At 41.5% G+C, this 142,523-nt stretch overlaps 9 protein-coding genes and 1 long non-coding RNA gene across 16 annotated transcripts; 4 read left to right on the top strand and 6 right to left on the bottom strand.

Annotated features, from left to right (window-relative positions):
• Positions 1-13,675: 13,675 nt before the first annotated feature.
• Positions 13,676-23,181, bottom strand: hbp1 (HMG-box transcription factor 1). Of its 3 annotated transcripts, none has more exons than XM_042110281.1 (11): positions 23,102-23,181; positions 21,606-21,786; positions 21,028-21,247; positions 20,616-20,736; positions 20,402-20,513; positions 19,157-19,272; positions 18,725-18,881; positions 18,296-18,440; positions 17,587-17,880; positions 14,955-15,096; positions 13,676-14,660 (listed from the first exon to the last, which is right to left on the bottom strand). In XM_042110281.1, exons 1-11 carry the CDS (start codon positions 23,114-23,116, stop codon positions 14,643-14,645), a joined length of 1,521 nt encoding a protein of 506 aa, XP_041966215.1. In that variant the 5' UTR covers positions 23,117-23,181; the 3' UTR covers positions 13,676-14,642. The 3 variants fall into 3 exon arrangements, with proteins under 3 accessions (XP_041966215.1, XP_041966216.1, XP_041966214.1); XM_042110282.1 differs by lacking the exon at positions 23,102-23,181 and adding an exon at positions 21,910-22,857; XM_042110280.1 differs by lacking the exon at positions 23,102-23,181 and adding an exon at positions 22,536-22,857.
• A 752-nt stretch (positions 23,182-23,933) lies between these two features.
• LOC121724006 (cAMP-dependent protein kinase type II-beta regulatory subunit) lies at positions 23,934-38,218 on the bottom strand. Its single transcript, XM_042110305.1, has 11 exons — positions 37,708-38,218; positions 35,696-35,731; positions 30,390-30,442; positions 30,150-30,233; positions 29,624-29,730; positions 29,293-29,446; positions 27,126-27,227; positions 26,934-27,008; positions 26,626-26,694; positions 26,192-26,327; positions 23,934-25,860 (listed from the first exon to the last, which is right to left on the bottom strand). The coding sequence occupies exons 1-11, from the start codon at positions 37,970-37,972 to the stop codon at positions 25,727-25,729; spliced, it is 1,215 nt and encodes a 404-aa protein (XP_041966239.1). The 5' UTR covers positions 37,973-38,218; the 3' UTR covers positions 23,934-25,726.
• Positions 38,219-43,121: 4,903 nt separating this feature from the next.
• On the top strand, positions 43,122-46,433 carry LOC121724019 (synaptophysin-like protein 1). The gene is made up of 6 exons (XM_042110324.1): positions 43,122-43,391; positions 43,583-43,654; positions 43,969-44,087; positions 44,328-44,538; positions 45,171-45,362; positions 45,483-46,433. The coding sequence occupies exons 1-6, from the start codon at positions 43,389-43,391 to the stop codon at positions 45,612-45,614; spliced, it is 729 nt and encodes a 242-aa protein (XP_041966258.1). The 5' UTR covers positions 43,122-43,388; the 3' UTR covers positions 45,615-46,433.
• A 94-nt stretch (positions 46,434-46,527) lies between these two features.
• On the bottom strand, positions 46,528-52,281 carry LOC121723969 (cadherin-related family member 3-like). 2 transcript variants are annotated; one of them, XM_042110224.1, is made up of 19 exons: positions 51,936-52,281; positions 51,543-51,745; positions 51,177-51,333; positions 50,995-51,080; positions 50,763-50,860; positions 50,447-50,548; positions 50,202-50,347; positions 49,920-50,112; positions 49,567-49,726; positions 49,303-49,405; positions 49,118-49,216; positions 48,791-49,029; positions 48,524-48,692; positions 48,156-48,397; positions 47,625-47,830; positions 47,471-47,484; positions 47,329-47,354; positions 47,199-47,247; positions 46,528-47,108 (listed from the first exon to the last, which is right to left on the bottom strand). In XM_042110224.1, the coding sequence occupies exons 1-19, from the start codon at positions 51,988-51,990 to the stop codon at positions 46,783-46,785; spliced, it is 2,673 nt and encodes an 890-aa protein (XP_041966158.1). In that variant the 5' UTR covers positions 51,991-52,281; the 3' UTR covers positions 46,528-46,782. The 2 variants fall into 2 exon arrangements, with proteins under 2 accessions (XP_041966158.1, XP_041966160.1); XM_042110226.1 differs by lacking the exon at positions 49,118-49,216.
• Positions 52,282-53,889: 1,608 nt separating this feature from the next.
• ccdc34 (coiled-coil domain containing 34) lies at positions 53,890-57,366 on the top strand. The gene is made up of 7 exons (XM_042110315.1): positions 53,890-54,028; positions 54,698-54,955; positions 55,038-55,185; positions 55,355-55,462; positions 55,984-56,142; positions 56,336-56,459; positions 56,656-57,366. The coding sequence occupies exons 2-7, from the start codon at positions 54,705-54,707 to the stop codon at positions 56,856-56,858; spliced, it is 993 nt and encodes a 330-aa protein (XP_041966249.1). The 5' UTR covers positions 53,890-54,028; positions 54,698-54,704; the 3' UTR covers positions 56,859-57,366.
• Positions 57,367-57,779: 413 nt separating this feature from the next.
• On the top strand, positions 57,780-61,162 carry LOC121724020 (ras-related protein Rab-19). Of its 3 annotated transcripts, none has more exons than XM_042110327.1 (5): positions 57,780-57,882; positions 58,332-58,392; positions 58,910-59,101; positions 59,384-59,567; positions 60,510-61,162. In XM_042110327.1, exons 2-5 carry the CDS (start codon positions 58,342-58,344, stop codon positions 60,785-60,787), a joined length of 705 nt encoding a protein of 234 aa, XP_041966261.1. In that variant the 5' UTR covers positions 57,780-57,882; positions 58,332-58,341; the 3' UTR covers positions 60,788-61,162. The 3 variants fall into 3 exon arrangements, with proteins under 3 accessions (XP_041966261.1, XP_041966260.1, XP_041966259.1); XM_042110326.1 differs by lacking the exon at positions 57,780-57,882 and adding an exon at positions 57,913-58,034; XM_042110325.1 differs by lacking the exon at positions 57,780-57,882 and adding an exon at positions 58,041-58,237.
• Positions 61,163-61,215: 53 nt separating this feature from the next.
• Positions 61,216-64,960, bottom strand: hdhd5 (haloacid dehalogenase like hydrolase domain containing 5). Its single transcript, XM_042110298.1, has 8 exons — positions 64,719-64,960; positions 63,933-64,136; positions 63,671-63,783; positions 63,409-63,502; positions 63,269-63,302; positions 62,960-63,134; positions 62,653-62,841; positions 61,216-62,550 (listed from the first exon to the last, which is right to left on the bottom strand). The coding sequence occupies exons 1-8, from the start codon at positions 64,842-64,844 to the stop codon at positions 62,157-62,159; spliced, it is 1,329 nt and encodes a 442-aa protein (XP_041966232.1). The 5' UTR covers positions 64,845-64,960; the 3' UTR covers positions 61,216-62,156.
• ccdc77 (coiled-coil domain containing 77) lies at positions 64,091-69,547 on the top strand. 2 transcript variants are annotated; one of them, XM_042110287.1, is made up of 12 exons: positions 64,091-64,447; positions 66,016-66,093; positions 66,231-66,414; positions 66,507-66,649; positions 66,812-66,908; positions 67,039-67,114; positions 67,382-67,470; positions 67,599-67,747; positions 67,954-68,200; positions 68,437-68,562; positions 68,770-68,922; positions 69,064-69,547. In XM_042110287.1, the coding sequence occupies exons 2-12, from the start codon at positions 66,056-66,058 to the stop codon at positions 69,208-69,210; spliced, it is 1,449 nt and encodes a 482-aa protein (XP_041966221.1). In that variant the 5' UTR covers positions 64,091-64,447; positions 66,016-66,055; the 3' UTR covers positions 69,211-69,547. The 2 variants fall into 2 exon arrangements, with proteins under 2 accessions (XP_041966221.1, XP_041966220.1); XM_042110286.1 differs by lacking the exon at positions 64,091-64,447 and adding an exon at positions 65,239-65,341.
• Positions 67,777-68,485, bottom strand: LOC121724037. The gene is made up of 2 exons (XR_006035111.1): positions 68,372-68,485; positions 67,777-68,216 (listed from the first exon to the last, which is right to left on the bottom strand). It is a non-coding gene; the product is annotated as an uncharacterized LOC121724037 (long non-coding RNA).
• Positions 69,548-71,951: 2,404 nt separating the features above from the next.
• si:ch211-272n13.3 (ankyrin repeat domain-containing protein 26) lies at positions 71,952-112,437 on the bottom strand. The gene is made up of 43 exons (XM_042110209.1): positions 112,129-112,437; positions 109,553-109,855; positions 107,121-107,235; positions 106,722-106,895; positions 106,105-106,211; positions 105,509-105,646; positions 102,903-103,060; positions 102,685-102,720; positions 99,242-99,278; positions 99,071-99,143; positions 98,931-98,991; positions 98,605-98,792; positions 94,683-94,866; positions 94,357-94,421; positions 94,177-94,273; positions 93,805-93,900; positions 93,022-93,183; positions 92,882-92,926; positions 92,229-92,531; positions 91,905-92,003; positions 91,313-91,380; positions 88,870-90,135; positions 87,625-87,866; positions 86,778-86,984; positions 86,437-86,464; positions 86,197-86,338; positions 85,349-85,562; positions 85,011-85,194; positions 84,584-84,730; positions 83,345-84,313; positions 83,048-83,200; positions 82,674-82,849; positions 82,173-82,266; positions 81,812-81,838; positions 81,246-81,323; positions 80,890-81,024; positions 80,003-80,115; positions 77,987-78,131; positions 77,318-77,608; positions 75,812-76,047; positions 75,224-75,470; positions 73,016-73,061; positions 71,952-72,850 (listed from the first exon to the last, which is right to left on the bottom strand). Exons 2-43 carry the CDS (start codon positions 109,753-109,755, stop codon positions 72,702-72,704), a joined length of 7,698 nt encoding a protein of 2,565 aa, XP_041966143.1. The 5' UTR covers positions 109,756-109,855; positions 112,129-112,437; the 3' UTR covers positions 71,952-72,701.
• Between the last annotated feature and the right edge of the window lie 30,086 nt (positions 112,438-142,523).

Below are 142,523 nucleotides of genomic sequence, written 5' to 3'. Positions count from 1 at the left end.
TGTTCGATATCAGCTATAGCCTGTTAAAGTCTTATGTTATTTGTCTCCTCATTTCCTCTAGAAGACTCTTCCCTCGATCCTGAGTGGCCATTGAGTTTCTGCTGATAAAGTCTCTATGACAAAAATGATAGATGGAGCATTTGTTGTATTTCCTGATGCACACCATAAAAAAAACAATCAAAAATAATGGCATGGGGAGGCTAAAAACTGGGTTTGAGTGAGTCATGACAAACTAGCCAGTGGGACATTAACATTGTTTTTCAATACGTTTGGTGAAGATGTTGGAACTTATCCTTATATGGGTAACAATCTTCTTAAACTGGTACAACAATAAACCACAATTAAACAATCTGACTGTGCCCAATTTCCATTCAAATCTAACAAATGCAGAGGGAAACATAATTTTATAGAGAGGGAAACGGACAAATTAAGACTTCATAAATGAAAATCTTGAAAATGGAAGGAGGCAGAGCTCTCTGGCCTGAACAGCTTCAGCCACGGCGCAGGAAGGCGAGGAGTCTCCAGAAGGCAGTTACAATTTGCTGAATTAAAAATACATGAATCTTCAACTGTGCTGCTGGTGTTGGCGTTTATTGATGAATAGCATAATAAAATGAAATTACTACCTTTTTAAAATATTTAAGCAGTGAGGTTATCAAAGTTTTAATGTTTTGTAAGTGGAACTGCGATATCATCAAGAAGCGGGAAGTTATTTAAAGGAACAGGCCGTCGGTGAAAAATGGCATTTGGGGCTGGAGAAAAAAGCTCCAGTCTTGTAATTACAGTGGAGTGGGGGGCTAGTGTATTGAACACAGAACCAATGTACTGAACTGATATATGTGATGTTACACAAGACAATAAGATACATTAAGCCTATATAAAATAATATGTTTAGGTTGAGATTGGAACATATACTAAAACCAAATTGCCTTGTGGAGGTATTGTACTGTGACACCTGAGGCCATCTTCCCTTCCTCAAGTAAACACATGACTGAATGTCCAGATTCAGAGGTACAGTAGGCTACTGTACTGATTTATACGATACAATATACATAAATATTTAGAGTTGTGAAGATGACTGATGCCTGTGAAGTATGTATACTTTCGTGTTTTTCAGAATTCCTGTACTGCTTCACATATTTGCATGCATCCAGTTTAAGTTTTTGGTTTGGTTTAGCATAATGTTTAGGAGAAGTATGAGGTATCAGCCAATGCTTCTATCATGTAAACCGTGCAGATACCAAAGTTAGCTGAATCACTTCATGCCATGGTATCATGCTAGCTGGCTAGCTACTACTGTTAGCCAGTAGATTCATTACTTGTGCAAAAATGTTGTTCTTGTCTTAGTCAGTTCAAGGAGTCTGGGTTTTGGGAACTTTCAGTAATAGCTTACAGTGCTTGAGCATTTTGTGTCTACTTGCCCAGTTTTTTTGAGGTTATGTTTCAACTTTGAATAGCCAGACACAGAGCTGTGCTTCCTTCTTGGAACATAGCGGAATGTTATCTCTTAAATACACAAGATCAGGCTGAACTGAGTATACACTTTGAGGTGAAATAGAGCCCATCTGAACATGCATGCATGGTGTTGATTTGTCGTCACTGTGTAGATTAGAATTAATTGAATCAGAGGAGCATATTTGTGGCCAATTTCTCAAAAAAGGAAATGTTTCTTTCAGCCTAATTGTTTTGATTAAGTGTCTATATTTAAATGTAAGCTCTCCATGTAATTGTCTTCAATGCATTTTTTAAGTGCTAGTTGTGATGTATGGTAATTGTGTGTAATACTTCTTGTGGATGGTGTCCTTCTTGGTGCGGGTCCAGGAATGTTACCTGTATAACAATAGAGATGTGGGCAGCCGTGGCCCACTGGTTAGCACTCTGGACTTGTAACCAGAGGGTTGCCGGTTCCAGTGGGCCGCGGCTGAAGTGCCCTTGAGAAAGGCACCTAACCCCTCACTGCTCCCCGAGCACCGCCGTTGAAGCAGGCAGCTCACTGCGCCGGGGTTAGTGTGTGCTTCACCTCACTGTGTGTTCACTGTGTGCTGTTTGTGTTTCACTAATTCACCGATTGGGTTAAATGCAGAGACCAAATTTCCCTCACGGGATCAAAAAAGTATTTATACTATACTTTTCAGTCATCACTCATCAGATAGTCCAGTATACAATATAACACTGAACATATATAACTATCTTTTTATTTCTGTGGTTCACTGTCTCCCTGAAAAATGTCATAATTGTTTCCTGCAGGTAATCCAAGGACAGAGTGGCACTGAATAGCCTGTCAACATGTACTGTATTTCAGTAGGAATGGCCCTCCTTGATCAGCTTTTTGCCAGTAAGTATTCTTAGCTTTTTTTATCCCAGTGACAAAAAGATCTAAATTCTCTCAACTGGCTTTTGTCTTCCATTGTCACAATCAGGAGCTCTGTGAGCCAGCCAGAAAACAGGATATAACAGCAAAGCATCCAATTAGAAAAGGGAGGAAGGAGTGGTAGACTGAGAGAGGGAATAAGGACAGTCAGTGTATAAGTGAGACATGGGGCTGCCGAGAAGGAGATCACTGTTGAACCATGTCATATTAATGAAAAACAAATTCAGACTGAAAGAAAGAATAAGGACTATCGCAAAAAAGGACAGTATTGTACAAGGAAAGAGGTGAAACATGATAGAGTGGGGACACCAAGACCCCCACCCCGATCCCTGGAGTCCTCCATATTCCTAGTTGCCAACTTCCCGACTGTCCTCTTCTGCGACCTTCCCATGCTTATTTTCTTAAGATGAGTTGCCCACTGGTGTCTCGGTCCCCTCGGTGTTCCCTTCAGTGCCTTCACTGGCTGCCTCCTCTTTGTACCTGTCAGTGGCAGTGACCTCTGAACTCAAGGCAATTTGCAGCACAGCTTAAATGTCAGCTGGCTACTTCCAGCCTGTTGATTATGGAGGAAGTAGACAAGGAGACAGGGAGAGAGAGAGAGAGAGAGAGAGAGAGAGAGAGAAAGAGAAATGAAGGGAGAGAGTTTATGTGTGTGAAGGGGGTAGTTGCACTTAAGAATTCCATCAGCCATTCATTCCAAGGCTTCTTATTATCATTCCATATTATTCCTCTTCTAACCGAATTTGTGCATCTAATTCAGCTTGAACCATTTAATGTACAAACCTCATTCAACCACCATTGTGTAGGTCTTGAAAAGGACAATTGAGCAATTTTAATTTTCTATACTTTTTGAGATATTAACAGAAAACAAGCTGATTTTTTCTCCCATAGACTTTGCATTAGCATTATAACATTGTAAAGGGTCAAACTAATTTGCACCTGAATCAACTGTCAGCTGCTCAACTAGGCCAACTCTCTCTCTCTCTCTCCATTCTACAAGGATATAAGGCACCTTCCATCCAACTTTCTTTTTTTATACTATACTTTTTTTTATAGTATATATAGTATATATTCTCTCCATCCATCTTCCTCAAACTATTCACCCATCCACCCATTAAACTATCAACATCCATTAAAAAATCTGCCTCAACATCCATTAAACTTTCAACATCCATTAAATGATCTACATTCAACTTTTAAACTATCTAATTTGAAACTACCAATATTCCAACAACAAATATAGCTGCAAGCAGCAATGTGGGGGCCAAGCAGTGCGCTATAGCAGGAATAGAGTTGCCATGGCATGAGCAAGCACTCACAGCAAGTTTGATTGCAATTGGATAAAGAATGGCTGAGAAATAAGCTCATTTACTTTGTTATAGTGCCCCTGGAGGCGCAAATTACACCAATGTCCTTCTCAGAATCAGCTACCATGTCCCTGGACTTCATACACCAAAGAGTTGCTGAGATGTGAGCTCAATTTGTCTATTACAGCACCCCTAGAGGCCAAATGAGACCACTTTCCTTGGATGTCCTCACAATCAGCTACTTTGTCTCTGTATTAAGTTTGGACTTCATACATCAAAGCATTGCTGAGATACAAGCTCACTTCCCGTATTGCAGCGCCCCCTATAGAGGCCAAATGATGCCAATTTCCTAGGGCGTCCTCACAATCAGATACCAAGTCCCTGTACCAAGTTTGGACTTCATACATTAAAGCGTAGCCGAGATGTTAGCCCACTTTCTGTTAGGCGGCATCGTCGCCATGTGTGATTGGCTGTCACGGGCAAATAAACTTGAAATTCAAAAATCTGACAAGTATCGTTTGTGCGGCTCGGTCTGAAGATCATCTCTGCCAAGTTCTGTGAAAATCAGATGAAATTTGTAACTGCTGAAACTTTTCGTAGAGTTTGGACTAAATCCAATATGGCGGAGGTCCAATATGGCGGAAAGTGACGGGATAGGGGTCGATGAACTCGGGATGGTCCAAGGATTCAGACGCTACCTCAATTGTGAAAATCAGACAAAAGAGTCAAGAATGACGCACCTGAACACATGTCCAGCGTTGAACTCGTGGTGGCGCTAGAGTGTTCGATGTATATGCATAAAAATTGCTGTGAGTGACTGGGACAGTGTCCTGACTAATGGTATCAAGTTTTGTTATGTTAACTCAAAGCGTCACCTAGATGTTTGTCCACTTCCTGTTTGGCAGCTTCATCGCCATATTTGATTGGCTGTCATGGGCAAACAAAAATGAAATTGAAAAATCTAACAAGTATCTTTTGTGCGGCTCGGGCAGAAGATCATCTTCGCCAAGTTCCGTGAAAATCGGATGAAATTTGTTAACGCTGAAACTTTTCGTAGAATTTGGACTAAATCCAATATGGCGGAGGTCCAATATGGCGAAAAGTGACGTAATAGGGGTCATTGAACTTAGGTCCGTCCAGGGATCCCAACGGTGCCTGATATGTGAAAATCGGACGCACCGTTCAATGGTCACATGCGTGAATGCAATCCAGGTTCGACCCATTGCTGGCGCTAGAGTGTTGGGCATAGAGTTCTGTAAATTGGTGAAAGTGATCATGGGACAGTGCTGAATCAGTGTGCCAAATTTCATAACTTTAGACCCAGCGGTTCAATTTTCGGCCAGATTTTGACCTGTTGGTGGCGCTAGGCGGCTGGGTTTAGAGGTCCGTAAATGAGTGTGAGTGGTCAGTGGAGTGTCCCGAAACTTTCTGCCAAAAATCTGCACTTTTTAGCCAGGCGTTCTATGGGCTGCCATAGACTCCAATGGCGGAAGTGTAATAATAGGAAAAGCTAGTAACTCAATAGGTGCCATCGCAGCTTCGCTGCTTGGCCCCCAACTATGTGTATCATTAAACTATATCAACATTAAATTATCTGCCTATCAACATGCATTAAACTATCTGTCCATCAACATCCATTAAACTATCTGCCTATCAACCTCCATTAAAATATCTACCTTTCAACATCCATTAAACATTCTGTCCATCTGTAGCGAAGGTAGAGAGCAGTGGCCCCACCCGCTCTTGAACCTGGGCCTGTTCAAACATGCCATTCCTGAAGAAAACCCGTAGCTCAATTACATGCCTACAGGTATGCCTGCTTTAAAAATAGGATGATCGGGAAACATCATTCCAGCTAAGCATTCAATAATGAATACGGAATATTATAATATAGCCTATAATTAATGTGGCCTCTATTACATGTGTAATAAATTTAGGTCTTGGCTGCATGTGACATTTCTACAGATCAGAATGACATAAGCCTAACAACTGTTTTGAGTTAAGTGTGTATAGCTTACTGAATAACTTCCTAATGCTATTCGAAGTGTCAGTTTATTGCACATACTTTTATTTTGAGTGGTCACTACATACCCGTGTTTGATGGCGTGATAAGTGACGTCGCTCAGTCTGCAACTTGTTGTCTAACGTTAGCTATGTGGCATTAGCCTATCGCTCGTTTCAATTTGGGACCTTGCAGTCGGAATTGTTGTTTGTTTAGTCAAAGTATCAAGTCCAAAGTAGCCTGGGCTATTCGAAGCGTCAGTTTATTGCACATACTTTTATTTTGAGTGGTCACTACATACCCCATGTTTGTTGGCGTGCAAAATCCGCATAATCATTTCATGCAAGCAAACTGCATACAGGGAGTCTTTATTGTTGAGGTCAGACACGATAATCATCTTGCATGTTAACCCACAAGCGGTTCCCGAGTAATCCGTTTTTTAAATTGCGACTGACTATCATCAAAGTGAGACTTGTCAGTACACGATCCATGGGGTGGAGCTCCCCTGAAACTGGTCCCGTTGGAAACAGTGCAGTGCAGCGATAAACGTCCTACGTAAATAAGCAGATTTTGAATTATGCATTCAAAAATCTTCAAAATCGAGAGTGCACACCTTTGTGCCACGCGCGAGCCACATACGAAATCTTAGGTCAGTCTGACCAACGGCCAGCGAGATATGCGTGCCACAGACACAGATGCTTCTTGCTTTATAGATAGATAAGCTTTCTTATAGCTGTGTCTTTGAGTATATGTCTTTACATGTCCATTTCCGATAAGAGATGGAATCTTCGCTGGCAAATGAGTGGAGCAGATGTATAATGTATACATCATTGTATAATGTCATTTCATCAATTCTGTGTAAGTGTAAATAAAGTCATATAAGCTTTTATCAGTTACAGAGAGCTTTCAAAGGTAGCACACATCGATAAGCAGGAAAGGAAATAATAGCAGTGGTTTTCCCATGAGGAATAACATCTTAATTAGATACAATCTAGCAGTTTTAGGCTCAACATAGGATGCCTCCAACAGCTCAACTGATACTGATAAAAGTTTACTAGTGAATGTTGGTGATATAGTTGCTGATGTTGTCAAGTAAATGCTTTTCAACAGGTGTATCTGTTCTTGCTGTAACCATATATCATCATTAAACACTAAAACTAGATGAACATAAAGCCATACGTGCAAAGGTGGCATGTAGAATAAGAATACACAAATCATATAGAGTTAAATAGCTGCTCCCCTGCACATTATTTCCATATTTTCATCAGTGTATCACACTATTATCCACCATCTAATTGCCCTTGTGTGCATGCATGTGTCTCATTCATCAACAGATGTCAGTCATGTGTATGCAGATACTTTATTAAAATACTTATGCATGAATTCTACATACATTTGATTGTCAAGTGCAACTCACACACACACAAACACACACACTGCTCTGCCTGAACTGATTATCAGGGAACAAAGACTGCACCTAATGTCTTTCCCCCTAATTATTACAGCTAATTGCTTCAAATGAAGAAGCTTCTGTGAAGATGCAAGTTCTGATTAGTGACAAGCCACTCTACCATTTTCTCTACCTCAGTACTCTCCTGCTTTAATTGTTTCTTTTTCATTATTCCTCTATTTTTAATTGGCATCTTTCCAGAGACCGTACACATGAGTAAAAACTTAATCTGTCTGTGATTCTCTTGCTGCTGTGTGATTAAAGTCAGATACATTTGGACTGTTTTTACTGTCATTAACATGACATCGTTCAACGTGGATCCCCTCCTGATGAATCAGGAGCCCAATGTCTCACTTGTACACTGACCACTCCTACAATGCTGAAATAACAGAACATTACATCAACCACCCACACACTGGACACTGGACTATTAGATGCATGACTTAATGCACCTGGCAGAAGCACAGCACTAGCCTGCTTTCTGTCCATCTGGCACCTGCACCAGCCAAGTGGCACCAGAGCAAGGGTGTCCCTGTATCTTCAAGCAGCTTTTCAGATAACCTCTCCTGACACTTGTAACAACCTAACACACACACAATTCATTTCCCTCTCTCGCTTCCTCTACCTCCTCTTCCTTCCTCTCCTGACACTTATAACAACCTAACATGCACACACAATTCATTTCCCTCTCTCTCTTCCTCTAACTCAGTGGTCCCCAAACTACGGCCCGCGGCCAGATACGGCCCGCCACTTCATTTTGGGTGGCCCTCCAAAACATATCCGTGGTATATAGCATCTGGCCCGCATGGGAGTACGACATCGTCAAACTATAACCTCCGTAATTTCCCCCTTCATTCTCTACGACGAGTCTTAACAGTACCAATGTAATACTCTTTTTGTCCACTGGTGGTTGTTTTGGCGCTGTTTCGCGTTTGCCATCGAAAACGGAATGAAATGTAGGCCTACCTGCAAACAATGTAAGAGGCCTATGCTGACTGCATCAGTGCTCAAAGTATTCTAAAAGTTTATCAATTAATTGTTAATAACTAACTAACTTTTATTCAAGTCATATTTCTGGGACTTTCTGGGATAATTAATTATTTCTATTTTTATTCACTTGTTCAAATGTACAAATTCATAAAGTTCTCATCAGGTGAGTGAAAGTGGTAATTTCAGATGTTTTTGCCAGCACTTCATAAAACTCATAGTTTGAGAACTTCAAATTATTTGTAGGATATTGCTTGTTCACAAGTTGAGCTGTGTATGCAAAGACACAGAGTTCAGAGTTTTGAATTAAACATTTTGAATAAAATACACTTTTGGGACTACCTGCTAATATTATTTCTCTGCTATTAGTATTATTTCATTTGAGCTACATTTTACACTGATATTGTATGATGGCAATATAAACACAGCTAACAATGGTAAATTGCAGTAGCCTATGATTAAATGTCATGGAATATTCAACTAAGGTAGACTGCTGTTGTTCACAGCACTAAGCTATTTATGGTTACTAATATACTCCGAGTCTCTGGCCCTCTCTTAGAGCCGGGCATAGTGAGCTGGCCCTCGGAAGAAAAAGTTTGGGGACCACTGCTCTAACTCCTCTTCCTTCCTCTCCTGACACTTGTAACAACCTAACACACACACAATTCATTTCCCTCTCTCTCTTCCTCTAACTCCTCTTCCTTCCTCTCCTGACACTTATAACAACCTAACACACACACAATTCATTTCCCTCTCTCTCTTCCTCTACCTCCTTCTACCACTCTCTCCTTTCACTACACTTTGACTATAACTTCTAACTCCTGCACTCCCATCCTTTAGTAATAGTAGATTGATGCAGTATGAATTCCTACCTAAGGTCTCCTCTGCACTCTCCCATTGGTTGGTGTAGAGAGGCCTGTTCCCATTGGCAGTATGGTGTGGCTATCCTGTTCCCATTGGCGGTACGGTGTGGAGAGGCCTGTTCATCAGTGGCACCCGGTGCACATGGTCTTCCCGACGACAAATTAACAGCAGAGAACCACTGACCGGTAGGCTGCCGATATGTGTGCACGGCAGATAACTATATTAGAGGTGTGTGCGTATTTATGTCAATATTCCTCAACATGAATAAAGTGAAGCAATGTTGAATTGATGAAATGCTGGATTGACTTTTCAATATTTTCTTTGACAGTGCAAACTGTCTGGCCAGATGAGAGGAAACGCACTGAACAAATACACCTAACAGAATGAGGCACACAATCGCATAACCAGCTAGAGCCCACACATATGGCATTATTTGTGCCAGACAAGGACATTTGTGTAAGTTGAAGAATACTGTCACGGCCCACAGACTCAGGACAGGGAGGTAGAGTTCAAACAAGATAGTTTCATTTTAAAGGAAAATCAGGAAATGGGTTGTCAAACCCAGGCCAGTATCAAACAGAAGTTCCACTGGAAACAGTAGGCCAAGGAGGGTCCAAAACACAGAGGATCAGCAAACTTAACGGAAGAAGTCCCAAAACACAGAAGATCGACTTAACTAGATCCAAATCCGGAGGCGACTCGAGGGGTCAGACCAGGAGGACGCTGAAACAGGCGAGGGAAATCCAGGAGGAGTATTCCTTGTGAGTCAGGCGGGTGGATAGCACCTTGCGGTCATCTCTGACGAGGCCAGACAAAGACTGAGGGGAGACTGGGGTTTAAAGGAACACGCCACCCAATGTCAGTAGTAATATATGTTCTTACCTTAACTTTCACAAGTTGAGTCATACCTCTCCCGTGTCGGTGCGTGCACTCAAACGCTCTGGTGCGCGGCGCGAATGTGTTAGCATGTTGCTATGCTAGCGTGTGTGTGTGTGCCCGAGAGAGAGGCACACACACACTAGAGATGCGCTGATGGGCTATTATTTCAACCATAACTGCATAACAAAACTTATCATCCATCCGCCATCCATCAGCACCAAAGTTTTTTGACCAATTTTCAAAACCGCACCCGCCCACCATCCGTTGGTTGTTTTAATGTATATGGGATGCAGCGCTGCTGACGTGAGGCTAGAAAGCTCTTGCCTGTTCTAGAAAGACTGATCCAATGCAGCAAATATATTAAAAGGCTAATGTCCTACATTGGCTATGTTGTAGCCTATCCCCAGAATATCAGCAGCAAACTCAGTCTGTCTCGCAAAACAGTCTCCAAATAAAACGCACATCGGCATGTTGCCTATTCTGCCAGCTTGTGCAAATATATCGTCCAAAATGCTTGATTGCATTGCATTCTCCACATTTTTAGCTAAATTTTCATGTACCACATCAGCATTGGGTGATTGGGTGGGTTTTTTTGCTTATCTTTACAAGGAACATCATAGATTCAAAACAAAATAGTCACACACAAATATAGGAGTCATAAACAGACCGACATATGAATTAGAATAAAATCCGATCCAGCGGGAAATGTAACGTGGAACCAAAATGCGAAAGAAATATTATAACATTAGCGTTTTGCGGGGTTGATGGGGTCAGAACTCCAAAGTGGGGAATGACAGAAAAAGTTTGAGAGCCACTGCTGTAGTGCTAAAGGCGCAGTTTGTAGTAATTATTGTGACCACAGCATCCTTTGGAGGATGTCTGTTTGCCTGTTGTGTTTTTATACCTATCAGAGCAGTGCCGCCGCTACCATCATGGGCATCACACACTGTGCGTAGGACACCAAGGGACAGAGGGGGCACCACAATTTAGCCAATAAATAGCTTTACTGCAAACTGATTTTTAATCTTCTTAGAGAATGTTTACAATGTCAATATGCACCAACAGCATGTAGCATAAGAGCTAAGCATGCCTATGGCGTGTGTTCATCTATGAAAGCCAGTGCTTGTGTAATGGGGTAATGAATTGTTCCTTGTGTTTGATGCTAAATCCTGCATAAATGGTTCAGGTCATTGATGGCATTGTTGGTGGCCTGCAGCAGGAAGAGCAATGGCTGCTGTAGGTGGATTGGGCAAGGGGAGGCTCCGTCGTAAAGGTCATTAAAGGTCATGCTGTATTGCATATTGCATATTGCATCCCTCCTTGTGTATGGTCTTCCCTACGGGCCATGTGCGTTTGGCACTGTCTTGTAACATTTGGCACTGACATGTGAACATGTGAAACATGTATTTTTGTTTGTTCTTGAAGCATGTTTATATTGTGTTCATGCAATATATCTATTTTGGTGGATCAGGTTTTCATGTCCTCCCGTGGGCGTATTTGTATTTGCTGACCCATGCAGGTAACCAGTGATGGTTGTTGTTTGGGTTCTATGTCTCGTGCATGCTTGAAGTTTCCACTCTGTTACATTCTAGAATCCAGATGCTGTGCCTTTTATTGCCACGGGAGTGTAATGTTTGCTTTTTTGTGAGCGTTGTTTAGCGTTATTGTCACTGTACACAGTGATTTGTATCTGTGTATCTGATTTACTTTGTACTTGAGTGTTTTACTGTCCGGTTGTTTGTATGTGTTGAATTCACATTGTATGATCACCATATAACAATATATGTATTTAGATACAGATTAGAAATAAATAAATATTTTAAATATTTTACGTATACACCTACATACACTTGCACATTCATATTCATGTTTTTATGCCACATTATACATTTTGGAGTTTCTTGTGATTATTTTATGGACACCTCTTCATACTTTTATATTAGTGATTCTAATTGTATTGACTTTAGGAAGTTTATTAATTTATTCATTTAGTAAAGCATAGTAGTAATTTAACCCCATGCAAGAAAAATGATAACTGCTATAGATGGACCAGATTTTCATGCCCCATGTTTGAATTTGCTAACCCATGCAAATATGACAAATAAACCATCTCATCCACCATTCCTATAAATCAGTGCAGTCATACACAACGCAGGTTGCACTTGCATAGAACTTCAGTGTTTCCTGAGTGCTCTGTCTGGTATTAGAGAAAGCCTTTGTGGATGGACACTTTTAGATAACACTGAGGGAAGACTGATTCTTGTGTCCATTTATATTTGATTAGGCTTTTACTCCTAAAAAAGCCCTCTTGGCCAACACTGAGTAGAGAGGTCGACACTCTGCCCTTTCCAAGCGCTAAAAGCACATGGTGCCCTTCTGTGACGATGAGAGGTGTATTCTGATGGACCCTGGGAAATTCCTGCACATCCTTATTTGGTCTCTCTCTGTGTGTGTGTGTGTGTCAGCGTGTGTGGGACCATACATGACAATGTATTTATGAGAGTGCAAAGCCCCAGCATCTGACTTGTTGTCTTTGGATGTTGGGTGGAAGTGATGAAGTCAAAACCCATATCCAACGATACAGAGACAGCAATGAGACGAGAGATCATATTGATGCTTGTTAAGGTTAAAAATGCCCTGGAAATGGTATGTTCTGTGGGTATGTGTGTGTGTGTGTGTGAGAGAGAGAGGGAGGGAGGGAGGGAGAGAGAGAGAGAGAGAAAGAGAGAGAATATGAGTAATAGTGTTGAGGACTACTGAACTATTTAAACTGTTGAAGTGTTACATAGCAACCCCTGGAAACAGTCTCTTGCTTTTTAAAAAAAAAATCCTTTTGCTAGCAGGAATATTTTATGCATGACATCAAATTACTATTTAGTTTTGCGCTGAGGCATGGGAAATCACAGCCACATTTCTGTTCCTACAACAGAAGTCTGATCCCCTTTCATACAAGGATCTACAAAACAAGCGTATTCATTTACTGGGATTATACAGTGATAAAAAACAGGCAGGGTGTTTTGCTTATTGGTAATTGGGAGGAATCCATGTCAGTGTTAGAACATTTTTCATCCTAAAAAGCACAATAGGAAATAGGAGATATAATACATGTTATACTAGTGTCCCCTACTGGTGACATTCAGAACTGTACATTAAATAAACATGTATTTGGTGATTTTATAACAGTATAAATGATAGGAAAATGCAGACCCATACAGCATTTTCCATGAATGGAATATGGGTAATTTAGCTACATTGTTGCACTAACTGTACATCCTATACTCAACTCGATTAATAGTTCCCCTTTTTTTTTCTCTTCTCAGAAACTGTACCTCGCAAAAGTGATTATCAATTTCGAATTTGTGTTCTTTCATCTCCAAGGTAGGTCTTGAGTGTTGCAAAGATTCAATTAAACCTTCAGAGAGATCACAGATTTACTGATGTGGAGCACAGTACAATAAGGACGTCGTTTGAGTTCTTTGTTTGCATGTTTTTGATGTGGCAAATTGGAGAAAAAACATAGATTTCTTCTGCCCGTCTCTAAAGTGAGATTGAGCAAACAACTGAATGAGTTAGTGAGTTTTTTTTCTTCAGCCTCTTAAGAGGATCATAAGAAGACATGCAGATCAGTTGTGCACAGGCTTCATCTGCTAGGTTTTTTTTTTCTTTTTCTGAACGCAGACAAATTTAGGAAAAAAGGAAAGTCCCTCCAACCTGACCAACAGCACCCAAAGTAAAAGCAAAAACACAAAATTCAGATGAGCTCACAAGTGATCTCTTCCACCTTCTGAAAAATACTGAGAACAGTACACGTGAGATGATAGCAAGTTCAAATGTTTATTTATAATACAAGAATAGTTTGTGCAAGAGTTTTAACATGGAACGTGGACCTGTACAATATCAACAACGTTTTTATAAATGCAATGCAATGGCAAACCTGCAGAGCACAACATTGAGCTATACAGTTTGGCCATGATTGTGTCAAAAAAGGATATATTTCAGCTAGATATATAAAGTTTGTATTTTTTTTTTTAAGCACAAAAGTTCAGGCTGTATACATTTATTGGTTTTATGTAAGGTTATATGTATATAAAGTGCAAAAAAACAAAAACACTTACAGTGATGGCATGACCCTGAAGTGCTGTGTGGGAGTGTGTGCATCCACCCCATGTATATAATAATACATCGTCTTATGGCAGAGCGGTTAGTTACACACACGTATATGGCCTATGCTGAGCAGGTATCTCTTACTAATACAAGAACCTGTCAGCCTGTCAGAGAATACAAAGTTTAACGGGTTACCAAGTCAATGTGCAAGATATTGAGTTATACCAATATAATTAATATGAACAGCTGCAACAAAAGCTATCTAAAATTTCCCCTTTTTACATTTAAAAATAGACATTTGTCTGACTTCTGTCCTTCAGCATCTATAGTAGCACCACAGGATTTCAGGTTTCAAGCCTAGAAATATGAATTTACCTGAAAAAAAGTACTGAGCGATTTCTTACTTTGGAAGTATAAGGCATTTATGTCACTGAAAACATAAGAAAATATATAAGCACTGTTAGTTACTAGATTACATGTTTTCTTAATATGGTTTGCATTTGATTTTCTCTTTATATAACATTTTATCGGCATAATGTCTGGATTAAGTTGTTTTGTTTAAAACAAAGCAGGTGTATTCAGCATCACAGTTAAGTCTCGTCGATCGTACAGGAGAGAGGGGATCGGTTTATTGTTGTCCAGTTCACGTTTCCATGATGATCTCCTGCATATGGGCATCTAGTTCTGCTGGGAGCCCTGTAAAAGGGAAGTATGAAAGGAGCCATTAGAGGCATTGCACACAAAAGTGTACAAACAGATCCTGTGCATTCCTCCAGTAGACTACAGCATGCAAAACTAACCAATTACAAAACTGATATGGAACAAGATTGCTGAGAGCGACAGGCTGACATCTGGGGGTTCCAGAAAGTATTTCTGTGCCAGTTCACTTTAGTCCTTACACACAATAGTAGTCACCTGGATATAACAGCTTGATTAAAAAAGCTGCTAGATACTGCATGTGTTCACACACATAAGTAGCAGGGCTCTTACCGAGTTCGTTCTCTTGCGTTTCCAGCAGTCGGGATTGAGGCGTTTCTGCTCCTCCGCTAGAGCCTTGGCCTCCATGGTGTACATCCTCCTCTCCTCGTTCTTCATCTTCTTCCACTTGTCCCCAAGGATCACGCTGATGGCTCTGTGGGCCAAAGGGCAAAGGGCAGCAGTCAGAGGTGTGCATGAAAAATGTCTCTCCTCTGCAGTGCACTCAATCAATCTGTCCCTAAAGGTCTATGTGGAAACAGTATGATGCCTAGGCCTAATAGGCGAAACAGTCAAAAACCACATCAAGATAAAAATCTTCACATTAATAAAGATCACTTCTAATGATGTCTTTTAAGTTTAATAAACATGCTGCCTTAGAATAGCACCACTATATTAACATCCAGTAAATATTTTTGTCAAACGCCAATGGCTACATTATAAATCCTTAGTTTCAGCATGCAATATACTTCATAGTGTATTGCCAATGTACTGAACACATAAACAATAAATGTTAATATAAGAATTAAATAATGGCTGCACAGATCAGTGGTCTCTCTCTTCAGAGTCTGTGTGTCTCCATTACAAAGCCCAGCTACTTAGGCTCCAAGTTTCTGTTTACTGTGCAGTCTCAGAGGTCTTTGACCAAGCCTGCTGTCTTGGCTGTGTGAGCTAATGGTTCTGCAGCAATCCACACATACAGCCCATGAGTCTTCAGAGCCTTCATAATCAACATGTCACTCTAGCTTTCACTGTGCCGACAAGCAGAGTAGATATGCACACACACACACATACACATACACGCACGCACGCACACGCACGCACACACACATAGACACACACACACACACACACACATCACTGGAGTCTGGTCTATTGTATATGTAAGGGATTGTGGGACAAAAATATGTGTTGCTTGTTTGCTATGAGATATCTGAGCTGCCTTTCTAAATATCCACACGATGGTTCTTGGAAAACGCCCGCTCCTCATATCCTTGTGCTGTCAATCACCAGCTGGCTGAGAGCTACTCCCCCTCAGGGGTGGTATGAACTCTCGAAGAGCAATGAATGAGGGAACCCCTCCCACACACACACACACACACCTACCTGTTGACAGAACATGAATGGCCCCCAACCATACCTTCTAAATAGCTGTGGAGCTAGTCTCTGCTACGCCACTGACATGTAATGCCTTTTGTTTGTTTCCATTTATATGCAGCAGCTACTGCCTGCTAGCAGGTGCAAAATCAATAACAGGAACCATGGGCAATCACTGTTTTCATTTTAGCCAAACAGCAACAAGAGTACTGATTATGAAGTGGGCTGTTTAGGCCTAATATTCCATTCTACCAGGCTTTGGAGAGAATAGTGCTAGCCACAGTTTTCAGCATAACACTTCATCCCCTGCTGCCCTTAGGTCACTGACACCTATCCATCAATTTGACATCTTTGAGGTTCAGTATCCAAACAGCCTCTCTTAGCTTCTCACTGGTTAAAGGTCATGGCTCACTCTAAAACTTCAGGAGGGTGTATGGTTTTCTGACTACAACTCTGTGTCAGCTTGGTTTAGAGAAGATAAAAATGCCACAACATTTTGCATTAGTTTTTGTCTTTTATAACAATACAACAATCTGCTTACCTATGAACTTAGCATAAGAATAAGATACATTAAGAAGAAATACCATGCCCTTCCCGTGTACAGTAGGTGAACTATGACTACACAGAACAGACTCTAAAACCAAGCTGAGCATTTTTCAGTGACTACCAGAATATCACCAGAATATCCAACTCAGTGGCCTGAGGTGACCCTCACTGACACTGACACATAATTTTCTAAAATAAATGATCTGAGTGAATTTGGTCAATGATAAGTAACACTTTATTAATACTAATATTACAGTGGAAAACGCTAGTCATCTTCTTTATGACAAGGTCTTATTTTTTTTGTACCCTGGTATGAGAGGCCTCTCTCCATTGAGGGCTGTTTTCAGCCATTGTATCCTAATGGGTGTAGGGTTCATTTTGAAGCCACTGGACACTGACCAGTATGGGATTTCTATGCTTCCTACTTCGCCACTATCATTGGAAGCTGATATATTTGGCTTATACCAAACCCTGTTGGTAGTAAAGCAATAATGTATTTTTCCCTTGACGAATCATTTTACACTTTCTTCTTGCTCCTGCTTCAACTCTTCTAGGTGTGCTAGCATTGCTTTACAGTTAGTATTGCTTTGTCTAGCCTTAGCACTATCTGCATAGTTGTAACTACATAGCAAACAGTAAACTCATAATTTCAACGCTATTGCGTTTAGCCACTCCTGCTGCTCACTGATGGATGGGCTGCTCAGAATGGCTAATTCTGCAAACATCTGTTCCAAACTGTAATCCCAGTGAGCTGGAAGAAGGAAGCGGATAGAGACAGTTGTTTTATATAAGAGAAAAAAAACTTCTGCTGGGTTGGGCGAAACACTGAAAAATATGAAAAGTGGCATGACTGTTAACAAGCCTTGTCAAAACCCTTCTAAATGAACTTATAATTATGACAACTGGGAATAGTGTTTCTTCTCAAGCTGGCATCCTCTCCTTTGTTAGCTGTATCTTAGAGAGAGACGCAAATGAGCTCCCCGTGGGAGTTTGAGTTACTTGCCTGTTGTCCTTGCCAGGATACATCTGGGTGTACTCCACACGATACTTCTTGGCGAAGAGCATGAAGGCGTTCATTGGCCGCTTGCATTTGGTGGGCGTGGTGTTGCTGCTGCTTGTTCCTGAGTTGTGGCCGCGATTGGATTTGCTGTGGGAAGCACTGGAGGGCTCCTGGTCACGGCCCAGCTTGTCACAGTCTGGGCTGACAGCGCCCCCACTTGACTGGGAGGCCCGGCGCTGGCGAGCCATGCTACTCAGGACGTACACAGCCGAAGAGTCCAGAGGGGTGAAATCATAACTGTATCCACACACACACACACACACACACACACACACACACACACACACACACACACACACACACACACACACACACACACACACACACACACGTACTATTATGAACTGTTACTCAAGTTCAGGAGTTAATTGTCACTCACATGCCTATTACTGAATGGCAGTGCATGGCTCGTTACTGTAATTAAATGGCCAGAACGAAATGTAAGTCTTGCACCAATATACCCTCTACTCTATTCATAACATGCACAAACAAAACAGGTTATAATCTCATCTAAAAGGATAACTGTACCACCCTGTTAAAATGCTGATAGCTGTAACTGTAAGTCAAACATTAAAATCTCAATCTCCCTCTCTCTTACAGACACACACACACACATATACACACACCCCTCATTTCCCAACCCACTCTGTACCTTCTGAATGTGTCAAACACAACAGAGTCATCACAGTTGATGGCATCTTTGTGCCCTGGAGGTAGACACAGGTCTCCCACCTGCACGTCATAGCAGGGGATTCCATACTGCACCACAGTAAGGCTCGGGTAGAAGGAGGACCACCCTGTACAAACAGCAAACACACATACACACACACACACACACACACAGGTGAGACTCGCATGAGAGTCACAGACAGCAAGCACTCTATATTAGTTATCACCTACTTACACTACTTACTGCATTCAGTCAGAGATAGCAAGCACTCTCTATTAGTTATCACCTACTTACACTACTTACATACTGCATTCTGCACACTCGCAGAGAGTCAGATACTAAACCAAATCATCCATTCACACTGCACCAAACTCCTTCAGTTTTGCCTCTTCAGAGACATGACTCCCATACCTTTGTTTTTCACATAGAAGGGGTGGTCTAATCTGCACTCAGTGGTTAAAAGGCCATCTTCTGGTGAGCCAGGGTCAAAGGTCAATTTGAGTGCAGATTGGCCGAAGGACACAATCTCCTCAAATGCCACCAACTTCAGACCTTCTGAACCATAGCCCTGCAAAAACAGGAAATATACCAAATGTATTGAGGGGGGACGTTTTGCTCTCAAGCAGTAGATGTGAATGCAATTGGTTTGGTTCTTTCTCTTCTCTCTGGGTTTTGACTTTTCAATAGACTGCTCTCTTAATGGCTTGTCATGAACAGTAATGCATCAATGAATCATGCCTGAAGCTAATTTTAGCCAACAGCACTTCCCCACAAGCCTCTAGAGACATGCACTCTCAAATAATGGCCATTTATTGCAAGTACTCTTCAGCTGCTGTTCTTTACCTTTGGAGAGATGGATGACATTCCTCCTTCATCATCTGACTCGTCGTCTGAGTTGCTTAAGTCTTCAACATCCTGCCACTCTACATTGGAGCCCTTATGGAAGCGCAAACGAGTTCCTGACAAAGGTTAAGTTCACATGTGTTATTATCATTATATACTGTAATTGTATACAATGTCTCAACTGACAGCAGTCCTTGTTTGGTGGAGATTTTCATAGCAGAGGACAGTTGTCTACGCTAAGCTACATATCAAATGAACACATTTTCTGCCTATTTCAAAATAAAATCTATGATTCCATACATCGTTGTCTCTGTACTTGTACTCTGCACAATGACAATAAAATCGAATCTAATCTAATCTCAAAATAAAGAAAAACATACATAAAACACATCAATTTTTTACTTTTGATTCAAAACTATTTTCTTAAACATTTCTTCAATATCTATATTTCCTAAGCATTCCTGGTTGTTAAAAGAATTAAAGACTTGCAGAAATGCATGACTTTTAGAAGTATTTACATGTATATGTCAGCCCTCTCCAGGCAATTGCGCAATTCATGTTTTGAGTTGCACTATGAGTTGCAGTACCACAGTTAGAACAATAGGGGGGGCTGTTTCTATTAATATGATATCAGTTCATAAAATGGCTGATGTTCATTCAATCACTCCCACTGTACTGACTAGGAGACGCTAGAACAGATCAGCACATTTTCTATGTTCTGTGGTCCAATATGACATGCCTCTGATTGCTCACACATTTTTTTATCAGTGTGGTTTTTGAAAACAGGTTTAACCTTTAAACCTTTACGTCCTATTACAAGCCAGGGGGAGATCGACGCTGAGGATTAAATGGCACTAGTAACAGAGTAGTACAGAGGCACTATAGTTTGCCTGGATATTGCGTGTTTTTTTCCACATTTGTGAAAACATTTGTATAATTAGGGTGAATTATAAAGGATATGTCAAATCTAGGCTTATATGGTTTTCACTAGAAATACCCAATTCACACTATAAAGTCAATTACATTTTCGTCAATGCATTATTTCAAAGGCAATGTTCCTTGTGAATATTAGGATGATTTCAAGGGTCTGGAAGGTCTCAATATATAGGTAATAAAAGTATTATAAACATAAATGTAGGTTAAAAAGTCAAACTTTCAATTTGTTACTACAAAACTCCTTTGCCAATTTAGTGTGCCCATGTAAGTATATGTTTAAGAGGGCCCCATTGTTGTGCCATTCAATACCTTTTAGGAAGCAATGCCAGACTGTGGAGGGCCAAGAGTGAGACCATCCCATGTCATCATCGTCTGATAACGAGGACATGCAGAAGCTACCAGACTCTGACTCGCTGCTGGCCTAAGGGGTGGCATTCAAAGGGACACAAATATCACATTTACAGCACAAATAGTGTGAGAAGGGTGGATGTGGGGGTGTTTGTGAGGGGATGAAGGCTTGTACCCTGACACGCCTGCGCTCCCTCATATGGGTCCGGGCCGGACTCGGGGCACTGGAAGCCTGGGGGGGCCGGGCGTAGGAATGTAAACTGTTACTCGTGGCAAAGATGTGCACAGGGGAGGATCTGAGGGTAACAACAAACAAACAAACAAACGGAAATGAGACCAAAGGTATGATAAACATTCCATATGCTTACCGCCATACCAGCCAAAGACTGTCCATGTGTATAGAAAATGCCATGATGCATTTAATGTCTATGCACTTGAAATAACAATTGTTATGTAATCGGTTTCAGTACCATGCCTATGTGACATATGTATCCTCAAGTGTGCTGTGCATGGGTGTGGGCATGACACCTTACTTTATTAAATGACGTAATTAGCCATTATAACTCATTTGTAACTGTATGTATGACCTGTTGTGGGGGGCGTTCTGTAGCAGGGGACTCTGTGGGCTCGTGGCGATGTTGGCCAGCTCTGCCAGCCAGTTGGTGTTGGTGTGAGGGGAGGAGGCTCCATCCACCCCTTTGCCCCAGGCCTCCCCAGGGCCTTCCTGGTGTGACACGCCTGCCTCGACCTGGAACACGCTCGGAGAGGCCTGGTCCTCCTGCACCTCCTGCAGCTCCGGAAGGTCATCTGTACAGTTAACACAGGAACAGCTCTTCAGAAGTTCATATCCACAACATTTTGTTATCTTAAAGAAACACACCAACTTCTTGGGTTAACCTAACTTACATGTAGCATAATTCATTTGAAGACCTGTAGCTAAAAGGGAGTTATAGGCTAACTAGTCTAATCCACTTCCAGTGAATTATGCTAGGCTAACGGCGTCAGACTGGGTTATTGCACATACAGAGAGAATGTATCAAATATTCAAATATTGTTTTCTCTGATAAGAACTGTATGCTGAGCCATATTTATTAGGTCAGGACATGCAATAATGTGCAACATTCATCTGATTGATTGATATCAAGAATATTATGCAATAGCTTACCATATTCCATGTGACTCTCAGTGGAAGGGCATCCTGGAGAGGAAGGCAGATCTTCGTTGCACTTTAGCATGTCGAAGGCCTCATCCATACCTACAGTCTCCACCTGCGATTCCAAAACTCTCTCTGGCACCGAATGAGTTTTCATTTCCCACACCATATTACGCCATGTCAGTTTGCCTGACTGACGAAAAAAAGACGTGTGAAACATAAGTATAATAAACGTTAATGTATTAATTTACTTATTTATTGTATTATTATGTCATTAACGACTGAAGACCACGAAAAAAATTGCAATTGCACGAACCATATCGAAATATCAGTGTTGTTCGTGATAAGTATCATTGCTTTGACAAATATGCGAAATGACTTCAATTAAACGAATGAAAAGGGCCTCAACGACAATTTGTTTGGGTAAGAAAGAGCAAAACTCTGTGAATTAAGTTCTTTGTTTGCGTACGTTCTGTCTTCGTTTCGAAAAAGAGCTGTCATGTGACCTCTTGCATGCAAGGCTTGTTTATAAACTTTAAGAACTTCGCGCATGCGCTTCCCTACTCATTCATTCATAACTGCGTAACAAGACGAGATCAATAACAGTCGGATTAAACTGAACATTCCAGTGAAATGAATTAGCCTGACATATTTTCGAATATATCTTTGCTTAACAATATTTTTCCACAGTCACATTTTACACGTCGGTTCAATTTCTAACAACAACAAAAACTGAATTGATTCTGGGCAGGTCGAATCCTGTCGAATGAAAACATTCACATCTGTCAATCGAGATACAATGGAAAAATAGACAATACCGACGACAACAGTTAATATTCTCGTGAGATGACTGGGTCGATAGTAACATTCATTCATACATTGCTAGTTTTCACTGAGCAAAGGGCGATTAAATAAATATATAACGTAGCCTAATATACTAACATAGAAGCAGTCCAATCGTAAATTCAACGACGGTGTCATGTCTTTTGTTCGCAAAATACATGACCGCTTGTAATCAATCCAAACCGTATGTTAGATTCAAACAAGTAAAAAAAACAATTGTTGCTCCTTGAACAGGCTATTGACAAAAAGGAACGCCAAAATGTAGGGGCGAGCTTCTAACTTGTAAACAAAAGAATGTCAACAAGTTGAGACATGAGCACTCTTCTATAGCCCCTTCGTTCTAAGCCCTGAAATGAATGAAACAAAATGTCGAAAGACATTTTAAAGGACAACAAAGCGTATCAACGTATTTTCGAGATTGCAGGTCGATTAACTACCTGTCCAACGAACTCGCTAGCAACTAACTAGCTACAACCAAAACAACAAACGTCACAATGAAAAAAATCGATCTTAATCAACTTGTCATTTGCCATCGACCAAAAACATAGCAGTAATTTCAAGCAACACATTTGTCATAACCTATAACTTAAATTCTGATTTCTCATTTCGGTTAGGATTGTCATTCTTTTGTTTAAAAGAGATCTATTGCTAACTTTCTTACTTACCAAACCTGTCGCCATTACCGAGTATCTCTGGCATCCGCTGAAGGGGTGGGACCGATTACTTTTAGAAACACTACACCATTGGATGACGTTAGCGTCAATAAAAAAGCTACGGATGGCCATTGGTCTGTCCGTGATACATAACATAAGACATGCTGAGGTTTGTTATTGAAACAGTCATTGGTTGACTGTATACGCCCGTTAGATTCATTGAGACCTTTATTGGATGATGCTTCTGCAAGCTTTTTCTTTGTTAGATCAACCGACTATAACATCCTCATATTAAATGCTTGTGGACAGTTGACTGTTCTGAATTCTAAATTTGATAGTTGTAATTGCTTGCTGCATGTTGTGAGACAAAGGGGCAATGTAGTAACAGCAGGATGCATAAATATATTTATATGTCCACCAGCTCCACAGATACCGTGATAGTCTAGGAATCGTCCCTGTAAGCCCGATGGTCAGTGTACCACTGGTTTCTGTCTTTATAATCTTATGGCCATAATACATGGGTTAAATACAGTATGACGTCAAGAAAGGGTTTGTATAAGAGTGGGATCACAGTAGGTTAACAAGATCTTTTCCCTCTTGCCTTAACTAAATGTGTATCCCATCAGGCAATTGCAGGAGAGTGAGAAAAGAAAGGGGATTTTTTCAATAGAAAACAAGTTTATTTTCATGGAAAGTTAAATGTAACTGACAACATATTACACTCTGGCATTATTAAGAGACCTCTGTAGACCTTTGAGCTTCATTACATTAAATTAAACAGCACTGCCAACACAAACCTACAGTAGTTCCATTGTAATAACAATATTTCTGACAGAAAATGGTGGTTCAAAACAAGTAAATAATTTCAAAAGTCAGTTAAATTTTAGGTTTCAATTCAGTGGCAGATTAACAAGCCAAGTTCTAAGGTGACATGACAACTGCACATAAAAAATAAAGAAACAGTTTATCAGTGGGAGTTGCTCTTCGATGAGACGACATGCCCTGAAAAGCAACACGTGAAGGTGTTGTGTTATTTATATAGAGGTAGACGATAATAAATAACCTTAGCAATGTCCTCGAATGGAATGGCTACAACTACAACCGCGTTTTTAAGACTGGCCACAGAAATGTCATAATTTAATACACTGAAGACAATGGGGAGCAGTACTGGTTGAAAGCACAGTAGAAATGAAAACTAACAACTCTAAAGTATTGCAAGTAAGAAGCAAGGTAATAATACCTCAAAGGCAAAAGGGACATACTTAATGTTTATGGACAGATATGTTCATTATTACATGAGACAGAGACAAGCTATATTAGCTTGTCATATCCATCTCATGCTTGTCTGCAGAAAAGCACTGACACACACTGAGAGCTGTGTTTAACATATCAAATGTTCCAAGTCCTGTGGTAATGTATGTGTGGTAATAAAGAGGTGTGTAAAACATTAAAAAAAAGTCTAACAAGGTCAGGTGATGACAACACTATGCTATGCCCTTATATTTAAAATGTAATATGAAATATTTTCACATTTTTAAATAAACAAACTATCAACAATAACAACTCTATACTGGTGATATATGCTAAACTGGCAATGATGAGTCAAACATGACATTTTAAACATAAAAACTGACTAAAGATAATGAGCAATCACAACAAGTACCTGTCTATGAGGCTAGCATCAAAGTGCAATATAAACATGTTCACTTATATCTCCCAACACAGTCTTTTACCCTTTTTGTTAACTTGTTGAGCATTGTTACTACCAAATCTCTTCCATGTCACATAATGTGAAACTATTTTGCAGTATTCTTGTTCAGATATGTTGGAATTCATAAGTGACAATTCAAAGTAAAATTAGCTCAAAAGCCGAAAACAAAATATTTACTTAACTGCATTTGAGGTGCTTGAGATTCAAAAACCACAAAGCACAGTGTAAATGCACTGCAGGTAATGCAATTTGTCTCCAAATTAAAATCTCGCCCATAAACAGGGAAAGCACATTTTTCATACATGGATGTTATATTAAAATGTAAGCCATAGGGCCCTTGTAGATTTATATCTTTGTAAAGACAAACTGTTGCAATGAAGATTCATCCCCAATGCAAAAAGCTTGGCAGGCAAACTTTGAAGCATGAAGATCACATAAAACAACAAGCGTTTCACAGAGTTCACAACCTTTGGCACATGAGTTTGGAACAGAAGGAAAAAATGATATAGATCATGAGAATGAGTAACACCAACGGTCCTGAAATACAGAACTGCCCTTATATTAACAAGTGTCATCAGTTAACAGTAACATAGTCGTGTCTATGTGATGTTTCATGAAAATAACATAGTGTGAACTGTGAACAAGAGGTGAAAACATGAGCATTACATTGTCATACAAGCATGATGGTTATGCTCAAAATGTCAGAATGAACACTGCCTTGTGAGAAAATTCCTCTGTTTTCTGGAAGTACACATACATTTTGAGCTTATCACTTTTAAATCGCTATCTTTGATGTACACTGTTTCACATTGTGTGAATGTAAAACAATATTTGCAAGAGTAAGAGGAATTACAAGACATCTGGCACCCGCACTGTGGCCAAAATCTTCATCGTCAGCTTCTTTGTCCTGGTTCATCTCTTTAAACTCATGCATCTTGTTCCTCAATATCTGTGTTACTTCCAAACAGGGTTACCAGTTGCTCCTCGTAGTTTGCGATATTTCTTTTCATGATATCCATACAGGGGCCGAGCAATCTCTCAAATGCCTTGACATCCAACACTACAAAAGACAACAAAAAACGTGAGACTAAACATTTAGGACATTAATTCCTTGAACCCTTGAATTTGTATTTAGAGCTTCCTTGCTTTAGGAATTGCGTGAAAATACGCCAGATTTTTAAGCAAGCAACTGTATCTTTGACTATCTATAATAGTCAGTATAGAGATCTATAATAGTCAGTATAGAGATCTATAATTCTCTGACATCACTTATAAAAGAGGGTAAAAGCAGAAGAAAGTAACATGCGCAGAAGAAAGTAACATGCATGCACTATACCTAAGCATTTAACATTCTCCATGGCGTATGCATAAGAAAGTAACATGCACTATACCTAAGCATTTAACATTCTCCATGGCGTATGCAGAAGCTGCTCGTGGCTTGTTTGTGACTAGAGCTAATTCTCCAAAGTACTGTCCCCTCGAGCAGGTGGCGATATCCACTTCTTCCTCTTCTGTGTCCTTTTTTGTCTGGTGGGAGAAAAAGTAACCACAGAGCTATAAAAACAAGCTTAAAATCTGCAAAGATTCAAATATTGTGCAGACTCTCCCTCTGATGCACAATTTCAGATTTCTTCAAAAGTATTTGATAGAAATTCTTATCAGGAGTTGTGTGGCCACCATTAGATTAACAGTTTGATAGATACTCGCTCATAGTGAATAGATGGAATGATTACACACTGGTTCTATTTTACTTCTCGACATATTCTTTTTTTTTAAGATTTAATGGTCATTCTGTCAATATACAGTCAGAGACTTTCAGACTTACCCTACTGTGCTTCATTGTGATTCTCACACGGCCAGATTCCACAATGTAGAAACTGTCAGCCATATCACCCTACAAAATAATGTATCAGTTATAAGCCATAAGGTCTCAAATATTTACAGTCCATCCATACGTCTGTATACACATTACTCATCAGAACACGGACACAAGCAAGCACCTACGCATGAAAAAATCTAGGAACAAAACATTGATGATGTTCATAATGTTCATCAAGTGAAATTCAATTGATGGAGCTTGTAAAAGTTCCTGGGATGTCGCTCAATAGTTAAATCAACTCCACTTCATCATACCTGAGCAATGATCCGCTCTCCACTGCTGTAGACTTTAGTGGACAGAACGTCCACCACTTTCATCCTCTCTGATACCTGCCACAGACACCAGTATCATTCATGACATTCATGGCAGGCAAAAACATAAAAAATAAAATAAAAAAACATGTAAACAAAACAAACAAGAGTCAAGGAAGAGACCAGCAGCCATACCTCCAGAGACGTGAGCAAAGGAAGAGTCTCAATGAAAGCTTCATACAGTCTCCTCTTCTTGGCATTGTTCTTCACAATGATCCTTCTGAATGTTAACCGGTCCTGTAAAAATGATTAATCAATCATAGAATCAGCATGGCAGTGATCAGATCCAGCAGAGGGAGCTATATTATAAAAGAAGTGATTGAAAGATTACACCACACTGACTATCAAAGAGGCTATTCAGGAAGCAAAGATTGTAGTCAGAATTATATTACTTTCATAAACGCCTGGAACTACAGTACATTGATTTGTTCTCCAAATTATATGAAATGACCAATGATTGCATGACACCACATAAACATGCTTTTCAAAAAAAAAAAAAAATCAAAATCGCTGACATGTCAAAATGCAAGTATCTACATTTAACATTATCTACATCAGCATTTCCCTAATTTTTCCTCTTGCGACACACTGTTTGCTATGAAAAAATCTCACAGCACACCACCATGATAAACATACAAAAACCACAACATAACAAGTTTGTTGCTGTTTATCGCCCCTGCTGCCAAAAAACTAATGATGCATAATGTGATGAAGCTCTGCGTGAACCCACAGCTCAAGTACTATTGTTGCCTAGCGTCTGTCTGTAGCCTAGCGTCTGTCTGTAGCCATCTGTCTGTTGCTGTCTGTCTTTTTGTAGCCTACCGTCTGTCTGTTGCCGTCTGTCTGTTTGTAGCCTAGCGTCTGTCTGTTGCCCTGTTTTATTTGTTATTTTGGGTGGGTCAGGCTCATGCTCAGGCAGATTGCCTTTCAGCTATTTAGCATGAGACTAATATAGCATGACATAACGGGCAACTTCAGCTACAAAGCATGACATAACGGGCAACTTTTTGCTACTTCTGAATGCATGCAGCTATGTTGTTCTGTGTTTGAGGTGTTGAGGTGTTTGATTGGCAGCTAGTTGCACGTGAGTGTAACATTCCCTGACCAATATGAATCGTATCAACAAAAGATGGATGAAACGGCAAAACGGCAGTTTGAATACAGTCAGGATTAAAACCAATTTCGTGAAATATGATTTCAATAGCTTACAGTTTCAGGTAAATTGTCAATGATCGTTAAGGGCAATGGAAAAAAAACCTTATGGCCAGGGTAGGAATTTCACGGCGGCCACGACGGCCATGGCCGTCGTTGCCCCCTGCGTTGGCCGTGATGCCCCTTTGAAAATCAGAGGTTTACAGGCCACGGTGGCCTTGGTGCCCCCTTCTTTCAATATTCTGCTTTGCGTCCAACTAATAGCGACAAATAGCGTTACAAATAGCGACAAATTAGCGTTACAAATATCGCCTACATATCGGTAAATCAGAGGACAGCTGACTAAGATTTTGTGAAAGTAGCCTTAATGATCACAAAATGCTAAGCATGCATCTAAGCTATTTGAGTTTCTTAAAGCTGAGCTGTGCTTAAATCGTTCAATACATGATTTTATATGTTAAATATAGCCTAGATATTTGTAAATATTAGATGATCAGATGATTTACAGTTTTATGTAATATGTCATGTTTCATGTTTTTGTAATGTTTCATACAGTGATGCAGGTATACTGCAGTGAATAGGCTAAATACAACTTTGATCATTTTTATAGCCTACTAGCCTACTGTATAGTTAACTTTGGCCCTGGTGCCCTGACATGTGGCCTTTGTGCCCCCCACCAAATATGCCCAACTGAAGGCCAAGTGGCCTTGCCCCCAGAATGGTGAAATTCCAAGCCTGCTCATGGCACACAATTTGGAAAATTGATCTACATATTGCAATTACATTAGCTACTGCATATCAGGGGTAAAAAAATACACTTTACTAGAAGGTATCTACATAAGAGTGACATGATACCGTCATGAACACATGACTGTTATCACATGAACCATAACCCTATAACTTGTCATGACAGAATGACACTTAATGACAGAAGTGTTATGTCATAAACGTTTATGACTTGTTTATGTTTATGACACGTTCATGACATGTCATGTCACTCTTATGTAGAAACCTTCAAGTAAAGTGTAACCAAAAAATGAATTGCATTCATTTTAAGAGAAGAGGAACCTCATTGCTGTGACATGATGCATGCTAACTAAATTGTGTGGACAACTAAGGACAACGCAGCCAGCAGGGCAGACGACCTCACCATGCACCAGAGTGCTCCAGGCGAGGTGGCGATGATGGTGGCTGCCCTTGGGGTGTTGTACATCAGAGCCAGCTCCCCAAAACTTCCACGGTTGTCATAGGAGCCCACTGTCCGCTCAGCGCTGTCTGCTCTCACTACGATGTCAAACGTCCCTCTGAGACAAGACAAAAGACAACAAGGAAACATATGAGTTAAGTAACAGTCCTGTCGCCTCCTTAGGGTTGAGTTTGCTTTGCATAAAGGACTGCCCATGTATCACCATGACAACTGCATACTGCCTTACATCAGTCTTGTTTTGGTGTTACACAAAGTACACAACAAAGGCACCTACCTTTCGATGACGTAAAAGTTATCCCCATCGTCATCTTGATCGATGATGTGTTCTCCAACTTCCACTCTTTTCTCAAACATGGCGTCCAGGACTTGGGACATCTGCTCCTGTAAGCGTGAGACAAAACCCAGGCATCAGCACCGAGACAACTGTTTATTTTCTCTTCCTACAGGGAAACCATACAAGTCAAGCTCTGGCGCAGCAGCACTGCCATCAAACAAACAATGCACTCGGGAGCACACAGACGGCTTCACGGACGAACCCAAAATATGCAAACCCATGGTTAATTAAGCACGATGTCTAGCGTGAAAGCAACATATTCCAAAGGTTGCACAGGTCACTGAGCCCTGGTCATTAGCCGGCCCCCCCCCCCCCCCCCCCCGCCATTGTTCTCTACCTTTAATGCTCTTTCATCATGTCTGAGTGTGTAAATAAATATGTGTCGGGGGCCGAGAGAGTCCTCTGGCCTCTGGCTGTGTTTGGGAGAACACTGGGTCACACACCACACATACGGACGAGCTCTCACCGGGTCGAGGTTTTTGAACAGCAGGATGTCTTTGCATGCCTCCTGCAGCCTGTGCCTCTGTTCGTCTGTTTTGGGGTGCGTGGTCTGGGACAGCACAAAGCATTTGGTAAAATATAATGAAAATTCAAGAGGGAATTCTCTTGTTAACATATCGTACAGTATATAAGGATTTTAATTGTTTTAGCATGTTTTCTGATATTCATTTGCATACAATACTCGCTACCAAAAGAGGGAGCTCACCCTTGGTTCCTTGTCATCATCCTCCTCATCCGGGTTGAAGGCCTCTGCACACACTGAAGGATAGAAAATACAGGCTGTAGACTGGAGTGCAATGACAGGGAAATGAAAGCCTCTTTATACAAACTAACACTGTTTATCAGGTATAATTACATGGTGCAGTAACACTGCATTGCTACAATGATCCACATCACACCAAACTAAAATTGGGCCGAATTCAGAAACACCCTTGCTGGGTTTAATACTGTATGTCCATTCAAAACAAAGTTCCCTCTGCCACAGACCACCCATTGGTGAACTGCACTGCGTACAGTGGCCCCATGCTGCAGTCCCTGCTTAACATGCTGGCCTCATCTGCCCCCTCACTGTCACCCGGGCCGGAGCGGAGAGACAGGAGCATGTCGCATCATCATCCGCTAGTGCACAGGCTATGCAACACAGCAACACTAGGGATCACCAGGCCCACAAACAGATGGAAAACGACCTACTTGTCCTGTCCACAGTTGTGTGGTTCTGCCATTTTGCTGACTGGTTAACCCTTGCAAGTGGAACCATATCTGAACATTATGATTCATCAATATTTCTAAGACACAAGACACCCTTATAATTCTGTTAGAAAAACAAGAGATATTACAGCATATATTTACACAGTGGGATAGTTTCTGTTGTGCATGCTTGCCACAATACATGTCTTTGCCTGTACTAAACATTGAGCAGATTTCTAGCTACTGTTGACCTGCTATTGTTTTTATTTGAGACCGACACTGAGATGTTGCACACTTAGTCTAAAATAACAACAATCTCTCAGTAGTCATAGAGGGTCACTGTCCACCCACACAAGGGCTGTCATCTGGAGGCTAGGAGGATGAGTGACAGAGTGACAGAGAACACCAGTGGGGACATTTAAACATGTCCTCTAAACCTGTCCTTACCGGACATTATGGCTTTCCCTGATATCAATTTCTCCAAAAATCTGAAAAATGTCTGTTAAGTTACTGTTAAACTTGATCCAACTTTTAGCGGTTTCCTTTAAAATGATTTTTTGGTGGCTGTTGATGTTAATAAAATAATATATTTAACATTAATGATAATAACAGTACTGGTATATCTTTTTTTTAACAAACCTATTATTACCAATATAACAATACAAATTGAAAAACTACAAAATTAAAACAAATACAAAACGTCTACAATACAAACACATTAACATTAAATAATATAGAAATACTAATTCATTTTAACATCATCTAAACAGGCTTAAGAAGTCCAGAGGGACTTCCTGCACATTTTTTCATAACAAACGGATACAAATGTGGCATCATTTCTACTTTCACAATGAATGAGAGTGCCCAGACAAACATCTGTAAGCTTACTGAGGAAAAACCTTTTTACAAATAAGGGACCATACTCACACCATGAGAAGAAAGGGTGCAGCATTCAGTAAAATGGCTCAATTCTATAATTAGGTTATGTTGATATGACTATGTATACAATGACTGATCAAAGGTAGTAAAATGTTTTCATTTTAATTTTTTTCCTGAAACAGACAACATATTATCTTACACATTTATGAAAGCACAGATCTAAGTGTTTTTTTGGGAGCCCTCCAGCAGTCTGCATATTGATGGCGTCGAAATCAGTTAGTGCTACGTTGAAATACCCTGGAGTTCTCACGGATGGCTCCTGTTCTTCCACTATCACTACCACTGTTTAGGTTGGCAGCAGCAGTAGCCGCACTGTCTCAGGCAACAACTCCCTTTCTGTATAAAGATTAGGGGGCCCAGCCCAACAAGCACTTTGTTTGATGTCATCCCACAGCAGCCAGTATGAATGTCCCAGGCTTTGCAAAGGTAAGCGGTTTTGCTGAATATTCAGTAATGGGTCAGGATTATGGTGATTCATTTTTTTTATGAGCGAACGGAAGTGTAATCAAAGGAGAGGATGAGAGTGAAGACAGTCTGTGGCTAATCTGATTTACAGTTCAAATGAACAGAGCTTCCTCTGTCCTTCTGTGAAGGGAGAAAATAAGACTTTTATGTGATGTATTGATGATTTCAAGTCTCGTTCACACACACTTAAGTCCAACTGAACAGACTTATAACTTTGTTATGTCAAAAAAAAAATTGCAGGATGACTCAAATCGAATGAGTATGTCAACCAAGTATTTGGCTCAGAGGGTTGGAACCCTGTTAACCCTGTCTCCCATTTAACTTATTAACTGTGCAAATCCTGCACATTTCATCATCACACACTTCTCACTATATCCTCTGCTTTGTCAGTACAACTGGGAACAAATGTTTGTTTACTGAATAGAAAAGTAGCAGGTCATATCACAACAACAAAGAGCAAATTATATAAAATAGAAATTGAAAAACAACAGAAATAGAATTGCCAAAAAATCATAGCAGTCTTCAGCAGTTTATTTACTTGGTGTAACTCTTGGGTACGCTGTTGAGAAACAATGACTACCCCAACAGACAATATCCTGAAAGACTGCAATAGTCATAGAGTGTATAAATCTATGGTAGTCCTCCAGCAAATTATGTTAAGCTGAGTATTATGGGAATGGGTGTGGCAGGACATTCCTAAGGCTGGTAAGATCATCATGGAGGAAAACTAAAATTGCATATGCATCATAACTTGTGCTTTGTTAAATCTATGGTGCATTACCATCACTTGAATAAATAAAGCATAGCTGGTGTTGTCTCTTCCATTATTTAAATATGTCAACTTTTAACTGCCAACTCGGTCTCATAAGACTTCAAGCCTCAGTGTTTAGCCTACATCAAATCACATGACTAGTTACAACTAAATGCAGCCACTCAAGAGCAAACATGTCCTCAGACCCATTACATGGTCATCCAACCTTTCCCCGAAGCAGTTCCTTCAGTTCCTAGGATGCCTCCATGTCTAATTCTGTTCCCGCTGCATCTGCATCGCATTATGCACAACATGCATTCTTCTTCACTCACGTCTTAGTAATCCATCCCCAAGTTGGCAAAATAAATGAGGCTCCATAAGATTATTGTAATTTATTTGTGCTTTTGTGGTGATAGAGTTTTGTCACTTTTTCACACACACACAAGATTCATATCCTGGAGCACTGCATACCCTAGGCAGCAAGACATGACAGGTGTGTCCTCACAATATGACCATATACCATGATACATCATTTTCTGGAACATACCAAAGCTTCACAGCTATAAAACAAAGCCTACCTCAGGAAGTATAAAATGTTGTGTAATGCTGCTTCAAACTCTTTCCCCATGAGATAACCACAACTCTTTCAAGCCTGGCTCAGGCTCATCAACCACCAACTAAATCGCCAGTTAACAACACAGTAACAGGGTGGTAACTGGGCATTATGGCTGGCATAACTTGTGAACACAGCTAAGCCTACGACTGATTAACGTTTGCTGATATAAATGTCTTAATTTAGTTTGTCCAGTAAATTCTATTATTGTTATTATAAAAGAATAAAAAATATATATTTCTATATCTTTTTTGTGGATTCACATTTTATAGTTGGCTTTTTCCATACTTAATGTAGGATTTCCATGACAACTAACCATCCTCTTTCCAAACCTGGCACTTTCAACTTTCACATAGGCTCCTGCTTTACACCCTGCTTTGTATCTGACCTCACAGGTCTGTTAATGGGCGTGCACATATGCACACATGGAACATACAAAAGCAGAACAAATCAACACACAGGCACACACACATTCTTCCTGGCGTGCACCTGACAAAATATGCACATTTGCACGCACAAACATATGGTGTGTTCTACTTTTGATAATTTTGTAAATAAATGCATTTGATTACGTGTGTTGTTGTTTCTATATAATGTATAGCACACAAGTTAATGCTGCCAAAGACCTTTAGCCTTTTCCTGGGCAATTTTGGTTAAAGTTATTATAGTTCAGTATATTTTATGAGATTGATTTCAGACTGATATCTTATTTTGTCCTATATGGTATACTTCCATCTGTTCAACTCAACTGATTTGCTGTTGTGTTGAATAGTTGATGCCCACTTATATATATGACCATGTACTCCGCAAACAATTATTTACCTTAGCAGAATATGGTTATGGTTCTAAGCAGATGCTTTTTTCCAAAGCACATACAATACTAAGAATAAACATGATCATTAGCAGTTTAAAGTAGTCATATAGCCCAAACACAAATATTGCACATTTTCTGCAGTCAATGTGCACAGTAAGCAACGACCAAGCTGCTGCTGATATTGACATCAGGCAAATTAAAATTTCCATCGTGACTACCACACTTTTAACTTAAGACAATTGAAAACATCACACCAATTCTTCGTCCCTGCATGTTTCCGATCAAAATAAGCATCGCTCTTATCCCATTAACCTGGTTGACCACGGACATCCTCAGTAACTGCTGTTATCTAGTATCACTGTTACTTCACAGTGTGACTACCTATAGTTTTGTATGCATGTGGTTTGACACACATTAATCAAATCAAACTTCTAACAGCTGAAATGTTTCATGCTGACGATTCTCCTGCAATATTAAATGTAACGATCATGCCTGTTTCTGACATAGCCTGGTTAAGGCCATAACATACTGTATTCCCATAGCCTGGTTAAGGCCATAACATAACATACTGTATTCCCAGGTCAGTGTCCACTGGGACTGGAAAACAAGAAACAAAAAACTAAGACTTGAGTCTTCTTGTTGTTGTTGTTGTTGCTGCTGCTGCTATACCAATCAGAAAGCAGTCAGGAGTGGTTGAGGACATGATAAAGAGGTACTGCTTTCATTGGTAAACCAGAATCAGCTGTCAAAGAAGGTAAAAACTATTCACATACCGTATTTATATTTGCTTTATCCAACACTATATGGTATTTTAAGTTTACATAATCACAATACTCAATCTAGTAATGAAAAGTCATTCACAATCCACCTTGCCCAATTTTAATCCAATTAGACCGCATAAAATGCAATCAATGTGTCCTGACTTAACCAGACTTCTACAGATGCTTACCTTATCAAACTCAAGCATTGTTTCACTTACCTAATACCTACTAATGTAAAAATATATGTGAAATATACTGTCAAAAAGACAAACAATACTTTACAGAGATATATTCAAAAATTGCACCAACTGATAACAATGATCTTCTTGTGTTCCTTTTCAGATGAGACCACCTCATAAATGTAACAATTTAGATAGTACTAAAGTGAAAGAACACTTTACACAGGCAACAAGATGAGGAAGAATGCTGATTAAAAAAAGACCAGAGGAAAACAAATAGGCCTAAAGGCTTAAAGTCTCACCTGAAGCTCTTCTTGTAAACCTGTTGATCACTGGTGCTGCAAATACAGAGAGTGAGAAAAATGAGCAATGTACAAGAACTCAAAGAACCTAGAATGTGTGTTCTAGAATGTGTGTTCTTTGTAGCAATTTGTGTAAACACCTACCAATAACAGTTTTGTTGATCACCCTATGGATAAAGGCTGAATTTCAATGTTCAACTTCTAGCGCATTTGGGTGATTGGGGATAGCAATCCACAATTCTCAGGTATAGGGGGAGAGAAAAAGACCTGTGAACTTGTATGCCAACTGCTAACCAGAGCTAACAGTGGTTTGACAGTTCTACAGTACTAAAAGCTTGGTTGATTGGTCAGCCAGCCAAACCATCACTTGTAAAAAAGATTGTTCACAAAAGCACCAAATGGTCACTACAAGGCAGGCTTCCCTCAGCAAGCGGACATTCCCTACTGTCCTTGCAGAAAACAGTTGGCTGACGCCACTATGCCAGGTAGTTTCCTTTGGGTACAAGCCTGACACAGAAACGGAAATTAAATGATTCACACTCCCTGTTGAACAGTGCAGTAATGCTATTTTTATATCAAGCAGAGATCCTAACATACTTTTCCACAAATACAGTACATGATTTGATCCAGTGCAGAAATGATTGTGAATGCACTGACTGTGTAAATACAGAATATACATAACCTGCTGGTCAGAATGCTGCTGCTGGCCATATCAGTTATTAGGCTCTGAAGCATACTGGACACATTCATGTTTGGCTGTTTTTTTTTTTTATTATTATTATTATTATTCAATTCCTAAATATTGTCTTTCATGATTCACTGTAGGCTAATACAAATTGTAATTGCCATGATGAAACACTCCACTGCCCTTTTAAGTTGATATGTTTTTTTCCTGAATTACAATGTGAATAATTCGAAGGACAAACACACATCTGATGTAATGCACTCAGCACTGAGACAATGCCCCTCTGCATGAAACATACATGATCCTGGTGGCTAGTCATGAATATTGTGCTAGCCAGATACGGTAGCTCCACATAAAGGTTCAAATGCAAACGCTATCTTAGAATTTGTCAGGCCTATATAAATTACACTGCTAAACCCCAGTGTGGTGCAATATAGATCTCCTGTCATTCAATTTAAAACATCTAATTGTCAAGGAGGCATAGCCTAAGTCAGGCCTGCTGTCCAAGGCTGAATGGCAGCATCAAAATCATTTGCAGATATTCGTCGGAGCAGCAGCCAGAGCCTAATGTCATATGACAGTCCAGTCTGGTAGTGTAAATGTAAGGTTAACATCGCAGCCATATTAGTCCTGCTGTTCCCAGTCTTGTTATTTGCATTGTAGACTACCTATTTTTCTACTGTGAAATGAAGAAGTAGATGAAAGGATGCGGATGACGGTCGAAGGAGGAAATAACATGCTCTACAGATGTAACGTTAGCCGTGGAGGTTTTGCCACTGCCACTGTCACCTTGTTCATAATGAGCCAGATGGAATTCAAATGCTTTACGGTCACATATGATGCAAATCAGAGAAAGCAGAATTAGCCTGTGGAATCCAACCATTTCTTCTGGCATGGTATTACATTTACCGATGAATCCACTTAGAGAATAAAATTCAGTTAGGTCAAAAAGAGGGCCTACTAAGCCTGTAGCTTATGCATGGTGCATACTGAAGAAGGCTATGATACATCGGGCTGCGGTGACCATCGATGATTAATGCTCTTGCTCACGAAGACATGCCAAGACCCAAGACTAGACCAAACAATCTTCTTTTAGAACAACAATTGCTGGCTTCATGCCCACCTTGTATTATTGGCATAAATAATTGTATTTCATGGCACGCGCACATGCAAGGGTTAGATAGGCGAAGCACAATATTGAGGAATCAGTCGGCTGCAATGATCTTGAATGGAGCTGGCAAATATCAATTTTGAGGACCCATCTTCAGAGGTATATACTTATGATAGCCGACGATAATCATAGTATGAATCGTGGGATATTTGTTACCTACGAATTCCTCGTCGTCATCCTCCTCTTCCTCTCCATTTTCCGAATCGATTTGCATGGCTTCTTCGATAAAGTTGACTGCTTTCCCAGATCTTGAGGCCGAATTTTGGTCATTGTCAAACGCGGCCCCCTTGGTTTCACTCTCCTTCAATTGCGTGAAATACTGCAAGGCAAACTCTAGTAAGTCCCTTGGCTGATTCCTTAACACTTCCACGGTAAAGCTCTGCAACAGCTCCGTCAGTCCTTCTGGGATTTCTATACTCATTCCTGATGTGAGTCCAGAGAAATCCGAGTGAAATACAGTGTCGGTGTCAAATGCAATATTGTCTCGATTATCCTCACGTCAAGAGTACAGAACGTAATTTACGACGAAATGGAATCAGAACACAAAAATATATGAATTTTCATCATTGCCATGGAGCTAGTCCCATTTGCTCAGCGATATCCCGCAATTTACTAAAATGAAAATGGCAGTGAATTCAGTAGCTAGCATCTTTTGCTGCTGGCTACAGGAAACCCACGCATGTGACCTGCGAAACCATGGCAACCACCCATCCAAGGATTGCGTATGCGATCCGCAGCAATGGCAGAAACCGCTGCTGCAGAATATATGCTGCGAGTCGATGTAACGAGTTTAAATGCATAGGTCCTAGGCTGATTCTACATGGGAACGTAATGTGCTGCCAGACATCATAGCATCATGTTGTGAGTGCATTGGCTACTAAACAGCTATTCTTTGAGTGGATAGCAAAGATGGAAAAAAAGAGCATGCATTTTAGGCTACACCTCCCAGGGACGTGCTGAGGGGCTGTTGCTCTCATCTGCTCAATTTCAGATGTCATCTATTACATTTTGCCCGATTTTATTAAATATTGCTTTGAAATAATAATAAAAATATATGGAATTTATTTAACCAACAATATTATTAAGTAGTAGCTAGGCCTAGGATATTGTCTCTTCTGACTGGTCCTTCATTAGGCCTAATTAGGCTACTTGTTAGACAACATAATAGGCTATGTTGGCCTATAAGTAAACTTCAAACAAAAACTCTTTGAACCCAGATGAGTTTATATGTAGGCCTATATAGGCTACATGAATTTCAGTCGAATTTAGCCCCGCCCACAACATTACAACGTCAGGCTACATTTCAATATCACCCAACACCAAGTGGCCTGTTTGATTGTATCATACAGTATCTCATTTCCATGATTGAACAGCACAGAATAATAAGAATAATAATGCATGCTTTATTACATTAGCCTAATAATGCTTTAATGCGTTATGCATGGACACTTTCAGTCATACAGTTTGACAAAAGGAGGCAGCTTAGGCAACTGTTGAACGTTTGGGATATAAACACATTGGACCCAATTATAGAAGAGCTGTTAACAGCACAGCATGAGTGTGTTTTTTTTATGGCCTGGGCACCCCATCCTTGCGTCCCACGGTATGCCCACAGAGTAATACAAGTTTGGATGATACAAAGTCATTAGATCTAATTTTAACAATTGTGGGCAATTTGTATTAACACAACAGAAAAAGAAAAGAATCCCCCCTCCAAAGGTGCTGCTCCGCTCAGCCCAAATGGGCTGTTGCTCGGGCAACATCAGCCCAGCCTTGTGTACATCCTTGCAGGCTAATATTTCCATCTGAGGGAGTATGCATTGCTCATATAGTCTAACGCAGGCCTGCACAGTAAAACTGCAATAGCTATTCTCCAAGAGGAGATACTCCCTCTGACTGCCATATGACAGTTTACATTGCAGTCATACCGTTTATTAGATACCTGAACTGGGTTACAATTTCTTCTTGCCAACCACTTCCTGCTCTTGACCTCACAGCTAGTTTTCACATATTCTGTCCGGCATCTTTTGTCCTGTGTTTGTTATTTTTTAAATGTATTTGTCATCTTGGTGTCACTGGTACGCTGGCGACTACGCCGCTCTGTCCGGCATCTTTATTTTTTAAGCGACCTTGGGTGTCTTGAAAGGCGCTTTATAAATCAAATGTATTATTATTTATTATTATATTAAGTAATACTTGTCTTAATGTCAATCTTACAATTTCCCCATGGAGAACATAGGAGCGAGAATGTGTGTGTGTGTGTGTGTGGGGATTGGATACAGCTGCCAAGAGAGTGAAAGAGTAAAGCTTGTTGGATGGCATGCTGTAAAGTCCCAGTAAATTCTGCGTACACTTATCCACTGTGCTGGCTTTCTCCTGTCCTTTGATACCACATCTCTTTCTCACTCTCTCACTCCCACATCTCTTTCTCTCGCTCTTCTTACTCCCTCCCTCTGCGGCTGTGTCCCATCCCTTTCAGTGTCCCATATCTGTCATCATTCATCTCGTGGAGACGTGTTCCCACTCAGGCATAGTGCAGAGAGGGACGTCTCATGGACCAACCTCTAATACTTTGCTCACGGTCCATGCCAAAGGGGAAAAGACAGAGGGAGAGAAGAGGTGTTGAAGAGCGTGTGAACATCCTCCTGGCGATGAGATACTGCTCTAACTGGAGCACACTTCCTGGGGATTCACTGGCCATGTGCATTCAATCATTTAAGTAAGATATTTGCTTGGTGACACTTTATTTATTTATTTTTTCGACAGGCAACACACATGCATCCTTGTTTTGACTCAAAATGAAGATGAATAGTTTAAAAGATTTTCTTTACATTTTCTTTATGCAGTTTTTCATATAATTGGGGTCAACATAAATAAAACTTAAATCTTCATGAAGAAATAATGGGTTTTATATTTCAGTCATATTGTATCTATCAAACGTTATATACTTCTAATTTTGGAACAGTACATGTGGTGTCCTTACAGGCTTAATTTGAATGAATAGAAACTATATTTGTACATCTTTTCATTTCCAATGCTCCATGGCACATTATCAGAGGTCACTAAACTCAAAATCTACGTGGAATAATGTGATCAGTCCACATGAGTTCACAATGAGTGTGCATAATTTATCTCCATCTGCTGGCGAAGAATATGAATGCAAAAAGACGATGGAAACAAACAACGAAACTGCCTCTAATTATTTAAGCCTTCTTGACCACAGCAACTACCACTGTACCACTGTTTCTACAACTTCTGCTACCTCACACAACCCAACAACAAGAAAAATCAAAGTAATGATTACATCTGTACAAGAACAGATAAATGAGCCATGCACTGCCAACCACCATAACCACACACGTCATCTGCAAACAAGTGTATGGGGCAAGATCAAGAGACTTGCGTCATTATCTTGTGGCTGTATAGTTGGTGTCAAGGACAACAAGGTTTATGAACATCAACAATTGTGATGAAGGACACTCAATTTCTGATTCCACCAGATGGCACCGTACATTGCAGACGGGTGTTTAAATAATTAAATTAGGCTTTTTAAAGTTCACCTGCATTGATGTGCATTTGTTGCCGTATGACATGGATATACTCATGTAATATGTGTTATGTCTTGGGTGACTTCAGAAAAGAAAACAAATCTTTCAAATGCCAAATGGCATGGGATTTTACTGGGATGTAGGGGGAGAGAGGGTGTTATGCAAAATCAAGTTCAGCAGATTTTATATTTTCTCTGTGGCTGACACTGCATAAAACTGGCAAACGAGTGATAATGGGAATAAGCTTCATTTTGAAGTGCTTGAACAGCTATAGACAGTAGCCTAACGTTTGGCTGCAAGGTGACACGACCTGTAGCTAAACAACTAATATTCTTTATCAGCAATGTGGGGCTATAGGGACAGGACATTTCATGTGTACTGTTGTCTCAGGTTAACCAAAAGTTTTACCAGGGGGCAGTGTTGTCTTCCCTACATATTTTTGCAATATTATGCATTTTGTTGCAAACAATTATTTCTTTCACAGATATTCTGGAGGAATTTCTTTGAGAATATTTTCATCCATGAGAAATGTTGGAGAATATGCATGCATATGAACTCCACTTTACATGATCACTGTGCATTTTTCACAATACGTTGAATATCAATTTTTCCTATTCCAACATTATGTAAGCCCAACTCTAATGATTCAATTTTGTATGCATTAAATTGAGCGATCTGTCTCACATTCTTACTCCGAAAATGCCCACCCGTTCATTTAAAATAGCTGACGACATGTCGTGTGAATGTCCATGAGTCAGGTTACCTTGTCTTTTCAGCGTTACAAAATCATGTGATGAAAGCTAAACCTAAAAAGTAGGGAGGCAGGGCCCTTGAGTCCACTGTAATCACATCAAATCACATGGCTTGAGCTAAGGCACTAAGCATGTGACTCTGTTTTAGGCCTTTCTAAACCAATAACTAACAAGGATTATAGCATGGCCAATTAGATGAAATCCTTTGAACCAATAGCTGTAGTGGAGTATCAGCCCCTTTAGGGTTAGTTGTTTCATAAATAGACAAAACAATAAAAGGCCCCAGAGGTGACATCTTTAGAGCTGCATCTTTTGATCCTTTTGATCATTTTAGACTATCCATGTGAAGGTTAGTATCCCATAGCGTCATCACAAAATTCTTGAAAGTTGAAGAAGACCGGCGAAGTATCTAATAGAAAGGACAGCAGGGTCTTGAACATAAGCTGCACGACATTGACTTGTGAAGCCAGTGCCTATCACCACTCATTGTGGTCTAGAACATTCCACTGGATTCCACCAGGGCAAAGGGCCCATTGAAATTATATTTAAAGTCACTGATTAGTTCAGCTACCACCAGTCTCTGTAGCATAAAGCTAAATAGAGACAGCCCCAGTCCCGTCTGATTATAATACAAAAATACCCTTGACCTGAGAGCCCCATGTGTCTCCCAGATTAGCTGAGAAGTACAGTCATGTAAAAGTTCTATTTAGCTTTGTTCTGCTTAACCTATTTATCACAATATAGCTACAAGAAATGGTATTGCATGGGATTAAATGTGTTATCTATTTTTTTTCTTTACCTTACCATATTTGTGGTAGGCTACAATTATGCCTCAAAAACATATTTCTTAACAGACCTTTTTATTGTAGGCTATCTATGTTCTGTGAGTGAGCAACAATATTGATCTGATATCCCATGCAATTCATCTGACTACAGGAGATAGTTAAAGTTTGGTGCAGGTGTAATTATGGTCTCTGCCTGATCTTTATAATTATGCAAATATTTTTGGACAATGAGGAAAAGCCAATATAACGTGTAAAGCTTTGCACTGGTCATTTCTGTTATTTCTACGAGAAATGATGTACAATATTTAACAAAACACATTTGCTGTAATAAAGATGGTTTTCTTAGAGACATGCTTATCACCTACATGGCTAACATGATTCCGTGTCTGTATATTTGTTAAAAGGGGTGGATTAAAGGTAGGCTAATAAACTCGAATCTAGGCAGGCTACCTCAACATGCTTTCGGTCCTTCGCCTTGTGATGTGTTCCGAGTCAGGCTGAGCTGTTGAGAGAGCGAGCAACAGTCATGTGCTTGTCAGGACTAGTCTTTTTTTTTTTTTAGCAGAGCTACACATTTCCACGGATGAAAGCTGCCCTGTAGTCTGTGTATTTGTAAGATTTTGTAACGCTGTCAATTGATTTTGAGTAAGGTTAGGCCTACTGTTCTAAAAACAATCCAGCAGCGTAAGGCAAACCCTGCTTGTCGTCGCGGTACAGAAGTTTTGACGGAAGAATTTGGACGCCGTAAAGTCATGGTTAGTAGCGTATACATTTACGTTTCTTCTCGTCTATTTTAGTTATTTTAATTGTAGATTGCATGTATATTTAACATGCCATACTCTAAGGCAAACAACACATAGGCCTATCGTAAATGGCACACAGCAGCAGACACAACAATTGAATTCAGGGGTTATATGCTTTCACACTTCATTTCAAAACTTTCTAGATGATGACAGGATTTCGACTAAACCTGACTCCGCTGAAAGAACCACTGGGATTTATCAAAATTTTGGAATGGGTAAGCTTACCATCCTTTCTGAAGCACTGTAAACATTCAATTTAATTGGGCCTTATCTGATTCAATGAAGTAACCAGATTAGTCTTGTAGGTCGCGTGTTGTGTTAAACTTCCTTCTAAGATTTGTATTAACTGAGGTAGTCTAGTTTTAAAATCTTTGTTCTCTTTTTTGTTTTGTACTTACATATTTAATCACATATAGGCTATAGTCCAACAGGCCTACAATATGGACGGAAGTATGGAATGTAGTTTGAAAGTTTAATGTAGTTTGAAAGTTCTGTTTTCTATTTTGACAAGTGTGGTCATGTTTTACAGTTAACTGCCATTTTTGCCTTTGGAAGCTGTGGAAGCTATAGTGGCCGGAATGTCATTTCAGTTTTCTGTGGAGGTAGTAGAAATGAAACATTGAATGTCACACTTCACTATCCTTTCAGGTAGGTTTGTGTACTCACCAATAAATCAGATTGGGAACTCATTTCTTTGCATTACTTGTTTTGTTCAGACCTAAATTATGGGCTATGTTATCACATCACATCACTTTCTGTAACTGATACTGCAAGAAATTGACATGACATGCTCAAATATAGGCGTTTACTGGTTTACCTGTGTGTGTGTGTGTGTGTGTGCGCGCACGCGTGTGTGTGTGTGTGCGTGCGTGTTACCCTTTTCTCCAGGCTGAATGAAGTGATGCTGGTGGGCTCCAATTCCACGCTCTGTGGTCGCACTGTTCAGGAGACTCATCTTGTTGGTGACTCGGCCTTCTCCGCTGAAGCCTTTGTGGCCGTGGCCATCGTAGCTTTCTGCTACTGCATGGCAGCACTGCTGATCTACTTGGGATATATGGACAGCTACAGGGATCCTCAAGGATCATCATGGCCACAAACTGTAAGACGTTACCTAGACATTTATATTGTGGATTCAGGGGTATTATTGATACAAGTTAACAAATAAACACAATAACTAAGTGTCTAATAAATGGACGATGAGTTGCTGTTAGACCACATCCTTGCAAAACAACAAAATGTATATAAGTATAAGTACTGTATATATACTCTTTTGATCCCGTGAGGGAAATTTGGTCTCTGCATTTATCTGTGAATTAGTGAAACACACACAGCACACAGTGAGGTGAAGCACACGCAAACCCAGAGCAGTGAGCTGCCTGCTACAGCGGCGCTCGGGGAGCAGTGAGGGGTTAGGTGCCTTGCTCAAGGGCACTTCTGCCGTGGATGTGGGCATAGGAGAGCAGTGCTCAACCACTTTTCTCGCCCACATTTTTCCCACTGGTCGGGGATCGAACCGGCAACCCTTCGGTTACAAGCCCAAAGCCCTAACCTAACCTCTGGTAGCACCACCGTTTTCTTGTGTGAACAGTCAACCTGTGATTTTGAGTTCTTGACCTTTAACCTTCTGCTCTTCCTTGTGAACTGTATTCATTAGCATTATCACATGATCTCACATCACACATAAGCACAAGTGGTTATATGGACCTTTCTATCTCATCCTTTCCCTGGCAGGACTTCATTCTGACGGCCGTCTTCGCTGTCCTGTGGCTCGTCTTCTCGTCCGCCTGGGCCAAAGGCCTCCAGAACGTGAGGGATTCCACCAGCACCGCCGGCATTCGGTCCACCCTCTCAGTGTGCCAAGCGCAGGGTGTGTCCTGTGAGGTCACCGAGAGAGCCAGCACGCGCACCCTCAGCGTCTCTGTGGTGAGCCTTTCAAATGGATAGCACTGAACTCAATGAGCATTTTACCATCAATAATTGAACCACTCCTAAGAGTCATTCACAACTCAGGAAGTATTTAAGGCAAATGTGTATCCTTTACAGGTATTTGGCTTCTTGAACCTGGTCCTATGGCTGGGTAATGTGTGGTTTACCTATAAAGAGACTCCCTGGCACTCTCAGACTCCTGCGGCAGAAACAATACCGGTCCGTAGGCAGGTACCTGTACCCATCTGAAGGGGCTGCTCTGAGATGCTACAATAACTCCAATGACTGTTAGGGGAATATGTCCTCGTATTCCCTCAGAACTGAAACTGTATTCATATGTCCCTCTTTCCTAGTGTATGTGTATATATGGCTGTGTGTGAGGGATATATTGTAGATGTAAATAACAGAAAGATCTAATATTACCTCACATCTAACTCATGTTGTATAAGAATGTTATTTCTCCCTTACTCACTTTTAGTTAGCTTACTGATGACTGCCGGGCATTTTTGTCCATAAAGCTGCAATGAGAAACTGTTTGTCACTTTTCTAATGTCACTGGTGTTTTTTTAGAACTGTACGTGTGTCTGCATGGGGAGCTTGTGTGGTATCAATGATACCCTGAATTTAGTTTTCTTGTGAAGTTAAGCACAAATGGTTGATGAGTTGGTTTCAGGTTACAAAACAGAATTTGATGCTTCACAAGAAAGCTTTTCATTGGTTAAAAAAAACCAACTGACATAAAATTGTTGCCACACAAAATTGGTGACACACGTGCTTTTCCAAATAAATTCTATAAAGAAAAAGAAAGATTACATTATTTTCTTTGAAAGTCAAATAAAGTAGACCAGAGCTTTCCTCTGAAAATGCCTGCTTTCCCTCTATGTCTGTTTCTGTCTCTAACTGCACAATCTGTAGTAAGCCTATGGACTGAATTGCAAGCCGTTGCACTGTTGTTGTGTTAAGTGTTCTTCATGTTTGTCTTGTGACTGTTGATCTTCAATTTCCCTGGAGGTATAAAGAGAACAAATAGCATACTATCTGAAGTTATGACTGCAAATAACCCTGTATGGTTTCACTAGTGTCTGCTGCTTCAGGGAGCACAAAACACACATAAAGAAGGTATACTCAGACTCCTAAACATGAAATTCTGTTTATTTGTGTCAAACACACACACACACACACAACATAGTGAAAGCGAATGAAAGGTACTGTTTTGTTGTGACATTTCATAATATGCCATAATATGAGGAATCAATCTTAGTGCAAAAGAAACGTGCTATGGTACCTCAACAAACTGTATTCATTTAACCTGATTATACTCTCATTTGTAGTTATAGGCAAAACTGAATTAACCTTTGCCAGGATACTTGAATACCAATCATTGAAATGCGGAGTGACTTCTGTCAATGCCACTTGACTACACCTCTGACATACCCTCAGCTGTCAGTGGGACCGTGCCTGGCTTGACTTTTGGTCTAGACCTCATAGGTAGTAGCACAGCCTGGTGCTGACCAGAGGTCAGTGACGTCTGCATCGAATCCACCGACTGGGCAGAGCCTAGCCTGGTAGCGTTTGAGGATTCGGACTGGGCACTGCCTGGTGGTTGCGGTGGAGTGCCCGCCCTCTGGGAGATGACCAAAGTGCTGCTCTCTGGCTGAGTCTCTGGCGGGCTGGACACAACAGTAGCGTCCTTCCAGCGACGGGCACCAGATTTGCTGTTGTATTCATACACCCTCTTCGTGACTAAAATCAAAGAACACCAGAGAGTGTCATTAACACTCAATGCCATTTTGAAACATGTTTAAGTTGGTTCAATGATGAATGAACCATCACCTGGATCGACTTCCTCTCCATCAAATACGGTGTTGATCTTGGTCACCTCCTAACAAAGACAGGAGAATGTTAGAGGGATCTTTAGATATGACTGATTCTGAACCACAACTGACCACAAATATCCACCTACCGTCAATACTTCACGTTTTGGAGGATCTGTGGACAAATAACATAAAGAGCAATGTGTCATGAACATGTTAAGTTATGCTCAACAGTATTCAGTTCTTCATTTAAATCTTTCATAAGTCACTATCAACATAATGAAAACATACCTTTATATTCAATGCTGTGTATAAAAAAAGTCAAAGAATCAATTCATATTTTGTTATTTAGATAAATAATACTACAAAATTATAATGAAGAATAACTTTATTCTGAATAACTTCAGATGCAGGCTACTCAAAACAGTTTGATGAGAGAACTCACAGGGTGTCTTCATCCTCCATGTACTTGGACTCACAGCAGTCACAGGTGCAGTTGCACTCTTTAGTTGAGAGATATCTGAAGCATCTATACAGCAGATATGCCAAGATGCCCACGAGCAGAAGTGCCCCCAGGACAGTGACGAACCACACATACCAATCATCCGCATCAAATGTGTTCCGCGTCACATCGATGTATGTGATACGCCGCTGTAAAGCAGATCCAAAAGCACGTGTCTGTTATTACCATCACCCCTATGGACCCTTTCAACAAGGTAAACACAAACAATGCTTGAACATTCTATTTGGGCCCCAATCTACTTCCTCTGCATTAAGATAACATATGGAATGTTAAAACGGAAGTCTTGTGGGGCCAACTATGATGCTGATAATGGAACTCTCTTGAAAGGGTCTATACATCAGTCAAATTCATCAGTCAAATGTTACGTGACAGTACTGCACTGCACATAAAACCCTCCATCATGTGCAGTGAAAGGCAAATACAGAGACACAAAGCGATGAAGTAAAAACTCACTGTTGTTGTTGTTATGGTGGTGGTGAGGTCAGGGTCCACCACCCGGACGTTGATGATGATGGTGCCGGTCCGGGGGGCACGGCTAGCTCGTAGGTTGCCGTCGGAGATCAGCACGGTCAGACTGTAGCACCACAACTTATCTAGGCCACTGCTGAAGTCAAAAGGCTCCCTAAAAATCAGCCGTGTGATGTTTGTCCCCGCGCTAGGAGAAAAGCCAAAGTGGTTGTTTACATTGGTGGCCCCTGCAAGATATGGAGGAGAAGCTGATTATTGACATGAAGATGCTTTTTAGAATAAACCAAACTGCCACTGAGACATTACAAACTCCCATATACTCTCTCTGAGAGAAATGGATTGCAAGGTCTAACCTGAGATTGTGTAGATGAAGGAAGACGGAGGGGAGTCTCTGTCTGTGCATGACAGCATGAAGCCTTGGACACTGGATCCTGGACGCATGTCAACGGGGACCACCAGGCTGGTTTTGTTGGGACCACACAATGGTGGCTCATCATTTGCTTCTGTGATATTGATTGTGACCTACAGTACATGGATATTACCGGTAACAAACAGGAAAATGTTTTTTTGTTTTCTTCACAAACTCTTGTCACTATCTAATGTCCCATCTTGTGGCTTACCACAGCTGTGGCTGAGAGAGGCCTGAATGGGTCCCCGTCCACCACGCGGATGACCAATGTGTGTGACGGAGTGACCTCATAGTCAGGGTTGGTAAGCAGGCTGATCCTGCCAAGTTTGGGGTCTACATGAAAGATGTTTGTCAGACCTCCACTGCCCCCGCCTGACACAAGTGAGAACTGGATATCTGTTGGGGGAAGGTCCTTATCCGTGGCAACAACAGAGCCAATTACAGCGCCCCCTGGAGAAGGATGTGAGTTACTGTAGGAGTGACGCCACACTGTAAAATTCAGCAGCTTACAGCATGTAAGGAGTAATATATGCCTTACGTCCAAGTAGCTCAGAAACACTGAAGAAGTATGTTGTGGAATTGAATATTGGGGGGAATTCGTTGACTGGTGTCACACTCACAAACACATAAGCATCACCTATATAAAATGCATAACTTGACGTCAAGAAAAGGAGTTATATTATCACACACACTGTGTAACCGTAAATAATGTGACAGACTCACCCTTTAATGAGGTATCATTCTTATCTGTTGCCACAACTAAAAGGTTGTATTCACTGGCAATGTTTACGTTGCTAGGATCCTCAAAGTTGAGACTTGAATTTAGCTGCAAGAACAAGAATGCAACAGACTGCAGATTTACATAATGATTCAAATGCAACATAAAATACTGTATATGCCTACTGATGCAATTTAAATAATAACAATAATGCTCTAATTCCCAACATAGTACTCGATTCCAAATATGTTAAAATGGGCCTGTCTTACCACAATGGCGCCATGTGAGGTGAGGGCAAAACGTTGGGTGCACCCTGTGCAGGAGAAGCTGGTGAAGCTGTATTCCCTAAACTCAGGTTCCACGTCATTATCAGTGCATGTGACTGTGGCAATTAGAGCCCCTTTAGCCTCTGTCTCAGGTACTTCTCTCCTAATCAATCACAGCACAAAACACAGATAACTAATGGAAGAATAAAGTTATACTCTACAAAATGTGTAAGTAATGATTCACTCTCACATCTTCATTTGAGACAAACAAATAGCATAATACAAAGTCTTTGCTGGGAAATATATCATATGATGTAATATAAATATAACATCCAGCAAACCATGGTCAGTCTCACCGTGGTTTGTCAGATGTGCAGATAGGTGGGTTGTCATTGATGTCCAACACGGTGACAGTCAGGATGATGGAGCTGAAGAGAGGAGGGCCAGGGGACTGGTATGTTGCTGTGATAGTCACAGCTACTGTAGGGGTATTTCTGAGTGTGTCACTGTCACGATCCATTCGGTTTGCTATGGTGACTAACCCTGTGTCTGCAAACATAGAGAAAGAGAGGTGATAATGAATGTATTCTTACCATTTGTTTTTTTTTATTCATACCCACATGTTTAAAATGCCCTACATCCATTTATCTCAAGATAGTCATTCGGACTGATGGTGTAGAATATAAGTCCAACATAAAGAGAGACGTCTGGCACAACTGCAGTGATGTTGGCCACAATATGTCCTGGGCTAAGCTCTTCTGGGAGAGTGAAAGATGTGATGGTGCTAGAAGACAAAACAAAAAGAGTCTAATTTCAAATGGCATGAAAAACTATTTGAAACTGTCTTGTTACAGTCATTATCACTTAATAACAAACTACTTACTTTAAAAAAATGGGTTTGTCATCATTGATTTTCACTATATTGATGATTAGTGGTCGCAGTGCTGTATTGTTCCCATCACTTACTGAAATGTTGAGTGAGTAACTGAAGAGAAATGGAGATATAGACAACGCACATGACACACTTCGGAACAGTCTGATAGTACACCACTGCACTCATGTGAATGAGATCAGTCTGATAGTACACCACTGCACTCATGTGAAAGAGATCTGTCTGATAGTACACCACTGCACTCATGTGAATGAGATCAGTCTGATAGTACACCACTGCACTCATGTGAATGAGATCACATAGTTACCTTCTTGGGTCTGTTAGATAATTGAACTCCTTTGTTGTAAAAACTGTGCCTTTACTTCCATCAACACTGAATGCAGGGTTCACAGGAATGAGACTAAACTGATTGAAACAAGTAAACAACACAATGAACCGATATGATCAAGCACATTATGAACTTACATAACAGAGTATAGTGTAATGGACATAGTAGACTGACTCTGTTACATTACAAGGCTAAGTTATTTGACACCAACCATAAGAGTTTTGTCCTCTGGATCAGAAACACTTGGTTCATAAATCTGCCCTGGAGGTGTCTTTTCCAGGATATACAGGACTGATGCTGAAATATAGAGACAAACCAAAGCTGTCAGCTGTCAGGCTTAACAGAACCTTTTCTCATGATTTATATTGAAAGCCTGTCCAAAGTCTGCTGTACCTTCATCCAGGAAAACTGGAGGCTCATCAACATCTGTGAGAAGCACAGTCAGTGTTTTACGGTCACCATTCCCAAAGGAGCCAACTGCAAGGATTTCGAAAATGAAGCGATTGGGAACAGTCTCAAAATCCAAGTCAGGGGAGCCAGTGACAAAGACCTGAAATGAACAAATTACCATATCTCTAAGCATCTAACAGGCATGTTTTGAATGTTAAAAAATATCTCATAAATTCATTACTTTCTTACAGAAAAGTGTACATTTAGGCAATAGCAAATGTATGCCTCACTATACATGAAGTATGACAAATGGACCAGGCCAAATTAACAAAAACAAATTGCAGCACAGTAAAACTGAATATATCCGACCTTAGCATGAGTGGTATTCTCCATAGACACAGCAAAAGCATTGGTGAGAGGATTAAAGTTCAGTAGTCTGGGGAATCCTGCTGCCATGCTCTCTCCAGCAGAGAAGGACATCTGGAAGCTGAAGACATCTGTGCCTGCAGGACTGTTCTCTGGCAACATTGTAGTCGCTGGCAGTCCAATGATTGAGACTTCTGAGAAGGCACCTGTGTGGTATGGGATGAATCAAACATGTTGAGTTTAGATGAGCTTGAGATTAGATAAATTATAATGTGTAACCAAAGATCCATCTTTAAATTATAGGTCTGCATAACACAAGGAAATCCTGGAAAGCCCATTAAACCATGATCACATCCACAGGTATTTTACATTACTGTCTGCCAAACTTTTACTCACCTGATATTATCCACATCCCCAGAATCACCACTAAAGCATGGATATTTTCTGACATGTTTTCTCACAGGTGAAATTCACCTAACATCCTGTCTGAGGGCTTATCTGTCTGTGCTGGTGTCAGACCACCTACCCAGGCCATCTCTAATCAATCAGCCACATGTGGACTTAGTCCCCTGTGTGTTGTCAATCTGTAGTTGTTAGATACAGGCTTTTATGGCCATCACTCAAGCGTGTCAGGACCATAGACAGTAAAAGATAGGACAAGCTGTGCTTTATCATTATGGATAGCCTAGCCTACTGCTAATGAATTTAGTTTGCAAAGAGCGTTTTGTGAGTTAAATATTGTGATATGGTGTAAGCCTGGTTTTACTAAATTGTGTGCTTATTTTACTAAATTAAAACAAAAGCACAATTTAGTCAAATGATTTAGTAAAACAAGTAAAACAATTTGTGTGTCGCTTTGGACAAAGGCGTCTGCCAAATTCATAACCATTCCATAACCAAATGAGCACACAATTTTGTAACAACAAAATCTCATGCCTGCATTGGTATGGAAATTTGAAGAATTTGAAAAGGTCAATCTGACACGAAAAGGGCAAAACGTTTATAATAAACTACTAACCTACATAATGTAATGGCCTGAAAATTCCAACAAAAATTATTTATTAGCCTACTATTTATATATATATTATAGAACTGAGAGACTCAGGAGAAGTTTTTATCCCCAGGCCATCCGAACTCTGAACTCACACTATACTGACTTTGCACTCATTCACTCCTCAGCACTCATGACCCCCCCCCCACACACACACACACCCACACACACCTACAAGACTTTTAGCACTTTTACATCCCTCTCCCTATGCTACAGACTTTTTATTTATTTTCTTATTTCATCACACGTCAAAACACACACACACACACACACACACACACACACACATATCTGACTTTCTCCAACTTTTGCACATTTTTTATTTATTATTTTTGATTTCTCCTCCATCTACCCATGTCCTTGATTGCCTAGCCTTTCTGCCCCCCCCCACCCCCATCCCCAACACACACACTTACATCATCACTGTCATCACTTCACATACATACAGCACACTGCTTGCTACAGTAAGCCTCCTCTACATACTTGCTGCACACTGCCCCCCCCCCACACACACACATACACAGCACATTGTCTTCAGGATCTTCTCCAACACACATCCTCTACATACTTACAGCACACTGCCCCCACCTACCCACACACACACTACACACACAGTCACTGCTCCACTCCCCTCCCGCCCACACACACATCTTCACTGTCATCACTCACATACATTACATACAGTACTCTGCTTGCAATAGTAAGTCCCTGCCCCCCCCCTACATACACAGCACATTATTTCATCAGGAAGCTTCTCCAACACACATACCCAACATACTTACAGCACACTGCCCCCCCCCCAATACACAGCACATTGTCTCATGAGGAAGCTTCTCCAACACACATATTGCACACTGCCCTCTCCCCACATACACAGCACACTATTCCATCTCCCCTGTCATCCCCTCAACACACACACCAAGACCCCTGGCAGTTGGGTTAGCCCCTTGAGCCGTGGATCTGCCCAAGGTTTCTTCCTTGGTAAGGGAGTTTTTCCTTGCCCCTGTTGCTCTTGGGTGCTCCTTGTTGGTGCCCCCCACCCAATCCCAATCCTCCCCCACCTTTTTTATGCAGCCCTTGCCACTTAATCTACTAAACCCCTCTTCTACTGCACTGCACCCCCCCATTAATGCACAAATAGGCTGACACCAGACATAATTTCACTGCATTTCTTACTTCCAGTAACTATATGCATGTGACAATAAACTTCCTTGTATCCTTGTATCTTTGTATTTTTTGTGTCCCCATCCAATTATCTCTATGGTTACAGTAGCGTCAAAGGCGCGGTCAAATGCTAGACGATCGCGGATTTCATTGGCTGAGAGAGCCTTGGGTGCGCGTGGGGTATTGTGGGTGTTGTTAAGAAGGTAGGCAAGAGGCAATCCAATACAACAACATTACTGGGCTGTTGTACTAAAGTACAGAGTGTTTTGGTCTGGTAAGTGAATTAATATGACACTAGCCCTTGTTTGAACTGTTGTCATGTTGTGGAAATGACAATTATAGCCACTTTTTTAAACATTTCTGCAACACATCCTCCTACAGCTAACTTATGATAGATAACTTAGCGGCTCTGCACTGCAGGCACGGTAACGTTTCCGCACCTCCTAGCTAGCTAGCTCGTAGTAAAGTTAAGCATTAGTTAGCTTTTATTGTCAGCTACGAGTATACATCGGAATTCGCATTTATTTTGTGCTCGTGTTGCACGATTTAGGGTCTAAGTTAATAGCCTGGGGTCACTTGCTAGTTCTGTAACATTAGCTAACTTGGCTGGGCGAGCGGTCGGTCTGTTGTTGAACAACACCTGAAGTTGGGAAACGGTTTTGACAACAATAACGTTAATGGGCTAACGTACATTCCTGCGAAATGTTGTTTCAAAAATGTAGTATGTTGGGTAACAAATTGTTATTCCCTGCTGTCATAAACTAGCTTCTCTCTGAACCTGAACACCATTGCTCAAAATGTCCAAGATGGCTTTCCATTCTTATGAAATCTTGTTTATTGAAGTTTTCAGTCTGAAGTACTTTGTGCAGCACATTGCTAGTTCTGCAAGTGTAGCACTGCAGTCTTATGGCATGCTTAACAGTGGTTCTCTCCTCTTTGTTAGGCTCATTATGTCTGTGTTTCTGCCAACCACATCCAAAAGCCTGACATCAACTCCACTGAAAAGCAAAGACAAAGGTATTTACAGGAGCAAAAGTGTGGAGTATGACTCCACCGATGATTCCACCTACTCGTTGTTGTCGCCAATTTACCACGATAGTTTTGAGGGTTCAGATGATGACCCTGAGGTGGAACAACTGCAGAAGAGGCTGAACAGCCTGGCAGCGTCAACTGAGGATATCAGACACCCTTCTCCGCAGAGGTATTGTTTGCAATTCACACATTAGAGGATGTTCTCTGAAGGTCATGCATTTGCTTATGTTGAGCTTTATGTTATGTTATAGGAATGGGAAATTGCACATTCAAAGGAAAGTTGCAGAGTTAAAGCTGGAGAAATCTTCTGTTTCACTGCATAACCTAAGTGCCTGGGAACAGTGGCTGGTCACCAAAGCAAAAGAAGAACGTCTCAAATTAGAACAGAAAGCTCTGGAGGTACAGCTAAATATTATTTTGTAAAGAGAACTGTAGAGTTGACCAATGACATTTTGGCAAAAGGTTCTGCTCTAGTAGTCACTAATGATTAATTTATTGTCCCTGTTTATTGATATATATTGATACATTTATTTATATCTGAACAACCTTTGTCTTCTGTTCATTTTAGGAGCGCACTCTTAAAGAGAAGAAGGAACAGGCTGAAAAGGAAAAGAGGCGAAAGAGAATACAGACAGAGAACAAAATACAGGATTGGCTGAAAATGAAAAGAGCAATGGTGAATGTGTCGTCAGTGTGTCATTTTAGCAGTGTGTTTCAATAATGTAAAAATTGAAAAGTAGTGCCTTTCATTGATGACCTAGAGTTTTTTAAGTGATATAATTGTTTATCAAACAGAATGCATGTAGTCATGAACTATCGTGGCATAGTAGTATTCTTAGCATGCTAGATTCAAGATACCTAAAAAACAAAATTGTGTTTCACACATCCAACTAGAGCAAATAAATAGGGGCATTTGTAACTAAGCTCAAATAAATAACTTAATTTAAACATTAACATATTTTAAAAGGAACAGTCCCTGATATGCAGGTCACATTCTCTGGTTTACAAAACATAAAGTTATCAAGAGATATATTCAACATCTTAAGAAGAATCTGTCAACTGAGTGTAACATGAGTTTAATTTAATGTTCATTTTAGTCCCAGATCAAAGCTTGTTTGTATTCCTCAGTGTCAGGAGTTTAATTGTGTGGTTGATTGATTTAAAACAAAACTAAATTATTTTTTTGTTATTTCACAGGAAAAACATGAAAAGGAGTGCAAGGAACATCAAAAACAAGAGGAGGTTGAAAGAGAAAAACAGAAGCGGAGAGAATTTGAACTCAAAGCACAAGAGAAATATAAGGAGTGGTTGCTCAAGAAGAAAGAAGAGGAAAATGAGAGAAAACAAAGAGAACAGGTGACTCATCAGTTTGACCTCATAGGACTGAAAGGATAAATGACACAAGAAGCTTGTATTTATCTGCTATAGCTGTACATGACTAGTGAAATATTTATGGCTGACATGGCTTCAGTTCACATCTAAAGGTGATGTAGATAATCTGTGAGTTAAGGTCTGTCTGACTTACTCCCCATCATGTTTGGGTCAATAGGAAGAGGCAGCATTGAAAGAGGTGGAGGAGAAGGAGAGGAGGAGGAGAGCAGAGGACACATTTCAGGAGTGGCTCAGAGCGCAGAACAGAAACCGAGTCAAGTGCAACACGCCCTCCCCTCAAGGTGCATAGAGGCTGCAGAGTGTGTGTGTGTGTGTGTGTGTGTGTGTGTGTGTGTGTGTACGTAACTAATACATGGATGTGTTTTGTAATATTTCTTTAAAATAATGCTTGAAATAATAATCCAGTGATCCATGTATGTTCTTCTTATGTTTTATTCACATTCATTCACTTCTGGTGAAAAACTATTTCTGTTATAGGCTATGACAACCTGAACTATCCAGCTCCCAGTTTCTACAACCCCATTCCATGGAAGCCCATACCTGTTCCACCTCCAGAGAAGGCTCCCCGGAAGAGAACCCAACGCGGCAAACCGCTGGGACCACCCAGGCACCAGTCCTCCTCTCCATGTCTGACATTCCGGTACAAAGACACTCTGAGCTTTGCCAGCAAGAGGCGATGACACAAAAAGGGTGCCTCTCCTCCACAAGACTGCTCTCTGGTGGTTCAGAGGAGAACTCAGACTTTCCATGAAGAGATCCACCGGCACAACTGAAGGCACAGTACGAGTTAGGGCTGAAGAAGAAGTGTGGAAATTGACAGTGGTTGTATTGGTTTTCAGGGTGCTGTCCTGAAAGCTTCCCCCAGGTTTGAGATAATTCCGGTGTTTGAATTGTAAATTATAAATCAGGTTAGTGGACATGAAATTGTTAGTTAACAGCCAGTTAATTGTTAATTGACTATTGAATGAGAGGCCGTGTCTAAAGGTCTTGTTTTGGACAAAAAGAACAGACGTTTAATTTTGTTGACCATGCATATTTTTCTGTAGAATTCATATTAGTTTGCATTCAGTTGTATATGTTGTCACATTTTTACAGTTTTTTTATTTTGAATACCTTGTTTTACACAACTGTTTATAAAAAAGAAATGTTAAACAATAGAGATGAAATAAAGAAGTTTAACAAGCAGTACTAACCTGTTCCATGAATATTCTCTGAATAAATGTGTTAAAACCATTACTAAGTAGTCTGAATAGGATTGGTCCTGAATCCATGGCAAGAGATGGGGGAAAAGCTAAGTGGCTATCCCACTTGTTTACACAAGTCAAGGAATTTCTTATTAATATTTCATGTGTTACACATTTCCAATTCAAGTTATAAGCAAGTACATAAGTGGTGAGACAATTCTCTATTGTTTGCATTATGTGGAGTCATTGTATGACACAGAAGGTTTTGATGCCAGTGGCCTCCTTTAAACACACAAACCAAAAAGCACACTCTCACTCACTCATATTGTGTATTGTTTGGTGTCTGTCAGTGCCTTGTGCCTCTCTGCACTAAGCTGACGACAGGGCAATGAGTGGGAGGGGGGGGGGGTGGTCCCTGACTCGCACTCAATGGCACAATGTACTTCACTATCATCTCTGCTGCACTCCCCCCAGGCACGCCAACTTCATGCTGGCCCATGCACCATTAACAATCACAAAGGTATTCTTACAACTTTTTTCATAACTGGAAAATCTGGTAATCGTAGGTGTTCTTTCCTTTTGATGACTGTGTGTGTTTGCGATGAGATAGTGCTAAGAGCAGCGGAATGTGCTCTGGGTCAGCTCCTGGGGTGGTTCTGAGCGGAGAGCGAGGTAGGAGGCAGCCACAGGATTCCTTGTGGAATGCATTTGAATTCTGAGTAGCTGAGTCCAAAGGTCGCCACTGAAGACAGTTAGAGTTGTGTGTACACTAAACATGTACAGCCCTGGAAGGAGAAGCTCAGTTTCTTATGTACTCGATGGACTTAAGAGTCATGTTGTCATTTATTTCAATAAGCTGCTGGAAATAATAACAGGTACATGTTTGTTTCTATTCCACTGTTTTCTGTTTGTCTTTTTTCTGCTCCTTTCTTTGTTTCACCACACCCTTGGTCTATTGTGAAACTACAGCTCCCCTAAGATGCAGTGGTGCAGGTGGATGGGAAACCGAAAGTCAAACACAAGAAGCCAGGTACAGTTGAGGCGGGGGTGACTTTGTTTACATTTTGAGTGAGTCCAAGTGGAAAGGATCTACTAGAGGGAAAGTGACATTGGTCACAAAATGGGCGTAGTTTTTGCCAGGGCTGGAAGTGGGGTGGGGAGATTTTCTGTGCCAGAACATTATTGTGTGCTCCTTTTTTAAGTAAAAGGGGAAGAGCTGTGTTCAGTGAATGACATTATTTGAGATTCTGGAAGAGGCACAGGAGAATTCTCAAAGCGGCGAAAGAGAAGAAAAATAGTTTTTTTGAGATGACGATTTAGACTTTCGTCTAGCTGAATTTCATAGGTACCTCGTTTAAACGTCACATGATGGATTCAAAAGAGAACTACACGTTTGAGGAAGTATTACCTAAACTGTGTGTGTGTGTGTGAGTTGACACTTTGAGATTACTGTTGCTTGGTACTCCTGGGCATGTTCAACAGTGCCCACAGCTACTGTTGAGTAAGCAGAAGCAGAATAGACATCATTGTTCCCCATGGCTCTGCAGCCCACGGAGATGGAGCTAGACGAGGACTCCTGTGATTTCCTCTTCAAGATCATCCTCATCGGAGACACCAGCGTGGGCAAGACTTGTGTGGTCCACAGTTTCAAGTCAGGATTGTTTCTTGAAAGGCAGCAGAACACTATAGGAGTGGACTTCACAGTTCGAACTTTGGACATTGATGGCAAAAAGGTCAAGGTTGGTTGTGAGAAACTTGCTAATAGAGAATCACAGTGGTTTTCAACTGTAATGTCACAAAAAAAAGATTTTATCTTTTTTACTTTTATTTACTTTTATTACTTGTATTATTAGTTATACTGCCATTACCACAGCACACAGAGAATGTTCAAATTATTCACTATTTTACATGCACAGTATGTGGTCTTATTCTAGTGATTATGTGTTTAATCTGAAAAATGTATATCTTCACACAGAGAAAGAACAATTTCATGCATGCTTACGGTCCTTTGTTGTAATTAGATGCAGGTTTGGGATACAGCAGGACAGGAGCGCTTTAGGACCCTCACCCAGGGCTACTACCGGAATGCCCATGGTGCCATGATCGCCTATGACCTGACCCGTCACAGCACCTTTGAATCCCTACCTCACTGGATCCAGGAAGTGGAGCAATGTGGAGCACCCAGCATAGTAGTCATCTTCATAGGTAAGGATAATTAAATTAAAGATTTGATCAAATCTTTATAACGTTATAGGTTCCCTATTATTTGCCTGCGGTTAACTACAGTATTCAATGCAATGTTATAAAGGTAACAGTTGAGTTCATGTTGGCCCACAATGTCCACACTCACACACTTTGATGCACACTCACAGACTCACACACTCACACACTTTGATGCACTCACAGACTCACACACTTTGATGCACACTCACAGACTCACACACTTTGACACATGGTCCAACTTAGTTTGTTAGGGCTTAGGGCTGTCTCACTGTCAAATCATGAAGAAAAAAAAAGCGCTGTAAATGACCACCATGAAACGGCATGCAATTACATTATTAAGTTGATCCTGTGAGGGAAATTTGTTCTGCATTTATCCCAATCCATGAATTAGTGAAACACACTCAGCACACAGTGAAAACACAGTGAGGTGAAGCACACACTAATCCCGGCACAGTGAGCTGCCTGCAACACCAGCAGCGCTTGGGGAGCAGTGAGGGGTTGAGTGCCTTGTTCAAGGGCACTTCAGCCGTGCCTACTGGTTGGGGTTCGAACCGGCAATCCTCCGTTTACAAGTCCGAAGCGCTAACCAGTAGGCCATGGCTGCCCCCTGTAAATAGCATGCAACATGTTTTTGGTGTTGTCAATTTAATAAGGCTGATGTTCAGCCTTGGTTTTAGCAGTTTAATTGTACATCCATTAAGGTTAAGTTACACATTACTTTTGTGGATAACAACACTAATTCTTCACAGTCTAGTCTAGTTTCTGATATGGGGTAAGTGCTTTCAAAAATAAGAAACCATAGGAATGTATTCTGACCCTATGACAAAAAAAGAAGTACTCTTGAATAGGGCACTTACAATAATAAAGCATTTACGAGTGGATTAGTTAAATATGTTTCTAAACTATTTGAAATGTGTCTCATAGGCAACAAGTGTGATCTTGAATCTGAACGTCAAGTGTTGTTTGAAGATGCATGTACTTTGGCTGAACAACGGGGGGCACTAGCTGCACTAGAAACATCTGCCAAAATGGACCATAATATTGAGGAAGCCTTCTTCTTGATGGCAAAAGAACTCATTGTGAGAAGCGGAGGGGTGGTCAATCAGGAGCCCTACTCGGAGTCCCCTTACCCCTTGCTACATTCTGACTCCCACACCATAAACCTGGAGGAGTCATCAGAGAATAAGCCATGCGGCTGCTGAGAACAGGTCAAATGCCTGAGACATGGAGAAGTCTTCGGCATGACGTGGTTAAGTTGTTTTCAGTTTTGTGCCACTTAATCTGAGGTTCTGCCATCAAGTGGAAGAGTTTGACTACTATACTTGATGTTGCAGTGGATTATGTACACATTCATCATCAGAGGAAGGACGTTTCTATAATGTTAGCAGTGACTTCTCATAAACACCATGTATGTACTTTGTATTTCATGTGTTTTTCTGATTAATTCATAATATTGGTTCACTTTCAGAATAACTTTTGTACAAATAAACAAAAGGCCAAAAAAGAAAATGTATCTCTTCAAGCTGTATATTGACATCAGAACCTGTAAGAAGCCGTTGTCTAGTGTGTTGAGAACTAGGCTATTTAAATGAGACACATGGCAAGCATAGCATCTTGCCAAACAACTTACTTGAACAGTGTGTATTTATTCAACAACATATTTTGGAGAAAATCTATGGCTTAAAAATATTTCAGTACATGTATAATGCATAACATAAAAGCAATTCATAAGTTCATATGGTTATGTAAACCAATAAAACTTGTAAAAATGAAAAAACAGGAGACTCCTGTTTAACATTTATCACCTTAAAAACTGGGCAATAACATGGTAATGTGCAACACCAATCAACAGACGGAGTAGGACTTACTCTCCTGTTTGTTCTCAAGCTTACAATAAAAAAAAACTGCAAACATTCAACTGAACTGAGAAACAATAACTCTGTACCATAACCACATAGTGTGTGTCATACACTATTTCCATCATAAAGCAATAACATATTATATACATTATGTAAATGTATTTAACTTAAAAGTGTATCTGTGCCAGACGACTGTGTAGGAATCCCTGCAATGCTGAGGTTAAAAAGGCTTTCATCAATCTCCCATCTCTTAATTGGCTCCATGGACGGAACACTGAATGACCACAGTTTAACATTTATTTAAGATTTATGGAGTCGTTTGAGTAATATGTACACAGGGATGTCTGACAAAATGTCAATCCTATGCCCACATCAGATTTTGACAGAGTATTGAATGATGAAAGAAATGCGTTATGACCTACTGCTCTTTGATCTCTGTTCTACTGATTTATGACAGATGATCAAGGTTCATATTAAGATACTGGAGTTGCATGTGAAGTTAATAGCCTCAAAGGCCAGTTTGGCATATGCGAATATACTCTGGAAACCAGTAGACATTTGCCATATCTTTCATCATTTTGTAGCTGCTATACAGTAAAACACAGGGAGGTGAAAATCCCTCAGATGTCAGTGAGACCTCCATCTGCTCCTCTTTGACAGTAGGCCTTGACAGTGTTTTTTGTGCGTCTGTGCTCATCAGAAACTTACGGCTCTAGTCCAGTGGGCAGCTCTCTTGCTGGAAGACCAGCTCCACGGCCTCACGCACATCCTGCACAACGAAGGAGGGCTGAGTGAGGCTGGGGTCGAAGCGAAAGTCACGGTGGCCGTGGAAGATGCGCTGCTCGGTGACCGTCTCGTCCGGGTCCGGGGGAAGGTCCTGCTGGTCCCGGTTGTAGACCCCCGTGCAGACCAGGATGGAGCTGCAGCCTACGGGCAGAGGGTCGTCCCCCACATCCCCCATGGCCACGTCCGGTCCCGCTACTTCGTCCATCTCCTGTCTCGGGTTTCCCCCTCCCTGAGCCTGCATCTGTGCTCGGACGCGGCGAGACGCTTTCAGGTAGCGGTTGTAGAGGTTGGCTCCATAGATATCGGCCATTGGGTTATCACTGGAGGGTATAACAATACATACTTGATGATAGTACATGACAAATAACAAAACAGTTGGCATTTCAGTTTCATGATCAAACTCAAAGGCACACAGCACTCACCCAATGGCATACAGACGCTCAACCGGCGAAGTCCAGCCGAGAGTCTCGGCCTGCTTGCGGATCAGCAGCTCTGCGTAGTTGTAGGTCACCACACTGGGCTTCCCTATCAAAGCCTCGTACTTTAACTCACGACCAGTGACCTTCTTGTAGATGCTCTCTAGACAGACGAGGAACATCCCATGGCCAAATCTAAAGAGAGGCAAACAAGCTATGAGTCTGTAACTGACCTCATTGGAAGGCAGAGAAGTGGACATGGGCACACTTGCAAATCATGCAACAAGTGAGGTGATGAGATCCAAAGCCTGACCTTGGGTTTTTGGCCTCTGCCATCCACAGGAGATCCATGTTACAGGCTAGCACAGGGATGTGAGGGTACTGCAGAGAGGTCACCGTATTCCCAGGCTTCCCATTAGTGAGGAGAACATCCACAATCAGCTGAAGGTTCGTCTCCCATCTGATTGGCTCACCAAATAGAATAACGGCTGGGGGAGGATAGGGGAACAGATGAATAGGAGCCTGAGTGGATCACATATCTGAACATAATAACAAGAATACTGTCTGTAATGAGGTGCATTTATGACAGAATGAGAATCTGTATAGCCAAATAGCAGCATACCTTCTATTGGTGGAAGATCCCTGGTTTGAGGTACCTGTAAACATTAAACATGATGGACAGTTAGACATGTATAATACTGAAGACAATTTAAATGGAAGAATGCCTCAGGATTTTCAAATGAAAGTCCCTGGGACACTTACTGAGTTCTTAGGTCTGCGATGGTGATCCACCACATCAAGAAGGGGATACGATTCCCGAAGCATATCTATGGTCACAACATTTTGAAACCCGAGACTGATAATCTTTCAGTTAAGACTAAACAGACAAAAACAATGTTCACTTAGCCAAGAACAGTGAAACTGTAGTAAACGACGATTACCAGTTCCTAATTAAAGTATATTTATGCTCATGATTGTGAACAACAGTACAAATATGGCTATATGGTGGAAGCTTAGAGGATACTTGTTGGCCACCTCCAAGATTGGTCCCTGGCCAGACACAAGCACGCATTTGTCATGAAACTGACTGAAGACTCTCAATGGGCTGTGGGACAACATGACTTGATCTGGAGACACCTAGTCATTTAAAAGTAGAAAAAGTACATCCAGGTCACAATGATGAATTCAATTAATATTGCATGTACATCAATACAGCAAAACCGTGTCATGGATAAAAAAAAAAAAAGCTTAATCAAAGGCTAGCTAAGAACATGAAAAGGACAGACCTCAACTTCAAGCAGGTGAGACAGTTGTTCAGCCTTGGTTTGCCTAACACAGTTCCCTGCATTTGTCACGAAGACAACAGGGACTTTGTATTTCCCATCTCTATCCACCAGATTCCTGAAACACTGTTTGGCTGCAGGTATGGGTGTTCTTCCACGCACCAGAACGCCATCAATATCAAACAGTAGTCCGAAGGAGGGGTGACCCTGTGATAGGATTTAAACAGAAAGTAACCAGATCACTTTTTGTCAACAAGACACGCTTCAGGGTCCAGCACATATAAACAACGCTGGAGAGATATACACCGCTGAGAAATGGTTTAATCACTCCACCCCGTGACATAATATCATCCGAGGCCTCTGGCACTACGCGTTCTCTGGGTTTAACCGTTTAGGGTGACCTTGGAGCCCAATATCAGTAACCGGTCTTTCAATGGGAACGGAGATTCGGTGCCTGGCCAAGTCCTGACAAAAAACATTACAACATGTAATGAGAGCCAACGACATAATATCACGATGTAAGTTAACAGTTGATCACATTTAACAACAGCAAAGCAAGACTGATGTGCAATCTGTGCTTGATGAGTCTAGTGAGATGGAATACCTTATTATAGCTGCCTAAATGAAATTACCCAGCTGTGGTCTATCCCACGTTATACTTTTAAGCTGTGTCAACGCAATGATATACAAGGAAATGTTGAGCTGAGAAAGCTGTTAGCAATGCATTATAAGCAATGCATAACCAGTCAGTAAACACATTTATCGTTTCGTTAACTAGCATCAACTTACTATAACGCTACTGTAGAAGCGTTGAGAGGCAGGTGGCACATGGACAGGGCTCCTCCCCAAACTACTAGTGCTGAGAAATCGCCAACCCAATTTAATAAAATTCAATCGAGTGAAAAACTTTGCCATGTTTCCAACGTGGCTCACCCGTTTCAGTTTACGGGCTACCCTAACGTACGAAGTGCATTGCCAAACAGAAAATAACTCGCTTCAACAAGCTCCAGCCGCATGTATTTAAAAACATCCTATGACTACACTGGGTTGCATTGCGCAGGAGTGAAACTGAATGAAGAGTGAAGTCTGACTGCGCAAAGTATACGCTACCACGAACCCCAAGGTGATAACACGCACGACGGCAACATAAATGTCTACCACACTCTTACTATTGCTTCAAAGTTGTTCACTCTGCTCATCAACTAAAAAACTAAAAACAAAAAAAGCGTCTATAGTGTAGTGTTAGTCATAGTGTTTTTCATTTTCTAAATGACAGAAAATACGAGGGCCTTTAATCTATAATTTCCGGAAAATATATGACAGTTTCCGGCGTTTTTGTTGTTGCCACTCAGAGGTGTTGCCACTGGTTGTTGCATTTTGTTGCAGAAACGTTCAGGGCAGAAATATTAAAGGTAGGATGATATTTTTCGTCTAGAAGTAGCTTTTGGGACCATGACAGCTCTTTATGTTTAAGTTAAGGAATAAGCTTCACCTAAAGAATGTCAGTATTTCAAACATTAGGTTGAAGCTCCTGAGCTAGTGTAGGGTGGCTAGCTAGAACTAATGCTTTAACAGTAACGTTAGCAGTCGCTAAGTAACGTTAACGTCAGGTTTGTCCAAGTGGATAACTTGATGTGTCAACTTGGTTTGTAACTATTATGCGGTTCTATTATAATATGTCCATAACCACATCATGGGATATTTTTGTCTACTTTAAAGGTCAATTTGGTGAAGCTGCGCTGTTTAAACCTCCCGCCCCTGTCGCGTAATGCTTACGCTAGAGTGATTTGTAAACAAAGAGGGCTTCAGATAGTGACAGGCTGTTTTCTTCAAAAATATGCAGGAATGAGTGACATCAGTAATCTTAAATTACACTTGTATCCACATTTTATTGTTAACGCAAATATCTACATTTTTGTTTAGCTAACCAACGTGCAAAAATTATATTTCAAATATTCGCATGCCATGTTAAACGGCCAGTGACAGTTGATTGAATTAAATAGATACATAACGTTACATACTGGAGCCTTTTGAGAAAACAGCCTCTTGTCAACAATAATGGTTTGTTTGATGGTGTTACTTGCAGGAAATTCTGCATGTGAATTGTTGCACATTCACTCTAAGTGATGGAATCACCACCAACCCGAGATGCAGGTCCCAGCAAGTATGATGGTGTCCTCTGCATTATACATTTTTTATTGTAGAATGTCGTACCTGTGTGTGTGTGTGTGTACTCACCATTGTAGGGCTTCCTATACAGACACAATGTCTAATATTGTGTATGTGTGTGTTTGTTTGTAGCTATATTCTTAATCAAAGCCAGGAGGTTGACTCACCTCTGCCTCCAATCACTGAGCGTCTGGCCTACCTCCGGCCATCTCGTGAGTTGCTGGAGTTCTACAGGCAGAAGGTGGCTCAGTTTGATGGGGAACATGAGGACCTCCTGCAGATGCTGGAGAAGTACAGAAGCTCTACAGAAGATCAGGTGCTCTATTTCAGCCTGAACTTTGTGTGTGGCCATGCTATGTGTTTGTGTATAACATTCTTGTGACTGGACATGTGTATGTGTGCATACAGCATAAACTCCAGTGGGAGGTCCGACAGCGCGAGGGAGAGATTGCGGAGCTTCAGAAGGCACTAAGCGACATGCAGGTCTATCTCTTCCAAGAGCGAGAACAAGCACTGCGCTTGTACGCAGAAAATGACCGTTTGAAAATCAGGTCAGCTCTTTATAGTTTGTTTTTTAGTGTTTCATCATACACCATGGTAACAAGTAGACAACGTGTGTTTAGTGGCAACTTGTTCCATGGTGTTTCTTCAAATATACATCTTAGTATGATTATCTTAGGTAAGTTGCCTATATACAACTTTACCATCCACAGAGAGTTGGAGGACAGAAAGAAAATCCAGCATCTTTTGGCACTGGTGGGTCCAGATGTTGGGGAGATCACTTACTTTCACCGAGAGCCTCCAAACAAGGTTAACCATGAAAATCTCACTTTCCATTAAGCTGATATGGTCTTCATTGGATGAATAATAGAATGCTGATGAAAAGTTATACTACCTCTTACAGTTGCATGTTTTTTTGTGTTGTCTCGTCTTTGATTAGATCACAATTCCTCAGAATAAGGTGCAGCCAAGGCCTCAGGATCAGTGGAAGGTTTCAAAATCAAAAGCTGCTAAAGGTTATTTTTTGCATGTCTTTTATATTTTACCCTAAAAGCATCATGTCTGTAGTCACATTTACCAATCAAAAATACAGTGATCCTGTTTCACAAAAGGTATCATACAAGTCTTGAACTCTGCTGTTGATCAAGCTTTGGAAGTAAAGTAATATTAATAAGCACTAAATCCTATCCTAATCTGTGAGAAGTAGCTGATGCTCCAAATCTTCTTATAGCATCATAGCAGCAATCTCTTAATTTTGCTAATGCTCCTGCCCCCCTATCTAGAAGCCAGTAAGAAGCTCTCCAGAGAAGGAGTGGAGAGTGGCGAGACAGCAGAACAGTACAAGAAAGACAACCAGACCTTGCTGCTGCAGGTATAAGGCAGCACTCTCTAATGCATGTGTAAATATTTTTAAATACAGACTTATACTTCTGTAGCCTTATGCAGCGTATCATTTTAGATGTAGTGTAACGTTAATGCTGCAATCCTGGTGATGTCCAGGTGGAGGCGCTCCAGGCCCAGATGGAGGAGCAGACGCGTCTGGCTAAAGAACAGGTGGAGTCGCTCCTGGAGGACCGGCGCATCCGCGTGGAGGAGGTTCAGGTTCAGCACCAGAGAGACCAAGACCGGATCACGGCTCTCACTAACAAGTAAGTCATCACCCCTTTGTCAGCTGTCCTCTGACCCCACCTCACTGTGCTTTATTTGCTGTTGCCACTGATAGTGGAGCATATCCCTTATGGGTGTTGACAGGGACGCGGTTTGTAACTTGTGGCAAATGTGTTCACTAATGTAATATAACATAAGTGGCTGCGTAATGTTCTTGGATTATGGATTTACCATAATGGTCTCGCAGGCTCCAGCGCACACAGACCCTGCTGTACGAGAGCACCAGGGACTTCCTGCAGCTGAAGTTCGACAGCCGCACCCATGAGAAGGGCTGGATGGTGGAGAAGGACCGGCTCCTGCGGCAGCTCGACACCTGTCACGAGAAGCTCCAGAGTGGCCGCGGTGGCCTGGACAGACCGGGACGAGCCACAGCACCGCAGCGTCTCGCCCAGGCACCGCCAGAGTCCCAACAGATGCATCAGGAGGAGATTCGGGTGAGTGTGCCTCAGTCTGGGACACCACATTTGGAGAGACATCACAGTACATGGTCAGTCTTAAACTTTGTGTACCATGGCAACCATATAGAAAGGACACTGTTCATTAACCAGATCTGCATGACCAGCTGTATATGAGGTCAACTTTAATGTTCCTTGTAATATACGTACATATTATGAAACAAAATACATATCTTAGTGTGTGGTGTTCAGCTGTGGAATGATTTGTTCCCCAGGCACTGAGCGAGGAGCTTAAGCAGGCCCACAAACTGGCAGACATGTACCGCGAGCAGTGTGTGGGTTTAGAAACAGAACTGGCACAAATCAGAGAAGAGGGAGATGTGGGTAAAGAAATCTTTCAGGTGAGCCAACCAGGTTTTACCCCACCATAAAGTCAAAGCACAATGAAGTGGTGTTCACAAACAGAATGTGTGTTGTGAGAGCAATCGATTGTGTCTTTGTTATGGGTACGGTACTCACTGACATTGTGTCTGTATATAGGAGCGGTACTCACTGACATTGTGTCTGTATATAGGAGCGGTACTCACTGACATTGTGTGTTTGTATAGGAGCGGTCCACTAAGATAGCAAAGCGTTTGCAGATGATGACTCAGCGTTATGAGGCCCTGGAGAAGAGGCGAGTAATGGAGGTTGAGGGCTTCAAGACAGACATCAAACATTTGAGACTAAAACTGAAGGATGTGGAGAAACAGCTCTTTAAGGTAGGATAGCATATCACTTTTGATATATTGAGTGATGTGACCACAAATGCGAAAACAGTTTTATTCAGCTTTCCTGTATTGAACTTAAAAGCCGTGCACTGGTATGTTTTACCAATGAACCCAATAATCTGCCCTGTTTAGGTGACTCTAAATGTGGGGCCAGATCAGGACCTGGCCATTCTACATGAAGTACGACAGACCAACGCCCGCACCAAAAAAGTACAAGGAGAACTGAAGACTCTGAAGGCCAAAATCTACGGACTGGAGAACGACCTCAGATACTGCTGAGGCAATTAGGTCAAAGACAAAGTGTCCGTTATCTGCAGTTGATGGGTCAAAGTAGCTATCAATTAGCAGTTATGGATAACATATCCAACTGTGTATCTTTTATTAAGGATATCCTTGCCTTAATATACTTCCAAATGTGCCTAGTCTGACTGAAGGAAACTGTGGGTAGGTTAATGCTGCTTTATGTGTAAACAGTCTCCATGGTCATTTTTTAATGCTTAACTTAATTATGATTACAAATCATATTTGGTTGTGTAGATAATGCTGCGTGGTTTTATATATTTGAAGTATTGTATTATGATTTTCCATATTTGTTAATAAAAGTTTATATTTTAAATTTCTGTATTTTTGTAGTTATATGTCCATGATTTTAGCCTTTGTTTTTGAAAAAAGACACTTAACAGGGCACATATGCTACCTTTTAAAGGCAGTCTACAATTCTAGCAAAACATTGTTGACATGTTTAGCTAGCCAAAGTACATCCTTCTCTTCCATGCTCCTGCTGCAGGACTTACTGTATTACGGCTCCCACACACAGCTGCGTGCATCGCGTTGCTGGAGACGCATCCCATTCACTTTAAATGGGCTCACGTGATCCGTTGCCGAACTGAATTGTGGGTCCGTCGCGTCGCGTTTCTCCCGCTGCTCGCGTTGAGGAGTTCAGCTGTTGCTGCACCGACAGACGGCACCGGCCAATCAAGCCAATCTACGGACGGCACCAACCAATCACATTACGGTTTTACTTCAAGTCATTTGCATAGCTACCGTCGGGAACACCCACTGGAATGCGTTGACGGAACGCAGCTGTGTGTGGGAGCCGTTATTGCCGTTTTCTATCCACTTTCGGGTCCTACACACAGTTGCGTTCCGTCAACGCATGCCAGTGGGTGTTCCCGACGGTAGCTATGCAAATGACTTGAAGTATAACCGTAATTTGATTGGCCGGTGCCATCTGTCGGTGCAGCAACAGCTGAACCAAAGATTGTTAAGGCGGAGCAAGATACTTCGTCGTAGTTCATGTCTATGGGCGCGAAATGGGGATCGAATCCTGACTGCATAAAGAGGCGTGTCGATGACGTATTGACGAGCGTAAGTTGCAACCGGCCAACAGCAGCGGCAGAAATAACCGGCGCACACCTGATATAAGGTTGATTTTCTCCAGACTGGATTGCTCAAAAATGCTAAAAATGTACCTGAAATGTTCAGAAGGGTTTGAGGATCATGAAAATGTGCCCGAAATTCACATTCCTAACTCTATAGAACCAAGACCTTAGCATATGTGGTGAAATTCTGAGCTATGCCCATAGACTTCAATGGAGCAGTCGCTGCCTCTGCTCTGCATAAAGGGGGATTTTGACCCCCCCCCCCTCGTGCGATCCGGGTTCCCGGAAGTGGCTCCTGATGAAATATCTCGCCTTAAAGGGGTGGTTCAGGATTTTGGACATAGGACCTCATTTCCAAGTAAGCAAGTGTGATATTTATCAGTGGAGACCGTTTTTCAACACGTTTCATCCAGTCCCTAATTGCAGAGTTCGCAGGTGCTAGGCTAGCGCAAGTCAACGGTATGTGCTAGCCTGCCACTAAAGACAGTCTTACCCACTCCAAAGTACACCCGAGGCAAATAAATTATAACGCCAGACTATCGATGTAAATGTCTGTATTGACAGTGTTATTTCTAACGTTATTCTATCCTTGCATTTCAACGATCGCATTACATTTTGAGGGACTAGTTTCTTAGCAGCGGCGGAATTATACTTGCTCCGGTTAGTAGTACTGCGCCGAAAAGTAAACAGTAAAGCGCACTCCAATGGGGATACCTAGTAGTAGCCTTGGTAATATCAGTCCGCCGCTGAGTTGCAAAATGACTACTAACAACTTTAGGGACCAAAGTATAACTATTGCAACGCGATGCAAGGGTAGTTGTATTTCTTACACTATTCTATCAACACAGACATTTACATCGATTGTCTGGAATTTGCCTCAGGTGTACTTTGGAGTGGGTAAGACTGTCTTTAGTGGCAGGCTAGCACATACCGTTGACTTGCGCTAGCCTAGCACCTGCGAACTCTGCAATTAGAAGGACTGGATGAAACATGCTGAAAAACGGTCTCCACTGATAAATATCACACTTGCTTACTTGGAAATAAGGTCTTATGTCCAAAATCCTGAACCACCCCTTTAACAATCTTTGGCTGAACTTCTCAACGCGAGCGGCGGGAGAAACGCGACGCAACGGACCCACAATTCAGTTCGGCAACGGATGACGTGAGCCCATGTAAAGTGAATGGGATGCGTCTCCAGCAACGCAACGCACGCAGCTGTGTGTAGGAGCCGTATCATCTTTCCTTCCGTCAAGGACGCTCCAATGTACCATATGCTAATATAAATATTTAATATATAAAGGAGATTTGAACGGAAGCATTGTGGCACCTTTCCTAAGCATATAGAGAGAACCAAACAGGTCTTATCACTAACATATCTGGATCATTTCCTACTACAAGAACATTCCTAAGCAAAAAAAAGACTACTGAATGCAGCTGGCGCACAGCCTTTAAGCCACGGCGAATGTTTCACATTAAAGAGCCTAAACTGTGTTTGAATCCTTTAGTATTTTATTCCCAGAGCACAAAAACAGCTATAGGATTGTAGGGAGCATTTTGCTGAATTTGAAAAAAACTTGTTAAGGATTATATAGCAAACTACTTTGAAGACCATGGTGACCTGACAGGAAGAAGTCACGGTTTCTGTAAAGTATATCTTTATTAGACTGCTTAATACTCCACACTCTAAAATACTGAAGAGCTCAGGATTTAGTGAAGTTTAATGATAGGCATCAATATTTAGTCCAAATATAGAATTACAGTAACAGCTTATAGTACCCTGGATAACCAGATGATCTAGTCATGTCTCATTCAAGTATATCTTCTGTTTTTACAAAAAACAGGCGTTTTCAGATTGTTTTTTTCTTGACCATAACACCAACTCACTAGACAAAAAATATATTGCACCATAACAAATTAAGTCCCAAATATGATTGGTAACTTGGCATTAATATGTATGGTACACTTATAATACTCATATTTACTACAAAAAACAAATAAGATTTTACACAACCACATCAAAAGACAACCATAATTACCATCACAGGTCAAATAAAAATATAATGAAAGCATCAGGAGTTCAACTCCACACGTACCCATAGCAGTTTTTAAAATATGGCTTCACAGACAATACACTAAACATAACTCCATTTCACCCTTTGCTCCTGAGCATTTTAAGTGCAATGTGCATCATCTTTTTCTCATCCTCTTGTGTAAAAGCCGGAATAAATAACCACACACGTACAAAAGGAAATGTAGTGGCAATGGGCAGCTAGGCTTTGGCCTTGTCTGTAGTTGGTTGGTTGTGTGTGTGTGTGTGTGTGTGTGTGTGTGTGTGTGTGTGTGTGTGTGTGTGTGTGCGCGCGTGTAAACAAGAATCTCAAGGGGGTGTCAGATCATGTAGTTCTTCTTGAGCACCTCCAGGTACTGCTGCGTGGCTCTGCTCACAGGGTCCTGGTCCAGCGCCAGGCTCTTCTGGGAGCCACAGGCCGAGCCCACGGGGGACAGGCGTGGCGAAGCTCCGTCCAGCTCTGCGGTCGCTGTGGGCAACAGAGCAAAGGCTCAAAACCGGCCCAATCTTGTGGCTCATAATACATAACGCTTGCAGCTACCGTCATGAAGCTATATTACCGTCATGAAGCTATATAACTCGATCATGGAGGAATCTGTAAATGAATGGTTTATGGTATTTTTCAAGCACTCACCATGGTCCAACTCCTTTGATATGTTTTTCTCCAATTCACTCTGCATCTGTTAGGAAAGAACATGCATTGACCCATGTGCACAACACAAGGACTTTGACAATGTCCCACAAAAGATCATACTTTTGTAGGCTGTAACAGATTCCAAACTCTAAATCGGTTTTATTTCTCAAAATAATCTGTAGGGACTGACTTGGGACACTCACTTACTTCAGCATGAAATGAAGTGTTGATAACGGAACAGAAAAAAACAGAAGAAAAGTCAAATGATTTGAGGATGAAACAAAATTCCAATGAGTGATGGGGAGGGGCACTGCAAATATGAAATCAGGGCCGACTGCATGCATGTCAGCTTACTAGTGACCTGGTGATGTAGAAATCTAATGACCTGGTGATGTAGAAATAGTATTTTTTTAATGCCATACAGGTATAGTTATCATGGATAAGATCTCATGTACTGAAAAGATGAAGGAAAACCATGCAGAAGCATGTGGAAAATCTTCCCAGGTCACTTATGGAGAAGTTAAGCATCCTGACCTCAGAAAAGAACATGCTCTTCTTAATTGCTTTAATCCTGTAGATATCCCAAAGGCAGAGTGACTGAGGGCGGCATTCTGAATGTGTGCAATGAGTCATGCTGTTTTGATACTCAAGTCTTCACTCCAGCAGGAATTCAGCCTCTTTCGAGGACAAATGTACAGGTGCGATAAACACGATGTTCAGTTTGTCCCATTAGCTTGTTTAGCGTTTTATTTACTTGCTAAAGCCTCTGAATTCCATATGCTGTGTGTGAGCAGTGCCTTGCTGCTCAGCACAGATCATGGAAGCACAGTGGCATTCTGGCATCTACAAGTGAACAAAAGGGATTAGCCACACAGTGGTGTTTGTGGTCGGACATCTCTCTTCCTGCTACTTAAGGAGCGACTTATCAGTAAAGCTAATTAAAAATGCAGCGGCACTGATGTATTTTAGAGTGCAACCTCCCATCACTTAGGGGGAGCATGTTGCTCAAAGACAGAGCTTTTGGAAAGCCTTAAATGTATCACAATGTCAAATACTCTGATACTACACTACTCTATAATTTGTTTTCCCCCAACTCCACAGTTTAGTAATGTACCTGAAGCAATCGCTGACAGGTCTTTTTTTTGTGTGACTTTAATGGGACTTCTGGGGATGATAAAATGTGACATATGAACGGAATATTGACACATTGCCTGTTTTTGAATCTGGGGTACCCAAACTATTAAAATGCAAAGACTTAAAATCAACAACCACTGAGGAAAGGGACAATGTGACCTACAATGGCTACTGTGATCATTCTAATGCCAGGTGTACCTAGACCTGTAACTAGGTCCACAAGCTAAACTGTAACTACACTGGCACCATGTTGAGATGGAGTGTTTGTGCAGGCCAAGCGCAGGAAAGGGAGAGGAGTGAAAAAGGAGAGGGGAAGCAGGCCAGTCTGCTACACGCCACTACACACCTGGTCATGAATCTGGCTGAAGTGAGGAGAGGTGAGAGACAGACTTTTGAGCTAGGAGCTGAAGGAGCAAGAAACAGAAGAGGTTAAGCATGGTGTCCTTTTACAGGACACTTGAGTACAGAAAGAGAGTAGAGTCAAAGGAGCTGTGTGGAGCAGAGTCAAAGGAGCTGTGTGGAGGAGAGTAGAGTCAAAGGAGCTGTGTGGAGCAGAGTAGAGTCAAAGGAGCTGTGTGGAGCAGAGTAGAGTCAAAGGAGCTGTGTGGAGGAGAGTAGAGTCAAAGGAGCTGTGTGGAGCAGAGTAGAGTCAAAGGAGCTGTGTGGAGCAGAGAAGAGTCAAAGGAGCTGTGTGGAGCAGAGTAGAGTCAAAGGAGCTGTGTGGAGTAGAGTCAAAGACGCTGTATCGAGAGCTGTGTGCTAGCTAGAAGTGTTAGCTATGTGCAGAGAGACACACAGGGGGGGTAGAGCAGGAGAGATCCCCTCACTCCTTGTAGACAGAAGTTCTACTAAATATTCCTGAGTTTGAATGAATTCATGTTGTGATTCACAGTGATTGTGAAGATGAACATTAAATGGTAATGTATGAAACAAAACCATGTCTTGTAACAGGTCATTAAGCACAAGACTATAACTGTGTGTGTGTGTGTGTGTGTGTGTGTGTGTGTGTGTGTATGTGTGTGTGTACATCTGAGTGCATGCTTTTTGTATGCGCAGCCAGTCACAGCAACTCACCTTAGCCAGATAAGCTTCTACTCGGCTGGTCTGGGGATCTACGGTGCCCAGCAGGGTCCCCCCCAACCCCAGGCTCCTATTGAGGGGCCCCAGGGTGCCCCCATAGGCCCCCAGTGACCCAAGAGAGCCCACCTCCACCGAGGGGGCCCCCAGGCTGCCGTTCACTATGCTGCTGGCGATGAGGGACTTGCTCCGGTGCCGCTCGCTCAGGAGCTTGGTGTTGGCCTCCGCCAGACGCTCATTACATCTACCATCACACACACACACACGCATTTAAACTCGCTGTGCTCAGAGTGCTCATGTTCATGTTCACTATACTAGAAGTAACAGAAGTGTCAGGGCAGAGGACATGCAAACATTACTATAAGGAAACATTACAGGCCTAATTATATGGGACACACCACCTTAACATACTTAATATATGACAACATATCAGTTCCTACATCACTGCCTTTAGTAAGCTATATTATAAAACCTGATACCAGATAAGGAGGATACCTGCGTCAGCAAGTAATACTGCAAAAAGCTGCTCGATGTGACTTAAGCTGCGTCCGAGTGCCTGCCAGCCACACACACTCACTCACTCACCGATCCAGCTTGGCCGCCAGGGACTTGCGCAGACGCAGCTCGTCAGCGTAGAGTTGGCGGTAGCGCTCGAGCTCGGCGCGGCTGGACTCGCGCTGCATAGCGCTGTCCTGCTGGGTGCTCCGCGTGCGCGCCAGCTCCACTTCCAGCTCCTTGATGCGCTGCTCCAGCTGTGTCCGCTGGCTGGCCTCGTTGGCGGCCTTGATTTGTTCCAGAGCTTCCTGAGAGGCGGCCTGGGTCTGGACAGACCAGGGGAGACGGTTACAGACATACTCATCCATTCTCTTTACACTTCAGAAAAAAATAGGCCTATGTGTGCCTGGAGTGGTCAAATGCAATGCATGATCACTGCTAAGAAGTGATGATTCCAAACATCAATACTCCAGACAGCTGTTTGCACCAGTACATTATCGTACAACACCCCCAATTACCTTACATTTTTCAGTGGCCATAGGTGTGTAGATTTGAACAAAATCTGGTTTGGTTCTTAACGGGAGCATTTACTGCCTGAAATATCTGATTTTGTTTACCATGCTCGGAGTTATAGGGCTGGCCTGATGGGTCGCCTATTTACGCCGTTTCAACGGCACATGAACGGTTAGACCGAGAATTCTCGTCATGAAATTAAAATTCCACTGGAGCTCCAAGCGGTTGTGTACACGCAGCCTTACAACACTGTTTACAGCTCTTCGAGTCACGGTAAAATGTCATTTTTGGTACATAGCTAATTTAGATACACCTATGGTGTGGGTGGTTGCGTTTCTTTAGGAGTCCGCCATCTTGGTTTGTATAGAAATGGATATTAAGTGACACATACACGCAAGATGGCGGAAATACGGGACCGACGGTAATAGGGGGAGTTCCGATACATTAAAAGACAATTAGAAAAGTAGGCCATGTTTGTTTACAGGCCATTTGGTTCCAGCATTATGTATTGTTAAAGGAAAATTCTGGCGATTTTTCACAGATATCTCTGTTTCTCGAGGTCACCGAGTACTGTCGGTACTAAAAAAACGAACAGCCAGGCAGCTACAGTGCTACACTCTGGGGGCAGATACAGTGCTACACTCTGGGGGCAGCTACAGCGCTACACTCTGGGGGCAGCTACAGCGCTACACTCTGGGGGCAGCTACAGCGCTACACTCTGGGGGCAGCTACAGCGCTACACTCTGGGGGCAGATACAGCGCTACACTCTGGGGGCAGATACAGCGCTACACTCTGGGGGCAGATACAGCGCTACACTCTGGGGGCAGATACAGCGCTACACTCTGGGGGCAGATACAGCGCTACACTCTGGGGGCAGATACAGCGCTACACTCTGGGGGCAGATACAGTGCTACACTCTGGGGGCATGATTTTAAAGATGCTTGGCTGTAGCAACTCGAGCTGGGTAGCATTGATTTGTTTTTTGTTTTTCGTACCGACAGCCCAGTGAGCTCGAGAAACGATGATGTGTGATAAAATCACCGGAGTTTTCCTCTAAGGTGTGTGCATTGGGGAGACGATACCTGCAGAAAGAGGTTGACCTCCTCCAGCTTGTGACGGATCTCCTGGCGGGCGCGATCCTCTGTCTCGCGGCGGTACTGCTCGGCCTGGCTCTGGTCCATGACACCGCTCTCCACCTGGCGCCGCAGGCCGGACAGCTCCTCCTCCAGCTGCCGCTTGCTACGCTCCAGCCGCTCGTGACTGCGGCTCAGGCCCTTCAGCGCGGCCAGCTGCTCCTTCAGCTCCCCGTTCACCTGCTCCAGGCGGCTGCAGCGCGACGCCTCCTTCTCCAGCTGCAGCTGAAGCTCGTCCACCTACCGGCAGCACAAGGAGACGCGGACAGGACACGAGAGGAGACCATGAGGCAGAGGACATACTGTATAACAAACCCAGGGTATGTGGGTATTAAAGCCAGAGAGACGCTGTACAGGTTTGGCCTGATTTTAGCACCAAATAAGTCATGGGGGTCAGGGAGTGATGGTCAAATACTGTTGCAAGAGACTGTATTTAATGTAGCATTAATAATTACTTGTGCATGATGTGGATGCAACACAATTATTTTGGAGTGGCAAGTGAAAAACTTTAGCAAATGGGAGATAAAGCTCAGGCTCAGCAGGTCTCCGATAATTAGCCGAGGGTAACTAGTAATAAAATGCTCAGCACAACAGCTCAATTCCTCGATTGGCACGCACCTTGGCCTTCATGCGGCTGATGGCGGACTCGGTGTCCGACTGCCTCTGGCCCAGGTCCCCCCTGAGAGACGTGAGAGGGGAGGCCAGCTCTCCACCATCCTGCTCTCGCAGCTTCTTCTTAGCAGTCTTTACCAACGTCTTCAGCCTGCAAAGCAAACACACTGCATTAACACATAGACATGGTCATTTGCCATTTATACCCTCAATGCACGCTGACTCTATCCAGACTAGATGAGATGTTTCATGTAAGCTTTAATGTTTTAAGTCCAATTCAAGGGAAATGGATTGTCTGCCAGTCGTTATCAGAAAATAAGTCCTGACAGGGCGAAAAGGACTCCAACGCAAAGCGAATGTTGGGAAGGTCTTTAGGCATTAACGGAACTTAAAAAAGATAAATACATAGGCTAAATTGCTGTTCAGTCTTATTGGATGCTGTGCAAAATCTCATTGTCAGACCTGCCAACCTTGAAGATTTTTTTTGAGTAGCACCTCGAGCCGAGAAAAAAAGAATTGCTCACGTCGGCCTTCATGCATGCAGCCAAAAACAGACGTAGCTATACTCGCAAGACACATTTTGGATAGCGACCCATCTTTAATGTTGAATATCTACCTAAATGGGATCCAATGTGTTCCTGAAAGTGCAAACTGAATCTTTTACAGTATCTCTATAATGTTGACAATCTGTTTTAGAGCCTAACAATCCTGACCTATGAAAACCACTTGTGTTGATAGGCACTGATGTGGGTATGTTGTCCATTTTCTTTTATGTGGGCCCTATTCGATCATGCCTGGTATTATACCTCTTTTCAATCCATTATTAAAGATTTATTTTGTAAAGAAATACATCGATCACCCATGTTATGCCAACATAGCCTATCTAATTCACCTGGATGTAGGCTACAGTAGATAGAGGCTTATGGACATCTGCTGTTGTCAATGTGTAGTCTATCCCTTTACTCACAATAACCTACATGTTTTGTTTATTTAAAAAAAAAAAAACATTAATTGTTCAATTATTACCTGCTGACTAATGCAAACTACTTATTGCTTTTAAAGAATTTCACTTGCACGTGCACTCAAGTTTCTTTCAGATCGCGGTGTCTTTCTGCCATCTGTGAGGCTGCAATGATTAGGCCTACATTATCACAACTAGTGATAGGTGCGCGATCTCCGTCTGTAAGCCTATTATTTGTTCTCACTTGTTTTCACGCTAACAATCAAGAAGAAGGATCCATATGCTCCAAAGAAAAACAAATTGAACACTCATTAATGAGTGTTCCTTGGTCCACTTTCAGACTCGTTGTTAATGGCTGCATTTGCCTTGGAAAGGTCCGCGCTCCATTAGCACCTTAGTTATGAAAACTTTAACCATCAGCGACACATTGAAAATATGCTAACTGAAACAACTCGTGAACAAGTAATAACTTTCCAAGACATAGTCAAACTATTAGGCCTAGGTGAATTTACAATCGCACTCAGTGGAATATTTTTAGTTTCACAGCAAAACGGTAGGGGAACGCGAATTTGCGAGTGAACACTTGTTAAACTCACCTCATCAAGTCTTTCATTTAACCCACTGTTGGCTGAAGAAAAAATAACATAAAGAGAGGCCACTATGCTTTGCCGGTCATTCTCACTTGTCACTTTCTCCCTGTATCTCACCCTCGCATGAAATATATTAGCGGGAGATTCACACGCTCAAGGAGCTTTCCGGAGAATTTGGATGTCTGCTCGTTTTGCGTAGTTTTAAGTAAAAAATCGTATTTTGATGTGAAAAATGCGTGGTTGCTACGCAAAATGCGTACAGGTTGGCAGGTCTGCATTGTAAACAGACAGCTGAACTCTGCCCATGACAGATCTAATACATACCACCAAAGCACAGGGACACACTACAGATCTCTTCACACAACACGCCACAAGGCCACTGTGACAGGAACAAGAGGAGTGGCACACTACACACAAGATTGTCTACAGGTGAGCTGGTAGTGGCAGGGTTCAAAGGCAGTAAGGTGTCACCTGTACATTTCTTTCTGGAGTTCGGTGTTTCTCTTCATCTCCTGCTCCAGCCGGGTATCCACAGACTTTTTCTGCTCACCAATCTTCTTGGCCTTCTTCCTCTCCAGCTCCATCTGCAGCACAGACAAACCATTAATTCCACTCACCAATAATCACCAGTAATCCCTTCAACAATTTATCTAATTATCTAATGAATACTGAGTACTGAGTATAAAATACAACTCTAAAACCGATAGTTCCGGTCCTTAATGATGATTGGCTGGATCACGTTCGATGCCGATACACACCTCCACACGTTGACCGAGTTTCGTTTTCTATTACTGCGTTACCACACACTGATACAAGTTGCTGCATCTCAACGTTGTTTAGCAATCACTCTGATAGAGGAAATATAATTCCTGGTGGAAGAATGATTATCTATGAATAAATCGTTCAAATCTCTCGTTGCCATTCCTTTATTTTTGTGCCAGGTATACAGTATGTGGTAACCATTTTAGAAAAGCAATAAGCCACTTGAGCCCGTAGGTTACAGTGATTTTAGAATCACTCAGCTGCTCGTCGTGCCTAACAACGCCCATTAGCTGTGACCTACGGCCTCTAAGGGCTTATGGCTTAATTTGATCATCAAATATGATTTATATTACACCACATGCAATTAAATGTTACCTGTTAAGTTCAAGAGCTTCACCAACAAGCACTCTGCCATCAAGTACACGCTCTGTATTCCTTCCCATGAGTCTCTTTGGTCAGTACTCACCATGTGTCCCTTTGGTCAGTACTCACCATGTGTCTCTTTGGTAAGTACTCACCATGTGTCTCTTTGGTCAGTACTCACCATGTGTCTCTTTGGTCAGTACTCACCATGTGTCTTTTTGGTCAGTACTCACCTGGGTGCTGAGCTCTCCTTTCTCCTTCTCCAGCTCCGCTAGTCGGATGCCAATTCGCGAGCGGCTCTTCAGTTCCTCCTCCCACAGAGCCTGCGAGTCCTGGACAGTATGGCTCAGCAGACTCTGCTTCTGTACCTGGGAGCAGGTGGGCAGTGTTTAATAGGAGTGTGTAGAAGGTGCCCTTTAAGTCCACCGCTTGGTGTCCCTTTTACTGATGTGCTGCAGTGTATATGTGTCTTTACCCCTTGGTAACAATACGATTCAAATACCATACAATTCAAAGGTACTGAGCTGGACTAAATTGGGCTTATCTGAATGCCACCAAAAGAACCATTTTCATAGGAAAAGACATGCACCTCACGGTTAAGTTGGTCCTCCAAGGTCATCTTGCTGCTCTGCAGATTTGTCACAAGATCCTCCAAGCGAGTTCGTACCTAAGAAAGAGGCACAGAAATAACGAATGAACTGAAGTCAAGGGTAGCTACACACTGACCCTGTGACAGTTGTCAAATCTAAAGAACATAGACGCATGCTTTGTGCATAAAGACAAATAATTAAGTCTAACTGAAGGTCCCAGGAGACAAATAAAGAGAGGGATGGGATCGATAGGATCATTCAAGGTCTACCAGGAGTTGGTCCAATTTATGAAGAACAGCCACCACCAAGAGGGGAAAAAATAAATAAAAAAAATCACCCAGTAGGGAAAATTCAAAGTCATGGAAATCACATTATCAAACGACATCAAATGCCTTTGAATTAGTTCCCGCACAAACAGAGACCAGTGTGCATCCCTGATTGCTTTAAGCCAGTTGAAATACACGTTTCCATTTACAGAAGGGTTGAAAGGAGAAATCAAACACAGCAAACAAGAAACTCAATGAGAGGATGAGCTAGGACAAGCCACTACATCTCAGATACCAACCCCTCCTCCTGCTGAAGAGTCTGGTGGCTGTGAAAAGACAATGGGTCTCCATTTCAATACATTCCAAAAACTCCTCAGCCAGTTCTCTGCCCATATCTTCTATATTGAATGAAAAATCAGAACGGAACTGAGCGACTTATGACTTCTTACCGAGGACTTACCTTCTTATTCAACCTAACGATGGAGCACGGCATGTTAACACCGAATTAAGCCTTAGTTAATTACCTTATGGCTCAACCACTCGCAGCAAAAATGACCACTAATAAAAGACCACTAGACGCCATCTACGAATGTACCGCTAAAGGGTATTAAATGAAGATGACGACAAATAGAAATGAGGAACAAATTGACGGACACTCACCGCTGCAGCTTCTTGGGTTCCTTTCTGTAGCACCTCGAGGCGATTGGACTGCTGCTTGGCGGCCGCCTCAAGCCTGGCATTGTCAATCTCCAGCCTGTGAGCGTGAGGTCATAATCACATTAGCTAACGCTAACTAGCACTGACGCCCTAACTCTTCACCTCACCTTAACCACGTCTGGCACAGGTGCCATTTTAGAAGGGATTTCACTGGGTGCTCAGGTGACTGCCAAAAGGGTTTTCACTCATCCTGCTAATTTTAGACCTGTGGTCACTGCACGAAGTAATTTGTTGACAGTTGACCCACAATGTCATTCAAAGACTAAACTGGCAGAACCAGTTATGACAGACTGAATATGCAAAAAACTACGTACATGTGGGTGAGGGAAAAAAATTGTTTACCATGATTTTAGTTCCTATTCATCTTGATTACACTGAACATCATATAAAGTACTTGGTTAATGTAAAGAGGTACAGGAGTGTGGAGCAACGTGGTAGCTTCACCTCTGCATGGCCTCCTCCAGCTGCTTGATGGTCTTCTCCGAGGCAGCTGAGGCGGACAGCACCTCCTGGAGTTTCTGTGATGAGGCGATCACCTCGCGCTCCTTCTCGTCCAGGCTGCACTTCAGGCTGTTGATGCGCCGTTCAGCCTGCACAAACTGGTCTTCACTTTCCTGAAGCTGAAATGAGGAAAACACCCAACACAATTTTGTCACATGAATGATGCAAGAGTTGTCCTAATACTAGTGTTAATGGTGCAAGAGTTGTCCTAGTGCTAGTGGTAATAATGCAAAAGTTGTCATACTACTAGTGGTAATGACAGCAGGAGCAACAGCAGTAGTAGCTGCAACAGTAGAGATAGCAATGAAGAATTTTACCTTGGTCTTCAGTCGGTCCATGTCTTTCAAGGTGCGCGCCTTCTCCTCTTCTAGGTCGCTGCGATAACGTGTGTTGACCTCAAGTGATGCCTCACACATTGACAGCTTTTTCAATGAGTCAGCCAACTCCTGTTGCAACTGCCTTAGAGCGGTCTGAAAAGGAATCATGACTACGATTCAGCTTGGACCATCATGAGCCTCAAAGCTTTCCAGCGTCAGAGTATACACAAGATCACAAAAAGGGTTTACAATACAGCGGTCAAACACTAAAAGAGCCACTATTGTGGCTATCTTTACCTCTCTGTCGGCCTTCTCCTGGTCCAGTTTGTGGTTCTGGTCTCGAAGGTCAGCGTTCTTCTCAGCCAGCTCTTTGCTCCTCTCTTCAATCAACTGCACCCTCTCCTCACAGTCCGAGCGCAGCTTGTCCAGAATGTCGCTAAAGCGCTCCTGTGCGTCTGTCACTGCCCGCTCCTTGACCATGCCCTTGCTCTGCACCTCCTCCAGCTGCTGGCGGAGCAACGCGCCCTCGCTCTGTGCCTGGGCCAGCCTCTCCTGCGTGGCCTCTTGGCGGGCGCCGGCCCGCGTGGCCTGCTCCCTCTCGGCCTGCAGCGCCGCCTCTGCCTCGCGTAGACGCACCAGTGCTTGCTCGCGCTCCCGCGCCGCTGTGTCCAGCAGCAGGCCCTTTTCGGTGAGCGCCAGCGTGGCGCGGTGGCACTCGGTCTCCAGGCTGTTGGCGCGCGCCTCCGCCTGGCCCAGCTTCTGGGAGAGCTCGTGCACCGTGTCGCGGTGGGCGCCCGTCTCGCCGGCGCGCTTCTCCAGCGCCCGCTGGCGCTCCTCGCGCTCCCGCTGCAGCGCCCGCTCGGCCTCGGCCCGCGCCGCCTGGCACCGCTCCACCTCCTGGAGCGCGCCGGACAAACGCACGCGCACCGACTCCGCCTCCGTCTCCAGCTGCTGCCGCGACGTCCGCTCCTGCTCCAGGCGGCCGGCGGTCACCTGGCACTCGGCCTTGAGGGCGCTCAGCTGCCCGTTGTACTGGAAGACGGCCTGGGCCAGCGCCTCCTCGCTGAGCTTCAGGTCGCGGCGCGTGTCCTCCAGGCGCTCGCGCAGCGCCTCACCCTCCTCCGACAGACGGCCCTCCTCCTGCCGGCTGCTGGCCTGCTCGCGCTCCAGCTCCGCCCGCAGGGTCAGCAGCTCCTCCTGCAGCGCGCCCACCTGCGTCATCATCTCCCGCTCACGATCACTGGCCTCCGTCAGCTGGGACAACACCTGAGGAGCACACAGGTCAGCAAAAGTAACCTCACCCAAACACAAACATACACAAACCACCAAAACAAACAAATGCATGATTACACATCTCCGCTTTGGAATTACAGACCCATCCAACATTTTTGTCACATTGCACACCATACAGTTGGTGCCTACTGCCATTTACACACACAACCTGACCTTCATCAGCTTTAGAGTAAAGATGGGATCCAACTTTTCAGGCCTCTGATAGGTTTAACGACAGCACTGGAGCGAGATGTGCTGACTTACCTCTTTGCTTTGGACGACGTTCTTGCGGTTCTCCTCCTCGATCTCCTGCTGCTTGCGGCGGTGGCTGTTGAGCATCTCCTCCTGGAGAGCGCGAGTGCTCCGCTCCTGAGCCAGCTGCCTCTGGGCCTCGTTACGGTCATCCTCCAGCTGGGGACAAGAAACCCACATCCAGATAATTCCCACTCCAGAAGCCCCACATCCAGATCATTCCCACTCCAGAAGCCCCATATCCAGATCATTCCCACTCCAGAAGCCCAGCCTAAACCATTCCAAACCCATGGTCAAATTGCACCATGTCAAAACCCAGTTCCAACAGCACGCAGAAAACGAGACTGACTCCCTTGGACCGAGAAGGGAGGCAAAATATGAGAGAAACACAAAGAGAGCTGACAGAATGAAGAGAGAGAGAGGTGCAGGGGTGGCGTACCTGTTTCATGCTGTTGATAAGAGTGCGTTTCTCCAGCTCCAGGTTGCGGATGGTGAGCTCCACTTTCTGCTTCTGCTCCTCCTCCAGCCTCTGCTGCTCCTCCTTGCGACGCAGCTGCTCGCGCGTCTTGTCATACAACATGGAGGCGTTGTGGTGCTTCTCCTGCTCCTGCTTCAGCAAAAATCTGCCAGAGCGCCAGAGGGAAATAGAAAGTAGAACATGAAGGGCTACGGAGAGATGGGGGAGCCTGTGGAGGATTCAACTCCGGTGTTCCAAAATAAACGTTTAGAATATGAACTATCAAAAACTACAGAGTGTAGTTGGAGGCACTGGCTGACCTGAGGTTGTTGAGCTCGGTCTCCAGCTCCATTTTGAGGTGCACCAGGTTGGACTGACTGTCCCGGGTCTCCTCCAGCAAGAGGCGGAGTTCAGTGCGCTCCTGCTCCAGCTGACTCATCTTCTCGGCCAGCCGGCTGTGGCGACTGCGCTCCCGGTGGATGGTGTGCTCGTACTCCTGGAACATGTTCTGCAGCTTCACCATGCTCACAGAGTCTGGAGCCGAGAGAGGGAGAAAAGGGGTAGAGAGGGAGAAAGAAAGAAAGAGATGGGGTGAGTGAGTGGTGATGGTGAGTTGGGGGAGTACACAGTAAATGTAAGTTGTATAATAATAATAATAATAATAATAATAATAATAATACTACATTTTATTTATAATGCACTTTACATCCACTCAATGACCTCAAAGTGCTACAATGCACATAAAACAACATAAAACTAGCATAAAAGGAAAACATGCAAGTGATCTACATTACAGGCCAAAAGTTTGGACACACACCTTCTCATTCAATGCGTTTCCTTTATTTTCATGACTATTTACATTGTAGATTCATCAAAACTATTAATGAACACATGTGGAATTATGTATAACAAAAAAGTGTGAAATAACTAAAAACATGTCTTATATTCTAGTTTCTTCAAAGTTGCTATTTTCTTTTTTTATTTAATACCATATTCAGCAAGCCATAACTTGACAAATATTCATCTGTGGGCCAAATAACTTGGCATTCATTCATAGTTTTGATGCCTTCAGTGAGAATCTACAATATAAAAATAGTCATGAAAATAAAGAAAATGCATTGAAATGAGAAGGTGTGTCCAAACGTTTGGCCTGTACTGTATATTTTACCTATAGAAGTGGAATCGAGTTGTTTGATGAGCATAGACGCATGGCGGTACCCAGACGAGGGGGAGTCCAACTCCTCAGTGCCTGTGTCTGAGGACTGAGTGAGGTCATCCAAGTCATCTGCCATGTCCACTTCACCGGCACTCTACCAGGGTGAACGGAAAAGAAAGCGCAATTACAAGACTGTAAACAGCACAAATTACATCCTTCCAAGTGAAAATTATAAATCTGAACACGATTTACCTTGATGTTCTGTGCTGGAAGTGGTGACCTACAAAGCCAAAAGGGAAGAACAAAATAAACTGGAGTCACTATGGGTACACAATCCTCCACAAGGAGTCGTCCACTAGGGAGGGCTATATGAACACGACGGTATAATGCAGTATATCTTTTAGAGAGCTCATCACATATTTGTGACTGCACTCCTCAAAGGGTTAAAAACCCATGAACTGAAAAAAGGTTAGTCATGCAATATATTTAAAGAGTTAATTAGTAACCAGGTACTCCTGATTAAGCCCATCGAGCGATAGATGTGCACGGTCAGTTAAGACAGAGCGTAAAAGAGTAGCATACTGCATATATACCTTCCTTCATCTTCCGACACCTCACTTAAAGTACTATCATCAAACACAGACAGGCGGTCTCCATTTAAGTGTGCTGTGTGCTGCAGAGCCCTGGCCTGCTCCATTGCATGCCCCTCCGGGCTCCCCTGACTACCTAGAGCCTTGAGCTCCTGCTCCTCCTCTGCACCGCCACCAGGCTGCTCCTCCTGTGCTGGGGACCTGCCAGTGCTGGGAGAGCACACACCTCACCGTGAATGGGACAAAAGCACACGTGCGACAGCACACACACACACACACACACACACACACACACACACACACACACACACACACACCTCACCATGAATGGGCCAAAAGCACACGTGTGACAACAAATGGGCCCGAGCAAAAGAGGTGCGTTCAAATTTGGCAAACAGTGGCGAACAACCGTGGTAAAGATGTTTTTTTTAACAGTTAAATTTGAACGATTTGGTGTTCCATTGTAACGGCGATTGCATTGTTAGCTTTGACAAACTCATGTCCAGTTCCACTGTATGTTCGTGGAGAACTACCTCCTCAGACTGTTTGTCGAAAACTCAAGGCTAACAGAAAACAGTGTTTGCATACGTTCGCCTATGTTTGCAAATTTGAACAAACCTCTCTTCTAAGTTGTCAACAAGTAACGGGCAGGGAGGGGGTGGGGGTGTAGAACAAAGCCAAGATAAAGTTTCTGATGGGTATACCTACATATAGGTTTTAACAGCCAATAACATCAATAAGTTAAATATCGCCACGACAATTGCCCCACCAATCAAAGTAGCTGGTCTATGTAATTTTACAAACTCAATAAAATGGTCAGACTTGGAAACCTACTAAGGCAATTCCATACCTCCTTGGACTTTTTGTTGTTGAAGTCTGAAGTTTTTGCGCAACACTGTCCCTTATTTTAAACTCGTGCTCCCTTGGATTTCCTGCTGCTCCTTCTTGCTGAGGTTTTGGGTTTCCAGGGTTGGTTTTAAATTTCATCCCCTTTTCCAGGTCATGTTCATGTTGTGCATTTGATCCCTTCACAGGATCTTTCAGGATAGAAGTATTATTCTCCTCCACCATAGCTTTAAACTCTTCAGAAGTCTGAACAGGTGGGGGAAAGACAAAGCAACAAATGTTTACATAATGCAAGGTATTTCCACATTTTATGTACATCAACATTAGTTTGACCAGCCTTTAAAATGTACCAAGATTGTATCAATTGTTTTGCAGAACAAATTCCAAACATTTTATTACTTCATTAGAATATTAAGAGTTTGGTAAACTCTTTGTGTGATTATTTTCTCAACTGGTTCTAATAATAATAATAATAATAATAATAATAATAATTCAAAAAGAAGTTCCACACCAAGGATTACATCAAGCTTCTTTTTAAGGATAACAGACCACCTTGGGTCTCTTTTTTAAGAATTAAAAAGAAACTGGTAATCCATTCCAGATCTCAAACACTTCAACCCACATCAACAAGGGATCCGAGGTTGAGGCAGCATGCAATGAACCAACTCACAAACAAACACACACGCACACACAAAGAGAGACCTGCTACTTTACAAAGGAGACAAGTGGAGGTGATGCTGAAATGCAATCCATGAGACATACTAGAGGCAAGGTGTGAAAGACCGCACTGAAGTCATTACGGAAATCTGACACCAGGGTAATACTACGGCGTTAATGTGTAATGACTTGACAGGCTTGAGCAAAGATGGATGAGATGAGATAAGGTAAAGCTCGTGCCAGATAACAGCACACAGCACGCAGATGTGACACTGGGAAGGACAACAGACTGGTAGGATGAGAAGAAGTAGATGATGACTTAATGTTGGTCCTGATGATGAAGATGAGAGTTTTGGTTGTTAATGTGAACAGACTGAATGGGAGAGTTTTTTTTTTTTTTAGGTGAACACACAGATGAGCGTCTGTGGCCTGAGCTTGCACCCTTCTCTTTGATGTCTAAAAAAAGCTATGCAGTGAGAGTCGGAGAGGAGAAGAAAATGACCATGGAAACGGGCATCACCACCATCACCTTTTTGCGAAGCTGTGCCCTCTCCTTCTGCATATCCTGGAAGACAACCCTCAGCCTCCCTACCTTGTGTTTGAACCTCTGCAGGTCCAATTGCAGCTCTTCTTCTGAAAGGCGGGAAGGAGTCGAGGGGCGGAGTGAACTGGTAGAGTGCACAATTTGGGGAACCTCTTGGCGGGGCCCACTATTCTTCCTGTCAGTCTCTAAGGTTTGTCTGCTTCGGTATTCCACAGAGTTTTGTGTGGATGACCTGTGGATGACCTGACTAGGAGTTGCTCTGCTTGAGGCACGATTTGCTTTACTCTCACTTTTGGCCAAAATAAAGTCATCGTTGTGCGGCTGTGATCTAGGCTTCACCGTCCTATCCCCATCACTTTGGTTTGTGTGATGCACCTCTGATTCAGCCTCAAGGGTATATCTTGGAGGATCTGGGGACAGCAGACTGATCTCTCGGTCTTCTACTGGGGCTTTGGTAAGAGCTTCCTCCCCTACATCCTTGCAGACCTCCTTCTCAGGAGGTTGTAAAGGGCGAGGGGACTCCTCGGACTGTGAGTCCTCTTGCCCAGAGGACTCCCTCTGTTCAGGAATGGGGTGGAGCATGATGCTTCTCGCTCTGGCTATGGGCCTTGTGATCACTACTTCATCATCATCATCATCATCCTCATCACTGGAGTCCTCTGCAGCAGGACTGACTCTGACTTCAACCTCCTCAGTCTCTTCGGCATTCACAGCTGAAGTTGCTACCTCTTTCATAATCTCATCTTCCTCCTCACTTGGCTCCTCTTCTACAGTTCTGACCACCACTGCGGGCTTATTTTCTGACTCATCCTCAAGTTCACCGGGCTCATCTGCTGACGGGACCTCTATGGGTGCTCGGACTTCATTCTCAGGTTCATGTTCTGCCACAGCCACATGTTTCAGATCCTTCTTCACAATCCCCTCTCGTTCCTTCTTGTTCCCTTCTCCTTCTAGAGTCTGACCAGGGGCATCTTCCTTACATTCCTCCTCCCCCTCCACAATGGACACTTCTGATTTGGGTGTACTAGGTGCCATGTCTTTTTCTTGTTGTTTGTCTTTCGCAGCACATCCCTCAGGACTCCCAGATTCGTTTGGAGTCAGTTCGCCAAACATCTCTTTTAACTCAGCAGCCACATTTTTGTACTGTGATTTTGTTTCTCGTTTTTCAAACTCCACCCAAATCTTTTCATAGTTTTTTTCCCAGAATGCATCTTGCAGATCTTCCTCCTCCCCACCAGTTTGGGAGACCATTGGAGGAAGCTGGCACTGGCTTAGATTTAGACCAAAATCTGATGCATATAATGCATCTGTATCCTTTGTTGGCATGAGTAGACAAAGAAACACAGTTAACACTAAAGGAACAAATAAAATGGTCTAACTGATGCTACAATATGTTAATGTATTGAAATGGTCATGAAGGCAAGGCATCATGGATTCTTACGTGGCATGCTATCCACAGACAAATAACTACACTTACAGAGGAGGGGTGAGGTGGGGTTGGGGGAGGGGGGTAGTTTATCAACCTTTTGTTCTTCAACCAATTAAACCCATAATTGTAAGAAGGCTAACTAATTCAGTTACTTTCACAATTCAACGCAGTGCATTAGGATGTTCATAATTTTCACTGCTTAAGAGTCAAGCAAAACCAATTTCTTAACATTACAGATATTCTAGAAACAATATACAAATACAATAGCCTACACAATATTTTGCTAATTTGTTCACTGTAATAGAGGAGTAAGTAAAGCTAAAAATAGTTGCCGATTCTTAAGTTTAAGAAGCTTCAATCAGAGAATGTTTATGTATTTCCTTTAAAGAATGACACAAACCGATCAATTGATTATCAAAATAGTTGGCGATTAATTGAAGTCAACAACTGATCGATTAATCAATTAATTGTTGAAGCCCTATTCTACAACGCATGGAATTTGATTGTGTAGGCTACACAATTCAAAGAAATAAAAGGGAGACCACCAAATTTACAGTCTAATGAAGGACCATTTTTGCATTGCGTTGCTCATGGAGTCTCTGCCAGAGATACCATACCGGAAAGACCAGAAGATATCCACCTATGCTCCTGATAATGCACACTCGAAATGGTAACGCAAATAGCAGAATAACATTGTCGATTGATCATATTATTTAAAATTATTTGTATGCACTCCTCTAATTGTGACAGTCATGAGGTCCAAACCAAACTATTGTGCACATACCACACAAGGCCTCCACACAATGCCGCCGAGGTGCGCCAAGTCGCCAACACTTTCTGTCACTTTCTGGAATCTAATGTAATCAAATGCTAAAAGTCGGAGTGTGGCTATGTGTGGAGGTCTTTTTCTCTAACATAACTAATTCACACATAAACAGACTTCTCACAGATGCAGACTTAACATGTACTCAGCTCACATGCCACACAGTTTCCAAGTGTGAAAAACTTTCCAATTTTAAACTAAAAATTTACTTTGCAAATATGTAGGATACATGAACATACCTGTTCAGGATTTTCTTCAATCCTAACATCACTGGTCCCTTCTTCCACTGGTGAAGGCTCACGAAATGCTAGAAAAAGTAGTCATTAAATAAAGGCAGAGTTCAAGAGTCATTCAACTTCAAATGAGGAATACAACTTATTCAGTGGTTACTGGACCAGATCTGGTCAAAGAAGCTATCAAAATCATTTTTCTGTTATAAAACAGATAACATTAAGCATACTGGATTAAATTACACTCCATTAAGTTAACAGCTATATCTCTAATAGAAATACATCTCTAAACATTTTCTACTTGCACAATTCTTATTTAAATCTAAAATTAAAATGCTCTTCTTTATCCTGTCTCAAGGTTAAATAATGGTCGTCAGACTCAGAATGGCTAATGAATAGTTAAAAAAGCAAAACTTTTCCTCGACCTCAACGGAAAATGTAAAGAGATCAAGGAAAGATATAAAGAATGTATGAGGACTTAGTACAGCAGTGGTCTTTTCCTAAGTGAATCCAACTGCACTCTCAGTTAGATACATTTCAATTTAGGTCATCATTTCAGCGCCTTAAAAATATGCTCCAAGAGCCGCTCTGTATAAATTACCTGGTGTCAATACTGCATCTGTGTTTACGGTTTTTGGCAGTGGCTTTGCCGTCTTTGTTGGACTGGTAGCAGCAGAGCTTTCAGAATCCCAGTCAGACCCTAGTAAAAAATTTACATGGGAATATCATTTCTCCAACTTGCTATGGACTTTATTTGTCTGCCTGAAGTTAAATGTTTAATTTATTTCATCGGGGAATATAAAAAGTACAGTTTGTGATGCAGTACCACAACCTCTTATAAAAGGGCAAATATTTATTTTAAGAGAGGAAAACAAAAAATGATCACAGGGCCCTGGCAACTCAACACATCAGGTTCCATCCTCACCCTCTTCACTTTCAGGCCTGGGGGAAGCTGGCTTCAGGGTGTGAATCTGTGGTTTGGGCCGAAGGGGAGAGAGGGTACTACGAAGACGTGGACTGGGCAGTGGTGAGGTTGCAGATGGAGAGGCTCTCCTTTTCTCAGGGGTTAGGCTTCTGTGCACTTCTCCTGGACCAGGAGGGCCCGGATCCTGCTCCTGCAGAACAGATAGTACTGGGATGGAGGAAGTATCCCGCTCCGGTTCCTCATCCAACCGGTAAGATGGGCTGGCCTTACTAGCAGTGCTGGCAGAGTCCCAGTCGGAACCATCTGTAATACACAGGTAATGGTGAGAATGTGACAACACTTGATCACTTGTAACTTGTAATAAGTTTCTCAAGCTGCTATGACAACTCTGCATGATAGTATCTTTGGGTACATCACTATATATAAAGTCTGCTTCTAATCAGCTACTAAGCACAACGACAGTAAAAAGCCACAGAAGCATTAAGACGGCTCTGCTGACCTGTAGTACATTTGCGCTTTTCTTTAAGACAAAGGGAGGAAAAGAAATCAGGACACTTGTGACATGTGACATGACACATTTCAACACAAACTACTATAAAGTTCACTGAATTGTTATTTATAATCTGATGATACCTATAGAACCTACAACTTACCCTCTAGATCATCCACATCTCCAAGTCCAAGTTCTTCCATAAGGTCTGGAAAAAATAAGACACAATTTGCTACCTTTGTAAATACAGGAGTAAGGAACCGACCAAATGAAAGAGAGCCCTGCAACCCAACAGAGACATACCCGTTTTTGTGTCTGATTGTCCTTTAGCGTCCATTAGCTTACTTAGCACAGAGACAGTCTCTCTCCTCATCACAGCAGGTTGCTGAGGACAAACTGGCACTGTATCCTCAGTACCTTCACATTTGTCTTCCTCGTTGACATTTTCATGCCCTCCCCTCGACTCTGAAAAATAGAATCACATTTAACACCATGTGTGGAAATGCTTAAGACTACACTGACTCAGGAATGAAAGAACACTTGCATGAGGCAGACAGGCAGCAGATGCAGGCTGGCATGCCGGTGGAGGGAGGTCAAACTCTTCTTTGCAAAGAAAAACAGCTTTGCAGTAAATACACAGAGCTTATGCTTAATGCGCTGAGTGAGGGATGCACAAGTATGACACAGAAGCACAAATATGCACAAGATCACAAGATCCACACTTTTTCGAGTGTACCCAATGGCAAGTATTCTTTTAGCCCCATTACCCCGTTACTTCTGACCCGTGAAGGTAGTGAGGAATGAACTTCTTCTTTTAACTGTCTATGTCAATTCATTCACATCAAAAATGCTACCTTTCAAGAGTAGAGAAGGTAACACTCAAATGGATTTCAAAATGAGCAGCCGAGGGACAAGAACAGTGCAGAACAAGTTAGAAGTCCTTCACATGTATTCATGCAACAAACAATGTATATGTATGGGGTTATGGTGGCTTATGGTTAGTTTTTCTGCATGGTTGATGTTTTTGCTCATGGTTAGTTTCATGCAGTCACTTGAAGAAAATGGCCAGAGCTGAAATGCTCCTACCCTTTTCCCTCCTCCTTGCAGGCCTGCCTATACCTCCCCATGTGTTTAGATAACTATTCCTTGATTCTCTAATGAAAGAGGGAATGTATAACAGGTCTACAAAAGGATAAGTTGAGTAAGTTAAATAAGAAGCATAGAGGTTAAAATGTAAATTTTTGAACTTTTGACACAATAAAGAACTCCTTTATTAAAATATATCTTGTCTTTTTTAATTTAATATACACATTTAAATACATGTGGCATGAGAAGATTGCCCACTTTATGGTATTAATCCTACGCTTGCTTGAAGCATGGAATGAGAGCAGAAATGATTTGTATTATAGGACTCAAGAAGCTGATTTCAGAATAATATTGTGGGTAGGCCAAAATTACCTTCACTATTCCCTGAAATATTGGACATGGTGCTGTGTGCCTTGGCAGGAGCGGTGGGACCGCGGCCATGTTGTTTCCTTGGACTCTCGGAGGCAGACTGAGAACAGAAGGTAGTGAGAGGTTGGGGCATACTACTAGAATTATTTCATGACGAATAATTTGATGAAAGGAGATAAATACCTCAGAGTCCCAGGGAGAATCATCATCTCCATCTCCTTTTTCCAAACCCAACTCAGACAGAAAATCTAATATCAAACAAAACCGTGACGTTAGCAGACAAAACCTCTTATTTCCAGGAACATTCCATTTCTATCTATGAAATACATTAATTTATAATTAATAACACTAAGTTACTAAACATTCTTTGCAGTTTGCACATGATGAAATACTTTCAAAGAAAGATGTTACTTTATCCTTATCAAAGGGATTGTAATATTTTGACACAGATTTTACACAATATTGGCCACTATTTCTGACAGGCATTATAAAAACACAGAATGAGATACCTCTCTGTTGGGGTTTTGGAGAGGCTTTATTCTTCATCACTGAAGTGTCGGTACCATGTCGAGTTTCAGTCTCTTCCTCAGGGTTTGACTTATCTCCATCTTCTTCTTCCTCCTCCTCATCTTCCTCCTCTTCTTCTCCATCATCATCATCATCATCATCATCCTCATCCACGGACACATTTTCCTATTTGGAGACAATTACATTGTTATAAATGAATGCATACAAAATATGACCGCCGCCCAGTCCAGCACATTTTTTCCACAAAAAGAAATCACGCTGAAAGGCCTATATGATTCTAACTGTCTCACTAAATTGCATTATCCACACTCAATTCTCACTGGTATCTGCTAGACAACAAGTATCAAAACATGATTAGTTCATAGATTTCACATGTAAAATTGATTTTATACAACCCCACCTCCATCTTGCCTGTTCATAATTCTGAGAAATTCTTGATTGTTTGTGTTATGTTTATGTTATGTGTGTGTGTGTGTGTGTGCGTGCTTGTGTGTGTGCCTGCGTATGTGCCTGTGCATGCAAGCGTACATATGTCTACTGTGTGAGTATGTGTCATACGTATGATTACTGTGAATGTATGTGTGTGTGTGTGTGTGTGTGTGTGTGTGTGTGTGTGTGTGTGTGTGTGTGTGTGTGTGTGTGTGTGTGTGTGTCTGTTTGTGCACATGTGTGCACATGAAATGGGTTAACATGACCCCTGGAGGCAAACATACGGAAAAAAATGGTCATCCTAGGCCCTACAGTTTTCAAGATATTCACAGAGAACTGTGTCTGCCCTACCCTCCTTTCGGGGGGTCCAGTCCAGCAGGGGGGCTACAGATCAAAACGAAAAATGACGGTTCCATGCTATCCATGTGGGGGTACATGCCCACCAAGTTTCGTGTACCCCGGTCTTTCAGTGGTCCGGGAATCCTTGTTGGTGTACGTCACTAAATGTACACATAAATTATTTTATTGTGTGGCCCCCCATGAACGGAATTCCACAAAACTTGGCGTGCATACAGAGGGTGTCATAATGATCCTACACTTCCAATTTCGTGCAGTTTTGACTATGTTAGGTCACAGATACCTTCAATTACAACACCTCATTTTTACTTTTTTGTGTTTAACTAGGTGGCGCTATACATGAAATGAGTGGTTATGGAATGGGTAGACATGGCCCCTTGAGATCAACATACAAAAAAAAAATGGTCCTCCTAAACCCCACGGTTTTCGAGATATTCACAGAAAACTGTGTCTGCCCTACCCTCCTTTCGGGGGGTCCAGTCCAGCAGGGGGGCTACAGATCAAAACGAAAAACGATGGTTCCATGCTATCCATGTGGGGTTACATGCCCACCAAGTTTCGTGTACCCCGGTCTTTCAGTGTCCCGGGAATCATTGACGGAAATTTGGGCATGCGAAAAATTAAAAAAAATAAAAAATCTGACTAAACCTATATGACCGCCGCTTCGCTGCGCGGCGGTCATAATAATAAGAGGTCAAACGTTACACTTTGTAGCAGTAATAATTAGACCAGATAACACGTTGTGGATTTTTGTTTAGGGCAGGCCAGACATGTCATTGTACGCACATGCACACAGGTTGGTTAAGTACGCATTTTGTTATTTGACCAAACAATTGCCAGTTATTTGTAACAAATACAATTGTGTATGAGTAAGATGAAAGAGTTGGAAGAGCTGGAAAGAGAGTATTAATACAAGAAATAATAATGAATAATGACTTAATAATGCTCTTTGCTTGTCTTGTAATACCTGCACTGATCCTGCCTCAGAGATATTAATATCGGCAACAGGTTTCATTCTTTTCTCTTCCCATTCCAACTTTGCTTCTTCCTCCTCCCCTGCCACATCATGCAAAACTTGGGGCCTGGTGTCCTCAAATGGGACTGTTACTTCGACATCATCAATGACTTGGGGCCTGGTGTCCTCAAATGGGAGTGTTACTTCGACATCATCAATGACTGTCCGAGGAATCCGTTCTTGTTCACTTAGCCCATCAACAACAGATGCAGGAGAATTCTGTGCTTTAGTTGTTGAGAGTTCAGATTTACTGATATCTGGGTTTTGCCTAGCTCTACGTGAAGAAGCTTGGGTGTATTCCTTGTCCAAAGGCTGTAATGTATTCACGTTGGCTCCTGCTCCTTCAAACACTGCAACGATTTTCTTCACATTCTTCACAATTTTCTTCAGACTTGAACGGTCTGGCCTAGGTGTTTTATCATCAGAATTTGAGTTTAAGCTTTCATTATCCGACTCATCCTTAGGACCAAACAAATTTGGATTTGTTGGAGTAATGTCCATGACATCACCCACATCTTCTGCCAGTGCATCCACTGTATCGTCAAAATCATTTTCTTCTTCACAAACCTTCATTTTTCCGCTTGTGAAGTCATACTCCATCTGTTGCACCTCGCTGTCAGAGTCCTCACTCTGCCCTTCACCATGGTCATGCAAGGCCTGATTTTTCATTTCTTGAACATCCTCAACATCTTCAGAAATCATTGACACAGGCATGCCGTCAACTTCATCATGCTCCTCTGTTTTCCCATCTGGCTCATCTAGAACCGGAGACACAGCGCCTTTAGGAATGGCCTCTAGGCCCTGCTTAAGCTGACCTTGTTCATCACGTTGAGGAGAGGCTGAGAGTGTTCTATCTCCCTGTTCTGCACCACTTTCATCTCCCCAACTGTCCTCCTGAGACCCACTCTGTTCGTCGAGTTTTTTGAGCAATGTAGCAAGAAAGTTTACTTTTGTGCCACCCCCAGACATTTCACCGTCACCTTCTTCATCACTTTTCCAGTCTTCTCTTGGAGAGACAACTGAAGATCTTGGTTTATCTAGGCTTAACAATGTTTTTGGTTCTGCTAAAGAACCCGCACCAACTGATATATCCTTTGGTTTCAAATCATCACACTCCAAATCCTTTTTGTTATCATTTTCTGCATCCCCCTCAGAGTTTTTGGCATCTTTTGAGCTCTGTCTAACCATTATGCATGGCTCTTCGCCTGCCTGAGGTTCTACATCAAGGAGATCAGAGTCAGTGTGGGGATTTACCAGATTTATTTCATTCTTCCCAATTCTCAAAAGTTCATCATCTTCTTCATCATCTTCCCAGTCATCTTGCTCTTCGTCATCACTTCTCTTTTTCTGAGGTGTGCCACACATGCTCTGTGTTGGTGTGATATCTGCAGGGGAGCCCCGATTTGATCCTTGGTTGTCTGAAAACACTTCATCACATTCGTCCTCAAAAGAAAGCCTTGATTCTACCCTAATGGCTGAGACAACAAAATCCTCATCTAAATCGATATTTCCTGCAATCCCACAATTCTGACTGTCAGTCAACATATCATCATTCTGTGCAATCGCAGCAGGTGAAATTCTTTCAGAAGCTTTCTCTGTAGTTATTTTTTTTGTTTCTTGGACATCTTCATGACCTTTCTCAATTTGTAAAGAGGGGATAGCTTCAGCAGGTTCTGGGGAAGATTGTTTTGGCACAGCTACAGTTTCTATACCACTCATTGCAACATTTGCCTCTTCCTTTCCCTCAACGCCCTCCTCTTCCTCTTCTTCTGCTTCTTCACAGTCATCTTCCTCCTCATCGTCTTCTTCTTCTTCCTCCTCTTCTTCCTCTTCGTCTTCATAATCTTCGTCGCCATCCTCCTCCTCATCATCATCATATTCTTCTTCATCATCCTCGTCCTCATCTTCCTCTTCCTCTAGGCCTTCCTCCATGGAACCACCAGATTTCTTGCTGCCAGAAGGCTGCTCTGAGCCACCAGCCCCACTGGCTGTCCCATCAGGATGAGATTGAATATGATGTGGGAAAAGGAGAATAGAAAAGCAGAGTGTGAGTGTAAAGGAAGGAAACCAGAGGCAGAGGGAGGGAACTACAGGAACATTACCTTTTGGGATTGGTTGACAGGGAAAGAGGTCATCTGGGGAGGTTTGGAAAAGGGAGAGGGTGCTACTGGGTGCTTGGGAGTGCTGTTCAGCAGGGGGGCCCTGAGGAGAGGTGGGTTTCTTTCCGCTCCATCTAGGCTCCCATGCTCAGACTCATCCCCACTCCACAATTTGTCAGGATCTGCCAACACTACGGGGTAGGGACAAAACATTAAAGCCACAGGCACAGTCTACAGGACACCTACATCCACAGGCACAGTCTACAGGACACTTACATCCACAGGCACAGTCTACAGGACACCTACATCCACACAACACTGATAGTTACCTTCAGTGTGGTCTTTCTTCGAGGCACTCAGGAGTTTCTTAAGGTTAACCTTTTCAGGTTTCTGCAAATAGAAACAAGAGTTAATCCACTGTAAAGTATCCTACTGCATAGTAATTCATCAAAATTATTCGTGGTCTGACCTTTGGACTAAGATCCAATGCGTCATCTTCATCTGAAGATGGCCATGAGTCAGCAGGGCCGCTTTTTGATGCTCTTTTTGGACATAATGGTTTCATAATCAATTGGATGTAACAATTACACAATAATTACATAACAACGCATGTGTCAAAACCCTCTTTGAAAACCCTTACCTACTGATGGAGTCAGTTTGAGAGTTGTCTTCAATATCTGCAAACATAAATATACTCTGAACTTAATCATATCTTCTCAGGAGACACAGTTAGAAAAAAAAATGAACCAACATTCTATGTAAATGCAGTGTTTCCCCTACAAGTATTCATCAGCGGCGCAGCGCCGCTCCTGGAATTCAAGCGCCACTGCCTAATTTAAAAAAAATACACGCAAGTGAACTTCAGGAACAGCTGCCGTTCGTTCAGTTTTGATGTCAACAAATAATAGTAGGCTAACGTTGAAGGCGCAGTCAGGGATTCCACAGGAGATCACGCTTGTTTGTGTTTATGTTTATTAGCAGACGCAATTTTGTGCAAAAAAACGTAGGCTACATTATGTTAACCAAGGAACCAAATTAAACACGCCAGCGAGATAGCTCGCCCCTACCTTCAGTAGCCTATTCCCAGATAAATTCCACGCATTGTTTCGTTTTTGTTTGTGATACAGGTGTTACATGGCAACATGCACCTGTTAACTGGCTGCGTTGGTGACGTTTCACAAGTGATAACGTTTCTTTGACAGATGTGGCCACTTGCAGATTAGTCACTTTCTGATGGAAACTGGAGATGAACCAAATACAAATATGCATGACATATTTAAATGTCAAAATGGTCTGTAGTACGCTACATGCGCTGGACCATGAATATGCCACCAAAAAATACATACCTAAATAGCCTAATAATAACTCCACGTGGGTATCGAACCTGCTTCCTAAATGAAACCTCTTTAGTATAAGTATATATACTCTTTTGATCCCGTGAGGGAAATTTGGTCTCTGCATTTAACCCAATCCGTGAATTAGTGAAACACGGCACACAGTGAGGTGAAGCACACACTAATCCCGGCGCAGTGAGCTGCCTGCAACCACAGCGGCGCTCGGGGAGCAGTGAGGGGTTAGGTGCCTTGCTCAAGGGCACTTCAGCTGTGGCCCACTGGTCGGGGCTCGAACCAGCAACCCTCCGGTTACAAGTCCAGAGTGCTAACCAGTGGGCCACAGCTGCCTCTGAATCTTACATGATAACCATTCACCTACGTACTTGGGCCACGAACCAGCTGATAAGCCATCGTGAAATTTACTTGACTTAGGCTATGCAGGATCGATTGAACTGTTCTACCCTTTCATACTGGAGAACTAACCCCTTGAACTTGACCCCTTGGATCTGTTCCCTGGACACAGATAAGCCTTCACACATACACTGACATTGTACACTCACACCACCTTACCCGGGTATTTCTTTTCTTTTGGACATTTGAGTTTTTAAACTATTGATTTGATACTTTGCATTTTTTAAGAGCTCTTTTCTTATTTTATAGGGTTTTGTATTTATTTAATATTTACTAATATTTCTTCTTCTTTTTTCTTAGAGAAAAGATATACGTGTATTTAATAAACCTGCATTATTTATTTATACCATTTTACATACTGGTGTCCTTGTCAATATACTCCCCCCTTAATGCCGAACCTAGAACTGGCCTAAACCTAACCCTAACCCATAGAAGCACCTCCTTTTACTTTAAAGTACAATTTATTATTAAGTAGAGCAGAGGGGTGCTACACACATATTCTTATGCACCATGCACAACAACGCTACTGAGTATAGAGCTAAATTTGTCTCAATAATATTTGTATATGCGCAAAGGGGGATCCACAAATATTTCTTGATTTGCATGTGTGTTTTGATATCTACAAATAAAAAAAATCATATTTGTAACTCGTATATTGATTTTTAAAAATATAGATGTGCATTTGTAAATAAAATGTCATTGTAAAACCGAAAACTTCATTTGTGAAATGTGATTCTGCATTTGTGGATCACCAGCACACGCATTCTTCGCTTTCCAAAGTTACGTGTTTTTGAGATGTTCTTCGCATGAAAGTCGCACAAATCCACACGTAAAAAATCATATTTGTAACTTGTAAATTGTTTTTCATAATTGTAGATGTGTATTTGTAAATTAAATGGCATTTGTAAAACTGAAAATTGCCGTTGTGAAATCTAATTTTGCATTTGTGGATCACCAGCACACGCAGTTTTCGTTTTCGCATTTGTGGATCAGCACACGTGTTTTTGAGACAATCTTTGCGGCAGAGGAGCCACCAGATCCAAAAATAGCCTACCTCTAATTTGCCTGCTGACAGACTTTCTAATCCAGTAGATGGTAGTGTTGTTCTATGGGACTCATAACACACAGAGCTAGCGAACCTAGTTGTTAAATCTAACAAGTTATGCCTTTTACAACAAGCTTTTTGATGGAAAAGTGGTGTTTAATTTCCATAATCTTTGTTTAGTGAACGCACCAATACAGTGTATATAGTTATATAGAAGTCTATATAGTTTATACAGTGCTGTGCAAAAGTTAAGACACCCATGCTGAAATTGACTAAAGGGAGGAATAAAAAAACATCTTTTGCCTTTTGTCTTAAAGGGACACCAGGCAACGTTTTCGTGTTAATTAATCATCTTCGTAAGTCGGTATATGGTTAAATGACTCATTAAGGCTCTCTCGCCCGCCCCTACTGCCTGTAGGAAGAATATCCCACTTGCAAGTTCGGTGTATCCTACCCGCCGACCGAAGCAGGATCAGTTTACAGCACAGAGGCAGGCTAACGAAACGCTAGAGATTGTTGCAAACGTGTGTATAATGGCAGAGCCAGCGAAGAAGCAGCGAAAACCCTTGACGGAAGATGCAAAGAAAAGAAAAAGAGCTTCAGACCGAGCGAGGGGGAGTTTCGTAGAGAAAAAGCATCAGGCTTGCCTGGTGTCCCTTTAATGCCTTAATTTTAAAAAAAAAATAGGACATCAACTATTTTTAATGTATCATGTATCGTAAATAAATAAATGTTATTATATAAATAAATGTCTTAACTTATGTACAGCACTGTATATTCTAAATAGTAATAGTTTGTACAGTGGCCTACAGTGTACAGTTGTACAGTGGCTAATTACTAATAATGTAAATGAAAAAGGTGAAAGAAAAACAAGAATAATCCTGTTCAAGTACTGCAATAATCATGCTTTGTGTTGGTGGTTATGTCATAATTTGTAACTCAATCTGTCCATTTCTTTCACAAAATCCACCAGAAGTCACCATTTAAGGAGTCATTTTTTCAAATTTTTCTTTTTTTTGGGGGGGGTCAACAGCAACGCTGCTGGAAAAATTTCTAGGGGAAACACTGAAATGCAAATATGACTCTCCGCACACACATATCTTTCTAAGGAAAACTTAACCAAAACCACTCCCTTGTTAAAAAGAAATAAACAAGAATTCAGAGCAACTAGATCAGATATTGCGTAACATCTGTACACACACACTAGAAGTCATGTGTTCAGTCTGTGTAAGGTCACACTGCATCTGATCTAGTGCTTCTGCATCATTCATATGCCATAACTGCCAGTAATACCTCTCCCTGCTGCCATTGCTCCTGACAACTGGAGCTCTACATCCAGTCATGTGGCAGTGCATGAGGGATAAATGAAACGATTTCAGGTACAACACACGGATACATGTACGACAGATGATAGAAGTCACCATGAACGTAACCAACATGCAACCAAAAAAAAAGGCTTGCATGTAATAATGATGAGGGGAAAATAGAGACCAGCATCTAGAGCTACTTACCATCTTTGTCGGTGGCTGGGCCACCTAATGAAAAGCCTGCCTCCATGTCGCCAGATACACTACCCAGCACAGATCGTTTCTTTTTACTAGTGTTGTGGTGGGAGGGAGATTGTTCATACTTGTGTTTTGTCCCATGTTCAATGATCAAATGTGAGCATCTACAAGAAAAGAATACAAATGACAATATGACTTTCTCTTATTCCTACCTGTCCATGTTCTTATGACCAATTTTACATTTCCAGGTCTTATTTTGGCAGTGGCGGACCGTGCGTTCAGTGGTTAGACCTTCAATGATGACTATTTTTTGACAAAAAATAATAATAGGGGAAAGGGTTACCCTCCGAAGATTTTTTTTGCATTTCAGCGTTAAAATGTGCAATTTCCCAGCATTTCACAGTGGGGGGGGGGGGGGGGGGGGGAGTTTTCTCTTTCTCACGCAAATCTGTGTAGGCCTACCACTCTAGAATCTTCGTTAGACAAACAATTAATGTTCCGAGCTGAATTCGGCATTGCTTAGATCTTTATTAGCTGAATTCCGCATTGCTTAGATCTTTATTAGGCGAATAGCACCCGACCATCATCCTTATCAGCAGCAAAGTGAATAGGCTACTAGGCTAGGCTACTTATTTATCACCCATATTCATTAATCTGCTGCCTGCTACTGTCTGGTGAAGACGTGCAATTTAGTCCATGTCATATTGAAAGTGAACACCAAGTGCGCTCAAGTATGGGTTTATGAAGACTATTTTGAAATATTTAGGCTATCGGTTGCCTAACTTATGTTCATGACTTGCACACACATATGGCACTGCCACAGGTCTACAATGATGTGTTCATTTAATAGTTTAATCTGACATCAGCAAACTTGCTTCAGACTGTTTGTAGGGCTCTCCTACTTAGCTGTAGCTTTAACGTTAACGTTACAGTGCAACTGTTTTAGGTTGTGCTGCTGCTCTGATTACTCAAAAGCTAATGTGGAAGGTAGGCTATCCTACGGTGTTTGCCAAATGTATTGATGAGAAAGTGTCTCAACAGAAAATGCTAAGAAAATTTCTCAGCACACCACCATGATATTAAACATAAAAGTCAGAAAATGTATTGCCCTATGCTGCTACTACAGCTTGTTGCCTATTTCATAATGTCTGATGGCCACGCCATTGATTTCACCAATAATGTCCACAAAACACAGATATATAAATAGTCAGACTAGCAGGGCAGGAAACCAAGGCAAATGACAATTTTCACATAGATGCCGATCCAGACAGCTTCACCAAAGCCACATCAACTCACACACAACTTCAAGCTAGCATACAAACCATAGTAACCAAGCACTGCGGTTTGCAAGCAGCACAAAAACACTTTTTATAAAGAAAAGGGCCAGATTACAAGCATGTACTGTATTACGTACTGTATAACATAAGTCTATGTTATCAAATCAACATGAAACAAAACTTACCAATTCCTGCATAGGCTACTGACCAGCTACGTGCAGAGCTAGCTGACATTATGTTTTTTACGAAGTTCCTCAAGTCGAATAGATAGCGTCAAAATTCGTGATGAACGGTTCCGGGTATTCTTTTAGAACATTGCAGGCCCAGCTGCAGTCAGACCTGCCTTCCTCGCCATAATAGGTCGATTTGATTGGCTAATCAGTCAGATGTAGCCATCAATCAACCCGAATCCAAACATATGATTTCTAATGGTTGCTTAGGTACCGAAAACGCAGTGATTCCTTGTGAAGGCCTGATGCGGGCCTTAACAAGGGAAGACACGCGATTGGATAAAAATGTATCGCACGCCCTCACTATTTGTTCACACAATCTGTCAATCAAATATAGCGGACAGCGATAGGATATGTTTAGCCTAGTCAAGAGTGATCGGGAAGGAGAAGAAGAAGCGAATAATAAATGGTAAAGTAAAATGTTATTAAAGACACTATTATTTTTCATTCGTTTGAAAATAGTTAGGCCTTCAGAGAAGGCCTTGAAGGCCCTGACGGTCCGCCACTGTATTTTGGATATGAAACAGTAAACACTGGTGGTTCGTACTGTCTTGTTGAGTTGTAACAACCATTCTAACTCTACTCCACATGAATTTAAGCAAGAGAAAAGACATATTCATTTAGCAGACACTTGTCATCCAAAGTGACTTACATATGTCAGTTCTATTACAAGGGACTACACTGTCCCACTCTATGTTAAGTGCCTTTCTCAAGGGCACAGCGGTAGAAGCCAGGAGCTGAACCCACAACGTTTTAGGCTACTGCATGCTAGTCCAGCTCCTCAACCACTATGCTAGCACCACGCCACTACGCTACCACCGCCCCTTAGATCACTTGCTGGTTATGCTGGTTGGAGTTTCAGTTGGTGGGCTGAACTAAGTCTGAACAAAGTTTAAAAATACCACACAACAGTAATAATAAAAAAAACATGTCAGGTCAAAACACAAAGCTGTTGTTCATATCCTGTCCCCTGTTTACTAAACAATTCAATTTGGAATGAAAAATGTAATATCAGACATGAAACTGATAAAGACTGTTTATATGTTCTGCAGATGTCCAAAAGAGATGCATCACAAAGATGATCATCTATGATAATTTGACTTACGCATGATGTCCATTCATTACTGCATAGTCATCAGATGTCCACCCTTTATCATCCTTTATTGTGATATCAGCATTGTATTGCAGGAGTAGACGAACCATACTAATTTGTCCATTGCAAGAGGCCATCATCAAAGCTGACCTAAAATGGAAGCAATCTTAGGTGATTTACATGTCAACCAAAAATTGGGAGAAAAGCAAACATCTCTTGTCAATAACCAGGTTTTCATTAACCCTGAAAATGCACAAATATAATAAATTGTGAAATGGAAAAAGGGGAAATGCATCACATGAATTTACCAAAATATGTCAAAAAAATGTATACGTTTGCATGAGGTGCAATGACAAAATGCAAGCATTTATTATGATAATTGTTGACAACGTCCTCCCAGAAGTTGCTGTGGCCAAGTATGGCAAGTATCCCTCCACATTCTGTCACCCTCTTTTTATGACTACCTTGGCTTTTAGTGGACAGAATTGCAATTAAACTAGAAAGACTACTGTGAGAAGATGAAGCCCACATTTAATCGCATTGCCTCACTTACTACCATTCACAATTCTGCTGTTTCGACTATGGAAAGCCAGCTATTGATGCCTTACCTGTGCTCCAAGTTGATGAGGTCAACATCAGCACCCTCCTTCAGAAGGAGCTCTGCCATCTCAGGATGGTTCTCCTCCACAGACAGAATCAACGGAGTGTTTCCATCCTAAAAACCAACAGTAACAATTACTCTTCAGCCTGATTACTGGAAAGCATGCATTTTGGCAAAGGGTTTGCTTAGCTGAAATTCAATTATATGCAGAGGTCTGGCTTCTTAAAATAAGACTTAAAGAAAGTACAAAAATTAAATAAGAACAACCATCTTACAGTTTCACGAGGGGCAGAAAATGCATAGGACTACTACAAAACCATACAGCGTATGAGCTGTGAGCTGATGCAGCAAAGTCTGTTCCCTGGGAAGAAACTGATGAATCAATATCTCAAAATAATCTACTAAAGTTCTATTCCAACTAAACCTTCCCTGGATAAGCAAACAGAAAACCTAGTTACTCTGCTCCTCCTTCATTCTAATCCTTTTTTCACACTAGGCATTCTCCAACTCCAATCCCTGCTCTGATCTTATATCTGATAGCCTCTTTTCAATCCAGGAAAAGTCCTGGATCTGCCTAATCTGGAGTCCTGCTGAGGTGTCCTCTTCCTGAGCCTCTGCCCTTACCTTATTCTGTGCGTTGATGTTGGCCTCGTGCTCCAGAAGCAGGACGGCGACGGAGAGTGAGGGGATCCGCGCTGCCAGGTGCAACGCCGTGCTCCCCTTGATGTCCACGAGGTTGGGGTCAGCCTCATGCTCAAGGAGGATGGCAACACAACGATCCTGCTGGCACTGCACCGCCTGCCAAGCACACGGGTTACAAACACGTGCACAACACCAATAACAGAGAGATATTAGCACTGTACAATATCTAAAGTTAATGTGTAGACACTGAACACTGCAGTTTTCATATTCACAAGACTTTTCAAGTTCCATGCAAGTTTGACACAGAGGAAACGTAGCAAAAAACTATGCAGGCTATAATTCAGCAGGCTTATTATTTTCTCTGTTTCAGTTAAACCATACCTTCATCAAGGCGGACCGGTTTTGATTGTCACATAGGTTAAGTTTCACTTTGCTCTCCACCAGGAACTGAACCACTTCTGCATGTCCATTGACACAAGCAATATGAAGTGCAGTTCTGTGGATAGATTGGGGAGAGAAACATTTAGGAATGTCTAGGTATTACTTCGGCACTGCATTACAGAATGCATAAACTGGGTTCAAGAGCGGCCACTCTACCGAAACGGCTCTGCTGTCTGTAACAGAAGCCTTAAAAGAAGCCTGGGCGACCGCTCGGTCATCACTGCTCATTCTGCTTGACTTATCGGCGGCCTTTGACACGGTTAATCACCGCATCCTTCTCTCTATACTCTCTAACATGGGAATCTCCGGTTCTGCTCTCTCCTGGTTTGAATCCTACCTCACAGGACGCATCATGGCTTGGTCAGCTATCTGCACCTCACTATCTCACCACAGGGGTCCCCCAGGGCTCAGTGCTGGGCCCCCTTCTCTTTGCTATCTACACCACCTCCTTGGGACAGATTATCCGTTCGCATGGCTTCTCATACCACTGCTATGCAGACGACACACAGCTCTATCTGTCCTTTCCACCTGATGACCCCTTGGTTTCAGCACAGATCTCGGATTGCCTCTCAGACATAGCTACATGGATGAAGGCACACCACCTCCAGCTGAACCTCTCAAAGACTGAACTGCTGGTCCTCCCAGCTAAACCTACCATACACCACGACATCAACATCAAATTTGACTCCCTGTCTGTTTCACCTACCAGGACTGCAAGAAATCTAGGAGTTGTTCTCGACAACCAACTAACCTTCTAAGATCATGTTGCCTCAGTCGCCCGGTCATGCCATCGCACTCTACAACATACGGAAAATCAGGACTTACTTGACTCAAGATGCTACTCAACTTCTGGTTCAGGCAATAGTGATCTCACGACTTGACTACTGCAACGCCCTCCTGACAGGTCTCCCAGCCTGCACAGTGAAACCCCTTCAGATGATCCAGAACGCGGCGGCGCGCCTGGTCTACAACCAACCCAAAAGGGCACATGTTACCCCGCTGCTCATCCAGCTACACTGGCTACCTATGGCGGCCCGCATCAAATTCAAGGCTCTAACCCTTGCCTACAAAGTAGTCTCCGGTTCTGCTCCCACCTACTTGAATGCCCTCATACAGACATACGCTACCTCCAGACCGCTCCTCAGACGAACGACGTCTAGCTCTACCACCGGCACGCTCAGGCCAATCCAAACTTCTCATCTGTTGTTGGTGGAACACACTGCCAGTTCCTACAAGGGCAGGGACATACCTGTCCATTTTCAAGGTATTCAAAAAACTCCTGAAGACCCAGCTCTTTAGAGAACATCTCTCATAGCACCACTTACAACAAGTCGTGCTGATGCTAGCACTTACCAGCCGTCTTGAACTGACACTCAACTGTTTAAAAACAGCACTCACTGATGCACTTATTCTTACTGTACTCTACCGTTTTTAAATTGTCCTAAAATTGTTGAGAGAACTGCTTTAAAACTTAACTGTTACCATGTTGTTAGTCGCTTTGGTTAAAAATGTGTCAGCCAAATGTAATGTAATGTAAATGTAATGTAATAAACATCAGTTAATGTTTCTTGTGCCAATAAACAATAAATATGTGAAGTTGAAGATTTTTTGAGGGTCTGGATTTTAAAGGAACCATATGTAAGATTGTGGCCAAAACTGGTACTGCAATCACTTTCAAATTACTGTAGAGCGGTGTATCCCCTCCCCCCTGACTCGAGGTTGCCAACCCGGATGCCGAAACACTACTGACTTTGTGATTACTAGATAGGTGGAGGGTGGCGCATCAGGCCAAAACACAACATGACATGACAAAACACAACATCAACATCAGTTGAGGGCTGCAACTTCACTTTTTAAATGACAATATCCTGGCATGACTATTGTTGTCAGTGATATAAGTATTTGAAATAAACATGATTTCTTAATGTCTAGTGACTTATCAGGGCCATGTTATGATTAATTGAAATACATTTCTTACATACGGTTCCTTTAAATGTAGGTTACTACTGTTGCTCAGATACACTACCTAGTGTGGGATAAGTGTATAGTCTGTCCAATGTGTAACATTGATGTAATAGTTAAACCTAGCCTACTTGCTTTGCTGTTTAAATGTTTTGTTCCAATGCTGTTTTTACACATTAACTACAACAGCTGGGGGGCTAAATGTAATTGAACAGACATAGCCAATTACACAGCTAAATTACTTAAGACTCAAGTTCCCCACACTTTAATCATGCATTGTGATTGTGGCATGTCCGTTGTGTCGTATCAAGGGTGACTGTGTGAAAGTAGGCCTATATGTCCAGGCTCCACACTGTAAAAACTGAGGTAATGCTGATATGCCTAAATAGATGAAGAAGTAAAAAACTTACCTATTTTCTTTGTCAAGCTGGTTTAGATCATTTTTCTTCGCAAGCTGTTTTACCTTCACTACATCACCAGCCGCGGCAGCCTTGTGCACTTTCCCCAAATCCTTCTCCTTTAAATCATAACCGACAGATAACACACTTGTCGTGTCTGATGCATTGGGGGAGAAGCTTTTCTTCTTCTTGGTGAAATGGAATATTTTCTTCATTGTGCAAGACTTCGCTGACTGCAAGACTGCATCGCCTTGCAGGAAATCTACCTGACACTCGGGTGCAGAGGGATGATCACCTTAGGAGTCTGTCGCATCCCTAAAAATAAAGCGAGAAAAGCGGCTTAAGCCCATTGACAATGTCTCTGTCATGTGCATGACAGATCGAAGTCGGAAGACTAATTAATACAGGCTATGCAAGCTTACAAAAAAAACATCGAATATAGCTATAGCACTAATGTCTCACTTGCCTAACCCAAACAGATGGCAAAGCAACACTATGCATTACGTCCAAATTGACACATACGATGCCAATCCCTGCAAACGGTTGTATCAGGCGTTACGTTCTCTTATTTACCTTACACATCAAGCAGCGGGCAAATTAAAAGTAATGTTAGTTGATAGTTTAAATTATCTTGACTAACATAGCGGTTTCGCACATTCCGAGCAGATTAATTTGCTGTTACGTTACCATTTGCCATCTCAACATCTTGCCTTTTTGTCGCTTTTATTTTGCAACAAATGTTAACATTAACAGAAAAACGTTACAATACATCAATGCCTTGTCTATTTTTTACAAAGACAGTGGTGATTAATAAGGCAGCTGTTTTGTAATTTATCCTAACCTTAAATGTTCGCAACGTTACAAGCTAACGTTAACCCTGAGGTACCAAAGCTTTACCATTCATACGTTAACGCTAACGTTAGCTACAAAATCAGTAAGCTATTAACAAGAGGTCTAGCTTCAACGCACTGCAAAGGTAACTTTAAAGATTTTGCTAGATTACAACATGCTAACGTTAATATTAGTGGCAACATTACGTTAAAAGAAAGAGAATGACAAAGCGCTGGCCAGCAAATTTGGGTTAACGTTAGGCAGAACGTAGAACTACTGTAGCTTCTACGTTACGTTACCATTAACGTTAGCTAACATAACGTTAACATCTTAAAGTTAGTCTCAACCTTACCTTTAAACATAGCTGACATCAATGCAACATGTGGTTTCCATAATCTCGTGTTAGTCTTAGCGCTTAAATGCTATAACAGTGTACAAGTTACTAACTTCAACCTATCTAATTATTGCTAGGAAAAGTTAGGTTACGCTAGCTAGATTGAAGATATTGAAAAGTGCATGCAGGGCGACGTAAAATTGGCTACGTGAGCCGATTTACAGTTCGTAACTATGGCAACCATGCATGAACGGCCACACTATGCAGGATGTAAGGTATTCCATCACGCAACTCTTTCATTCAAAGTATTTCGCATTTTGGGGGCACAGGTAAAAACAATACTTATCTCTTCCGAAGAGTATAAATGCATACAGTACAATAAAATAAGCACCGGAACTCTAGAAACCTTGTAAACATACCGTGCAATGATTAGCTATGACCACCCACGTCACTTCACTACTATGCAGTAACCGCGACATTTAAATCTTTGCCAATTAACTATGGCACATAATGGGCCCAACGTCGAATGAAACAGATATATCTGCAAATGTCAATATGTTACATGAACGGTACGTGACCAATAACGTCTGTAAGTTAAAGCTGTGTTGACTCTATGGTCAAGAATAGTAGTAACGTTAGCAAAATGAGCTAAGGTAACGTTAGATAACCTTAGAGCTAGCCAGCAACAAACGTTTACGTTAGTCTAGTATGCTAGGTGCTCTTTTGCTTACTTTACGTGGCTGACTAACAGGGAAAACGTTATCTAGCATTTTTAGCAGATGTATGCATTTGCTATTAGCACCAGAGCCCGTTTAGACATTCTCTGTTAGCACGATATCTATCCTAGCAACCACGACAGACGCCTTGCTCAAATCTGGCTATTCACAAATTAGCTTACCCTAGCCGGCTAACGATAGTCATCAGTTTGACCACCAGCGTGTTAATCCACTCTTGCGTTAATGTAGAACAGGTAAATGAACCAATCCAACTAATGTTAACATGGTTACGTTACACGTTTCTGTTTACAAAGCGAAAACCAAAGTATGGCTGGCTTGGCTTGACCCGTCCACGTTAGCCAGCTAACTTTAGCATAACAAACTAACGTTGCTAAATCAGGCGAGCAAATTTTGCATCCAAATAAACTGTTGGCTAAGTTCCTCTTAGTTTGAATAACAATTTAAAAGTGCAAAGGTATGATAAAAATGAAAAGCATATCGACAACACTTAGTTACCCCATTTAACTTGTGTGCTTTTCAAATAACGATGCAGACCACTGCACTGAAAAGGGCAAACTGTAATTAACAGATTCTTGCTTGCATTTCTTCCCATGCTTTGGAGTAGGAAGAGTTAACGTTAAGGCTGTCTATGATCTTGTTTTAGCAGCTGCTTGTCTGAGCGTGCATAATTTTGCTTTCTCACCTACCCCTGTCGTGTTACAGTTGCTCGTCCATGTAGCCCTAATCCAAGTTATTTTGAAATTGGGAGAATAATAATAATAAACAAAACTTCTCTCCAAAGTTATGTAAAGTACTTGGCAAGTTGGCCTGTGTTTTTCCCCACGTTGTTTGTTTCAGTTGTTTCTCACCATTAGATGGCGATATAATCATTCTTATATCAGAGCCCTTGTATAGATGCTACGGTTGCGTTTTAGGATATATATATATATATATATATATATATATTTTGTCATTATCCATATAGTTGTACATTTCGCCAAAATACTATGGATATAGACTCGGCCAGTTTCGTTGAATGTACACTCCTCTATTTTAGGTGGTGTGGATATTCTATAAATATTTCAGCAAAAAGAACAAGTCAGAAAAACCAACAGATGGACAGCAGACCTCAATTGAAACACAATTCCAAAGCGTAGAATTTCAGGTATTACTCCTTCTGCTGTTTAGTAACAGTAGCCTATGTAGCCTAGGCTATATTTTATCTGTTCTATGCTTCCAGTCTTAAAGCTGGTAACTTGTTAATATAAGCACACATTTAGTGGTGTTGAGGTGAATGAGATGCCCAGCTTGTGGATCAGGTTGCTGTTCAACATCATCAACTGCAAATTTGCTTCAGATACTGCTATAACCAGAGAGAAAATGTACTGCAAGAGCTGTTTGTGAAAATCTTAACCTTGTGACTACTTTCTGAGAACACTTCTTGCTGAACATTACCTTTCTGATATAACAACATTCAAGATGCCTTAAACACAATAATCAGCTCCAGATCCATCCCCAGACAGGCACACTGATCCATCACAATGTACAGCAGTGGTTCTCAAAGTGTGGGGGGGGGGGGCCCACTAGTGGGGAATAGAGACATGACAGGTGGGGCGTGAGGGACATGTGTTCTTTTGTGCCCATCTTTAATAATGCCTCTCTTTTTTGACAAGGAAGATCATAGATTCAAAACAAAATAGCCACACACAAACAAAAGAGTCATAATCAGACCGACATATGAATTAAAATAACATCTTATCCAGTGGACTGAGACAGGACATGTAGGCTAATGTGGAATGAAGATGTGAAAAAAAGTATTTTAACATTACCATTTTGCCGGGTTGATGGGATCAGGTGGGGCTTGAAAATTCCCCATCAAAGTGGGGAATGACAGAAAAAGTTTGAGAACCACTGATGTACAGTATGAAAGACCAATGGATGCAGGCAGGGGCCAGAGAGTCTTTTATTATACATATGACCAAACATTACAGAGCCCTCCTATGACCAAACATTACAGAGCCCTCCTATAAACTTATCAGTTCATAAACCCATCTCCATGTCTCCGGTTTCTGCATTCAAGAGAAGAATGTTGTTTTGGTCTATGTGTTTTCTCCAAAGTCTTTTTTTGCACGATGAACTCCCAAAGAGTTGTCACAGTTGAAGAAACACCCCTAAGAGCTGTAATCTAATGCCTCATGTCAGATTTGAAAATGAGAATCATTTATCAAAGTTATGAGTTATTGAAGATTGGTCATGTTAACCATCACAGATGATGACCAAAAGATATAAAAAAAACTTGGTGGTGAAAAATGAGTGAATATGGTGTTTATGATGTTTTGACATCAAGTAGTACTGAAGCAAATAATGGACACTGAGGGTCTCTATTAATAAAGTCAAGACAGAACATGATATTGTTTGAATCTCCAGCTGAAAACGGAACATTTTCTAAGTCGAAGAGAATGCATGGAGGCTGCTTAAAGCAACACCAAATAGTTTTTTGTACCTTAAAATAATGTTTCCAAAATTGTTTCAGTGGTTCATCAACTCGTAACAAGGTGAGCGGCACTTCTGAATTCGCTTCGCGACCCTCTATCGGCTATAACCGCACTATGCAAGTTTGCCAGATCGGGTAGCGGATCTGTAGTTCGATGGAATGAGACATAAGAAACTACAAATTTGACTTGCTTCTGATGTCGCAATACATACTTTCATAAAATCATGCAACATACTCTACCTTGTCTGTGGACATCGTTGTTTCCAAAGCAGGTGCTGGATGAACAAATAGCGTGCGTGCCACAGAGGAAAAGTGCTTTGGTGTTGCTACAACTGAACTGAACTAAAAAACTGTTTTATCAGAACATCTGGGTTGCAGGGGTACCCCAGCCCAGCAATGCTGTCCAATATGCCCAGAGGACCAGGAGCATATGCTGGCCGCAGTCCCACTGGCAGCTGAACAGGATTGGCAGCCGCATGGTCAGTGTGTGGCTAAATCACGCCATTAATCTGTCACTCTGAGGATGGAGTGGTGTGGTCTGGGCCTTCTTAACACCCAGCCACCAGACTTCATCGAACACTACAGCCTTGACGTTCCACCCCACGGGCGCCCTGCAGATCCTCAGGCACACCTACTGACAGAACATTGTGCTGACAAAGTGATCAGTTGTGGTACCAGCATCTTGGTCCCAGACTGCATATCTTGGGCAGTATTAATGTTTCACTTAATTTTGACTGGGGAAGCTACCCACTGCTCTTGCAGACTGAAGATGGCTGCTTATTGCTCTGGACATGTGAAGAAGGCTGTTCAGGCCTCTTAGTAGCTGCTTACAGGTGCAGTTGTACTTATATTGCTTAACTATGCTGGTGGCTGTCCCTCGGGTCCTCTGCAACCAGGTGAGTGTGTAGATCAGTGTGTAGCAGTCAATGCTATGCCATGGTCCACCACCATCACCATGAGAGATGCAGTAGTTTCATTCAGGGCGGGTGAGTGAATAGTGTAAGTATGCCATCACCCACCTGCATGCTCTCCCTGCTGAGAAAACGCTGCCCTGATGCCTATAGACCCTTTCAACAATAAAAACAAAAACAATGCTTGAACGTTCTATTTGGGCCCCAATCTACTTCCTCTGCATTAAGATAACATATGGAATGTTAAAAAGGAAGTCTTGTGGGGCCAACTATGATGCTGATAATGGAACTCTCTTGAAAGGGTCCATATCATATCGCTGGCATTAGTGTGGAGGATGAATGTCAGCAGAGGATAAGGAAACACCTGCGCAGGAGCCTCAGCCAGTGAAGCCTGGAGCTGGTCGAACTCAGGGGTGTAGTCTTCTCCCCACTGCAATGGCTGTCCTTTCTGTATTAGTCTATGCAGAAAGTTGGCTATCATGAAAGAAATGTTAATATGAAGCCAATAAATCCAGCAATCTTCTGTTCTAACCATACTGAGACCATTCTTTAGATTTATTTGATTTTTTACACACTTCTTCATTCACACTGTGAATGGGAATCAGGTATATTTTATTATGATGGATTGTTAAAGATTAACACTCCTCTGACCTGCGCCCTGCCTTGCTGGTGTAATTTTCATCATCACGGTGGCTTGCACCCTTCCCCTCTGGACATGGTACATGTGGATTTGTTTACAAACCGACAAAGATAATCTCCGAAGAGCCATGTTAACTGACACGGTAATATTACATGATTTCAGGCTATTGCACAATTGCAGTAGCCTGGGAGTTCCCATGCTGCCTTGCGCGCGATTTGATTCACGCTGCTAAGGCAACCTGGAGACCATGGAGCAAATTTTCGCCTGAGATAGGGAACCAATCACAGAACAGGGGGGAAAGCAAGACGATGATGAGCTATGCACAGACGCATTTGATAGACATCCGTGGCACCCAATAAACGGATCTGGGCATTTTTTTCAAATACGAGAAAATGAACGTTTGGTTCCCAGACCACGTCTCATTGAGAAGTGGTGGCGCTAGCCAGGCTACAATTGCAGTAAAACAATTTGTGTTTTCACCGTCAGGGAGAGCGAAGGCTGTTTCTCCGTAGACGGGTAGGGTACGGCTTGGAAGGCTCGCCATTCTCCCTATTACTTACAGGTATAAAGGTATAAAACTTATGAGGTAAAATTATGATGTAAAAAACATGCATATGTGTTTAATCAGTTTATATACCTACAAGTCACCCCTTTCACCAGGATTCCTGTGGTCAGTGTGTGTGCCAGGTATGCCTGCCATTACCACCTACCAGTCCTGCGGGAAACAGTTTATAAATCCAACACCAGTGGATAATTGTACTTGCCCAGAGCTGTCTCTTGAGAACAGTATTCTTACAAATGCCCAACAGTGGTCTGGAGAAATCCAGTTAAAAAAAACCAAAACAGAAATATGTGTCAGCCAACAAAATGAAAAAGGCAGGAGTTCTCATTAAATTCCAATTTGCTGTCTTTTCCATCAAAGGAGACTGGGTGGGCGGCATTCAAAGACTAGTGTTAAATATGACATCAATAAGCACAAAATGCCTTTTTCAGCACCTTGAGACCAGTATTGATTTTGAAGATAAACTCCTTTTCATATTTGTTAATGATGTCTTCAGACAGATACCAAATCAAAATAGTTTTGAGAATAAAAGAGAGGGAAAGGGTCTATGGCCTACTGATGACCACAACTGTCAAATTAATCACTACACAGTACTTGAGCAGTGCAATATGTACGTCTTTAAAAATCCTATGAACTTTTAAGTCTTTCCACATTATCAACAATGCCAGCCAACAACTCTCATACCAATAAGGCATAAATTGCATTTAGATGTGCAGATGTTTGAAAGAAAATTGAGGAGGAAAGTAATATTTCACAGTTGGTTTTCCACTCAGCCATAATTCTCTTCAAAAGACCACACTCTTTCACTATAAAAGAGAATGGGCCTTCACCTCCAAATTGTTCTCAGCTGTTAGCATAATAGCCTACATAATTTAAGAAAATAATGTTTTAGAGCCAAAAACTTGCTGTTTTGCTTGTCAGTGTCGAACTAGAAGTTAGACTGCTCACAGAAGCAAAGTTAAACTTCCTGGTAAAATGGATAATATGACAAGGACAAGATCAGTCTCCGTTTCACAGGCTTTTTTTTAATTTTTTTTAATATTTTGATTTATTTAGATCTCTTTGCTTAAATGCTGGTAAAATACTTGACTTTACATTTTTTGATTAAGGTTTGGTACTGAATTATGCTTCAAGCTAACTTTTTAGATTGCAGATCAAGTTAGCTTATAGGAAGACCAAGTTACGGGCAGCAGACTTGCCACAACATTTACAAACATTTACTGTCTTATCTTCAGCCTTTAAAGCGTCAGCAAAACATATTAGCCTAATGGCCCTATTTTTGACCTGGCACATGGCGAAAACGGGTTATTTTCTTGGCGCAACTGTTAAATTCTTATTTTGCACGTCTCTTTTTTTGAGTCAAGGGGTGTGGCAACTAACGACCTGAGGAGGGATCTAGCGCATTGTCTAAAAATTGCTATCATACACTACCTAAAACGCATTACGCCACTGACCAAGAGAAACCTGGAGGGTATTCCAGAAACGAGGTTTAACAAACACTGAGACAAAACTTAACCTCGGGGTTGTCTGAACCTGTGGCGACTAAACCCGAGCTGTCGGTTCCTAAACGCCGGTTACCAGTTAGTTCAATCAACCCCGTGTTAGTTAACCTAGAGTTGTGCGCATTCATGGCGAATGGAGACATCATATTGAGAGTCGAAACCATGGCCCCTATTTTCCACCCTGGCGCATGGCGGAAAATGGGTTATTTTCCCAGTTATTATCAACAGTGATATGGGCAGGTGCACAATACAATTTATAATTAATAAAGATATTACGAAATACATCTCAAAAACTACAATGAGTAGTTATTCACCATCATTTACAAATTGGTAATGACGGAGAGGCCAATATGTAGCACAGCTGAAGACGCACTGTCACTAGATGTAAGCAACTCCTCTGCAGGATAAACATGTTTTTTTCAGTCATTCAAACTTTATGGGGTAAGTGTTGCTTTTTACAAGGCTATGTTTCGGATGGTAACCCATTGTCAGTTAATAGTGAAAGTAATTAACTGTGTATTTACTGTTTTGTCGTTGACTGACACCACGGTGAAGTTAGTTTCACTTTGCCTATGAATTCAGGCTAATAGACGAGTGCAAATGCGTGTAAACTATGCTAGGTTTTAGTAAAGCGTGGTTTAGTAGAATACCTGTTCCATACAGTCTTGCGTGCAAGCAGATTCCTTCAAATGCACCACTGAAAATACCGATGAGCTGTTTAAAATTGCGCTGCGTGCTGTTACAGGGAATGACAGATGTCATTCTCATTGGCATTAAGATCAATTTCCAAAAGAAGATTTTTTATTCCTCTTTTTAGTCAACTTTAGCATGGGTGTCTTAATTTATACAGCACAATAAAATGGTGACCTTTAAATTTTGCCGTCGAAGGCAGCGAGTTGAAAAATTTGGGTCCACCTAAATTTTGTGCTGGTGCACCTAAATAAAAAAAAGTTAGCCGCACCAGTGCAACCAATGCAAAAAATTAGTCTGGAGCACATCTCCATCTTGAGTGAACACATCTGATTGTCATGACAAACCCAGTGGCTGCGTCACACATTGTTAGGCACCCACGAGAACTGGTGTCTGCACAGAGCCAGCGTGATGTACAAGGATACAAGGAAGTTTATTGTCACATGCATATAGTTACTGGAAGTAAGAAATGCAGTGAAATTATGTCTGGTGTCAGCCTATTTGTGCATTAATGGGGGGGGGCAATTTAAATTAAGTGGCAAGGGCTGCATAAAAAAGGTGGGGGAGGATTTGGATTGGGTGGGGGGCACCAACAAGGAGCACCCAAGAGCAACAGGGGCAAGGAAAAACTCCCTTACCAAGGAAGAAACATTTGGCAGATCCACGGCTCAAGGGGCTAACCCAACTGCCAGGGGTCTTGGTGTGTGCGTTGGGGGGATGACAGGGGAGATGGGATAGTGTGCTGTGTATGTGGGGAGAGGGCAGTGTGCTGTAAGTATGTTGGGGATGTGTGTTGGAGAAGCTTCCTGATGAAATAATGTGCTGTGTATGTAGGGGGGGGGGGGGGCAGGGACTTACTATTGCAAGCAGAGTACTGTATGTAATGTATGTAAGTGATGACAGTGAAGATGTGTGTGTGGGCGGGACCAGCGTACCCCAACCCCCAGGCCGACATTCCTAACCGGGCCGTTGACATGACATGAGTTTAAAAAAAAAAAAATGCATGCAAACTAAACTCAATTTAATTCGCAATAATGTCACGTTTTTACATGGCATAGGCCTATATGCAGTTGTTTGATTGCATGCATGTTTGCATTTTGCAAGGTCTATTTTCTTACGTCTGTCTGTCCCGCCTTTAACACTTTACATATTGCCTTCAGCGCTGCGCAGCCTCAAGTCAGCTCACTTCACTTGATCAGTTCTTGGCGAACGGTAGTGTCACACGAAGTTAGCTAAACTGCTAGAATGAGCAACAAAAAACAAGCATCTTTAGCAGGTCACTGGCCAGAGTATTTGAGTTGCGAGAGCCGCTGCAGAGATTTCTTACAGAAGAAAAGTCACCGTTAGCTGCACATTTTAGTGATGAGGACTGGGTGTTAAAACTCGCTTACCTGTGTGACATATTCGGGTTGCTTAATGACCTCAACCTGTCACTCCAGGGGAGAATGACGACTGTCTTTAAACTGGCAGATAAAGTCGCTGCATTTAAAGCCAAGCTTGATTTGTGGGGACGACGAGTGGACCAGATATGTTCCAAACAGTATTGGGGGTTTTGGGAGAGACTGAGGTAGGGCCCCAAAGATCCACGGCAAACCAATGAGTGGGTCCGCAACCCATTTGTCAATATCCCGAATAGTCCTAACTTGTCAGCACAGGAGGAAGAGCAGTTGATCGAAATTGCAAATGATGGTCTTAAGAGTGTGTATGAGGAAACCTCTCTGGCGGGTTTTTGGATCAAAACCAAAGCAGAATATCCCGAGATAGCCGTAAAAGCGCTGAAAACGTTGCTACCATTTCCCACCACGTATCTATGTGAGGCCGGGTTTTCGGCAATGACTGCAACTAAAACCAAATCGCGCAATCGACTGGACATTTCAAACACACTGAGGGTGTCACTGTCTTCCATCACCCCCAGATGAAACCATTCGCCAATCCCGTTTGCCAATTCCAAAAATAATTCCATGGAAATGCATGAATTCCAGTTGCTGCTACTGGAAGAAACTGGAATCCATGCATTTCCACTGAATTATTTTTGGAATCTGATCCCTCGTCGCTTGGCTTATCGTGACTAAATTCAAGATGACTGCAAACGCTAAACTTCGTGAAGATACTGTCTGTATAAATCGTCTTTTAAGTAAACTACCAGTGCTTTTTCAAAGTTCTCAATGTCTCGTTTTAAATGTCAGGGCCCTCGGAAGTCTACCAATGAAGTGTGGAGATACATTGAGCCTCGTAAATGGTGTAAAACAGTGATTTATTTGCATGGCTAGCCCGATGCCGAAGCACCACCATTGAAAAAGCTGTTGGTAGCATCGGTTAACTAGTTAACTGCCAGATTTTGGAGTGCAGGGGAAAAGCCGAGATGGGCTATGAGACATACGTTCACACTCGATATCATGTTTCAACACACTTTAGGTCAATATCACACCGGAATTCTCCTTTAAGAGTTCGTTACCTTCACTGTTCATACATAACTGGAGCTAGTTCTTTTCAAGTAGCCTAATGCATGCACAACACATATGGAACATGGAACCCCCGAACCGGTCCATGATACATAAAAGGTTGGGGACCCCTGATGTAGACCACACGCAGACATGGGCAGTATTTCAATTATATATTTAAAATACGTATTTAATTACTTTAGCGTATTTTGTCATTTGTATTTTGCAGGATTGGAAAAACTCAAATGTAGTTTGTAACAAAATACTTTTAGGGATTGCATTTGAGTATTTCAACTACTTAAATACTTCTCAAATAAGCCAAAATGTCATCACTCAATTAAGTACTACCCGCTATAACCATGACAATAGGCAATGCTTATCATGAAGCCAAAGGCCAGAATCTTGGTGAATCTGGTTTTAAGAATAGGCTGGGTGCCTGGAGATATCCTTTGGGCAATTCCCTATATTCAACTGTAAAGTTAACCTAAACATTTCATTACCTTTTTGGAAGAAAAGCATGAAATGTTTACCCATTTTCCATTTTTCTTACTGTGGTATGCCACATTGTAACCAACTTAAAAGTGTTAGATCCAACTTCCTTCTATTGCGATCCCCTCTGAACATGTTAGAAGTTGAAAAAAAAATGAAAAGAAAAGTCAATTGTGGGAGCCAAAATGGTCAACTTTATCACCCTTCTGTAAGGACAACATGGTGTGTAAACCGAATTTGTTTGTTTATGTCAATTTTGTCACCCTGTAGACAACTTAAAGCCCCTTAGAACCCCTTACTGTACGTACACACCGCCGCCGACTTGAGTTTCCAAGGATTCAGGAAGTCATTCATTTTCAATGGAAGCCGGCTTCTCTCAGCTGCCAGAAGCGGCAAATCCGTCGGCGTCGCGTTTTGGGCGTCTTGAGCGACTTGAGCGTCAAGCAGAAAGTTGAAAGTCAGTCAACTTTATAGTAATGAGCTATAACGCGGTTCAGCAACCAACGACCAGCAACCAATCGAATAGAATAAAGTATTAAAGGTCTTATCTCATCGTTTTTTCATTAATTTTGCAGTGGTCTGTAGTATTGATGAATGCCCTGTGAGCCGGTTTTGGTGAAAAAAATGCTGTCCTGCGTCTGTTTCATGCTGTTCTAGTTTGGTGGGGAAGGTGGGCGGGGAGGAACGACTGGATTTTGCCTTTAGTCATGAATATTAATGACAAGCTAATGAATTCACCTCTGATTGGCTAACAGTACTATGATGCTTCCTCCAGTGCGTCCTCATCCGATTCTGCCTGTGCTATGCTCCATATTCAACTTTACAGTGCTAAAACCTGTCTAAAACTCGAGTCAAAACTGTTGCACAAAATGTCTTCGGAGATACAACTTCATGTGTTTGATCCACCGCTTCCTGATCGTTTGTCGTGAACGTTGGTTTAATAGAATGGTAACTTTTGCTCTTGCTTTCAAGTAATAAACAGTTGGAAACGTTTTAAAATGAAGACCTATTTCTTTACACAGTCAAAAGTCTTTGCAATCTTCCTAGTAGATATTTTACTTCACAACACAGGTAAGCACCCTAAATGCAGTTCAGCCACTGACCTAGCCTGCTAATGCTATCGGAATAGATAGTTATGGTTTGAATTCCATGATACTATCATTGAAAGACCACTTGGTCATAGCCCAATATATATATAGATCTAAATGCAAACACACCTACCTAGCTATATTTTGCTGGAATTTCACCAGAATGCCTACAGAAGCAGAGAATGTGTGCTGCAAGACTTCTTAATGAGAACTATGGCTTTGATAGCCTGACATTGGCAGAGGTTAGCCTACTCAAGTTGTTTTCTGTCACGTATGACAGAAAAAGTAGCCTACTATAGGAATCTTAGTATTTGGGGACTAAATATTACAGTAATCTTATAGGAATACTATAGTATTTGGACATACTATAGGTACTATAAGTCTACTATAGAAAAACTATAGCAGTTACAGGATATTATAGTTATTAGTAGTACTACTACAGTATGTCCCAATTATTCCTATAATAATTATTCCTATAAGATTACTATAATATTTTGTCCCAAATACTATAAGATTCTTATACTACTTTTTCGTAAGGGGATTGCTCATGTGGCAAAATGGGCAACACCAGTACCCCTGTTGTCTGTATGACCCTGTACCCAGGATTAGAACCAGTCTGCCTTAGCATAATGTACTCCCTTCAAAATGCACTAAACATTCAACTATGACGACTATGGCCCTCTGTGAGACAGAAGATATGAAAGGTAAGATAAACCTTTAGCTTAAAAGGGACAAAAACTGATGAAACTCCTAAAACAAATATACAAAACAGGTCAATTTTCAATAAATAACTTTATTATATTTACATACAGCAGTGGTACTCAAAGTGTGGTCCGCAAGCTATCTCAAGTGTTCCACAAGTAGATGTGGTAAAATATAATAGATGAGTTGTTTGCAATATTGAACCAACTTCTATGTAAATCCAAACAGTTCTGCAACACTGATGTAACCTATGCCAGTTTAAATCATATGAATCCTCTGGTTATGGAAAATGATGGTGGGTAGTTTGCTTTGTTACAGTTGATTCCACTGTTGCAAAGCCTGCTTGTCAGTTAAATCATTGTTTACATTGATATGGGATGGTGATTACATTTTTTAGATCTACTTCATAGGTGCCCCAATGTACAGAATTTATAGCCCCCTGCCAGCAAATCAAAAATAGTATTTCTTGTCTCTTGGGGATACATTTTCAATAATATGCCTTGTTAGTATACCATAATTATTGTGTGGGTATTTTTGTATTTCCAAATTACTAATTATTTGTATTTTAATTAAATACATTTTCACATTAGTATTTTGTATTTTATTTTGTTACATTTCATGAGCCAGTATTTGTAATTTGTAACAAAATAGTTTTTGATGTATTTGTGCCCACCTCTGACCACACGCAGGAAACCAGACAGACAAGGACGGGGCATCAAAACAGCTAAGGCAATAATTCTCTAAACATGACTTAAACATACATGCCAAAGTTAATAAATGGAGACAACCTGAAAAGAGTGATGCAAACAAAAAGAGGGTAATGGCCAAAAGACAGTCAACAGTGAAAAAGCACCTGGAATTAAACCATAGCAGCCATAAATTCAATAACCATAGCAACCAAAGCCCTCTGGAGCATTACGTAAAAGCTAACAAGGTGGAGAGACATGAAACCGCACTACCCACAGGGAAATAGATCACAGCAGAAAGAGAGGTTGGCCTGGACCTGATCCACATCATAACGCATGGAAAAAAAAAAAAAAACTTTGACGCAGCTGTGGAGCTAAACCAATAGATTCAAAATCAGCGATTCCCTCTCCACCACAACAGTTTGCAGGCATTCAACTGTCACTCATGTGGCTGTGGAGGGCCTTCTGTTTTAAGTTGATGCAGAGAACTTCCCTGCCCTTTTTTCTCACAAAATGGCCATTGCAGAGAAAGTTTCAGGACATGAGAAAATTATGCCTCATGAAGTGGGGGGAGGAAAGGACTTGCATTGACATGTTGCACAACAGAACCTCCCATGACAAAAAGGAAAATACAGTTCCCAGTTGCCTTTGGCTATAAGACACATAAAGGACCTATTAGTGAAATATGTTTTACTCCTAATAGTCTAGAGACTATAATGTTCTGAATATAAACATACCGTATGTTATATGAAAACCAGTCCTATGTATGTGTTTTTGTTATTGGAAGCCTAGTGAGAGTGGCCTACATGGCTTTTTGGGTTGGATAGGACCCTGCCATTTGTTCTTCCAAGAAAATACCATGATCTCACAAGTGCTATTCCAATTGATGACGGAAAGGGTGATGACTCTGGCATGCATTAAATGCCTGTCATGCAACACATGGAATGGCCAGGTTTGATGTTTACCTTAAGTGATGCCACCTGTGCCTGACTCAACCATAACCTGTTGGTGGATAAGAGCAGTCAAGGTAGATTCTGAACAAAAATCTGTGCACAGCATTTGAGTGCAGAAAATTAACTTAAAACTTGGGGGAACTGTAAACATTTTGTTTATATATTCAAGAGATATGTTCAAGAGAGAGTATAAAGGATTTGGGGTATGTCTGTCAGTCAGCTTGCATCATGCTTTTGTGAATATACCGTTTTAATTAATTACTGTAAATCAGAAAGAAATGTCTCTATTCAATAAAATGGAACGTGCTAAGCCTCCTTTCGGCTGTTTTAGTGAATGCTCTTGCACCCTAGCCAATAACAGCCTGAAACACTGAAACATGGCCATTGCTTCAATGCCAGCTTATAAATATTCCAAGTGATTCTGATAAAGCGAGTAAAAGTGCCATCACCTCATCAATAAAACAGAAGGGTCTAGTCTAGTGTCCAGCATTCAGTCATATTAGTTCACCTTGATTTACCTTGTAATGAAAAAACCTCCTAAACCCTACGGTTTTCGAGATATTCACAGAAAATTGTGTCCGCCCTACCCTCCTTATCCTTGTGGCCATATGCCCACCAAGTTTTGTGCACCCTGGTCTTTCAGTTTCCTGGGAATCCTTGACGGAAATTTGGCCATGCGAAAAAGAAAAAAAAAATCTGACTAAACCTATATGACCGCCGCTTCGCTGCGCGGCGGTCATAATAATACATGATTTAAGATATGGGATGAGTGAATATTTAATTGTACATAAATTATGACGTAGGACATAAGACTCAACTCCGACTTAATCATGCTGCACATTACATTATGTGGTTAATTTCAAAACCATATCCAGTGTTGTAATGTGGAGTACAAATACTTCGTTACTGTACTTAAGTAGAAATTTCACGTATCTGTACTTTACTTCGCTATTTAAATTTATGTCAGCTTTCACTTTTACTCCAGTACATTTCCTAGATAAAATGTATACTTTTACTCCGTTATATTTCCACTAAGCGTCTTCGTTACTCGTTACTAAAACATAAAATTAGAAGAAATGTGTGTGACTGTGACAGCAATAAGGGAGGTTTGGCGAATCACTGCAGCATTACGCACGCTCCGCACGCTCTATTTCAGCGCTTGTTTGTTGCTAAAGGAGGAGGACGCACAACTGAAACCGCCATGAGCACAAGCAACTACTGGAGGACCTCCCGTTATCATAGATGACCACCCCGACCATAGTGGTGAACTCGGCGAACAGTGTAGTGGTGAATATAACGCCTTACACCCATGGCCGTATTTGCAAGAAATGTTTCTGTACATTGGCAGCTTCTGTGAAGCTGAAGGTAGCTCCCTCAGCGGCCTGTGAAAGGCTATTTAGCATAGCAGGACTTGTCTTCAGTCCAAGAAGAGTAAGAGTAAGCCCGGGGTGGGTAATCGGGAGAATTCACGGTGGGCCGCTTCACTTTTGACATTGGTCACGTCTATCTTTTCTTAAAGTAAGACACATTCCGCATTCTGTGCATGACACCAATGCAATGACTCTGCATGGGTTGTAGCCTACGTGAGGGAGTTCTCCCCTCCCAAAAAGAGTTGGTTGGGGCCATAGCCCTTTTTTTCCAAAAAGTTTTCTCAGATACGGATAGCGGAGCCGGCCCTCCAGGAGACACAAGCGTCAGGAAGAGGCCAGGAGACCAGTCGACCACTGAAAATGATGAGCCCGAAATTAGTGATGAGGAGGCCATGACTACAGTGAAGTGAAGTTGCAGCCCTCAACTGATGTTGATGTTGTGTTTTGTCATGTCATGTTGTGTTTTGGCCTGATGCGCCACCCTCCACCTATCTAGTAATCACAAAGTCAGTAGTGTTTCGGCATCCGGGTTGGCAACCTCGAGTCAGGGGGGAGGGGATACACCGCTCTACAGTAATTTGAAAGTGATTGCAGTACCAGTTTTGGCCACAATCTTACATATGGTTCCTTTAACTTCTCAGTTGAAGTGAATTATTATAACCTTTACACATTTGTTGAACCATGGTAGTAATAAAAACTACAGGATAGTAAGAGCTGAAATGTTGCTTCATTTATCCAATTTCCACCACTGTGGAAAACGTGGGCCGGTCTTGGGCCTGAAACTCCTGGGCACTGAATTCTGGCAACTTTGAAAACCAGCTTCTTTTGAAGATGAACAGACACCTTTTCAGTTTCAACTAATGACTGGCATATTAGTAGCTGCTGGAAATAGGTGGCATGTGTGTGTGTATGTGAGAGTGAGATGGTGACCTGGGGAGTAAGCCCTAGAAATGCTCATACCACATGACCAAAATGTTCTCCCTACCAGCAGGTCATTTTATTTAAAGAAATAAGTTATTTATTTTTCATTTTTACCTGAAGTTCATACAAAAGTAACATTTCTGTTTCTGTTTTTTTCTTTGATGTCAGCTCTAAAAATATGCTGTTGAACTTAAGAGAATTGTGCCTGAAAAGTCCTAGAAAAGAATGTGATTTTGATTTGATGAGTGAGATTAAGAAGATATGGGAACCCTGAATATGCTTTATGCTTTACTATAAGAAAGCCAAAATAAAGTTCACAATAAAAGTTCAAAATAAAACCACTTGCTTTTTACTTTTTTCGAGATATTCACAGAAAATTGTGTCCGCCCTTTACTTCAAATATTTAAGTACATTAAATATCAGAAAATTACTTTTGATACTTAAGTACAGTATATATCAGATACTTTAAGACTTTTACTTAAGTAATATTCTAAAAGGTAACTTTCACTTCTACCAAAGTCTTTTTTTAGTACGATACTTGTACTTTTACTCAAGTATTGCTTTCTAGTACTTTATACAACACTGACCATATCCATCTTTCGAATGAAGGTCAGAGCAGTGAGGGGACAGGAAGGGTTTAAAGGGAAGTTCACATAGAAATATCCCCTTCCACAAATTGTTTCAGCCCATACTCATTTGACCCAATGGGATGTATGGAAGGATGTACAATCTAGCCTGGACAATGTGAAATTCAAGGTCATTACTGATGTTTAGGAATGGTTCTTGAATGAGTTAGTATTTTAAGTGTTCTTCAGATGTTTTTAGAAGTAGTTTTGCGGGTTGTGATGTAGCCAGAATCTTTTTACTGCCTGAGCTAGTTCTTTTTTTTTTCTTTTTTTTTTTTATCAGAACCTATAACTCTTTTCCAGTGGCAGATGCTTTCAATCACATTCTTATTCTCTGTTGTCAAGATGATGTAAACAAACATTTTTAGGCCAGCTATTTTATTTTATTCAGTTTATCATGCAGACTATTGGCATCTCAGGTCAGGATAAAAAAACGTTCATTCCAGTTTAGCTGACTATTGTGTCATGTGAGTGTGATAGCACTGGATGATTTGGGCATTGTTAAAAATAGGTTGGTTTCACTGTTGACATTAAGCGGTGCCAAGAGGAATATGTCCATTTCCACATAAACATGACCCCTGATAGGCTGGCAGAGTAGACTGCAGATGACGTTGGGGGCAGTTGAGGTTTAAGACTGTATCCAAAGGAAGTACCCCCTTCTTTTGGTCTCCACAGCTTGAAGTGATTTACACTGCTGTTTTGTGAAGGGTTTACTTGAAGGCCAATGTCATGGATCGTTACGGAAGATGTTTTTATGTTTATGTCTTGACATTTTTTCCGGAGCCGAGTAAGAGTGGTGACAGAAGCTACAGCAGTTTTTGTGTGGAGGGTGAAAGAGTTTCCACTGTTTGCCAAATATTCTTGAATATATCACAGACAATAAGCTCAGCTTTTTAGTTTACGTCATCAGTGGTTTTTCAAAAAAATGTATTTTTTAGGGCATGCCCTCTTTATTCCCTCACTTTCTTTCTGTATCTGTTTAAATTTGTTATGACCATTTAACATTTTTAATTTGTATTCATTATAAGCACCAGACATCATTTTATGAACATGAACATTTATTCATTTTAGTTCAATTAAATTTGACCAAGACATTACCACCTCTTAATGTATTTCAAATACATTAAAATACATTTCACAGAACAGTGTCACTGTTTCTAATTAAGTGACTTTGATTTCTATAACACACCCTAACTTTACCCCTCCTGTGCCCTATGCTCTGTTCTGTTTATTTAATTGACTGCTGTGTTGTAGTGTGTGTCTATCTTGGTCTCTGTATTGATGGAACTTTTATTTTGCTGCCAGTCTTGGCCATGACTCCCTGACAGAAGACATATTGTATCTCAATGGGACCTTCCTGGGTAAATAAAGAATAAATAGATAGAGTTTGCATAAATTGTTTGGACAGCTTCCTTTGTGTAATATATACAAGAGCAAACACAGAAGGAAACATATCTGATGTGCCATACAGTTTTCTGAGTGATGTCAATTCATCTAGTAGTCAAGACTCTGTGTATCCTATACACAGAACTTGGCTCTGACGAGATGCATGTTACTCACCCATGTAGAAAGTATTAAAAAACCTTCCCTGGCTTCCTCTCTTGATATATTGCCACTGAAACACAAAATTTACAGGATGTATTCTTGGCTAGACCATGGAGGCCACACCAGAAGCCAGAGTAGGATTTGTCTTTAGACCTTCAAACTGTTTGTCTGATCCTGTCGTTGAACTGATGGGTGTCTTCCAGTTTTATTTTCACCACATGTGGGCAGATGTTGCAGTAGTTATGTCTATGGCACCTACCTATGGAAAGAGCCAGTAACCCTTTTTGCTTTCTGCATATTCATCATGGACAGAAAATGAGGCTATGCGGTCTATATACACTTAGCATACAAAGGTTCAATCAGCCTGTCGAAAATGCAGAATGTGGATTTTATGGTATTTATGGATTTTATATTTTGGGCAATATTTGAAGATTACAAACTTTGGTCTATGCCTTTTCCTATAGTTTAAAAGATTTAAAACAGTTCTTACATCAAAAACAATAAAATATCTGCATATTTTTCATGCAAACACAATTGTAACTTATTAAAGTTTAAGATTTAGGGTGATCATAGCAGAAATAGAATCATAATATGCTTTTATTTTTCGTTGGCTTAGAATGAGACCTAGGGCTGTATTTTGCACACTGGCGCATTGCGTAAAACTCGTTTTCCATCCTCACAAAGTTTAATTTGGTATTTTGCACGTTTATTTTTTAAACAATGCGCCCAGGGGTGTGGCAATTAACAACCTAGGGAGGGGCCTGGTGCATTGTCTAAAAATCGCTATTGTACACCTGGTCAGAAGTCTATGGCGAGTTGTTTATATGTTATTTTAAGAGCGCATTGTCAACAGTCATATTGGCAGGTGCACGGCACCACCCTTCTATCATTCATGAACGCACACCAGCGCACGTCAATGCAAAACATTACAAATTGCAGATTACAATGGGAAACATAAGTAGAGTAAAGATATTACAAAATACTGTACATCTCATGATGAGTTATTCACCATCATTTGCAAATTGGTAATGACGGTTAAAAGTGATTAGGGGAGAGGCGAGAGACACGTATGGAGCACAGCTGAAGACGCACTGTCACGAGATATAAGCAACTCCTCTGCAGGATAAACGTTGTTTTGTTCAGTCATTTGAGCAATATTTGGGTAAGTGTTGCTTTTTTCAGCCTATGTTTTCGATGGTAACCCATTGTCAGTCAATAGTGAAAGTAACTGCATATAACTGTCTTGTCATTGACTGACACCTTGGTGAAGTTAGTTTCACTTTGCCAATGAGTTCAATGTGAAGGCTATGCTAGGTTTTAGTAAAGCATGGTTTATTCCATACGGTCTCGCAAGCAGCCTCCTTCAAATGTACCGTTGAATGCCAAAATACCGATGCATTTATTTGACATATCGCGCTTTGCGCCGTTAAAGGGAATGACAGATGTCATTGGTTGTCATTGGTTTAAATGATGTTATGCCCCAAACACACCCATATGACTGATTAAAAAACCTAGGAACACCTTGTTGCGACATGCGCTCGACGTTTGATAACGAAACCCCTCCCAATGTGGACTGGACCTTCTACTAAATTTGAATAAGCTTTTGACGAGTGACGATGCGCTTTAGAATGTCATGATAGGGCCCCTAATGTCTATCATATTGCACTGCCATGCTTCTTCTTTAGACCAAAATGGAGGCAGCAGAAGACTGAAACTAGAGAGGGCCTTTGACGACTACCCTCAACGTGCTTGGAAAGGGACAGGTAAACTAGAGAAGGCCTTTGACGCCTATCCTCCATGTGCTTGGGAGAGGTATTCAGTTGGTTGCAATCTGCAACCTCACTGCTAGATACCACTAAATCCTATGTATTGCACCTTTAAGGCATAAGCATGGCATAAAATCCATAAAAATATAAGTGATCACACCAAAAGAGAGAAAGCGGCGGGCAGAGTAGAGCGGCGGGCAGAGAGCATGAATTCAGAGAGCATCATTCAGTCTCATTCTCTTCCTCTTTCTCAGTCGGGATCAAATGGCATTCTATTTATGTTCAGGATGAACATTTAGAACATCTGGTGTTCTAAATGTTCAGGAGGAACAGGAGAACATCTGCCACACCTACAGTGTCAGTGACAGACTCTTATCAGGTCAATATTCCGGCCTATACCTGTCCAGGCTGCCACATTTTATTTGTATCATTCACTTTCAACCCACCACCTCACCTCACACCTCCCATCTTATTAATGGCACAGGGGTGTACACATCGATCCTGCTTGACGCTTGCCTGCGCAGTAAACACCTGCATGATCCCTATGAAGCACTTCATGACAATGGCTAGAGACCTTGCTAGAACTTTTTGCTTTCTTCTCTTGTGTGCAAATACAGAATATGAACTTGTAAAAATGGATTTAGCAGCATGCACTGTGAATTTGTACCCGCTCCATGTTTATGAGTGTGTTTGTTTGCATGCTTGAAGGATAAATGGTTTCCATATTCTCTCAGAGAGAGAGGACTCAGTAAAAGGTGTCACTTGTATAAGACACATGTGTCAGGTTTGTTTTAAATCAGTCTGATGTAATGTGTTGATGTGAGAATTTTGGTCTGTCACAACCATCAACATCTGGAAGGAATTCATCTCTCATCACAAAGAAAAAGTTCTTGTTGGTGAGACAACTTTTGGCACCATTCATCAAAGACGCCCACACTCCATTCTTCAGGGGAATAAAAATGATATTAAAAAGAACACGGTCGACATAGGCTGCACAAGACACCAACTGAATCATGGCAGTGGGGAATGAAAATGATTACAGACTTAAGTATACCACTCAGGCCTGAGGTACGAGTCTTGAGGCTGTTTCTGGCAGCCTTCATAAGTAAGCTGCAGGAGGGGACGCCCTGACCACCTGCACATGCGTCCTCATTTTCCACTCAGTGGGAGGGTCATCTGGTTCAGCAATGCAGCGCAGCAAGTGAGCGTAACTCAGCTGAAGCTGATTTAAACGTTTTTTTTCAAAAGTCAATGTGAAATTCCTCCACAGGTTTGTTTAATATTTTATGAGTCTCCATTTATTGTCATTACTCATCTCATATTGGAGATTTATAGCAATAAACCTTCATGAATTCCTCATTTATGTGAGTGTAATGAACACTTGAAACATGATTTAATATTACTGATGGAAAATGATGGCAATTGTTTTGCATGATAGATAATGGATTGCATCGGACCATACTTCATAGAGACACATATGGACATATATTCTTTAATACTATTCTGTATCTGTAATAGTGCATCACTCAATGATAACTACTGATGGAGATATCTGCCAGACTACCAGGCTCTAATGAGCCTTGCAGCCAGCATGGCAAGCGGCCTAAACTATTTAGACTGCAAAGCAAACACATGCAGACTGTAATGCCTCGTATCCAGATTGTACACAGGTCTAAACAACCTGCTTTTTGCACTGCATCATTTAATTGAATGTTTCCAGGTTATGTGATTTCATGGAATATACAATGAAACCAATAAAAGTATTCCAGCTCTCCAGGTATCATACATGGAATAACATAACAAAATCTTGAAGGGAATTCTGTTGTTCTTGTTGTCCTTTGTGTAATGTTAAACCTAAGACTGCACATTTGTATTATAATTCAAAAGCTATACTTTAGGATGAGATATTCATACAATGTTGGTAAGAGTCAGTGTGACACTGCTTAGGCATTTTAACATAATGAAATCACAGAGTAAAGTGAAAGGAAGACTGAGCAAACAGGAGGGAAAAACAGAACAGAACCCTATCTTCTTGTCCATGCCAGTATATCAGCTGCTATTATGACTCAGGGCTGAAGACATTATTGTAGCCACATGCTCCACTTAAGCACTTTCATTAAACTGTGAATATGCTAATGTCCTGTGACACAGTTTCACATAGGTTACTTAAATTGCAGTCATGTATGGAGTTGAATTCTTAATGCCATATGGAATGCCGCATGGAATTATTTATGGTACATATCTAATGTTTGACCGAAAGGTCACTGAAATAACTAGACTAGCATCAGAAGAATGTTCAGTATAGTGGATAGACCATGGACCATGACATATTCCAGAGGTCGAGCGAGCTTCAGTGGGTAGCTACACACATGGTATCTACCTTTGACATTAGGTTGATAATGTACTGCAAATGGTTCAATGGATGGTTCAGTCATACTGGCTCTGCACTGATTTCCACACATACATGAAATGCAGTGCTGCACAGCTGTGAGAACTGTAATGGAATGAATGGTCTTTGACCAACCTCATGGGGGCAGAATTGTGTGCAGTATATGAATCTTCATATGAATATCAGTGACACATAACACAGCAAGTGTATAATGGCTTGTGCTCGACAGTATTTATACTTTCAAGTTTTCCTGTATGGAAAATCCAGTGGCTCATACCCATTGCAAATGTGACTTATTATTTTCAAACCGCAGAACTGTTTTGGATGGTTGGCTGCTTGCTCGTCATCAACCCAGAATGGCAAACATCTCTTGGCAAGTCTCATGGAGAGGGGAATATACCGACTGGCATGTTTGTGAGGGGGCACAGGCCAAGAGCTCAGGGCCGTCATGGGCCTTCGAGAGGGTGCTGGACCTCTGTCAACAGGTACTTGGTCATGCCATTACGATGCCTTCTTCATGAGGATTTCTGGATAGGCATGCCCTGAATTAAGCTACCTCAAGAATTACCATTACAGCACACACAGAAGCGAAGGTCTGCCCCTATTTTACAACTTGTTTGGGTGGTGTGCTTAGTTAATATTCAACCTAAATGTGGATGTTAGAATGGCAATGGGTCATCAGTGTCACAGGTAGGCCATACAGTTCGTCTACCAGTAGTGTTTTGCTGAGGAACAGCTGAGAGAGCAACAGAGTAGGCCTGGCAATTTGGCACGATGGGGCAAGATAGTGAGCTGCTAAAATAGATTAAAAGATGGGAGATGGGGGTTAATCACTTCCAGACCAGAAATGCAGGCAACAGAGAAACAAATGAACTACCTGTGACAAGCCTGCAGGCACTTCAGCCGTGAATAAAACACAATGTTTATAACACCCTTAATTGCCTTTAAGTGAGTGTTCGTGATTTGAACCTGTAGAACAATTTATGGGTAAATATGGAAATCACAGGTCATGACAGGATGAACACAGTGCTGAGAAAATCACAAAGGGGAACATCTTGTGTCTTCCCAGTCACCAACACACACTTTCATATGTAAATCACTGCATGCCATATTACAGAGTGACCAGGAGCCTATAGAATTCAGATGAGTCAGATTTGCAGTCTACTATAAGGCCAGTGAGGTGAATTTGAGATGTACACCGCCGAATTACCAAAAAACCCAAAGTGATCACCTAGCCATAGTAGCCAAACATGATCTCCTGCGTTGACACATAATTATCTTGGGGTTATATAACATGGCCGGGTCCAAAAAAAGCCTGTCCGTGTTATGAAGTGCTAATGGCCTGCCTTAAACCACTAATGGAGCAGGAAGATCCTAAATGTATGCCTGGGGTCATTACCTCACCCTACAAACCTGGTGCTGAGACCGTGAGACAGACTCTGAATGTCCACTCGGCAGCTGCAAATCCCAGAGGAGAAAAACTTTGTGTTCATGAATTAGTGAACTAATGGGAATATCTTGATATTTGACCCCAGAACAGGTGAGCAATGCATCTAGGGAGTGACTGAAAGAAATTATAAATATTCAACAGTAACAGCCAGTATGGTAATTGTGAGTTTGTGATTAAAAAAAACAAGAGAAAATCCATTTCGCCACATTCAGGGAAAGAGTCAAGCACACAACATTGGTGTCCATGACAACCAACTCAAAGAGTGGGAAAGCTCTTCGTCAGTTTTGGAAAACTTATGCAGGCCCACACATATACAGTGAGATTATGGGTGCCAATTCAAATTAATAATAAATAACAAAGACAGGCTGGGGTAGAAGTGTCCAGAGTTAATGGAAAAAGCTTTGAGTAACTAGGAATCCAGCTGCTCCTGCCCTATACTCTATGGGAATAGTAGTCATCTGCACATCAAAGTCATTAATTTGGCAATAACTCCACCATATCCTCTAAGACATCTTCAGAAAATAGCTGGATGAATTTCTCCCATACAGTCTCATCAGTATGAGCAAATGTGACCCGGCCATATGCATTTGAAAATATTATATAAGACAAACACAGTGACACAGTGATTCTTTCTCAACACTTCAATGGCCCTTACAGGTAAGTTAGGTTAAATCTTGTAAATGTATGTGTGTATTTTAGTGCTCAAAAGCTACCCTTGGCAATCTGCTTCAAATGATAAAGATAAAAGTGGTCAAACTTTTATGAGTCCTTTGCTAATGTGTCAAATCTTTTTAGCCCTGAAGTGGACAGTGACTGTCTGTTGGATCCAATGTTCTTCACGCTCTGGCAAACAGTCTAAATCTCTCTGTGTACTTTACCAGCTCATTGAAGCAGTTAACAGCCACAACCATAGTGCTTTAGATGAGGTAGACTTTCAAAGGCAAGGATTTTAAAGTACAGTGATTTTTAGATGCAAACAGGTCTGAACAAAACAAAACTGGACTTGACTTTGTAGAAATCTTTTCTTTGGAAATCATACTTTCTGGTCCAGTATTTCCCTTTAGAATCAAATTCAAATTCAAAGCACTTTATTTGTCCCCAAGGGGCAATTTGCAGACAGCATTAAAGGGAACAACAACATCAACATTACAGTGAGGCAATGAATCACAATGCATCCGTGGAAAACGACTGAAAATATTTGGATGGCCCGAAATGAGTCTGCAGTAGGCCTATGACATATAAACTAGCATCCCATGATAAATGAAAGTATCTGAGGTTTAAAAGACCTGAGACCAATTTTGATAATCCTCTCACTTAAACTGTTATGGGAGTCTCTTCATGTCATTAAGTGATACACCCAGTCCCAAATTTTCCATTAGTCAAGCTTATATTGGAAATGTGTGCAACAGTTTAGGATTGTCTGAGGATCTGGATGAGAAAATGCCCAGTTAGGTTTGTATTTAGCTTGTCAAAAATCCCCTTTTTCATTTATAAATCTCTGAAGTCATCTTTTTGATCCCTCTGTGCTCAGGGGACTCCTGAATGATGGAATGCATTGATTAAAATGTTTCAGTGGACAAAGAAAGTTGACAAGAGTGGGAAAATGATGTTCTATTTAGAGGTTTAATAATCAGCTATGGAATTGGAGTGTACATGTCATTTTTAATGCATTTATTAAAAATGCACATGATATATAAAATCAGGGCAAGAGCCTCGGTGTATCCAGTGGCAGTGTATAAATCCACTGACCATTCATACCACATCACCAAGCTTTGGGAGCTCTGATAGCAAATTAGTTGGCTTGGTAGATGGTTCATATGCCAACTATTATGAACTGTGTCACCAGAGACCTTCATATAAACACAGCACACTGAATCTATCCAGACTTAAAATAACTCTTATCTTTCAGACTTCGATTTTATTCGAGTCATTTAACCTCATCTCGTGAACACACTGCATGGGCACTCAACAGCAGTGTGACATGTGTGACTCAGACTGAAGATCATGGGTAAATCTCACTATAGAGGACAGTGGGGTCTCACATAACCTGCTGGTGATAAACATGTGCAGCTGGATACGTCTGCCCTTGCACTGAGAGCTGCTTTACTGCTTATGACTTGTACAGCACACAGAAATGATGTCAGGAGACCAAGACTGTCCAAAGAGAGAGAGAAAAAAAAAACAATTCTGTGGCCATGTTTAAAATAATCAAACAAGTTGGCCATTGGACACCAGCTCAGTTTCAGGGCCATTGGGACGTAAATATATAATTGCATCTAATAATTAATCTTGATAACTTTGGAAACACGTGGAGATATCAAATAGGGAGTAACATACAAACACCAGTCCTCTGTGGAATGGCCATATGGTTCAGTTACTTTATGTAGCTTAGCTTTCTATTTACAATTCCAGGAAGTACGTGTTGCTTAAAACAGAAACAGAGGAAGCAAAATTACTGTTGCTGGAACGATTTGAAATTAAAATGGTTCCCCAGGGAATGCTCCATGTCAAAACTGCTGTACATTTTTAGCCTCAGGGTGGTCATTTGGAGTCTTTTCTTTTACAGTGTTTTGTCAAACTTGATTACAACAAAGAATGTGCAGAGAATGCATTGGCCATAAAGGCTAAAGAGCTAAGAGACATTTTGTAATGGTTTCATAATTGGAATACTCAACTGATGCGGGGAAAAAAGGTGGAAGGAGTCTGAGACGGGGAAATGAGACATTCCTGGAGTCCGTCTGCACTATATCTTCGAGACATTCACTCTCAGACAAGTCTGTAAAATATAGCATCTCTTTGACAGCGCTCCATTGGCACAGAAGTGTCTCCAGTGTGAATGGCTCATGCGGAGATGGTAGGGCTTATTATCAATGGTGACCCATAAAAAAACACATGCGCAGACAGACAGATCAAAACAGAGAGATTTACAAAAGTAAGGATGGATAGTCCACTTGGATGTTTTAGATGTTCTGTCGCCGCTCTGCTCATATTTGTGCTGTGAAATATTTGATTGGACATCAGATTTGGCAGAATGTGAGCTAGATAGAATCAACAGCAAGTTAGCAGAGATCTGAAACTCCCAAGCCACCACTGACCCTGTAAATATTTTTTTAGTTTTGACGAACACTGAGTTTCTAAGCTTTGTTTCCTTTTGCTTTTAAATGTTTGACAAACAAGACCATCTGAGGACAATTCAATATCTCTGCTAAATGTGTCATTACTGACATTTTAAATTAGGTCAATTGAGCCCAAAATATGCTTAACAATAGCAGTGTTGTGTCTTTTATAGAAGATGCATACATTTGCTCCTCTGGTCTAAAGCGAAACAATTATTATAGGCAATCTGTGAGGAAAAATCACCCAACCCAAAACTAATTGCAACAGAAATTATTTTTGTTGTATTCAGTTCATGAAACCTTCCCATGTCCATGAAAATCCAGGTGATGGAACATTGTCAAAATTGGAACTATTTGTGCATAGGTCAAAAACTGTACCTTTAGCAGTTTTACTGAACTTTCATAGTACGGGATATGTGGAAATTAGGTCAAATTCTTTCATTAAGGCATGAAACTTGGAGAACTTGTACAGTTGGGAGCCCTGAACATATATCACATATCAATCATATATCGATATAAAACCATAATCAAAAATTGTTCCACTATAGCTATATAAGTCTATATTTTGCATCATATCTCCTGAATCAAACATGGTATCCCAGAACAAGTGATGTCTACTGCCAGGGATGGGCAGTATGTATGATATATGTATTTAAAATACATATTTCAAATACAAAATAGTATTTTGTAATTTGTATTTGATAAGTTTGAAGGTGTTGAAGGTTATAGGTGTGTATTTTTGTAGTTTAAAAATATTGGCAAATATTTTTGGTAAAACCAATAGGCCTATTTTTGGTGATGTGATGACATCATAAAAGTGCAAAACAATGAATGTAGCCTCTAACTGGTGCTGACAGAATATTGAGATTCAGGAAGATAATCCAGTGCAAGATGAGTACTTACACCAACCTCAAGTTTCTTCAGAATTTTAACCATCAGTTTCTTGAGAATTTTAACCATCAGTTTTTTAAATCAGCAGAATACATGGAAACCATTATGTGGTTCCCTGCAACATTGCTCAAAAAGTTCCCTCATGTATCCCCATATATAAAAAATCCCCATATTTTATATTGTATTTTATATTTTACTTGAAAATACATTTTGATGTATTTTTGCCCATCCCTGTCTACTCCTATGTTTTGATGGTCAAGGATTTCAATGACACCACAAACAAAACATCATAAACACCTCAAGAATCACCATGGCAACCTACTCTTATGTTTGCTTTGTATTGCATTGTATTAGCCCACATCCATGGACAGATTATGAGCCCCTGGGCCCCTGGGCACAGACCTGAAAAGGTGGTACACAGGTTGAGCTAAATAGGGACCTATTATAACATTGTGTATGTGCTATTTGACTGATATCAGGGGTAGAGAACATAGTAGTGATTTCCCACAGGAGGTTCAGGGCCAGTCTGAAGCTCCCTGACACCTCGGGACCCTGAGCCTGGGCCTGGTAGGCTTATTCAGTAATGCATGAACATGACCCCTCATGTGATGATCATTTTGGGGTGGGTAGGCTCATTCAGTAATGCATGAACACGACCCCTCATGTAATGATCATTTTGGGGTCGGTAGGCCCAGTAATGCATGAACATGACCCCTCATGTGATGATCATTTTGGGGTGGGTAGGCTCATTCAGTAATGCATGAACATGACCCCTCATGTAATGATCCTTTTGGGGTCGGTAGGCCCAGTAATGCATGGACAATGACCCCTCATGTAATGATCATTTTGTTCTTAACAAGGCTGTCTCTTGCAAAGGTTACCTTGCCAACATGGACAGACCTAGTCTGGATGTCACCTGCTCTGTGTTTTCAGCTTTGCGCATGTGAGAACTCTCCCGGCCAGACAAGCTGCCGCTGTTCACTGAACTACAATCACAATCAGATGTGCGTTTTACTATGCATAGTACATTGTTGGCTACAGGTTTAAAACCCAGTGCCAGCGAGCTACCAGAGTTCATTGACCCTCAGTCCTGAATGTGCTTGTCCGTATGCTTGTGCAACTGTCAGACATGTAGCAAACCACCGGTCCCTGTGTATCACCGGGTGATGATATTTCTTCTTGTCACTGTGCACCTGCCAATGTTGACTCTATTGCCATGATATTCCTACATCACTGCAGACACCAAACTCTGCTTGTACTGTACTGTTGACTCTCTACCTAAATACCCCCACTGACCCCTGAATCTGGCCAGCCGGTCACTTCAGAATGCTGAAAGAGGAAGAATATTTCACAGACATTGCCTTATATAGTCCAAAAATCACTTAAGGGAAGAGGAGAGATAGACTTCTCCGCATAGTCTGTCTGCCTCTCCACCCTCTCCATGTTTGTGTACTGTCTGTCCACTAGCCACTTTTTACCACTGTCTTACTGCTTCACTGTTTGCGTGCTATAGTAGCACATATGCATAACCCCTCCCTGCCGGATTGTGGCCACACTTTATTTAATATAGTTATATATATATATATATATATATATATAGTTTTTCTATAGCTTTCTTATATTACCTTGCCTCATATATCCATATTTATTTTATGCTGGTCTCTAGACTTTATTTTTGCACTGTTGGACTTACTCATTTGCACCATGACACTCACTCTCACAGAGCACCTTACCTTACTATGCACAGAGAATCACAGGCTCAGTCCCTGCCTCAATCATTGCAAGCGCCTTAATCACCCACTATGTGGATACTGTTTTAGACTTGATTTAGATTTAGTGTTATTTAGTATAATTAGTATTTTAGTATATCATTAATCTTCTACTGTCCTTATTGCTTAGTTGTGTTTTTTTATATTATATATTTTTAATTACTTTTTCTGCTGTTAGTGAATGTTGTGTGTGATGTCTGTATGCTACTGAGACCTTGAATTTCTCCTTGGGGATCAATAAAGTATCTATCTATCTATCTATCTATCTATCTATATATCTATCTATCTATATCTATCTATCTATCTATCTATCTATCTATCTATCTATCTAAATATTTCCCTAGACAGGTGATTGGAGATTGGTTCAGATTGATGGAATCATCAAAGATGGACTTTCCATTGGTCAACGTCTCATGTTCTTCAGTGAACCGAAGTTACAAATAATTATTTGTTTGTACAGCTTTAACATTGTGGAACACTTACATGCAAAAAAACTGTCTCTATTTAAAGACTCAACAACCATTTCCATTGATTCAAAGGGCCAAAATGTCAACAAACCAGTTTGAAAATAAGCCAAAGAAATTCACTAAGGAGAGTGTGAGAGAACATTCTAATTACAGTTTTGTCAGTATTTTATTAATGCATAAAAACCCTAATTTTAACATATTTCCACTAACTGGATTTTCATAGACATTTATGGTAAAATCACCATAAAAGTCACCAATCTAAATATAAAAATGTGAAAATAAATTATGTTGCAATTAGTTTTGGGTCAGATCTTACTTTGCCTGGACGAAATTCTACCACAAGACATCTGAATGCAGTCATGAGTTATGCACTGACCAAGATATCAAAGGACATTTCTCTTTGTGAAATGCTCTCAGTGCTCTGAAGCTGAGGGCCGTGATAATCATGTTCAGCAAACATTTTGAATGGGTCACAGAAACCGTCAAACCCCATCAGTGTTGTTTAGTGATGTCGTCCTCATGATTGTGGTGTCAGACATTGGATATATTCAGTAAATTATCAGAATTATAACTAGAGCATGAAGCCAAGAGAAGTGTTACTTACTGTAAAAGAGAACAAAAATATTCGTATTACTTTTTTTCACTTTCTGAAACTGAGTCTTCACTCACTACATAGAGTACGGACGTTCAACTGATAATGATCACTTTGATTTAGGACATTCAACTGATAATGATCTCTTTGAATCAGGAGATTTAACTTATAATAATCTCTTTGAATCAGGATATTCAACTGATAATGATCTTTTTGATTTAGGACATTCAACTGATAATGATCTCTTTAAATCAGGAGATTTAACTGATAATGATCTCTTTGAATCAGAATATTTTCTAAAATACAACTGACAATGATCTCTTTGAATCAGATTTAACTGATAATGATCTCTTTGAATTAGGAGATTTTCTAAAATACTCAGGAATTAGCAATCCCAGATCACAGCTGGATTTGTATCAGTAGGCTATTATATTTTATGATTGAATAAATGGAGAGATACTGTACATTTGTCACTCTGGGTTCATAGCCACAAGTTGTCAGTTCACATTCAGTACATCCTACTGCTCAAAATGCTTTAATTAAATGCAACAAAAGTTAGGCCGAGTGACTCAAGTGTCTCTCTGGATACGGTTTTCTTGCAGCTATAACCGCAGGCAAAGTTTGTATAAGAATACGTGGTGTCCAAAGCATCTGTATTCATTTGAAAAAAAGAAGAGGGAAGGAAAAGCTGAAACAGAGGAACTCCTGACATTGTTTGCCACTCAGATTCTTGAAATGCTGAAAACTAGGTCAGGAAAATCAGGTTAAGTCAATTTGACTCTTTCCTGCTTGACGCATGACTATAAATAGTCATTGTTGAAATGGTGAAACACATTGTACATGTTTTTGCAGACCATCATCCATGTCATGACATCAACTGACATCAACAATACATGACAAAGTTGATATACAATCTTATGAAGACATTGCAAACCAAAGGTAAACAATTACAATGATTTGACATCAAAGAGCAAACAACTAGAGATGAAGTTCAACCCGAGGGCTAACACCAGAGGTCTGACGCTGTGGTCCAGCTGCTTGA

Source organism: Alosa sapidissima, chromosome 11 (assembly GCF_018492685.1).
Source record: "Alosa sapidissima isolate fAloSap1 chromosome 11, fAloSap1.pri, whole genome shotgun sequence".
NCBI classification, from domain to species: domain Eukaryota; kingdom Metazoa; phylum Chordata; class Actinopteri; order Clupeiformes; family Clupeidae; genus Alosa; species Alosa sapidissima.
Note: the sequence above shows the minus strand (reverse complement) of the source record. Positions and strands in the feature narration are given on the sequence as shown.

What these genes read in the sequence shown, in the direction of transcription:
- hbp1 (XM_042110280.1), bottom strand. Translation starts at nt 22,574, where the DNA reads ATGACACCGTCGTTGAATTTACGATTGGACTGCTTCTAT. An exon ending in GTGTTTGACACATTCAGAAG is followed by an intron (nt 17,881 to 18,295) that starts GTACAGAGTGGG and finishes GTGTGGATACAG; the next exon opens with TTATGATTTCACCCCTCTGG. An exon ending in TATCCTGGCAAGGACAACAG is followed by an intron (nt 15,097 to 17,586) that starts GCAAGTAACTCA and finishes TTTGGCCCACAG; the next exon opens with AGCCATCAGCGTGATCCTTG.
- LOC121724006 (XM_042110305.1), bottom strand. Translation starts at nt 37,972, where the DNA reads ATGAGTATAGAAATCCCAGAAGGACTGACGGAGCTGTTGCAGAGCTTT. An exon ending in TGTTCAAAAACCTCGACCCG is followed by an intron (nt 29,731 to 30,149) that starts GTGAGAGCTCGT and finishes TCACGCTTACAG; the next exon opens with GAGCAGATGTCCCAAGTCCT. An exon ending in GAGAGCGGATCATTGCTCAG is followed by an intron (nt 26,695 to 26,933) that starts GTATGATGAAGT and finishes ATTATTTTGTAG; the next exon opens with GGTGATATGGCTGACAGTTT.
- LOC121724019 (XM_042110324.1), top strand. An exon ending in TTATCAAAATTTTGGAATGG is followed by an intron (nt 43,655 to 43,968) that starts GTAAGCTTACCA and finishes CATGTTTTACAG; the next exon opens with TTAACTGCCATTTTTGCCTT. An exon ending in ACACTTCACTATCCTTTCAG is followed by an intron (nt 44,088 to 44,327) that starts GTAGGTTTGTGT and finishes CCTTTTCTCCAG; the next exon opens with GCTGAATGAAGTGATGCTGG.
- LOC121723969 (XM_042110224.1), bottom strand. Translation starts at nt 51,990, where the DNA reads ATGTCAGAAAATATCCATGCTTTAGTGGTGATTCTGGGGATGTGGATA. An exon ending in GGGGATGTGGATAATATCAG is followed by an intron (nt 51,746 to 51,935) that starts GTGAGTAAAAGT and finishes CATACCACACAG; the next exon opens with GTGCCTTCTCAGAAGTCTCA. An exon ending in TGGAGAGGAAGTCGATCCAG is followed by an intron (nt 47,109 to 47,198) that starts GTGATGGTTCAT and finishes CTTTGATTTTAG; the next exon opens with TCACGAAGAGGGTGTATGAA.
- ccdc34 (XM_042110315.1), top strand. Translation starts at nt 54,705, where the DNA reads ATGTCTGTGTTTCTGCCAACCACATCCAAAAGCCTGACATCAACTCCA. An exon ending in AGACACCCTTCTCCGCAGAG is followed by an intron (nt 54,956 to 55,037) that starts GTATTGTTTGCA and finishes GTTATGTTATAG; the next exon opens with GAATGGGAAATTGCACATTC. An exon ending in TGAAAATGAAAAGAGCAATG is followed by an intron (nt 55,463 to 55,983) that starts GTGAATGTGTCG and finishes GTTATTTCACAG; the next exon opens with GAAAAACATGAAAAGGAGTG.
- LOC121724020 (XM_042110327.1), top strand. Translation starts at nt 58,342, where the DNA reads ATGCAGTGGTGCAGGTGGATGGGAAACCGAAAGTCAAACACAAGAAGC. An exon ending in TTGATGGCAAAAAGGTCAAG is followed by an intron (nt 59,102 to 59,383) that starts GTTGGTTGTGAG and finishes TGTTGTAATTAG; the next exon opens with ATGCAGGTTTGGGATACAGC. An exon ending in CATAGTAGTCATCTTCATAG is followed by an intron (nt 59,568 to 60,509) that starts GTAAGGATAATT and finishes TGTGTCTCATAG; the next exon opens with GCAACAAGTGTGATCTTGAA.
- hdhd5 (XM_042110298.1), bottom strand. Translation starts at nt 64,844, where the DNA reads ATGGCAAAGTTTTTCACTCGATTGAATTTTATTAAATTGGGTTGGCGA. An exon ending in GGATCTTCCACCAATAGAAG is followed by an intron (nt 63,135 to 63,268) that starts GTATGCTGCTAT and finishes ATCCTCCCCCAG; the next exon opens with CCGTTATTCTATTTGGTGAG. An exon ending in GAGCGTCTGTATGCCATTGG is followed by an intron (nt 62,551 to 62,652) that starts GTGAGTGCTGTG and finishes TATACCCTCCAG; the next exon opens with TGATAACCCAATGGCCGATA.
- ccdc77 (XM_042110287.1), top strand. Translation starts at nt 66,056, where the DNA reads ATGGAATCACCACCAACCCGAGATGCAGGTCCCAGCAA. An exon ending in GAAGCTCTACAGAAGATCAG is followed by an intron (nt 66,415 to 66,506) that starts GTGCTCTATTTC and finishes GTGTGCATACAG; the next exon opens with CATAAACTCCAGTGGGAGGT. An exon ending in ACCGAGAGCCTCCAAACAAG is followed by an intron (nt 66,909 to 67,038) that starts GTTAACCATGAA and finishes GTCTTTGATTAG; the next exon opens with ATCACAATTCCTCAGAATAA.
- si:ch211-272n13.3 (XM_042110209.1), bottom strand. Translation starts at nt 109,755, where the DNA reads ATGAAGAAAATATTCCATTTCACCAAGAAGAAGAAAAGCTTCTCCCCC. An exon ending in CTCATCAACTTGGAGCACAG is followed by an intron (nt 105,647 to 106,104) that starts GTAAGGCATCAA and finishes CTTCCATTTTAG; the next exon opens with GTCAGCTTTGATGATGGCCT. An exon ending in GTGTCGGAAGATGAAGGAAG is followed by an intron (nt 86,465 to 86,777) that starts GTATATATGCAG and finishes TTGGCTTTGTAG; the next exon opens with GTCACCACTTCCAGCACAGA.